The 123,410-nt window shown below is 37.1% G+C and overlaps 1 protein-coding gene and 1 long non-coding RNA gene across 8 annotated transcripts; one reads left to right on the forward strand and one right to left on the reverse strand.

Annotated features, from left to right (window-relative positions):
* Positions 1-27,776: 27,776 nt before the first annotated feature.
* Positions 27,777-117,210, reverse strand: LOC124157607 (aldehyde dehydrogenase, dimeric NADP-preferring). 7 transcript variants are annotated; one of them, XM_046532474.1, is made up of 14 exons: positions 117,026-117,209; positions 88,882-88,931; positions 81,834-81,845; positions 61,474-61,617; positions 61,261-61,356; positions 59,565-59,786; positions 59,079-59,242; positions 57,932-58,162; positions 56,555-56,755; positions 46,880-46,995; positions 43,172-43,307; positions 40,745-40,895; positions 32,211-32,316; positions 27,777-28,312 (listed from the first exon to the last, which is right to left on the reverse strand). In XM_046532474.1, exons 1-13 carry the CDS (start codon positions 117,102-117,104, stop codon positions 32,251-32,253), a joined length of 1,668 nt encoding a protein of 555 aa, XP_046388430.1. In that variant the 5' UTR covers positions 117,105-117,209; the 3' UTR covers positions 27,777-28,312; positions 32,211-32,250. The 7 variants fall into 7 exon arrangements, with proteins under 7 accessions (XP_046388430.1, XP_046388429.1, XP_046388433.1 ...); XM_046532473.1 differs by lacking the exon at positions 46,880-46,995 and adding an exon at positions 51,048-51,163; XM_046532477.1 differs by lacking the exons at positions 46,880-46,995; positions 117,026-117,209 and adding exons at positions 51,048-51,163; positions 89,045-89,147.
* Positions 63,186-64,509, forward strand: LOC124157609. The gene is made up of 3 exons (XR_006864625.1): positions 63,186-63,432; positions 64,114-64,272; positions 64,401-64,509. It is a non-coding gene; the product is annotated as an uncharacterized LOC124157609 (long non-coding RNA).
* Positions 117,211-123,410: the final 6,200 nt, after the last annotated feature.

A 123,410-nucleotide genomic window follows, 5' to 3' on the forward strand; every position in this document is an offset into this window, starting at 1 on the left:
AATTTTCAGGAAATCTGCCCACGGACGAGTCAATAGAGAGAGATTTCGGGAGAATTGGGGAAGGGTGCGCACAAGAGGGACGTTGGGCTTCCTGCTTGGAGGGGATGGGATGACTACTCTGGAAGGGGTTGAAGAGTAAAGGCGACGACATTTGCGAGATGGTAGAGGAGAAGGGGATGGGGTTGAGAGGATAAGGAAGCGGAGAGGAGATGCGTTAAGGAGAGAACGGAATCCCACGATTAGAAGGGGATTATTAGGTAAGGACTTCACGCGGCGGAAACTCGAAATTTTCGTGAGGCTAACGTCACAACCTCGTCGAATGTATCAATGAATATAAAAGAATATGCCTGTTCTACGTGTCGTTTTCTCGTTTCCATTTGTTACGTCACGTCATACAACTTCTGCTGTTGAACATCCTGCCGGGTAGGCACACCTCTTCACTCTATCAAAGGAAAGCATAACTCAAATCATACTTCACTTATCAATTAAGCCTCTCGTTGTAAACTTTTTCTGGGGGTGTGAATTCTGGGTCTGGTCTACAAATGTACGGACACAAATAGCGGTCGGTATTGTGAGGCGGGGTAAGTTATTATTACCTATTGGCCGATACCGTTCGCGTCATACGGAAATTGTTTGGTGTTCAGTATGCCTAAAAATCCTGCCATGTGATCATGAATTCCAAGTTCCAAACTTCCCACTCCTTTAGGTACTATCCTTCCCGAGCAACGCTGGGTGGCCTGCTAGTACACAAAATATTTCATTCCCCTCCACTAACATATACAAATGTTAGGTGTGAACGAAATGATATACGATAAAAATTCAAAGAATCTAAACCCTATAAAATCGTCTTCAACCCAAGGAAAAATTGCCGAAACACTATTTTTTTCTATGACTGTTTTGGTAATGCCACCATGTCTGTACTTTTTTTGGGCATTTGGATGTCGAAAATTGATTTTTCAAAAATGCCATTTCTCGAATCCAGAGTCTTCAGCGAGCAAGAGCGAGTCTGAAAATTTACAACAGAATGTTTGAAAATTTCGAGGCCCTAGATGTCAAATTTACGATTTCTCCGATGACCGAAAACTTCTACTGATAGCCCTGTAAAGGCTGAAGGTAGAATATTGCTCTGCCTTAATTGTGAAATGCATGCTGAAGTGTGAAATAAGAGGCTAATTAGAGTATCAATAGGTTTTCACTAAGTCTAAAATGAGCCATTATTAATTTTAGAATTTTTTCTCGTGCATTCCTTTGAAAAAAATACACCACCTAAGGTGCTAAGGGGAGCATGTTCCATCGTCCCACTCGACGGCCCGTCGGCTCACTTTCCGCACCGGGAGAATAAATCGATGTAAAAGCTCTAATTCCACCAGAAGAAAGGACCATCGAGTCCAATACTCTATCTGGGGTACAGAACATTAAACGTATGGTTTATATTACATGACATATTTTTTTATTTTCTTAGGTCTTCAATTTCATTCACCATCCATTTGATAAGAATACATGCCCAATAAATATGCTTTTTTTATTGCCTTTATTTGTATATACAAACTTGGTCCTTCTAAGCCATATGGCTTGTCAGAAGGTTCCAGTTATTCAATACAACATGTGGCACATTGAGAGCATAGCATTTATATTACAAGTTTCAACTTCAACTTTAGGGGCTTTTAAACAAAACTATGATAATTTAATATATTTTGTACATTTCAGATTAAAATAAAGAAATTACAAGTTTACAATATCACTTACTAAACAATCTTTCACTTTTCTTTTAATGTCTTGATTTTTCAACATCTAGAAGGCGCACAATGGGCGTAATGCAAAGGCACTAATGACATTGAGGGTGTGGGGGAAGGGGAAAACCTTCCCATGCACCCTAAATGCCGTAGACGGGTGAAACATGAAACCCACTCACCATCGATGGTTCAAAGGACTTCAGTGGCCGTTTATCTCTCCCAGCACCTAAGCCGAACTCTGAGAAGCTGAAGAAGAGGACGGAATGCAAGGATAAGGAGGGATAAGAGCAAGAGAAAGACGGGAAGGAATAGAAAAGGAGCAACGTACCTAAATACATTTAAAATCGCTAGCAGAGAGTTTTCCGGGCGAAAATGGGTTAGATAACACATTTCAGGGAAATTCCTCGGAAAGTATGGTTTGCATCCCCAGTTACCCCCTGCCAAGGCTGGCACCCTTGCTGTATATTCCTCCACCTCCCCCCACACCCTGAATGCCGTAGAACCGGGTTCTTCAACCTTTTTTTAATGCATGGGCCAAAAATCTATTTCACATCGTCCGGAGGGACACAATCCTCCACGTTACTTTACCACCACATCAATAAATTTTTAAAAACATATGAGGGGGTGAGAAGCCAAGGGGTACAGGTGATTTTTTTTCTCAACAGAGTTAGGTAAAGTTAATTGTTAGAAGAAATACACAAAAATTGGTTGCTAAGGGATACGAGTGAGTCATTTCTGTGCTGACATCGAGCGGAAAATAAAATGCACTTCATCAAATATCTAATTGATTCCGTTTGTCTTCTATGCCTAATTTCTGTTCCTGACTCTGTAAAGAACAAAAAAATCACTTGTACCCTTTGGCTTCCTAACCACTCATATAATTTTGATGTGCAATAATTTTTATTAGTTAAACATTTCAACCAATCAATGCAATTTTTGACATCGTTCATTTTTGACGAGTGTGTCGATATTTGGTTTTATTTTGGTAGTTGTATAGAATATTTTTTTGCCTCTAGGGGCCGCAAGAAATTAGCCGGCGGGTCGCATGCGGCAGCCGCGCGTTGAAGACCCTCGTCGTAGACGATTGAAACATGAAAACCCCGCTCACCAAAAATGGTGCAAATGTCTTCAGTGGCCGTTTACGTCTCAAGGAAGCTAAGCCCACACTGCGACGCTGAAGAAGAGAACGGATAAGAGCGAGAGGAAGAAGGGAAGAAGAAGAAGAAAAGAAGAGAATGCTTGGGATGGGCTAAGAATCTCCGTCTTTACTCTCGCCCACATATAACCCCCACCACCCCTTAAAAAGAAACCCTCCCTCCCACCCCACCCCTTCCATTCGGCTTGAAACAAATGAAGACACGCACCAAGCACCTCATGCATTATTCAACCTTCCTACCCTCTCCCCTCAAAACGCCCCTCCAAGCCATTCCGGGTCCTCTGTCATATATTCCTCCTCCTCGAACCTCTCATCTTCCCTCTACTTCCTGGTCCTCACTCCTTCCCCCTCCCACTTGGCCTCCTCCAAAATGCCACCTACTTCCTCCTTTTCCTCCCTCCAACGCTACATCCAAGTGATACATTTATATCGCACTGCGATACTTCCCAATGGGGAAAGTTTGTGCAGAATTAAGTTTGAAGTGCCTCAAAGTACGTATAAAATCGTTTCGACTTTGATTTCGTTAAAGGTCGATATATCCATGGTAAATATCCATGATAATTTCTACACTTTAATACAACACTCAACTACTGACCATGTTTTTAATATATTATGTCATTTTCAAGGTATATAATTCCTTGAAATTACCATACGAAGTTTTTATCTTGGATACCTCAAAGTATATGCACAGTTGCATTAATTCAGATCAAATGAGCTTGGAACGTGCCTAGGACGTGAAGATGTTGTTCCCCGCTGCACCAACTTTGAACATGAGGAAGGTGAGAATTCCAAGCACCGAAGGATGCACTGAACTAAGCTAAGGAACTACGACCAAGATGGTTGATTTTTTACATTATTTCACTGATTTCCGCGGGTTTCTCGATTCGAGATGCCAGCGAGGACATAATTAAGCCTTGTTGCCTTATAGTGCAGCCTACTAACTTATGTATTCCGTAATGCATGTTTCTGAATTATCCTTGTATTTTAAACAGCATGTTTTGCATGTTCTAGCTTCATAGGCAGATTGCCTTCACGAGTATTTGGCAAGTTTGGCCTTAGCGTATGCGTAACATTTTTATAACCGTGTGGTGTGAATGTGGGAATCCTCTTGTATGATGCATGTTGGTGATTGATCACCCCCCACCAAACACCCTAGAGGTGGTTCCCAGGGTATTACGTAGATGTAGATGCCTGATGTATCCTAAGTTTTGAGTTAGCCCTCATCGAAAACACTAGTTTTTGTTTAACTTAAGAGAGGTTAGACATACTATTTTGAATAATATTTAATGATCCCTTTATTATTTAAGCGTACTTCCCAACGAAAATAGATTATTTTATAAAAATTTATACTGAGATATCGAATGAGCCCTTTTTCTAAGTTGTTTTTTATGCCCCTAACGATCAGTGATGTATTTATTAAATCCATTATCCACTTAAATCCAGGATTATATCCATTCTTTCTAAAGCCAGAATAGATAAGTGTTTAACACGTAGCATCAAAAAATTACGACTATTCTGATTGACTAAGGACGATGATTTCCGCGAAAAAGTAGTCCTTAATCCTTTGGTAATCCTTAATCCTTAAGTAAGTCCTTTGCTTCCCACAACAATCTGTGGTATTGGAACACAGCTTCCACACTTCGGAACAGCAAAAGCACCAAATGGCGTTGTGTCATCATGGTGACGTTAATGGATCGTGACACATTTCCAATCGCATTACGAAATTTATCACTCCTCTCCCCCTCAGGGCTGCATGATATGTGAGCTCGAATATCATTCTGAGATCAAAAGAATGCCTTGCAAGTCGATATTGCCGAAATGTTTGTGGCGATCACTCAAACTTCCTTGCTCTTCCCTTCTCTCTCGTTGCAGATATTTTTTACACTTCCATTCCAAGGCCTCTATCACATAACTACTGCTGGTACATTACTCAGAATCTAGTTATAAAAATGTGAGTATAGTACAGGGAAATCAAAGGCTACAGAATTAAGGATGGTCGCTTGAGAATAGCGATTCAAAATAATAAGTCAGATTCTATTTCTCACGATCATATACATGTATTTCATTGGCACATGAGTAAAATTATCAAGTACCAGCAGGTTTAATATCTATTTCTATCAATGGTGACATCCAAACTAGACCATTGGAAATGTCATAGTTTTTTTTCAAATATAAAAGGATCATCACTAGAGCTATATAAGAACCACGGAATTCCGCAGCAAGGGTAGTTTGTTGTCCTGGTAGTAGAAGGAATTTTTAAGTAATGTACAAAGGGTCTCGGTTTCAATCCCAGGGTGAATCCTGTGGGCAGCCGCTATAAAACTCCTCGCAAAGAAAGAAGGCTCACGGAAAATATCTGGCTCCAATACCTTGAAAGGGTCAAATTCACTCACTGTAGCTTAGACTGGCGTGTGTTAAACCATTCCAAACCAACCTTAAATTTGAAATCCAGAATAAGAGAAAACAATTTAATAGATCAAATCAATTATTCGGAAACTTCCGTCTACCGTTTCACGAAACTAAGAAATAGTTATTACGTAGAGCATATAAATTTAGAGCTGAAATTACATCGAAGAAACGCAAATCTAATCATAGAACAATATAGAAAAATACGGTTTCAGACAGTCACCACCTATCGGGGTAAACAAGATCCGACCCCGACGTAGTAAATCAAAATATTGGGATTAAATTACATTAAATCATTGAAAATTCCCCTCATAAACATTTCATTTCGCATTCTTTCCAGCCTCTGCGGGACATTTATTTTTTCAAAAAAATTATTCAGGCACTGCCTCCAACTGTTTATTTACTGAGGCAAACTGCAGTTGAGGTACAATGAGGAAAGGTGGATTGATTGAAAATGCAAGGGTGATTTCATGAGAAATTGAGGAATTATGTAGAGAAACCCGGTTTCCGCTAGGAAGGAGAAACATTCAACACACAGCCTTCACTAAGAACTGCCCGTAACGCAACACATCGAAATATAAAATCTCTGTCTCGCTAACGTCTCATTCCGCATTCTTTCCTGTCACTGCACTCCCTCCGTCGATGACTTAGCGAACCTCGATCTTTCTTCCGCCACCAACTACGCTTTGCTCGCTCTCCCATTCCTCCCCATATCCCTCGCAAACCGTCCTGAATTCCTCCCCTTCGCCCATCCTTCCTGCTCGATTCCCGCCCACCCGAAAACCGCTGCCAGCTACCAATCTGTCCTCCTCTTTCCATTTGATCCGACTACTAATTCACTTCAATCTCAGTGTCCCACTGAAATTCACATCTACCCACCCACTTCTGCTCTTCGCCTCACCCTCTAGCATATTGCTCACACCCTCAGGAACACTACGTGTTAGAGGTGTGGGAAGGAAAACTGCACAGTGAGAAGAGAATTTATTAAAGGGTAATTTAATAACTTCTCTGAAAAAATGTCATAAACACACATTATCGCAGGAAACGATGCGTGTAGCACATAAAAACAAAACAATAAGTCACAAGCACTTAATAAAATGAAACGCATAATAAGAACACTCACGCAGGAGAAATTATATCCAAAGCTATCGAAGCTATTGGCTTCTTCCTCAAAGTCTGTGTCATGAGATGTCCTTCTCTAGCCGTTGACTCATAAGCTTCGAAAGCTTCTTTGTCAACATCTAAGAGAGCTTCGAAAGCTCCAGATATAATCTTTCCTGTTTGAGTTTTCTTTGTATGCGTTTCATTTTATTAATTGCGAGTAACTATGTTGTTATATTACGCTTGTATAAACCCTAGGTATACCCTATATAATTAGATATATATATGCGTTATCATGCTGGGAATGTTCACCCACCTTTACAAGAGCCAACATTCCATAACCTTTCGCCGCTGCATAATAAGGGGCTAGTCGATTATGTTTCGATTATTAACCGCGAGAACACTTTTAAATGACCAAAGATTCCCTAAAAGGAAAATCTAAATGGCTAGAATTTTTAAATTAAATATTCAAGAACAGCATCCTACCCTCTCAAAATTCCCACCGTTGTACCCCACATTTACCGCAATATTTAACACGTTAGTCTATAACGGGCAATACTTTTTGTTAAAGTCAAACAAAATCAGGAAGTTATACATTCGGAGAATTCCCCCGAGTCATAAATACCTGGGAATTTTTCCGCTACACACTGAATTCAGCAAATATATCAGGTAGATAAAGTACTAATCACAGCCGGTAGTAATTCCATTCCGTGATAATTCCTTTCATTTCGGGGCAGGATTAAAGGGTTAGTAATGAACACCAGGGTACTTACGTATGGATTTTGTCCACTTATTGGCGTTATCTTTTAGAATATTTGCCTGAGCAATTGGTACATATACAGGAACTTTACGTCAGTATTTTACTCTCTTTACCACCGCATTTCCACTGTCCTCACCCTTCTCTCCTGCTCGCCACTCGGCGGCCTCTCGTTCATTTTGGCCGTCGTCAACTTACCCCACGCTCCCTCCGATCAAACAAGCACACATTATCATCATCATCTTCCTCGTGTTTGCCCGAAGTCAACCCTTTCTAGCGGGATTTTTTAGCACCCGCGCCCACCTCCACGCCCACCACCAACGCTGGAGGGGTTTCGCCATATTGCTCGACAGTATTCAGCTGCTGTCCCGCTTGATTGTTTACGCGAACAAATTAACAGCTTCACAATTAGGATAAGGAATGAATTTTCACCCCTTCTCATGCGGCAAACGCTTGAAATTTTCTAAATCACCGAACTTACCACTACCCCAAATCTGGGAATTTTAGTTAATAACAGCCTCATCACGCATGATCAAGTCCATATAATTTCCAACGGCGTCAAAAGTATTATACATCAACTACAAACCTTAATATTACCCCATTAGTAACTGTATATCCCCATTAGCATTATAACTCATTTGTGTTTGGTTACCTTTCAGACAAAAATGTGGACATCATTGAAAATTCTCCACAGTATCAAGCATACAACCCTCGATCATAGATGGAATAGTAATGAAAAAAGCTGACATTTCCACAAACGTAGGCATTAGACAAGAATAATAGAAAAAAAGTTTCTGATAACTTTTGAAATATTAGCTAAAATAAGTCTAAAACATTAACCCATTTTCGCCCACTGTAGCCACGTGGCTACACCCTACCGTGCAGGACGAATGAGGCTCCTGATGAAAAACTTTGCAATATTTTGTTTCCAAATCGCCAAAAATATACTGCTTAAGTCTCGTCATCCTAATTCAAGTATTGATTTATTTTTGAAGCTGGTAGAAATAATGTTTCTTGCTGAAGGAGATGGGTACTAATCGGAATTTCAACGCGAACACTGTCTATATAAATATACAGATCCTATAATTTCAATACTTCCAATAAATAAGTTACAAATATAATAAAAGTAAAAATAAAACGACTTAGAAAAGATGATTTTTAACTTTACTTCATCCAAAACTATGCTTTCCCTAAATATTGTATCCTTTTGAATGCTGGTTTAGAAGTAGATCACATTAGATTTTGACACCATTACCATCCATGTGCGGAAATGGGATAATATGGCCTTATTAAGGATATCTTTTACACTTATTCAAAACGGAACTTCAGCATCATCATCATCATCATCATTAGTTAAAAACCCTAAGATTGATTTGACACAGCTTTCCATTCCTCTCTCTAATCCGTTAGCCTTTTTTATATTTACGTATTTCTTCTCTTTTACATACTTAATGACATGTTCTATGTAACTCATTGGGGGCCGTCCCTTGCCCTTCTTCTCTTCCACCTGTCCCTCTACGATAGTTTTCATCATATCTCATAATTTGGCCAACTAAGAGGGCAAAGTCTTCTCCTTAAAGTTTTTAGAAGACCTCTTTTCTCCCACTCTTCTAAGCACTTCCTCATTATCATTGCCGGCCTCGGTGTCGGCGGGGTACCGTCCTCGCCAGCCAAACAAGAGGTCACGGGTTCGAGTCCCCCCTGGGTAGGTTTCGAGTCCCGCCCGGTCCAGGGCATGGATGTTCGTGCACGTTTTATTGTTACATTTGTTGAATACCCCGGTATAAAATGCCCAATTAAAGCTGTATCCGGTGGTTTTGAGAATAAAATTTTAAAAAAGATAAAGTAAAATTATTTTAAAAAATTCTAAAGCATTAGTGTGAGCATATTAGGGATATCTATCACACTTTTGCTTACCGAAACTTCAGCGATACTATAGTAATAACAAATAAAATTCGATGCTGATATCACAGCATAAAACATTCCGATCCAGCAGCCTCAACCAACCCGTCACAACCACTAGCACTCATGATTTCCATACGCTCCCTCCCTGCATTCTCTTCCGCCTGCTCCTCAGTGGATGGATGCTCTTTTATTCATGCCAAGGGATTCCATGTTTCTCGTTTCCAACTCTCCGAGCCTCGCGTGTTTTCTTAGCTGGATCCCCGCGGAAGGATTTATGCTCCGAAGCAAAATAGCGTGATGGCCCCATCCATAACCAATATTTTCCTATTTAAACACGGCAACGTCATTGCAGAATTTCCTCCAGCAAACTTTTTGACATCCTTTCTCAGGAATCTGGAGGAACTCAATTTTTCACTCCAACAGTAAATGAGATGTGACATAAAAATACCGTATATGTACTCTAATACAAAATGAACTTGAATTCAGAGATCTTACTAAGAATTGGCTACTAATATATTTAGGAACTTTATTGGTAAAAAAAAACGCAACGCAACCCCCTTCAAAACTGTCCTTAAGAAGAAAGACAGCATAAAAAATTCTTCTCTGAGAAAACGCTTCATTTTACAATATAAATTATATTAATGGAAGCACCGAAAATAATGGTTAGACGTCGAGTACAGATGAGTTATGACCTCTAAAGGAACGATAAGAGATAAAGTGAAATGTTGACTTGTTTTCACAATCGTGAGTTCGGCACTTGATATTTTTACGGTAAAAAAATACTAAGCCGTTTTGTGCCTGGAAATAATTCAAGAAATATAGCAGGCGTAAATTTTACCTTTAAATATTTAATGCTTTGTGTTATGCCCTTCAGTTATTTTTGGTGAATCACAATTTTACCTTGAGGGAGTTATACCTAATTTGATATCTATAGTAATGATCATAAAAATAACATTAACAGAAAATTATCGTTTCCAATTTGCGAGGTACATTATCTCTGTATAGGAAAATGATTATCATAATGTTACTAACAAAGAGTTCGGTACAGATAAATCATTGATAACTTTGCGGTGATTTCCGAAAAAAGTCAAATAATAGCAAACTAATATAATGAAAATTAAATCTAATAATGTGTAAGAAACAAATAAAATGTAAGGAAAATGCGACACAAAAAGGACGAAAGCACTAGAAAATACAAAAAATGAGAAACTGGACAAGCGATAATTAGTTCTGAGCAGAAGGATATGATGATACATACCTAGACACATTTTTGATACTCCTAAATAATTGATATTTAAATATATCGATAGTTAACTCTTTCTTTGACTTTGCTTATATTTTATGTACAGAAAAGTTATTTTCATTGAAAAATCAAGGAAAATAAACATTCATGACAGAAATTATTCGGAGTGGAACTATGCATCAGTACATCACATGACTAGCGGGGAAACCCTGCAAAAATGTACCTAACATTAGTTTCCAGGATGCGTTAAAGTAATCAGCATAGACGACAAACTAAGAGAAAAATTCGTGAGGCAAATATCATTCACCCGCTCGTTAAACATTATTTATTTCATTCCGTCGGGGGATAGGCTGAAAGTCTCTAACGGGAAAGAAAAGGGAAATAAAAAAAACAGGCAGCGGCGGCTCACACTCCCGGTTGCACACATTTGATCCCATTCATATTTCCGGACGCTTGGCAAGGACGACGAAGCATGTCTTTCGATCATTCGCTCAAGGACCCACAGCCATGTATACCTATGCATAAATATAAATATATAACCCTCACCTTCAACGGAACTTCCTCCCTTTGGAAAGATCCCTTTCTCCCACTCAGTGTCCCTTTCGTACCTTCCGCCAGCACTAGAGGGAGACTCGAGTTCGAGTGAAGGAGAACGCACGAGGGTGAAGGGACGGAAGAATTCTACAGGAATAAGGAGAGAAGGAAATAACTGGAGGGAGGGAGAGGGAGCATGGAGTGAGATACGAGCGTAGAGAGGAGATGAGACCGAGTGATAGACAGATATAGAGAGTGCCACGGGGTGTGGGAACAGTGGGACAAGCCTTCCCGGCCTCAACGCCTCCTTTCCCAATCTTGGAGAGTAGTTCAAGATGCCAACAGACTCACTCCACCATACCCTTCCTTCCTCTGCTCCTCTCAGCCAAACCAAAACACGTTTCCTTCCATCCATCTCTTCAACATCCTCTCCACCTCTGTATGCCTTTCTCGGAAGCAGCCGCAACAGCAGAGGAAGAAGAAATGGCAGGGACGCAACAAAACCCATATATACCTACCCAAGGCAGTGCGCGAGTCCGCTTCGCCCTCTCCTTTTCCTTCCTCTGCACAAACGCCTTTCCGAAATTTTCCGCCTTCATCACACCCGCTTGAATCATGTTGCTTACTCGAGTGCATTATTTCGCCGAGTCGAACTTCGTTCGTTTATCTTCAACGCGGCTCCACCACGCGCTGTGGGAGCAATTCAAGAGATATCATTCAACGAATTCTTTAAGGAATGTGTTGATGGTAAGAAAAAATATGTTTCATAGCCAACACGCACAAACTGCTGTTTTTGACTGTCCAAATGTCAGTTTCCATGGACACAAACTGACGGCTGGTAAATACAGTCAAGTGAAGATGTAATAAAAAAGTATCTTACTAGAAATTTTGGGGGTAGTTTAATCACGGTTGAACGGTTCGCTGGATAAATAAATGCAAGGAAATTTTTTTTTTCAAGGAAAATTATAATGGTGCTTGAATTTTGAGTTGAAAAGTTATTTGTCGAATGCCAATAGATTTCTAGTTAAAAACAATAACCCAAAAATCTTCTGTTTCACAATTGTTTTTCAATTTTGTGTCAACCAATTGTGTTGAAAAACCTCGTATTCGATTCTGCGTCCCAAAAAACATGAAGATATAGAAATCAAAACTTCCCCGAATCTTTTCAGGAAAAAATTCATTCTTACTGGAGTAATAATATAAACTGAAAGATAAATTCTCATCACTCCACTTGCACTTTGAGGTGACAATGAAGACATATTCAATAGTTAAGTCCATAAAAACTGACACTTTACTTCAGGCCATTCTTAAGAGAGGAGAATCAAACACACACTGGTATAAAACTGTAACACAAGGCAATTTGAAGACGAGTAATCTGCGGGAAAAAGGTAATTTAGTCTTAAACAGAAAGAGAAGGCATGTTATTCAATAAAACGGACTGACAGCTTTTGATTTGGATACTTAATAAGTTGATCCGAGGGATGAATTTATTTATACTGACTTAAGAAATGATAAGATAATTTGGATAATAGAGGTACATTGAGAAAAACCTGGCATTAGTATAAATCTACTTCCGTTCTCCATTCAATTCCTAACCTAAGGATGGAGCATTGTCATAACGCCATAAAATGTCTGCGAGATATACTGAAAATATTTTTATTCTTGCCTCACGGTCCAAACAATGACATCATTCCGAGACAATCATTATTATTACTAATTAGTAGTAGGTTACCGAGGTGAGAAAACATATAAAAATCATTCTCTACTCACTCAGTAGAAATTCTCTCATCTCAATCACGCTATGACTTCCTCATGGCAGCAAACGGTTGCGTAATCCTTGATTAGCTGTCAATAATCAAAAGGCAAATTCCACTAACATGGTAACGTAAGCTTCGTGAAGGTTCTGAAATAGAGAATAAATAAGTAAGTTCGCATTTCCCCGCACAAGGAAAATTTCCATTGTGTCGTTGAATGATGGAATAGAAAAATCGGTCAATATCTAAGATTTAAACTGCTGTAGACCATGTATGCAACATGAAGGTGGTAAAATCACATATCAAAAAATTTATAATGATAATTTCAGTGGGTTCCAGTTATCCAAAAATAGCTTTTTTATCAAATACCAATTATTTCGAGCGCAGGCCTTAATAACATAGAGATTTAGGATATTTTTCGACACAAGACCTCACCAATTAACCACAAGTCATCAAAACTCTTTCAAAACGAGAAAGTATGAGTCGGAACATATATTAAATATTTCCGCCCAAATAAAAAAATTTGATGAAACCAATCCATTAATGGAATTGAAAAATTATACAAATATTGTAGCAAAATCGCGTAACGCATAAAAACATCGAAAATAAAAGTCCGGTTAATATTCTCTTGACATAAATAATGAACTGAATTTTTATCATACTTGGAATCCGCATAGTTTAAATTCCCACCGTATTAAGCCTGAATGTGCTCCATCTTATCCATATTTTTGCAAATTATAATCGCTACTTCTAGGACGCACGCAGAGAAAACATATAGATGAGGGCGCATGATGGCAGAAGCCATAAGCAAAGGTCGAGGAAAACATTGAAACACCGGCTACCGTATTATTACTCATAGTTGCATTTAATTTTAATGAAAAAAAAACTTTTTTTCTGTTGCCTACCATTAAAAACCAGTTAACCCGCTTCATACACTTCTTCAAGGTGTAACCTGATCTCTCATCAAAGGAATCTGTTCTCGGAGACACCATGAAGTTGTACCGGTGACGATACTGCTTCCCGGCGATAAATCTGCACTGGATTCGGCACAGTTGTGTATAGGTGAAAATGGAAAACGTAACAACACTCATTGGACCGGATGAAGCTTTTCGAGAATCCATGCCGAAGCATAACGTAGGACTGCCTGAAATTATTTTTAATTTTTAATTTAATTTAAATTTAATTTCTCTTTAGGAAATCGAAACTTAGACCGTCAAATTATAAATAACTCACTTATCAGTTAGAGTCTAACCAAGCTTCTTATGGCCAATTCGAGTTTATTGCATGCCAAAAATCTTCCAATGCATAGTAATATTGGTATCAGAGAGAGAATAACCATAGAAAATGAGGCCTAAGTGACGGAAGGCCCTAATGAAAGGAGTTGAAGAGAGGAAAGTTGTGTAAAAGCATACATTAAAGGCTACCGAAGAGTCTGATACGGAGCTAAGCGCTTGAAGCACGTACTATGCTGCGGAAAGATGAAAGGTGAGGAAGGATGGGAGTAGGCAGGAGGAGCTCAAAATTTGGGTATAGAGGAGATTTGAGGTAAGATGAACAGAGAGGAAATGGAACGAGGAAGTGCGAGACATGGTGGGTGAAGAGAGGAAATTACAAGGGTAGATAACAAGGAGGTAGGGGGTGAGGATGGAGCGAGTACTAAGATGGGAGGCGAGACTGAAAATCGCAATACAGGGTGTTTAAGGAGGAAGTACTTCAGAAGGTGGTAGGGGAGAAAATTTTAAGCATTTCTGTCATGTAAACATCCAAATCTACATACTACTCCGAAACCCACCTAAAATGGCGTGTTGCAGGGGGTGTTAGGACACCAGCCGTTTAACATAAAAAGCAAATGCTCAAATAAAATCACGTCTAGCCCTTTATGGCTCGTGGGAAAAACTAATTTCCAAATCTATCCGCTCGGGAAAATATCTCTCTGAATTTATCGCTTCTGTCGGACCTGGAAATATATTGGGGCTCTAATATGATGTTCTCCGTGTCGCTCTTGAAGATATACCTTTTCTTAATTGCTCAAGCAGTCTAAGCATAGCGCGCGGCCTCCGAGTCTCCAGCGGCACCCAGCCTAATTCGCTTAAAATCGGTGAAACGCTTTCTGTACGCCCGTAGCTGTTTCTTAAGAATCGCACGGCTTTCATTTGTATTATATTCATTTTACGGAAGTCTTTCTGCACCGGTAACGTGGGTTCGCAACTCCTTAGTTACTGAGCTATGACAACGTAAACATTTTGTTGGATGCACTTGACCATGAAAACGCTGAATTACATAATGTACAGTGATTTAAGGTATTTTATGACACTTAAGTGATGTCATTACCGTTATGCAGCATTCCTCGGCTGGGAAGAGAGTTGTAATTTTCCCCAGTTACCGAGGCGATTACCCACAGCAAGAGGTGAGTAAATAAAGATGAGGGAATTCATCGCAAAGCTTGGGTATCATTCAATAAATGCGTCAATCACTGCAGTGGCGCAGCGAGGGATGGATTGATATTACTAATAGAATAGTATAAGGATAAATAAAATATCCCTCAGAAAGCCGTAAAACTCACCATTTTGAACCATTTATCTTAAAATTCCGCAATTTATTAATCTCGCACCTACCGCTTATCCTGGTGGGTATACCATACCTCCATACACCCCTGTATTAGTTGCCCCTAAACCCCACCCAGCCTTCATTTATAGCTGCGCCCCTGAATCACAGTACGGAAACGAGAGCTAGGCTAAACTAAGCCTTGAGCGAGTATCAACCATATGATTGCGCAATCTCACCCGTATATTATTGAGAAGGATATTGGGTTAGCGAGGAATCGAAATGTAGGCAGCATGGCTCACGGACAGATTGAAGAGGAATATGTATTATGCCCAATTAAAGGGATACATCGTGGGAAGGGTGGATGGACGGGGTAATTAAGACAATGCTCCGTTTATGCAATACATAATCCGTCGCAGACAGCTTTTTACGATTGTTCCACAGACATCTGAACGATTCAAAGTCAACCCCATATTACAGTAAAAATTTTCTATCACATATTAAAACTTTCAATACCAAATATAATATAAAAATTGAAATACAGGCAATTCTTTTATTATATTAGCAATTTTTTTCTCATGAAGTTTGAGCGTCGTTTTTATTCACCTCACGCATTTGACTTCAAATAGCATTCACCAGTTAATAGCAGAAAAAAGTAGTGCAATGACAATCCCAACAAGTACAATACCTGATGATTAGGGATGCGTGAAAATCGCAAATGCGATAAATGCGTTATAGATGCGATGACTGGACATTTATGATATTTTTACGCAAATTTGCCTTTTCTACGGCAAAATTCGTACATTTTGTGTCGAGCGCAGTTTAAATGGTCCGCCGACACTCACCGCTTAAAGCATGTGAGCGACTGGCCAGCTACTAGTTGGCTGGGACTCTACGTGGCCGCGAACTACAAGTGGGCGCGAGAAAGCTACACCACCGCCACTGTACGTCTTATTCCTTCATTTATTATTGTTCGACAGCATAATTATTTGAAATATTCTGTATTTTGTCATATAACTGCGTTTCACTACATTTTATCTTCATCCACCTCATTATGAAAATAAAAAATAGACGCTACAGAATGCGATAAACGGTTGTTGAAAGTGCGATAAAATAAAAATGAAGTGCGATTTTCACGTATCTCTACTGATGATGAATACAATGCCAACAGATGATGAAACTAGTTTGATCGCCATTCCAAGCATTCAAGAAAATTCTGCTGCCGCCGTTTCTGCGTTCAATACAAAGGGTTAAGTGTAGGTAATTGGGAGATGAGGTGGGAGCCGGGGAGTTTGCGAACACGGCACTAAATTCTACCTCACAAATCCATTTGTCTTCCTGCCACTCCACTCGCCCTCTTCCTCCCGCGGGCTCCTTAATGCTCTTCCTACCACTCGCCACCGACTGCTCCTTCGATCCTGAGACTAGGCCCTCGCCTGAAACAAGCACCTTTTCCGGGTTATGTTTCCACTACGCAACCTCTGCATTGAGAAAAGGATGACGTTAATCCAGCTAGAGTTCCACGTGATGCAAAAATAACCCGACACGGACTTTTTTTGCGGATGCTCCACCGATATCCGAACGATTCAAATCCAACTTCCGTGTAACATTTAAAAAATGTTTTGACGTTTATACGGAATAATAAATATGTTTTTAAAATTATAGGCAAGTTGGTTTTCTATCGTTATGATATCGGCGGAACATCCGTAAAAAAAACAGTCTATCACGAATTACAACTTTCAATTCTAAATAGAAAAACTAGATCGGAATACAGGAAATTCTTTTCGTATATTATAAAATTCTTTATCACGCTATTTGAGCGTCATTTTTATTCGAATTTGACTTCGACTGCACCAGGGATCAACGATATACCGCGTCCTGTTCAACTTTCCTCTAGTACAACAATGACTAACAACTTGAAGAAAACTTAACTAACAATTAGTCAATTTAAGGGAGCGTGATGGAGTAGAAGAAAAAGAAGAGTTGAGGATTAAGAAAGATATTTTGAGATTTTTCGATTTTGAGGTTTTGACAAATGAAAAGAAAGAACAAAAGGAAATTTCAATGGGTATGTCTCCGTGAAAGGACCTCAGTATAATTGGCAAAATTCGGTGAAAAAGTCCACAATAACATTACCACAATGAAGTTAAAACGACAATGCATACCTGGTCGCTTGGTTTCTTTAAAAAAATTAGCTCTCAAGTAGAAATACATAACCTTATTCTGATCTCTTATTCGGTGCGTATGACTCTTTTGACGAATGATTTTTATGACCACAGCGATGATTGCGAGCCCTTCAATTCTAACAGCGATTAACGATGACCGTAATCTCTATTTTGAAATGTTACAGCGCTAAGGGTAAACCGGTGAAAGATGAGGGTAGTCGAAAACATGGGATTACCGACCGTTTTCAGGGCAGAACGACAATCGGACAAGCGAGGAAGAAAGGGAGGGGGAGGACGCTTGGACCTGTTCCGGAAACCATGACGTATAAGGACCAACCCGACCCACCGAGTCGAGTCACCCTGGGGAAACGCCAGCTCTGCTGCCGGCGCCGGCTGGGCCACCTTCGCCCCCTCAACTGGAAGAGAGAGATCGGAGAAGCGGAAGGTCGGACCGAGGAGGCAAAGGGTTCTAGGCGAGTAGGAGATGGGGAAGTGGGCTCCAGCGGGACACGCACGAATGTCGCCACATAAGAGACGACCCCTGGATGAATCTCTATTCACAGAGTATTCTACGCCTACAGAATACTCAGCGTGCCACAACTAGGATAGATGGCAGGGAATGACTTACCACCAGCATGCAAAACGTAAGTCGTATGGGTATTATATGGTGACCAAGAAAATATAGTAGGTAATAAAATAACTCGCGCGTACCTGTGCAGTGTGCACACATCGCACCAATCAACAAAAGATTAAAGCACAAACGCATGTCATTATCATTATTCAACAATCCTAAGATTGGTTTGACGCAACTCTCCTTTCCTCTCGCCTATCCGCTAGCCCGTTCATGGCGACGTATTTATCCTCGTTTATCTCCTTTCTGACATGTTCTATGTTACTCATTCGGGGATGCCCCTTGACCTCCTTCCGTTCCATATGTCCTTCTACGATTTTTTTTCAGCAGGTCATCATGTATCATAATGTGGCCAACTAAATTGTTCTGTCGTCTCCTTAAGATTTTTAGAAAAAAAGTGACTTTTAGGTATTCATCAACACATGTGCAAAGCTAAAATTGACTAGCGGTTATTAATTGAAGTAAGTGCATACATAAAAGGTTTGAATCAAACATAAGGATCTACCGAGAATAAATAAAGGTCAAACGATACTCAAAAATGGTACGATGAAAAAATCCACAGTATGAGCATAAAGAAAAACCGTGAAAATAGGGAGAGAAAATCATGCAATCAGCCGTTTAAGTGAGTGACGCTATTAATTTCATAAATTTCGTAGCTATTGCTATCCGTAATGATGCGAGGAAGAGAATGGCGTCTTTAATCCCTCAGTTCTGTAGGGTAGTTCCATTATCATTCTCCTCGTGCTCCCTTCTGCCATAGTGCGACAGCAAACGTAGGATATTTTGCATATCGCGTGAGAAAAATTCGTATGGAATTTGCTAGATCTAGGCGATTTCGTAATCAACAACCGTAATCGATTTATAGCAGAAGAATCCAAGGACTACGTCCAACAGAAGATGATGTCTTTCATCACCGCAATGATAGGAAAAACGCAATCATCGTGCATTTAATTATTCCCAGATGAAGTGATTCCATGCGAATTGTAGCTATTGCGTAGAAGTTGCGAAGTGGAAACATAACCCAGGTACAAGGGCGGATTTAGGTCGTTGTATTTTGGGGGTTCATCACTTTCCGCAGCGTCTCAGTGGTATGCAATACCTCTCGACGATAATGCGTATGAGGTCTGATAGTCGTAAATTGGTTTTTAGATATCGATCAATAATTTTTAAATATCGTTTGTTATGTTGGTGCAATAAAGACTTTCTTATGGGAACCATCTTAAAGATAACCATATTTTCATTTTCCCCAGTAGATAAGGGGGGCGGGCGCTAACCCCCCTCTCCTCCTCCGTCTCCTTTCCTCAATACACCACAGCTCAGGAGAAACGTTTCCTCAGATTTTGGATTACTTGACAAAAAATATACGTTTAACTTATATCATTCTCCCGATTATGTCTTTTACATGCTCCAAAACCATGTCCTCCGTGAAAAAGTATGTTTGGCAAATGGCGCTTGCAGATGCGGCAAGTCTAATTCTCATAATGGTTTGCGGAAAGATCGTCAAGAAAAAAAACGCGACGTGAAGAGCTTGAGAAAAGGAGGGAGAGCGAATATTTATTTTACAACCTTAAAAGCTGTAGACAAAGTTGACTTCTCTTTGAATTATTTTTAACCTTGACTAAAATATCGGCTACGATTCTGCCTGCATCCTAACAGATTAGCTTGGAAAATATAATTATTTCCAATTCCAATGAAAGCGTCAATCGATACATGATACCTCGAGATATCGACTACTTACGAATATTCCACCTAGAAAAAAATTGGAAAATGGAAATAATAGTGCCTAACAGCTCCTCTACACAACTGGATACCTGTCTTAAACACCATCCGCCGAGAAAATCAAAGAATTTTCATCAGCCAGAATTAATTTCCGCGAGCAAAGACAACTCCCTGCCGGAAACCACGAAAATCCCCTGGAACCTTATGTAACAAAGACGCGTCCCAAGTAAATGGTCAACTTACTGAGCAATTGAATGATTTTTTCCAGAGTTGAGAGTTATTACATTTGGAGCTTCGATAACACATTCTCCAGCAAGGAGAAATTCGTTCGTAACAACTCCTATAAAGAAAAAAGCATTAAAATTTATATCTAAAATTAAGACCTACCGTAATTCAACGCAGAACTAAGCGAGATAACATTACTAATTATCTGTCTTCCGAGTCCAACATCGAATAAAGAAGATTTTGCCTTTGTAGGCCTGTTTACACGATAAATTAACCCGTAAGAGTAAATGTCTAAATGTATTAACGCGTGAATGAACACGAAAATGCACCGTGTAAACCACCCAACTTGTGCGAATACATGTACAGAAAATAGAACCCGTTCTAATTTGGTTCATGCATTCGTACATGTTCCGTTTCGGTTCACTGAAATCGTTCTCTTAACACTTACAATTGTACGTACTCGATTCATTAACACTTGTACGTGTTAATGAATCGAGTAAACAGGCCTAAAGGCATTAGACCTGCCCCAAGATCAAAGCTGGGAGAAAGCTTCGAACTCCGCAGAAAAATCCTCGTGAGCCCTTTGTGGCACAGGATTTCTTCTCTATCCCGATGAGTGGTAATCACAACCCTGTCGCAAGCAAGTAGCGGTGAGCTTCACTCTCACCAAGCCAAATCAAGTTGTGGGTTAACACACTGTTGTGGGTAATAAAGTACCTCCGTATCAATACACAATTTTCACATGTATCTTCCTCATTCAACATACAGAAATTTCTTTAGTCCAAAACTCCATAGAAAGTGTTAGTAACTGCACAAAAAAAACAAGGAGAGATACTTTGCAAATACAATTACCTGCTATAGGCTAGTGCTGACACCGACTGTTGATGACCCAATGCGATGTGGCGACGGAAAAGTACGAAAAACGAGACTTGCAATCCGTGATTTCATTTGTGTATGTTTCGTTTCTCACTTGCTTTTTTTGCTTGTATAACTTCTCTTTTTGTTCCTCTTTTTGAAATCAGGTACACATTTGACCTCGTGTGATCTTTCATAGTCCTTCTTCAACGTTAATACAATGGCTACAGACGTGTTCGTTTTTCATTTTTTCCTGTCTCTACCCATGTCACTCGCATTGCAACAGACTTCCACTATGCACTTAATAATTCAGCTTATGAAAAATTATAAATGTTAAAACTTAAACACCTTGAACAAGCACATTTCCGTCTTTCAACAGCATCAGCAACACAACACCACATATCACTCCTCCCTCCTACTTAACGTACTATCGTTTTCAAAAGTATGTAGACACCCACGAGCCCCACTTAACTGATGTGGTAGGGTCGGTAAAAACTTGGAAGGTTGGCACATGAGGTAGCCTGCATCCCTCACCAGTACGCCAGCAATAGCCGACGGGGACGGACGCGGGGGCGACCGGGCTAGCGAGACAGGAGTCAAACTACAGGCTCAAATGCCCTAGCGAATAGAATGCTCTGAGGAAACTCACGTCCACGCACAGGTGGGGCCGAGGGAGTGCTTTCTCGCGAGCTCCGTGGCGAGGATTTCCTCTCTTCAGATTCATATTTGGACTCACCGTGAACACGGAATGCGTATGTGGCCCCGTAGCTGAGTAGGATTAATTCACGCGTATTCGATGCACTGAAGTTATGGTGGGTATTCGAAACTGAGCCAATTGTATTTTTTTTTAAAGGTCAATTGATAACATCAACATAATAGATACAGTTTACTCGATAAAAAAATTAACACCGAATTTTTTCAGCGACTAATTTTTTAACATAAATGACTCAATCTGCCTTAACACATTTATTTCAAAGCAAGTTTATTCAAAGAGTGGAATAAAGCAGGGAAAGTGGCATAGGCTGTACTTTATCCTTGCTGCTGTCAAATTTCCGTTGAAGAAATGGATGATATCCATTCGGTCATAGATTTATAATTATTTATTGTTGTCTGATCGGTGCGGTCTGGTCAGGTTGGTTGGTCGGCTATCTCCTAGGCCCCCGAGGTTATAGGACCCCCACAGCGCTCGCGTCTATCTCGAATTGTATATGAAAGGTGTAATAAAGAAACTCAGATTACTTGAACCAAATTATTTTTAACAATTATACAATTCTAAGCTCTGATTATTTGATTTATTTACAGCTAAATAAGCATACAAAGTTTGTAAAAAAATTAATGAAATAAAGGTTTTAGAAGATAAAAGAGAACCTTATGCTTTTTGAAAGGGTTATACGAAAGTTATTTTGGAGGGCTTTTAGATTTCAGTGCGGCTTTAAGGTACAAATATATACTAAAGAACCATCACACCTATCTAAATTTTTAAGCCATGTAATTTTCATTTTTCTTAGTACTTTTATTTACGAAATTTCTACCATTAAATAACTTTAATCTACATTTTAAGAGCCAGAATAGCGTCAAAATCCATTTCTGGGCATGCAATTTCCCAAAAATTTCCCAAGGCCCCAGCCGAGGTCACACAATCACCCCAGGCCGCTCCTTCGTCCGTTTTTAAGGGTAAAAGATTTCATGTACCAATTTACTTCCACTTAATCCTTGGAGATATTTGTATTTCGCACTCCTATTGGAAGCAAAGAGTTGGTGTTTTTACTTACATAACTTCCTACACTGGTGAACAAATATTTTGTCCTGGAGACGTCGTTGGATGATGTTAGACGTATTTTTTGCTCATTCGGAATCTGGGCTAAGATTATTTCCATCACGTCTGGTTTCATTGGGACAGCTGAATGTATGTTTTTTTCTTTTACATAAGTAGTAATTTATTTCATTAATATATTATAATAGCATGAACAGGTAAAAATAATAATTTCCTCTCATAACATGTTGTCCTACGATGGCATGCCTTCCTATCCCAACAAAATATATAATTAAACCTGCAGTAACCTATCATTTTTTCGATGCAATGCATAATCAGCTTCTACTCCATATAAGTATGTGACTGTAGGCGCGTAAAGACGTGTGTTTTTCATCTGCAGGTGGTTTGAGAATTTTGTTGCTCGCAGGAAATGTCAGCTTATTACATTGTAATCGTTGTGAATCGTCTTAGCTTTCATCGTGGGGTAAATCCATTTCAAATCACCGAGGTAATGTTGCTCAGTATTTTTAAATATCCTGAATTTTTTATCATTGGTTCCCTTCAAGTAGACAATCACAAAACACCATTTGAAAAAAATTTACAAGACATACTTTTTTTGGCAGACATTTTTAAAAGGGCGAATGGGCCTAAACAGAGCGTGAACTACCACGATGACTTTTGTTACGTGTGCGATGAAATTACTTACAAGGCTAAGAGGAGGAATATTACCTTTTTGAGACAGTGTTTTAGACTTTATTTTGACTGCCCGTTGGGTGACCTGGATACAATATTGGAGTCTTCTGTGATATGTAGCAGGTGTGAAAGGCTTCTCACTGGTTGGACTGATGGAATACGTCATATGAATTGTTCCGTCCTCATGATTCGGCGGGAAGCTAAGGATCATATTTCTGACTACTATTTTTATGAAACAGAAATTAAAGGAATAACACCGAAGTCAAAACACACAGTAAAAGATCCAAAAAACCTATATTCAGCCCCACACTTGAAAATATTACCAGTGGTGGAACCACACAAAACTAAAATTAGCGAATATTCACAAAGTATGTGAGAATGATAGATTCGAAAATTCGAAAGACCCAATTTTCGGACCAAACATACCTGATAGACCTCATTTTATGACGCAGGAGGATTTAAGTGATCTATTGCGCAATTTAAATTTGTCTAAAAAGCAGAGTGAAGTCTTAGAATCACAGTTGAAGGGTTGGATTTTGCTAAATCGAAATACAAAAAAGTCACAACTATGCATTCTCATGAAAACAATCTTAATTTTTGTAATGATGTTCTCTCTGTTATGGATACTCTTAGTTTTGAATACAACACAGATAAATAGGTTCATTGATTCCTTTAACGTCAGTTTAAAGGCTATTTTCTAACATAATGGAATTGAACTCCCCTCGAAAGTATTAGCTCATAGAACTGACATGAAAGACTCTTACCAGAATATGCAGTAAACTTTTCACTCCCGTAAAGTTATCACCGTGGCTAGTCCCGGTATACTTAAAAAAAAACTTTTCTCTACGCAAAATTTGTGGAAAATTAAAAGTAGCTGCATTTTTACAAGGCATACAGTTGGACAACACGAAATATTACTGCTTCTTCTGCGATTGGGATAGCAGAGACAGAAAAATCATTACTTGAGAAAAGATTGGGTATAGCGTAAGCACTCGTTCCTGTATTCTAAAATGTCCCTTTCAACTTTTTTACGATCCTAAAAATATTATTTTGCCACCTCTAAGTATTAAATTAGGGGTTTTTAAAAATTGTGCAAAAATGGTGTAGGTTTTACTTATTTGAAACAAATGTACTAAATCTCAGTGAAAACAGATAATAGAAGGATTTTTTATTGGACCACAGATTTTTTTAGGAAGCGCTGAAGAATTCGGAATTTTGACAGCAAGAGTTCAACAAAAAAAGCGCGTGGAAGGCATTCAAAAATGCATTTGAAGGTTTTCTAGGAAAGAGAATGGCTAAATATCATCACGATCTGGTGGTTAATGTAATTAAATTGCACAAAAAATGGATGCTCTACGTATTCAAAACAAATCACTTCATCGGCTCACACATGGACTTTTTTCCTACAAACCTTGGCGCCGCTAGTGATCAACACGATTGGTGTTTCCACCAGAATATTTTACTAATGCACGAACGGCACCAAGAAAAGTTCAGCAACATTTTATCAGATTAGTGGTGGACACTGAAAAGGGATTCGTCAGAAGCTAAATATGCGAGAAAATTCCGAGTAAGTACCATTTTTTCCCATTATTTTAACTAGCAATTTATTTAGCTAAACTCCCTTGAATCCGATTGTCCTAAAAAAAACTAAACGTGATAGAAAACATCTGGGCCCAGATTCGGAATCAGCCCGAAATATACCAGAGGATCGCTCAAAAATATGGCAACAACAGAAATAAATATTTTTTGGTTGATCAGTGTTATCGATTGAGTTGCAAACATCATGCTCTAGGATATCATTCTGATTTCAACGAGTGTATCTGGATATTTATTGAGTATTGTCCATAATATGAGTAGAGATATTTATCAATGGAAATTTGACAGTAGCAAGGAAAAATTACAACCTCTGCCACTTCCCCTGCTTATTTACACCCTTTGAATAAACTTGCTTTGAAATAAATGTGTTAAGGCAGATTGAGTCATTTATGTTAAAAAATTAGTCGCTGAAAAAATTCGGTGTTAATTTTTTTATCGAGTAAACTATATCTATTATGTTGATGTTATCAATTGACCTTTAAAAAAAAAATACAATTGGCTCAGTTTCGAATACCCACCATAACTTCAGTGCATCGAATACGCGTGAATTAATCCTACTCAGCTACGGGGCCACATACGCATTCCGTGTTCACGGTGAGTCCAAATATGAATCTGAAGAGAGGAAATCCTCGCCACGGAGCTCGCGAGAAAGCACTCCCTCGGCCCCACCTGTGCGTGGACGTGAGTTTCCTCAGAGCATTCTATTCGCTAGGGCATTTGAGCCTGTAGTTTGACTCCTGTCTCGCTAGCCCGGTCGCCCCCGCGTCCGTCCCCGTCGGCTATTGCTGGCGTACTGGTGAGGGATGCAGGCTACCTCATGTGCCAACCTTCCAAGTTTTTACCGACCCTACCACATCAGTTAAGTGGGGCTCGTGGGTGTCTACATACTTTTGAAAACGATAGTACTTAACACTACAAAGACAGCAGGGGTCATTTGACCAATTATCAGAATTAAAATTAATTTTTGCCTCCGTAAAATATTGATAAAAATTTTGAGCCGTTTTCAATTTTTTCATTTGGGTCTTAAATCTGATAAATTAGCTGTAATTTAGCTGTATTATTTTTTTTGTTCGTTATTTATTAGGGGTCATTTGACCCACAACTTGTGTTCGCGCTAAGTTCTTTTTTCTCTTACCCTTGGGCTATTTTGTTTCATGCATGTCATTTAATCAGCAGGAGACTAGTTTGGTAGATGAAACGCTTGATTTAGACCCTGCAAGTACCTACCCGATTTAATGCCGGTTTCGTCCCCTGAACTCATATTTCAGAACCTTGGCAAGGTGACTTTTTTCCACTCGATCTTTCGATATTTCACGAGCAGCAAAGGGAAATAAAACGATCCCAATCGTTGCTTTGCGTGAAATTCATACAATTATTATATTTTTATTTTGCAATTATAGCTCTTTTACCCAAAAATCTCATGTATAGAATTGATTGATAGCATTTCAATTACATTTATAAAATTTTAAGATTTTTTCAGTATACAATGGAACGCATTTTTAAAACATCGGCATATGTACATTTTTTTACATTCTGGAGATTAATTCCCATAAATGTTGTCCATAAGCCATGATTTAGACCCCTTAAAGTTAACTCCTTAGGCCACTTAAAGTTAACCCCTAAATAATTATTACTTTTCATCGACGTCACATCCTCTTTTTCGAATAACTGCTTCCATTTCTGGTCTGATGGCATTGCGCCTTTGCCTCTGATGGTGTTCCGCCACATTGCCATATGCTTAGCTACCCCATTGCTGACCCCGTCAGCAGTGGGGTAGCCAAGAATTTCGTTCGCGGGAGGGGGCAGGGGGGAAGGGGAGGTCCAAAACACAGGGGAAAATTTTTGAAAAACAAGGTATGTACTAAGTAGAAGGTTGTAAACAAATTTTAACACTTTTCATGATCGAAAAAAACTTCATTCGTCATAGAAATCTTTTCTACATTCATGACTTTTCCATTTTTGTTTTCTTTTATGAAGGAGAGTAATTGTGTTTTTGCATTTCTTCCAAGGGCTCCTCCCTCGCTACGCCACTGCCTGCCAGGGTGGGGGAAAAATCACTGCACACTTCGACCTCAAGGGTCGAATGCCTCCTTCAGGGAGAGTGGAGGAATGGTCGAGCTGTAAAATTCTATTGTATACCCCAGCCTTGGAATTCATACCTAGGACAGGGAAGAAGCATTGCAGCATGTTCTTGGGAAGATACGAACCATCATCTGGGTGGCGGTTTATTCCCTACCTTTCAAACAGAAATTAGTGCAACTTCTTAAATTTTCTTCCTTTCGTATGCATTTGAAATGCTCTCCGGCTCGACTCTATCCCTCTCATACAGCTGGACAAGTGTGTACCATAATTTACTTCCCTCTGCAGGTGGAACACATTTTTTTCACATCCATATCGGTAGTGAGTCAAGGAAAAGGCAAGAAGTAGAGGAAGAAATCAAGCGAAGAGAGGCACTAACATTCAAATGGCTGTGAGGGAATTTCACACCATTGGCGCAGCGAGGGGGGGTTTTGGGGGATAAAACCCCCCCCAGAGCTCAGAGAAATTTTTAAGTTTAATCCATTTTACTTAATGGATTAGTATTACTTATAGAATAGTGTTAGGATTAATCAAATGTCTCTCATAAAGCGGTAAAACTATTCATTTCGAACCATTAATCTTAATATTTTCTGGAGGAGGGCCCCCGCAACTCCCGCTTACCCTGGCGGCTATGCAATACCCCCACACCCCAAAGTATTAGTTGCACCTAAAACCCCCCCAGCCTTCATTCCTAGCTGCGCCCCTGTTTCACACAACAGATAGTTCTTGCTGTGGACCAAGATCAGTCTGGAAGTAAATGGGAAATATCAGTCCGAGGACAACATCAATCATCATCTGTGTGCAGTGATGGATCCAGGGTACAGACAAACAGGGGAAAATGTTTCCCCAGGCCTCAGGATTTGCCTTCTCTCCACATCTATAAATATTAGGAAAAGCAAACAGGAAAAATTATAACACACATTAGAATTTGGTGAAAATATAGTCATTTTAATATTTTGTAAAACTACATTCAATACAAAACTCTTTCAGACATTTATTGGACTTGAATATGCAGGTTCAAGTAACTTTAAAGCCATCTTAATCATTCAACCCACCTAGTGGTATTACAAACTAATATCAATACATAGGTATCTCTCACCATTAATGCCCACAGTCTCCATGGAAAAACTAGTTTATGACAAACCTTCACAAGGTACACAGTCATTTCTAGGCAAATAATCATTTTTAGTCACTTGGTGATTCATAAATATAGGATTATGCAATTATCAAATGCATCAAAATTGGTCATTATTACCCATGAATTCTTTTACAAAAGGCTGCATAAACTGGCAAGAAAAAAGCCTCCAACAACTCGGCAAAACTTTTTGACAAAAACAGGATAATAGGCAGATAAATACATAAAAATATGCATCATATGTATTTTACTGCATAGCCTTAGGCATTGGCATAATAGCTCTGGATTACTCCTCTAAGTTTTACTGTGTATCATCACCACCAGCAACCTTAAATAGAAAAAATGGATAGAATTTCAATTACATTTAGAAAATTTCAAGATTTTTTCGTTATACAATGGAACGCATTTTTAAAACATTGACATTTGTACATTTTTTTACATTCTGGAGATTAATCTCCTTTGACTTCAAATCAATGCTCTTTCATGCAATGGGTAACTCTGGGAAAATTAAGGGCTCAATCCAAGAAAAACTGAGTATGCAGCTGAACAGGAAAGCTTTGAGCATACGGCCATAAAATCTACTTGGTTAACAAAATGTGGAAGGAATGCATCCCAACTGAATATTTTATCTACTTAATACACCATTTGGGGTGGTCAGGCTAGGTTTGTCTGTTCAGCAGTCGGGACACCAAACACAGTTCCCCTTATTTGACTGAGAAACAATCAGTATCAAGAAGACTACAAGAAAAGTTAAGGCTGATTGATTTGATCTACTTACTCAACAATTAGAACTCCCAATAATCTTTGCAGTAAAAGTGATTCCTTTATGCATTGGTTAATCTCACAACTGATTTATTTTCATTCCCAAAACAGTATTAATTATGTATGCATATATTTCCATGAAATATTTAGTCAATGATATATTATGAAAAGGTATTAGCCATTACTGCTCTTTGAAAATTATAAAAATATTAAAATTGAGTGTAGCTTACAATTTTTCAAACACACCTATTTTAGACTTGGTATGACCATAAAATTGTTTAACTTCAGATGATTCCTCTTCTTTTCAAACATTATATGGATATGTAAATATCTACCCTAAGTCAATGCAAACCATTAGTGAATGTAAATCATTAGTGAATGTAAATTTTGAAAGCTGTCAAGGGAGTGCTTCTGCTCATGTGCCTACTAATTTTTAAATTTTCTGATTATGCTTTCATAAAATTAAGTTTTTGTCGTAGCAAACCAAATGTTAATGGAATATATTAAATTGATAGAGACACAACTCAGGTTATCTTGGAAGCTGACCAGAATTTTCTGCATTAAGCGTCATTATTATACATAAAGTCAGTAATAGAAGCAATAAATATATCTATCACCAATCAAATAAGGGGCCCCAATTTGGGTCCAGCCAAGGGCTTCCAAATATGCTGGAATACCCCAGGATACAATAGGATATTGAGGAGGCGAAGCCTGGATATGATGAGTGCAATGAGGGCTTAAAAAATAATAATGATTTAGACATAGCATTTGGATGGTAAAAATTTTGAAGGTAACATGGAGGTTATGATTATAAAAATTAAGCATTAAAACTCAAATTCAAGAGCTTTAGCCAATTAAGCAACTACAGTAAATAAGCATTGCATAAAATTGCATTTTTCTCCTTTAACCCCAAATCATCTCCAAAGAATGAAATATTCCACACAATAGCACCTTAAGGCAATAATTTGTGAATTTAACATAAAATTGATTCATCAACCTTCATTGCCCACCTAGAATGCGTTGCAAATGTCATTATTGGTCATTTTTACGTGCATTTAGAGGCAATATGAGTTTGATAAGAAAATTGAGAGATAAGTTATGTCATACTATGCAGATTTAATATTTTTATTATAGAGAAGCCAGAATCTTGCATTACCTTACATTGAGGAGAGTGAAGGTGGGATAAAAAGCACCCAATTTGTTAACACTTTCTGCCTTGTGGGTCGTATGCATCCAGTCAGCAGGTCCAAAGTATGTGCCCCATACTTTGGACCTGCTGACTGGGCTTTTTGGGCATAACTTGAGCCAGTAAGCGTAAAGTAAATATGTATTACTGTAGTTTACAAAGAGTATGAAAGTATATAATATGGATCTGGCAATAAAAAAATGTGTTCTGCGTATCAACACAAAAATCTATCGAGAAAACATGAAGGTACAGAAGAAACAGCACCACAAAGTCTGCAGTAGCTGCTAACGTCATTTGGAGTAGCCATTGGGTTTTGTATGTATGAGGAAGCCCAGGTGTGGCTTGAGCACAGAGCAGAAAGTGTTAATTCACCATGAATAACAGTTTGATTGTACTTGCATCAAAGTAATCATTTTCCCATTCCAAGCAAATTCATTGAAGAGGATTTTTAATGCATTATGAAAACTGTACAGCAAACAGAAAATTAAACCAACACCAGACTTAGCATGAACAGACTTCAGGCTTCCCACAAAAAAAAGGGATGGTAGGTCATAGAGAAAGGATTCACACCTTCAGAAAATGAATTAAGACACTAGATGGAAAATATAAACTATAAATTTATGGTAAACCTGACTTTTTATATACAACAACCACGACAGTAAAACTCTTTGATGAACACAACACCAACAGAAAGTAAAATTTTATCAAAAACACCACCCATTACCAATCATGTCAAATGAAAAGTTTTTAAAAAATTTGGTGTCCTTTCAACCCAATCCTTCACAAAACTCATTTTGATTAAGTTAATTCAAACGACCAAGCAATTAGCCAAATCATCATACCGTGATCACCAATGAAATATCCACTCAAAATAGGTATACATACTTCATGCAATACAAAGCTCCATCATCAAAACGGCAACTGCATTAATCATATTATATTTAAACTACTTGGCTTCAACCTCAACAAGCACATCTTTCTTAATTTTTTAATCAAATACTCAGAAATAGATAAAACTCAGGAGGGACTTCGATTCCTTGATAGCTTCATGAAAGTAATGAAAAAAACAAACAACAAGATATAATTTTCCAAGCTATGATGTGAATCGGTGAAATGGAATTTATCAAATATGATTTTCACTTACACTTATTTATTCTATAGATGCAATGAAAGGAAATATATAAAGACCTAATATTTATAGATTATGTACCTACATAATATGAAGTACAAACCCACATACATATTACAATATCATATTAGTTACTGTTACGCAAACCCATAAGAAGCATTAAAAGTAAAGAGTTCTGCTCATACTTTTGAATGATGCAACATCATCAGGACAGCCAAACTTAAAGACGTACTCAATCTTATGGCACAAAATTAACAGGAAAAATTAATTTCTCATTATTTAACAAACCAATAAGACTTGCTTTTCCAAAATTATTAGTGTTATTTCACAATTCAACAGCTTGAAATAGGAAAGAATTCATATAGATAGTATTTCACATTGATTTTCACTCCCTTTATGAACAAAATCATAAAATTGCTGAAAAAATGTTCTCATTGTTTCTACAGTAATGAATTTCCTCTTGCTACTCGGCCAAAGTAATTATGTATTCTGAGAAGAATGGCGCAGGGTTAAACTTATAAGGCTTATAAGAGCTTGATTTTCGCAAAACAAAACTGTGATGTACATCAAAGTCGAAATTTAACAGAGCATAGATAGTACCTAAATATGAACATCGTTAAAGTATTTAGTTTTGAACAGTTTTTTTTCTTCACAAAATTCAAATAAAAGAGATAAAGCAAATTTAAAGAGATAAAGTCAAAGAGGAAAACCTAAGCATCCACAACTGATAATTCAATAAAAACTAAAAACTTCACCCACATTAATGCTAATTCAAGTCACTATTGAATTGTTAAACTTTAAGCATTAATGAAGGCCTGAAAATAAAAGGTATAATGCAAAAAATACATCTTATGAGTTAACGGAATTCTCTTTGACTTCCTTTTCCTTAAAAACCTTAATTACAATTATTCCCTTTTCCCACGGTTATATGAAGGGCATTCCATCTTGTAAGCTGCCATCAAATCTTGAATTGACTACAAATTTATGATCTACTTTACACTCTTAAAAAGTTTTCAGAATGATTGACGTAAATATCACACATATCAGTATTTTATTTTTCCTTCAATAAAGACATTATCTCATAAACCAAGGCCTTCCTGAGTATTATCTCAATAGTATATCATGCTAACAACCAAACAAACCTCCCACCTCTTATAGACCGACTATGTGAAACCCCATACAGGCAAGCTTATGGCCGAGGTTTTATCTCCCACAGAAGACTCATAATGATACCACTAAATCTGGAGGGCATTTTCTTTAAAGAGACAAAAATAAAAATACACAATGTAGCTGGGTTAAAGAATTCATGTGAAACCTAATGATTCAGAGAACTTCCAAAACTATCAATAAACACAAAGATCGAATATGTACTCAAGAATACCTATAAATTATCAAATGTAAAAAAATACAATTTCATTTTGGGAGTTACTGTAGCACATATTGCGAAGGGGAGCATATTCATTACAAATATAAGAGCTTCAAATGACACCATGTCTATCAATTTAAATAGCATGTGTGTACACAGAAAATTACTATCACACTGCAGGGTTTAAATGCGTAACACAAGAAAGTTCATAGTCTGCCCAAAGCTTTTCACAAAGCTACACCTTTGAAACTAATGAAAACCATAAAGCACTTATTGATTGTGGACAGTAGTCTGTTATTCATTAGGGAAAGTTACCTATGAACAAGTAACTGAAGAATTAATTTCATTGACTCAAAATAATTACACTATGCCACATATCAAATCTTATAAACTTTCCACTAGTTTTAACGCTTTTCCTCATTATCACTCAAGTGCAGACCAAGGATTTTCTTGAGGAGTTGACACGAGACATCAGAGAAAGGGCTCAAAGATCTTATTTTGGAGGGGTGCAGGCTTAAATTTTTGAAGGTGGGGGAATACCCAGCAGTATATGAGTATGTTTAGGATAAAGGAGACCTGAAGGTGAAGAGGGGAGATAGCACTAGTGCATGCCCTCAGACCCCCAGGCTAGATACCAAGGAATATGTACGGACTATCAATATGTTTAACAATTACTCAGATCAAGGAGAACTCAAGGAAATCTGAACATTTTCAAGCAAACTGGATTAACCCTCAGAGTGCGGGAACGTTTTTATGCATTTTGCATGCTGACAGTGGCATTTACCCAAAATTTTTATTGCTACCTGGATATCTTGAACTCGGGCATTTCCCTCACCATATGGATCGCTAAAGGGCTTAACTCAGTCCTTTTGCCCTTTAACCAGACCAGCCCCCGTGACAGGGGGTGCCTCCTACACAGATGGTCTCTTCTGCATTAGCTGGCAGCTAAAACAGGGTTCCCACTCTAAATAAATTATAAAATTAACTGTTTTTTCCAGGTTTCCACGGTCTAAATATCGTCAAATTCACGGTCTGTTGATAAGCCATTTTAGGCAGAAATACATATTTATGATGTAACAATCACCGCCCGCACATTAACTAAAAATTTATCAACCGCGACAGGCGCCGTGAACTCAAACGTAGCATTTAAAGTGCTATTTCTCATGACGCCACCTATCGATATCAAAAATTAGGTGAAGCTTAAGGTTGTGAGTGGCAAAATGGATGGAGCAGTGAGGTAGAGAAGTGAAGGAGAAGTGTGTGATTTTTCGCCAGGGTTAACGAACGGCGGTCTTCCAATCACAGGCTCAAGATCAATGTGTCGTCATAGCACACCCACCAATAATTGCACTTCGAATATACGTGTGCAGATAAATGTATGGACAGTGTCTGTATGTGGCTTGGCCTTGAAACATGATTGTAATATATCTTTTTTTTCTTTTGATCTGACAATTGTAGATGTTTTTCTAGTTTGAGAGATTTTTAAGGTTTTATGATGAAATTCACGGTTATTTCCAGGTTTTTTCACGGTAGACGAAATTCACGGCTTATTCACGGTTATAAGGTTTTCACGGTTGAGTGGGAACCCTGTAAAATCATGAATTCCTACAGCCCAAGGGTTAAATCGCCTTGTCTCAGGTCAGTACATACGACTAACTTGGCTCGCTCCATAGATCAGATTGACCGGTTCATTGTGTCTACCATAAAGAATTGAGCAGTTTAGATCGATCAAAGATTGACTGATAATCGAAGTGTATCACACACTGAGCTTAAAAGAGGTCTTAAATATGTCACAGGTGAGGGGGATGAGGTTGGAATAAAAAATTAGGGCTTGAAAAAAATCATAAATGTACTGGTTTTAATCTAGCAATAAATATGATTAATCCTTCAAATCCGAAAATGGTCACATCAAACTCTGAATTCTATTTCTGCTCACTGCATATTTATGAAAGTTGCTCTCAGCCCATGCTTTTTAGCCATGAGATAATAAAATTTATGGGCTGAACTGGCTTTCCATGAATGATATCTGGTGAGAAATATTACAAAGTGTAATTACATATTTTAATCACATCAATAAAAAATAAAGGTACTTAATTTTCCAGCTAAACACCTATGTGTGAATTTGTATTACATTCATTCAACTTGTAAAAATTGAAATAGCTATAATCAAATTCATCTCAGACGTGAACACTTCCAGGAAGTGTATTTTTAAAAATTAGCCTTAAGTTATCTAGAAAATAAGTAATTCATTAGCCCTTCAGTCATACAAATTACTACCAACATAAATAGCGTACATAAAAATTCCTACTACCCTGACTCAAGTCTTCCTATGAACAATTCAAGAATGATATTTGATGAAAAAAACAATGCTCATTATACAAGGGCATATTTTTCAACCTCTGATGGATCATGAATAGAGTATGACATGATTGATTAAAAATTATTTCACAGTAAAAACTACGCACCTAGGCAATCGAGGCATTGTTCGTGCCTCTGGCCAGCTTTAATATATGTACCTTCCCCATAGAAAGTTGCCGCCAATGACTTTCAAAGACATATTTTACTGATGCCCTGAAGTTCATTGTCCATTTGAAAATGCTTTCCTCCTATAAATATCTTTATTTCTGCAGAAACATGGAAGTAATTCAGTGCTAGGTAGGTATCGCAGGGTGGTTAATCAAAAATGTCACATTGAAATTGCATGTCTCTCCTTTTGGGTTAAAATGGCTCTGGGCAATCAGCGTAATGTTTCACGCTGAACAGCTGCATTTATTATAGTCCCCGGCTCCAATAAATCGACAAGCAACCCACCTTTACGATCTCAAAATACAGTAGCATAACAATTCTATTATCAAAAGATCACCTGAATGCTCATGGCTTGCTGGGTGATTTTTGGTCATATAGGACCATCTCAGGACCAGCCACAGCTGGTTAAAAAGTTTTTTTCTCTTTTTCCAGGATAAAGGTCAAGGCACGACAAACCTAAGGCTATTTGGCTAGTTTGTGGTTGCTTCTGCATAGTTTGTACATGACTGGAGAATCAATTGAGCCAGCCATGTTTATAAGACTGCCACTCACAGCCAACTGACAACTAATGTTCAAAAATGACTGAGTATGTGGAACAGAGGATGCTCAGTATGCTATTAAACACACTACCCACCCGTCGCTTACACAGTGTTTATGCTGAGCGATCAGAGGTTGAAAATAAAACAGCCCGTGTATTTAACAGACAAGTAAAATACCCAAAGGTAAAAATGTATTTGTCTTAGAAGAGAGGTACAATGATGGAAATAATTAACGCAAAGTTGAAATGCGTCTAAATTCAGCAAGCATAGGAACTACTTGAAAAATTCTGCCTACAGAAAATTTACATTCATAAGGTCAAGAAGAAACTAGGAATTATCAATTCTACAGACGTGGAAAAATGGGATATATGTATGTATTAGCAGCCGCACTTCAGCACCCCTAAAAATTATCTCCAGTTATTTTGTATCTCAGGCACTGGTCTCTTAATTACCCTTCTCTTAGGCAAAGTCCTCAAGCTTAGCCAGAGCCAAGATAAGGCAGAAGTTCAAAACAACAAAAGCCAGGTTGATTAAGGTTCCAACTCATCAATTTTTTTGTCTGTAACAGAGTCGTGTTCCAAACAACCAGCAGTGATCGAGTTTCTTTTGGGTGAAAACCAGGGTATCTCAGATATTCACAGGCGCTTGAAGCATGCCTACAGTGATCTGGTAGTGGACAAAAGCACAGTGGGAAATGCATGTTTCATCATCGCCGCAACGGGGATGATGAAGAAGTTATTGAGCATACAGGCCCTCCCTTTAAGGTGTTGTCAAGCCGTAGCATTGAATGGGAACTACCTATGTTCAAAATTAGTGTGTGTAGCTAAAAGATTCATTACTTATTGAACTCCCGTCATATAAAAAAATAAATTACTTATAATTTAAAATTCCATCCCATAAAATTACCCAAAATTTTACAAATCTTACATCAATCATTGTATGATGCAGAAATAGCAGTCAAATTTTACTGTATTGTCAACTGCTTGATTGACTGCACAATGTAAGAGTTAATTACAGCATATAAAAAAGTGTAACTTCAACAATCACATTTCATCCTTTGAGACCTCCAGCTCTGTTAAGAATGAACGATTATGGTCTGCACTGTTAATGCAACATCCCATCAGCTGTAACAAAGATTTTCTCTGCAGATCCAAGGCAAGATGTTTCACCAACTATCCAACAAAACTATTATTCACTCACTTTCAATGCCATGTACATATGTCAGCTGCATTAACAGATACCCAAATAAAAGTGAATTCCATTTTATGCGAGGCTTAGGAGAAGGGTATGAAGCTCGAATATTACTGGTAGTAAGGGCACTATCACATACAAATTTTCCAAGGATGGACTTTTTCAAGGAGGCAGTTACCACGCTTACTGTATTCCGATGCTTTTGAGCTTCACATTTATTTTTCCACCAATGTACATATAATTCCATTTGAAAATCATTATTGCTACACTAAAGAACAGAAAATTAAAAGTATTTATCATATTAATAGCATGCACACAGCAATTTCATAATTCCTACTCTACAGAAATTCACAAACCTTCACCAAGATATCATAAAGCCAGAATAGACCATAAATCATAATAAGGCATAGAAAAAGAAATAGTAAATATTTTTTCATAATCAATTAAACACGCAAGACTGCAAAGACACTAAATACATATAACAAACTTGTTAAATGCAATAACCAGGTGCATATTCATACAAAAAAATCAAGTTTTTGCATAAAAACACATAGCAGTAATCCAACTAATTAAAATTCATGCTAGACTTTTCTTAACATTCAAATGATTATATTAGTCATGTCACTAGCACACAATTTATGATTTACACACTCCCCACCATACACATACCAATTTTACCAGACTAACAATAACTTAGAAGTACCTACTTCACTATTTTGGTAGAAACATTAAAATCTTTTATTATTCTGCCTCACTGCTTAGGTGACTAATTTAGTCAATTTTTTTAAATGAAACACAGCAAAAGTTGAAGACCAGAGATTCGATATACAAATAAAATGATATGTTTTAATTGCCTCAAAATTTATACCAAAATTAACATAATTGTAAATTATGATTTGCTATTAGTAACTTCATATTTAAGAAGAGATAGGTAATAAAATGATGAATAATATTTTATCTAAAAACAAGTCTTTGGATAACAGTGCCCATTTCTCTTGTTTTAAAAAATATTTAATTAGCACCTGCTTTGGCATAAACTTAAACCAGGTTTCTGCAAGTCAAAATTGCCACGCCAGTTAGTTACAGAATTAAACTTCATGTCTGGAAATGCCTACCTACTTTAACTAATAATAGCAAGATCATTCATTCAAAGACCAACAATTTGCTAATATATAACTTTCTGGGTCTACAAGGGATCAAAACATACAATAATTGCTTCTATTATTGGAATCATTGAATGTCCAAACATCCTAGTTAATTTTTCCTGTGAGTAAAATTAACCCAGAGGAAAGTTAGCTGTCAAATATAGCAATAATTATTTATTAGTTCTTAAGGACAAGTTTTTTGCATGTTGTATAGATCAAATCAAGTTTCTTATTACAGATTCCCTTGAGATTCAATGATAATTTACAGCTAAAAAACCTTTTAAACTATTTCTTTTATGTTACTACAGTAAAACTTCGATTTTACGCACTTCGATTTTACATCAAGTCTCGTTTTTACGCAGCGGCACTCAAGTCCGGCCGGAAAGCATAGGGAATTGCAATGGTGAAACTTCGATTTTACATCTTTTCTTGATTTTACGCAGTTTTTCGATTTTGCGCAGCATAACCCCAGCCCCTAAGAGGTCGCTAATCTTGATTTTACGCAGTTGTCTTTCGGCTTGTTTTGAAAATCCGACTAGAGCAATATGCAGTTAGGTTATTATTTCGTCCCAATGAGTTGCAAAAATGAATACAGGAACGGTTGAAATGACATCGCGCTGTTAAGCGTGAAACTAAATATATCGCGAATCTAATTGTTGCTTCCCCGTGAGCCCTCTCAGTAATATTTCAGGCTCCATTACGAACGCGAATGTCGCTCTTAGTTCAAATTCGCCGTAGAAGGATATCGAAACCTAAAACACACTGCAATCGCCGTGTATGCGTAACTACTTTTGATTAAGACATGATCGCTGGAGATATTAACATTATTTCGTTTATTATTCGACTTATTGATCGATGCTGTTTATATCCAGAATTATGAGCTACGGAATATCTATCCCCAACGCAAGGCTTTCTAGAATTTTGCCAACGCTATGTTTTCCGTCGCCCCAGCGAAATATAACGGCGAAATGAGTCGTTAAAAATACTCCCGTGCCAAAATTTTGGCTTCCAAGGTGATCCAAAAAAGATAGTCGTACTTCCTAGTATGGACGTAAGTCGATGGTGATTCAACACGATGGTAAAAGCAGCATGCATTGTCTCATTCCCAGGCTAACCCCACATCTGCGGGACAAATGGAGGCGAGGAAAAATTGCTTGCGCTGCGCGCTTATCAGAACCGACTCAACTTGTATCTCATTGTCAGACGGTTTAAGTTAAACATGGTTGGAACTTGAATAGCTATTAGCTTAACTCCGCTAGGTGGCAAGCGTTTTAACGGAACGGGAGTTAATGCCCTCGGAGAATAACTCGCGTCGTCAATCGTCATGTAATCGTTGAAGTCAAATTCAAGACGTGAGTGATAAGGCAGTCCCTTTAAACTCAGGAATGACTTAGCACCATTAAATCGAAATACAAAAAGTGTCCGGTGTTGTTATCAGATATGGGGAAGCAAAATATTACGTGAAGCTGAGTCACACGGCCTGTGAGTCGAAGGTCCCGGCGCTGAATTCGCGGAAGAATGCCCACAGAGAAGCTATTCCCGGAAGAGTCAATCTACTAATGCTAAAATTTCATGGGGAAATGCTTTTTTAATGCATATAAATTATAAAGAAGGAAAATTTTTCAGGACTATTAGTAATTTTTTATTCATCACGGGCGGCATGACGGCAGTTGCGCGGTCATTTTAATAGCTCACTTAAAAAAAGTGATCTAAGCACCGGAAAAATCTGAATTTCCGAATATCCCGGGTCCTGTGTGCTCCGTATTATCTATGGTATGCTATTTGGAGGTAACCAACAACTGGGGTCATTAGCACCATGAAGTGAGGGCTGGGGGGATAGGAACCCTATGTTGGCATTAGCCAGGTTGTAATGATAAGCTCAAAAGGGACCAGGACTTAACTTCCCATCTGATGAACAGAGTGGTGCACTGGAAGTGCCCTCCATATTAGACACAAGTAGGGATAGGACCATCTCTGATAAGTCTCTGCTACTGCCAGGACTTGAACCCAGGCCCACAGGGTGTAAAGCCTTTGTGATGTATTAGCAAAATTTTGCTCCCTGTTAATGGGGTTAATTTGGATGACTATCCTCAGGTATCTCATTTCTTCAATCTCCAATCTTTGTTTGTCTGCTGGTGGTTACACGGATATCCTGAAAACTGCTTTTAATGAGAATATTTTCGAAAATTAGCTTCTCTGCGACCATTTAGTATCACCATTCCGAAATTTCTCCTGGGTAACAGAAGTAATCTTAGTGCCAGAAATGCTGGCATTTCAACCATGGGAAACACTGTTCAGGAATGCAAAGTTGTTTCTCTTAAGGTAACACGTCATCTTTGGTGTTGCTTTTGAGTAAATAAGATTATTAGGCTTCATTTTCCGAGCAATAATGAGCTAGTGTTATCCTGAAAACTATACTCCTCCTCAATACCAACTCTTGATTTTACACACTTTGATTTTACACAGTGCCCATATTTCGGTCCCTCCAACTGCGTAAAATCAAAGTTTTACTGTATATATTTGGAGCTAACTATGCTTCCATTGGAAGACAAAATTCACTACAGAAGAGCTCATTAAAGCCACCCATCTTTCTAACTACACCAATTCATTATATTATTGCTAGAGTTCAGAGAAAATATTTCACTTAAATGATTGCATTTTATGCTATTAACATTTCATGCCCTTTAACTTATTAATCCTAATTATTACTTGATACTAAAAAAACTTTTCAGTGCTACATTTTCAAAACTAGGCTAAGCTTATATCATAGATTTTGGGGACATCATGGAAGTGAAAGCATGTGTGCATATTAAGGAGAAAATAAAGTATTAAATTACAATAAAATTTAACAGGCCTCAACAATCAAACTATATTGGCAAATATGTACAAATCTACACATAAAAACTATTAGCATACCTTGGCTAGAACTCTAAATACACTCATTGCCACCAAGCCCAAAATAAAGGCGAGCACATATGGGATGTATTTTTTTCCATAAATCGTTCTTCTCTTCATCAGCATTTTGAGGAGCTTAATTTTCTTATCTGAGTAGGGAGGATAACGGCTCCTGAAAATATAAAGAAGAAAATATTTTTTAACTGACAAGATATAAAATTAAAGGCTAAAATGTGCCCATCTCCGTTCAGAAGCATCACATATTAAAACACATAAAACATGAAGCATTAAGAAATACCCTAAGGAATAGTCATCAACTGGCCATGATTTTTTTCTTGTCTCAACACTCATCTCAGGTGGATCCCAAGCCCCTTTGAATTGTTATATTTTCAAGACTAAGAATTAGCAAACGTTATTCCTAAAATTGGTAACAAGTACACCACAGTGGCCAGAATGGAATTCTACATACTATCTTTAAAAAACATTCTTCTGTACTTAATGTACTTCTCTTTTATTTTTAACACATTCAACCTGATTTTCACGGATGTCGTCAGATACGGGAGATTAAAATTTTTTGTTTTGCTTAATTTGTGTTTAGTACAGTTCCTTATACATGTTTATACATGATTTGAGCAAAATTTTTAATTATTTCTGCAAAAATTGGCACCACGTCAATTGGCGTGCTCTGTATTTCAATATAGCCAGGCTTAAAAAGTGAGAATGTTGACTATATTTCAGGATAAGCACAAATGTTCACGAAGTTTGCAATAAAGCTACTTGTGTCAATTTGGTGCTGGATTTTTGTCATTAGTGTCGGGGATTATCATAAATAAAAAATACATTGACTGTTCTATGGGGCCATCCACTTTGTCAACAAGCCTAAGTTATATTTTAGGCATCTTTTGATGACATTTCAACTCTAAGGAGCAATAATGCATTCTTCCTGGGAGTAACTCTTGATGAAGGATAAACATGGGCAGTGGTAAATTAGAGTGGAATCCCCACCTCCCCATATTTTCTGAAAATTTTCAAAAGATTGCAATCTTTCCAAATTTTTCAGAAAGGTGGATCTCCAATGAAAGTGTTTATTTCATCACCTTAAAAAAACGTTTAAAAATTGTGGAATATCTTAAAAGCCACTTTTCCAACAATATCAGACCTCAGACACATCATAGCTTATATATCACTTTCCTTGGTGCCTTGGAGGTGTTGCATACCACCAAGGCACCAAGGAAAGTGAAAACACCCTCCAAAAATCAACCTTAATCCACCCCAGCATAGGAGAGCCATACCTTTTATCTGCAAAGTAAACTCAACTCATTGAGTATCTTAATCCAATCCATTAGGTCAAAAGTAAATAGTGTTAACTCTCAATGCATAATGGTGATTTTACTACAGTACATATTACATTCAGCATTCTTTTCCGGGGCCTCTTGCCCTGAGCTTCTGATACGCACATTTAAGATCTAAAATAATTCCATAACAAAGATGTAAAATGCATCCCTCAAAGAAACATATGGCCTTCTCTTAAAAAAAAAGACTCCATCTTTTACCACTTCCTCGCATGCATTTATGTACTGGGCTATTTTTTATACAAAAATTGAGGTCAGCAGCTATTCTACTAATGGCTTTTCATAACTATGGAACAAGAATTTGGATTAATCTTCATCAACATTTTGTCAAAAGTACAAATTCTAGTTATTTCCTGCAGCACACAGGCCTATCATTGTAATAAAAAACTCCTGCAAAACATCTATTGTGTCAAAAAGAAGTCCACATTTAAAAGTACACTGAGGGCATTGAATCAATGAATTTCTTCACCTGTATTTATGTTATGTACTCAAGTTTTATTCTGTAAAATTAGAGTGACTTACATCATGGCACTTGTACATATGTACCATGATCTCCAGAAAACATAAATATTATTATATATTACTTTTTAATACTTCTATTCCAAATTTATTTTATTTTATTTATTTATTTATTGACGGGCATGCTGCCCTTTAACATGGAATACATGGACACAGAAAGATAATACATAAGGAAATGAAGGATACATAAGGAAAATAGCCTTACAGAAAAAATCATTTATCAGTAAAAATATAAAATAAGTATGTAATAATGTATAATAATGTTTGATAATATACAATACATATTGCATATACTAATGCAAATTTTTATCAAAAGTTGAGCATCTCTAAGAAGTGAGTTCCACAAATAATTGCTCTAGTAAATAATTAACATTAAACTTAAAGACAAAATCAACATATTGAAATGCTTACATTTCATTCTGAGGGAACACAATGTTCTGGATGTAAAAGAACTCAGCATAAACTAAAAAGGATTTCAAAAAATGATAAATACAACCCCCGCCACCTGATCTTAAGTTAGAGAACTATATGATCATACAGAGAAAATACACTTTTTATCAGTAAAAGGTTTACTCACGATCCAAGAGTTTCTCCAAGAGCTCCAAAATTTTTCACCAGAACACCCTTCATGTGACTGAAGGTATTAAAGCTATATATGCCATGATAAGATCCCATTCCACTGTTTCCAACACCACCAAATGGCAGAGTATCAACTTATGGTATGCATGAAACAAGATGGAGAGAGATTAATTGTGCATCTGCAGCTGAAAAATTAAAATTTTAATAAACTGAATCCACTGAAGTTACATTCCAAAATGTATAGATATCTTCATCTACTTTTAGCATGCATTAAATTCATGTATAAACTATTCATTTAGTTTATATGAGATTTTCCTTGTAAATACTGCAAATTTAAAATATTTTCAATAAACATTGTATTAAGGTAAAATGTGCAATGCAGTTTTCAATGAAAACATGGAAAATATCATGACTTTACTACTCATATTTCACTTGATTCTACAGAATGTAAAATAAGCGTGAAGTCACTAGCTAATTGTAGATGGAAAATTTGCTTAATATTATGAAATCAATTTACATTTACAATTATTAACATGTAAGAAGGTATCTTGCGCACACAATCAACAGTGAAAATAAAATAAAAATTTAGCAATTTGTTTTTAGACGCATCAATTTAAGGAATTCATTAGTGAACCCATATAGGTAATAGGCATGGCGAATAAGGCATTACAGAGTAAGCTAACTGAAAACAATAGGAGGATAATAATGTCAATATCATACATGGCAAATGAGTACCTTGAAATTAGAGGGAAAATGAAGCATTTTTTTCAAATCTTGGATCATTTCAGATCTTTCCATAAGAGTTGTTTTCAAGAGAATTCAAGTAGGTAAACGATACCATAGTACATGATCAAATACGAAAAGCCTAATATACAGACATGATGGCGTATTACATCCAGAACTAACATACATAATCAGAGCTATCCAAAGATGTTGAAAAGCTATTTTAAAAATTTTAACCCTTTGGAAACGTTGGAGGTCTCTCCTTAACATGACTACTGGACCGAGCCCCATCACACTCTTCCGTCCCCTCTGCATGGAGCATATTTGCAGGACATTTGTTAAGAGGGGTCTTGTAGATAATCACACACTCTCAGCTCTAGCCTTTTTCAACCCCTCCTAGTGGGAACTACGCATTGCCTTGGACTCTGAGGGTAGTTGGGTTCCCCTCTTTTCAGGTTTATAACCCTACCAGCGGCATCGCTTCGTGGTCAACTTATAATTTGTTGATGTGTTAGCTATATGGATAATTCTTGCTTGCCTGTAAATTGCATATTTTCAATTGAATTCCACAGTTTTTTCTGCATTGTCAAATTTCAAATTAAGCTCTACCATTAATAATAACAGATTTAATGCATCAAAAATTTCCATGTTGCTTTCTGTATTGAAATTTAGATATGAGTTAATATTTATGGTAGAATTAATATTTGATTACAACATGAGTGTCAAAGACAGTAGTATTAGGTGTTTGCAATGAATTGTGTGAAATAATACATCTTTAAGTATTTAAAACATTATAATGCCCATATGCCTATTTAAAATTCTTAAGGCAGTCATTTTGACTATGTCCGCTCATAACATAAAATTTTCTATGGTTGATATAATATTTGAAGGAGGCAACCAATTGTTGAGGTCCTTTTCAGCATTAGTCAAGAGCAGGGAAGGATGAGTAGAGAGCATCAGAGGATTTAGGGGGAGGGGGGGCAAGGGTGCATGTGCTCCCTCCAGATGCTTAACAAAATAGACAAGATTTAAGTTATCATTATGTTTGTTTTTGTTATGTATATCATGGAACCTTAATTATTTAATTTCTTATTAATAATTTTCATATTAAAATAAAAAGAATAATTCGCATAGTAACTGTAGTCTGTTGTTTTTAATCTCAAATATAAGAAGACGGTTTGCCTGTTACGCCCTTGAGCTCCCCCTCCCACAAGAAAAAAATTCTGGATTCAGCCTTGTTGGAGAGAAACCTGTACTAGGTAATAGGTTAGTCTAAATAGGAGGAACTAAGGGGACCTCATCTTAACATTCAATTAGCCTGGTCTTAATGAGATAAAGGGGACCACAGCTTAATATCCAATCCAATGGATGGAGTGCTGTGCTTGATATACCTTCCACATGATAAATTATTGAATAATTTTAATGCAAAATCAATAAAAATATTTAACATTGAATATCAATCAAATATTACACAGCACAACGAATTGGGACCATTGATGAATGTAATGGTCAAAATTAGACTTGGTGCAAGGATTTAAAGATAAAAATGACTACTTAAGGACAAAATGAAAATTTGCACCATTCTTCATACAAAAAAATACAATTATATTGCCAAGATACATTCTCATTACAAAAATTCATGTGGCCATCATACACAACTGAAAATGGGAGTTATTACAGTATTTACACAACATCTATGAATTCTACATCCATAGGCACACTGAAGATCAAAATGTCATTTTGGCACAGGTTTTTGAGAAAAAATAGGGCCCCCCACATGATATCCACTTTTCATAGCTTGTGGTCATTTTTTTAAAACATGGATGACATAGCAAAATACCACTTTGGAGTGAAGATTCCTATTTTAACCAATAACAAAAAATTCCAATTTACACATTCACTCTCGCTATTATCAAGCATATCCTTTCATTCACTCATACCATATCATGATCTCAATTACACATGTACTTATAATTGGTGTCTTCATTTTTAGGTGTGGTTGTAAGCAGACAAAATATCTGTCCTATTTATTTAATAATTTAAGAAGCGAGCACAGATACTTTGCTATAGCTTTGAGTGAACCCACACCAAATCCCGTTTTTGCCCACTAAGGTTTTCAGGAATGCAATCCACTCTATGTTGGTAACACGACTAATGCAGGGCCCTGTGCAGCCAATTGGGAAAAATTTTGAAAGACATTATCATATAATGCACAAAGCTATTCCTTGTTGAGTAAATGGGTTGGTTAGTTCTATAACAACATGGAATAGGATAAGTCTCAAAGCTGAAAATTCAAAAAAAAAAAACTTTACAAGGATGAAGCAATTAAAATGAAGAAAAAAATAAATAAAATTGTCATTTCTGGCCTTAGCAATCCTTTCACCTAAAATAACTCAGCACGAAGTACATCCAGAAACCATAATCTATGTCTAGTCATTGCTTTCGTGCATCACCACATTGCTAATATATCATAATGAAAACCAAGTCAGTGAATAAAAATGTTACACAAGATGAAAATTGTTAGATGCCGGTACATCTTTACTAATAAATGCAAAAATTAAGTCAAATAAACTACTCCAGAGGATTTGAATATAAGAATTTTTGGAAAATCATTTTTTTTAAATACAGGATAGATTAAATTCCTTAATACAAAGAATCTATCAGAATGTACCAAAGAAACACAAGATGAAAACAACCATGAGATATTTACAACAAAGAAGAGATCATTCAAATACAGGAGGGAATATTAATTCAATAAAAGAGAACATACAAGAAACAAGTTATCAAGATATTAAGATGCTACAGGGCTATTTTTAAGCATTTTTACAGCAGCAACTAAAGTACCATGCTCACAGGAAGGCAAGCTATCTTTAAAATGTGTGAGAAACCTTGAAAATCAGGTAAATACATTCACAATTCCGGGGTAAAATCATTCATGATGGTGAACTTAGACATGATGTGGGGGGAAAAGTCACATATTTACCTCCACAATGCATAATAACATCATTACAACAGATTCCTCCACACGATACATTAGTCATCAATTGCTCCCTGGTGGATGGTGATTCTGAGAAGATGTACATGGCTAAAGGCTTTTCCCTGCACCAAATGAGGAAAAAAACTTAGAGCATTTACGCAAAGATGACAGGTATCAAGGATGGGCAATCTATAGTAGCGGAAAGTATTTTTACCATCACCCAATTTTACAATATTTTCATGGAAATTTTTCTTTAACCTCATTACCACAATCACCAGAACAAAATTAATATAGAATAGAAGTGTAGGGATCATCTCTTCAACATACAAGACCTCAGATAAACTAGCATACTCGCAGGTGATGTTACAACTGATCAAAGTTAAACAAACAGTAAAATTTGTATCTGTAAAAAATGTCTCCTAGCTAATATATAAAAAAAAACATAAGGCAACAAGACAGATTTAAAATGAAGTTAACATAGCAGATACTTACTTAATATATATTTAAAGTTTAATAAAGAATTACCATTGGGGTGCATTCAGCAGGTTTCATTACTCTTCATAAAAATGTGTTATGAATAGCTTATACAGCTCTGTGATATGCCACAGCTACGTCCAATGTAGAGAGAATTTTTATAAACATGGTACTTTTATTATAGAAGGAGTGAATAAAAAAGCATCTGAATAGATTTTTGAACTTCATTGATCTAATGTCAATCCCTAGAACAGGAGATCATGCACTTCTTTTTCAACTAAATTAATTTAATATATAACTATAAAAAAAATTTTGATTCAGCAAACAAAAATTGCTTACAATTTTACTGCTCATGACCATGACTGAAAGTTAATTTTTAAAAGGGTTATTGGAAATATCAAATAAGAACTTCATTATTATACTCTTTTATATGTATATATGTATAGTTATGAGTGAAGTACTTTCTTCTCAAAGGCAATCGAGACATCCCTAGTGTGTCACTGAATAAATATTTATAATTTATCAGATTCTTGGTGTAGCAGCAATTTTAAAATTATATAATTTTGAACTGATTGGGCTATATTTTTTTCAGTAAGTTCATCAACAAAATACAATTTCAAGGTCATGAAATAATACGTAATTATCCCTGCACTTCTTCAAATGTTCTAAACCCAGACTACACAATTATAAATATGTACATATGTATTTACAGAGTATGCACTACTACAAGTTCAAAGCAGCTATTAGGGAGAAATAAAACATTAGGTTGAAATAATAAATATGTATGTATGGTTTGATAATGTGGATGTGAGTACTATAATATTTAAGAATTTATTGATGATGGGTATAAATACTTAACAATACCAAAAGAATTATGTGTATTTTTCCAATTTTATTAATATCATTTTCCAACTCTAAATATGACTGACGCGATATGTTCTCTGCTCCTTGGAAAAGGATTTTTAATGAGTTGTTAATAAAAAGAAATAGAAGTAACCAATAAAACTTAATCATTTTGAACTAATCAAATGCCTATAATTCCCAATGTTCCTAACATGGTCAAATAACATTATCAACAGCATTGCTTCTGGCATAAATCCATGGCACCACGTTGACAATAAACACTGGAAATAATATTTTTCATTACTCCAGTAAAAGATTAAAAGCCATTTGAGAGTCCCAACACCAGATAAAAAGAACATTGTAACCCAGACACACTTACAGAAACATAGCACAGATAGAGTGGAAAAATCCATCCAAGTACATGAAGAAGAATACAATGAATACACATCCAAAAGAATACAGTGTAAACACATAATAAAAGACCACCACCTTGTACAAACAACACATGACAGCAAGGAATACTCTGAATCTTGCCACATACACCACTTGCTTTGGTTAATAAAATACATGCATTTCACCAAAATTATCCTTAATACTGAAGCATGCTTGAAATGACAGAAACCTTCAAAAACATTTTCTTTTACTACAAAAGGTTTTCAGGTTGATGAGAACGAGGCAGTATAAGCATAGCACATGAGCATAAGAACGTGAATAAAGAACAAAATACCTTCCTTTTCTGCTTAACATAAACAAGAGACTTTGAAAAGTCAGATAAGCAGCAATAAAGATGTAATCACTACAGGAGACAGTAAAATACATCAGCAATAATAAACCCTTCATCCAAAGCTGTTGATATTATGGATATCAAATACATAAATTAGTATTTTTATACAAACATAATAGAGAAATAAAAGGATCCAGAAATGACAAAATCAACAAATAATCTCCAAAAGAGGAAGAGGAGACAAGAAAAATCCATCCATAACCATACAGCTACACCAGTCTGATCAAATAAGAGGGTCATCTACAAAGTAAGATAACAAGATCACTGCACCTGAGGGAATAAAATGCCTTAATAAGGCTATAAGAAGAATAGGTCTTGCAGTGGAAGAATCCTTGGCATTAACATTACCAGTAGTACCATGTGAGCTGTCAGCACCATCTTCCACGATGGTGAGGTTTATGTGGCTAACCAATTTCCAATGCTGTGCAAAAACACTGCATAATAATCATATTGACAGTAATTATATTATTCTGTATTCATTACACTCAGGAGTGTAGAAGACAGGTGAATTTCAAAGGTGACATACCACCTTGCTTTCAACCAAGAAGGTCAAAACAACCGCTAGCCTTCTCAAGGTTTTGGAAAATGCATTGTCATAATATGACTTCACAAGAGAATAATCAGCTTTCTTGACCACGATTCATTCCCAGATCCCCTAAGCTTCTTCCAGGCTCTCTAACCACTTCAGCTAAGAATCTTCATTCTTCTTTCCCTAGGGCATATGGTAGCTTTAGAGGGAATATATCATCCCACTTGTTTATTACTATGCAATTACTGGTCTCTTCCGAGTCAAGAACATGTGTGAGTGCAGGTACACCACAGGATGTTCTAAAATGACTTTCCTACAACGTTATATAAACAAATATTCTATGAAATGGGAAAAAAAACTCCAAATAGTGGAATCAATGCCCGGACGAGAACTTTAACCTACAGATAGTGCGGAAAAGTCATGAAAAAATATGTGTAAATAAACACAATAGTATTTCCCTCCTTCATGACAACACTAACCCTCATGCCATATGCTGTACTTAAGACCTTCTCACCTCCTCAAAATGGGATATCATCGCCCTGTAGCTGAGATATCACTCCTATCAATGCATCATTACCTTTTCAGCAAAATTACTCAGCTTCTAACAATGACAAGGTGAGGGAGACAGTTGAAAAGTGTCTAAATGAAGGGGAGAGTAAGTAGACAATGGTATTGAAAATCAAACATGTATCAATTTAAATAATGATTATAGAGAAAAATTAGTGAACAAAACAAACATATTGGAATGCTTGTTGATTTTGTCAAAATATACGCACTTTTTCCTTTTGAAAAATGCTGCCAGCTTATGTTCTAGATGAACTTCATTATTGAAATTTCCTTTTGTACATCTTGTATACAAAATTTGTGGGTATACTAATGAATTCCTTAATTATAATACTTTTAAAAAACTTGCCAAAGATGTTGGCTCTACTCAACTCTCTCTCACACCAACCTATCACTGACCATGATTCCACTATTCAGTCTCTAAAACTTCCAAGAGCACTATTTTATTTATTCATATAATTGAAATTCTCCCGCCAAATACCTGAGGGACAACATTGGAACCCTATGGGCTTTTAAAAATGACTTAGTAGAAAATTACATTTTCTAATGTGTTTACGTCATATTAGCAAGCTTCAGACAGTTTTTATAATGAGCCACAACAATGAAAATTTAAAAAAGGTAGATAAAAGTTCATAGTATATAATTACATAGATGAAAAAGACACCACCATTTTTTTCACAGCTCCATCAATGCTTAGCTTGAAGCACAGAACTACTTCCAGGATAAACAATATCATATACATACATTCTAATATGCAATAGCACTATAGATTTCTACAAGAATAATACTAGGGAAAGGATAACCCAATGAAGGAATTATCTATTGAAAATTTTTCTAGAAAAAAGTGATAGGTATTAGAAATAGCTATGCAGGTTACAGGGAATGATTGAAGACAAAATATCACAGTGGAATGACATTTCATAGAATGTACCCCAGCAGATGATCTACAAAATGCTGGAAAAGAGAGATGGATGACTCACCACCGAAGTGAAGAATAGTATCATTGATACAACTTGAGCCACTTTGTGTCTGCGACAGGAACAAGCCTTGCATTGCTTTATCCGTGGTGAACACATACAAGGTGAGAGGGGTATCTCTGCACATACACAAACAACAACAGATTAAGTGGAAAATTTGCAGCACATCATTAGGACATACAAAAAAGTAGAATAGTTGGACAAAAATGATTGCTCAGCATTCCAACTTTTTCGAATTCAAACAACAAATTCCAACCAAGCCAGAAAACTGCAGAAATCATTAGAGAGCAAATGGCACTAAGCAAAAAATTATCAAGTGTGAAACACACAAATATAAACTGAAATACAGAAATGTCGAGATAGATGCTGTTTAAGTGGGCAACAAACAATCATAATCACAAGAAAACATTGAAAATATTTGCCAAGTTTTCATTAGACTTAACCAATTATCCAATTCAAAAAAACACATGTTTCCCTTCAGAAAAAAATCCATTAACAAGTAGTCTAAAATGAGAATACCATTCATAGCATTACAAACCGAATCGATAAATTGGCTTCCATTATTTGATGAAGCACAGGTTATGTCTATTGCCAATGAAAACATCAACATTGATAAAAAGAAAGGCAGCAAAATTTCCTAATTTATGAGGATTAATTACTGATTGTTCTATTTATCAAGTGTCTTTCCTGCATATCACCCGACTTCTCTTCAAAACTGCAATTATATAGGTGTAATTATAATGATTATATTATTTTAATTACACAATAATTTTCACATGACATAATAATCCAAGAAAATATACATGTGGGATGCAGAGGATAGATGTTTTGCCATGAATTACCACACCCATGACCATCACAGCACATTATACTCACTTGGGTCACTTTCACTTCATTTGCATCTACAAATATACTTCCTGGCCATCATCAATACCTCTAACGCTAAAAAGGGGGAGCAAGGTAGTCTAGTGAGTATAGCACTTGGCTGCATATCAAAGGATCTCTCGTTCAAATCCAAGGAGAAGCCTTCGGACACCCCCAATTAAAAACACTCAATTTGTGCGAGGTGGCCCAGGGATAGGAACTTTCACCCTTCCCTGAAAGCATTTGCATGCCTGTGAGCAAGTCTAGGGTGAGCTCCACGCTAACCTATCCAAACATACCATCTGGGTTGAATCACTGATGTATAATATAAGGATTCATTATTTTCTAATATTTTTCACCGCAAATAAAAAAAATCAGCTAATACAATATTTCTCTGGATAATCCCCCCTGTTAGCCTACACAACCTCCAACAGAAAAGTAGTGAGTGGGACAGTGAATTTTCGAACACAAATGACTTTAGTTTTGTAAAACCTGAATCCTCAAATATCGGGGGGACACTACTAAGATAAATAAATAAAAAATAAAAATACATATGTATACAATAACACATATGTAAAAAGAATGGCACACACCTATCAACTGACTGCATATGATCAAAACCATGAAAGGAAATTCCAAATTGCTGAAAGCCCTGTCCAGCAAAAATACATGTGCATAATACTAAAAGCCAGAAAACATCTTTCTAGAAGTAGTTCCATCAGATGTGGCATAATTTACAATTGCATATTAATATGATTTAAATGCATGTAAATACAATATAGCAGAGCGGCATTATCCATAGTAATGGAGTAAGTGGTTGAAACGGATAATTGAAAAAGACGATTGATCCCTATGACCATTCATGATCATTTCTTGAGTAAATTTCAGATTAGCTTCTGTACTTTAATTCCTCCGTACCTTTAGACCACATTCCATTATAATGCTTGCTGCTGGCAATGAAAGGGAGAACTAAGAGGGTAGGAAAAGGAGAGTAGACAAGATATAAAGGGTGGGGCTGCCTGGGAAACAGACAGATGAATAATCCAACAAACAATTTGTTAGAGTATGAATAATCTGTGGTCTACTGCACATTCATCTTTACCTTATAATATGACATTAATCTAGCAAGGTATTCAGATAATCAATAGATGCACAATTGATTACATGATATCCCTGTAAACAAAAAATACAATCATAAACAAATATTTTTATACTTAAATTTATTATTTGAGAAAAGATTATGAAGAGGAGACATTTTTTTTCAGTGAATTACCATACCCATGACCATCACAGCACCCATAACCATTCATGATAGAGGGAAGCCAATGAGAAAAATGCACATCCCCTACCATTAGTATCTGCACCTCAAGAATATCATTTTTAAGGGCTAGCTAACGTGAATGAAATCTTTGCAATTAATACGCAGCATATATTTGAGGAGATCAAGATAATAATATTTAATAGTCTTTACAATGATACTTTTTACTGAACATAATTTGAAATCTATTGATCAATTAGCTGACAGTCTAATTGCATCTTAACTGTGATGTACAACTCAGGGTCACAAATCTTATGAAATATCAAAGAGAAGATTCAATAAAAAATTCAAAATGAAATACACAAAATTCGAGATACAGTGGAGCCCCACTAATCCGAAATCCGGTAATCCGAAAATCCACTTAATCCGAAATCAAAATCAGGAAAAAACAAAACTTTATAAAATCTAGAAAAAACATGGTAAAATTTATTTTAAAAAATTACAGTATATCTTTAGGTTGGAAAATGTAATAAACAAAATAAAACAGTGTCACAGAACAAAACTACATTGGTTTAAAAAAGTCCGTAACATTTTTTTGTCGGAGAGAAGAACAACGTAGGTTGTGCTGCTACCTATCGGATTTCTTTGCAACTACGAACTCAAGCGGTAGCCATGCAGAGCGTTGCCGTACGGCGTACATAATGAAGTTGGTTGTTTCTCATACCGTATGGACGTGAAACGGCATTTCGGCGATTAATTTATGTAGTTGCACGTTGTATTTAATAATTTATCGTTAAATTAATAACATTCCGCTTAATCCGAAATATTCGCTAATCCAAAATGGGTACGGTCCCAATTATTTCGGATTAGCGGGGCTCCACTGTACCACCACTAATCTTCAAGCTAAGTCGTGAAATAAAATAAGTGAATGCATCTTTCCTAAAATCCCAACCCACATCCATTACTGTACTACTAACAAGACATGAACAACAACATTACACCTTAACTTCCAGTAAATTCTTCAATGGTCTTTTGGTAACATTTCCCATTAACAAACTGAACATTGAGGATGTTTAAATACTTGCCAAGGCAAAGTTTTATTTTTGACTTTTATTCTTAATTTGTAATAACAAATTCTTCCCCAAGGTTTCTCAAAGATCAAACATCAAAGCATGTCTAACAGCAAAAACCCACTTTGTCAACGGTGTTTGGGAAGTGAAAAACTGGAAATTAAAAAGTGCCAAGCACACATTAGGAGCAAGTCCACTGCACATGTAGCACTGCAGAAATATCTAAATCCAGAGCATTTTGCATTAAAAGGAATGATTTCTGAAACTACTTAGGATATTCATTTCTATTATCTTAGAGCAAAATTTAGTCCAAATCCAATATATTGGATAAATCATCAATAGGAGCAACAGTAATTTAGATTTTAGTGAACACAAAATTAAAAAGTAGACCATAAGGAGGATTCACCACATAAAAAGCTCTCTTCAACTCAGTCACTATTCTCCATATGCAAGGGCGTACCCAGGATCAAAACTAGGGGGGGCAAGCCATGGTTTTTTTGTTATAGGTAAGATTTAAGCATGGAAGAGGTGAATGAAACCAACATTTTAAGGAAACTGTAACAGCTCTTTATTAGTTTTTAAAATTATTTGCTTGAAAAAATATTATTTTCCTTAAAGAAATTTGCGATTTTTGCTTCTAGGGGGGGGAGGGTCAGCTGCCCCCTCCTGCCCCTCGCTGGGTACGCCCATGTCCACATGCACACTTAGTTTCAAATGTCACATTATCCCAAGTCATTTGCTATTCTAAATTAAATAATTGCTACAGTGGGCATTTGGGACTCCATAGAGTCCTATGAATCCACCTGAGACTTTAGTTATAACCAATGTTAATTCCATCATTCCCAGTTACCAAACATCCAATCAGCTGGATTCAATCCCTGAGGAAGGTGGATGATGCAAAAGGCTGCCTCATCTTGACACTTTTTCTGGGAGAAAATTATAATTCTGAACGTATCTATCAAAAAGGACTCGATATTACAGATGTGATTTTTACTTTCAATTCAATATCATCTATCAGAATTTTTGTCTCATAGTTTTAGATTTTTGACAAAGCAAAACACAGCATAATCTGAAATATCGAACTTTTAAAAAAAAGCAAAATTTCTGACATAACACATTCATCAATTTGGAAAAAAATCATATCTGATATTGACATAGGAATGGCAACTATTTCCTCTTATCACAATTCGCCCCAAGAAAAAAGTGGCAAAATGAGGAACCCTAAGCGGATGCCATCACAGAAATATTAGACAAACAACATTGACCGATGAAAGTAGAGACTGACTAATTGGAGAACACATAAGTAGCCTTTATTTCAGGAGTTCAGCATGAAATCTTCATATCTTCACCATTACAGACAAATTATAGTCGGGTGCAAGAAAGCTCTTTCAGTGAGAAAAGAATTGCCACATTGAAATGAGTATATTAAATTCACACTTCATAGTATTTGCTGACTCTATGAATGACTATAATGGCAATTTCTTCTAAACCACCACCAAATTTTAACAGAGTAAAATTTTAACCTAGGAGAGGTAAATGAAATGGGTATAATATTTTTATCAGGTTTCTAAGTTTTCTGCACTATTGACAAAAAAATCTCTTCTCAATTAAAATGGGAAACCACTTACTCTGTTATGCATGCATTTCCCATTCTCAGACCTTAGTACACCTAGTAAAATTCCAATTTCAATGGCCTCCTCAACAGCCAAGTGAAAATGTTCAGATTGTACTCATTTTAAAATGTTAAAGGTCAGCTTATGTGAACATTCACCAGAAAGGGCAGCAAAAAATCTTTTACCTCACCACAATGCCATGTTATTCTTTCATGGTTAAGAGTGTCAAATAGTCATAGTAATTAATTGAATTTTTTAAATAAGAAAATCTCGCTCCAAGGATTAAGTAATCATTAGCCAGCCTGTAAATAAATTTGACAGGAAAGGCACTCACCTACTGCATACTCACTAGATAACATCAGATGAAATAATGTTAAAATCTGTAATTCCTGGAATAAGAATCTTCGAAATCAGTAAATTTACGTTCAACTAAAAAAAACATTCCAAATTCCTTTCCCAGGAAGCACCCCTCAAAAACTCATGCAATTAGAATCCAACCCTTTTTTTATGAGGATGATCAATCTCTCATATCATTGAGATACTTTGCATTTGTTGATTTGGGATTTATTTATACCTACAGATTGGAAGCTAATTTTTAAGTCAGACAGCAATTTTTCCTGACCCACATAGAACAACAGGGGTGCAAAAGTTTGCTCCAGAAGTTCATGGCAGTAACGCAAAATAAAATAATGAAAAAATACAAACCTGGCATTTATGAATTGAATGGCTTCATATGCATTATTAACATTCACAATAGGCAAAATTGGGCCAAATATTTCCTCTTGCATAATGGGGTCTGACGGACTAACATCTTGAAGAATCGTGGGTTCGATAAATAAGTCACTTACATCAGCTCCACCACCAACTGCAATTTTACCACTTTCCTTCATTAACCGAGATATTCGCCTGGATTGAAAAAAAAACCAAATTATTCACTAATTGATTTGAAAAAGGAAATCTAGTTTTACTACCCAAGTAGCTAAATTATTATCTGAAATTTTGCAATTATGTATTTATGTAGTTAAGCGCCTGCACACACTAGGGTAAACATGACCACAACCGTTGCATAGGGCTAGTTTCAATATCACAACAAATTAAACTTGCAATAGGTCAAATACAAGTCATTAGTTGGAAGCAAGTCATTGGATCCAAATTTTTATTGTGACTATCTACAACTCACCAGTTTTCCGGCCAGAATAAAACTCATTTTTATGGTATGGGATACTCAATGTTTGAGTGATGTAGTCAAGTTTTGGGATGGATGGTACATATGTGACAAAACTAGTTTGTGGCAATGATTATGCTTATGCATGCCTCCTCTAATCAATAACCACAGTCTGAAACTGCCAGATTTACAACGATAAAGGGTAATCAGACAGTTAATGGATAAAATTTTAGCGACAATTTCCAGAAAAATCTACTTTGCAACAAAACTGATTGTGTGAAAAGCAAAGAAGCAATAGGATGCAACAGTGCAACTTTTAATGTAGAAAAACTAGTATCAGCAATGGTGAAATAAGCCACGAAAAATCTTTTGACTTAGCCAGGATATGAACCTGGACCTCCCAATTGGCAGATGAGTATGCTGCCAAGTATGTGTACACCACACTGGTCAAGCCAAAATAATTTTTTAATGGCAAAGTGCACCCTTGATGTAAATATAGCCTCATGCGCGTGACTGCCTAAATAGATACACAAGTAGATTATAATCAACAGATTTAGGCGTTACTTGGTGGAACGATGAGATATTCATGGTTAAATAAAAAACACAGTACTATTCCACAACCTTATATTTTTGTAGTCTACTAGTTTCAACGTTACAACGTCATTATCAAGACTGAGAGAAGCATGCTTCTCTCAGTCTTGATAATGACGTTGTAACGTTGAAACTAGTAGACTACAAAAATATAAGGTTGTGGAATAGTACTGTGTTTTTTATTTAACCATGAACACAAGTAGATTGATGTGCATTATAAGAAAATGCATTAGATTCATGAAAAAATGAAACAAAAACCAAGCGTTCAAACTTAAATCCCAATGAAAAACTAATAAAATATAACACTAATGACCAATAACACTTACTGATGATGTCGTTCTGATACTATTCGGCAGAAGTCAGGTGATTCCTTAACATTTTCACCATACCATTCCTTAAGAATGACCTTCGCCTTCTGCACAAATTCATTTCCAACTTCTTTTGTACATAAGAGGTAGTCAGGGGCAATGCATGTCTGACCAGCATTAACACATTTTCCCCATAATATGCGGCGCACGGCAGTATCCATGTCTGCAGTAGAATCCAAGTACACAGGACTGCATAAAGAAAAGACATGTATGACTAGTTTTAAATTCACTAGCAGAAATTAAATGCAAAGATTACTTTTAGATCAATATTACAAAAATCATTTAAAATAGACTTAATATACATTTCACAAAATATGACAGACATGTTTAATACCTTACTACATATACTTATTATACTCCCTACGACCTTGAATTTTAGAATGGGGAATTGCCTATAACAAAAAATCAAGTTTTTAAAAAATATATACATCATAACAGCAATTTTTCATTCGAGGATTTTGCAAATTTCTACTGCCTCACATATATTACAGACCCCAATCACGTGTTAACCTTCTCCCATACCATTAGTGATGAGTTCTATCACAGATTGATCCTACGTATTTCAGAGTGATAATTTTATTTAAGCACATCAATGCCCGTCACTTGACTTCAAAAACTCATTAAAAAGATAACCTATTAAATTTGCAATTATTAAGTGGTTTAAAATATTATTAAATAAATACCTACTTCAACTTACTCTAAATGTATGGTGCTTCGTTAAGTTCAAAATCAGCAAACTTTAACCTTCATGACAAACATGATAGTGAAGTGACATCTCATCAGTGGAAACGAGACACCTAGGGCGGGCTCGCAGGTTACACTCCTGGGGCAGGGGTTCTAAACGCTAGCTTTTTTCCTCTGCCCGCAGGAGGGGAAGGGACGAGCATTCCCAGATCGTCACAAAGGCGGGTGGGTCCTACTATCAGCGAAACCAAGCTTATGCAATTAATGTTCTAATGATCTTGGAGGACCGTTCTATGAGGAAGAAGGATCCAGCGATCAAATCGTTAGATGACATCTCATCAGCAAGCATGGTAATTACTGCATGCAGGTAAACATTTTCCTTCCTCACATGGTATCCTGATGAGTCTCCTACGATTCTTACCTCTTGCCTCCCAGCTCAAGGGTGACGGGAGTGAGGTGCTCATTGGATGCTGCTCTCACAATTTTTCCCACAACAGTCGACCCCGTGTAGAATATGTAGTCAAATCGATGCTTTAACAACAATGTAGTTTCAGCAACACCACCACACACCACTTGATAGCATTCCTTAAAAAAATATGATAGTAATGTTGAATGGCAGGCATTCATTACAAAAAATTAATCCTTAAATCTTCCATTTACCAATGAATTTTTTTAAAGTGGCTATGTAATGTTCTATAGAAAATGATGACGCCCATCAGGTACTGGACATACTGTACAAACAACCATCACCAAAAATGGTTCATTTCACATGAATATACTGCAAATATGAATTTTTCAAACAAATATTTCACCTTATTATAAAGTATATCATATAAACAAAGATAGAACAATCTTGCATAAAGTTAAAATATTACAGTAAAAGTTTTTAATTAATATAGTCACTCACCTGGTCAAGATAACGAGGCAGTAAGTCAGCCATTAGTTTTGCAGATGCACCAGAAACTTCTGATGGCTTAACTATGACACAGTTTCCAGCTGCTATGGCACCAGCCAGAGGAACAAGACTGAGTTGGAAAGGGTAATTCCAAGCTCCAAGAATTAATACAACACCATAAGGCTCTTTGAGGACGACAACTTCATCTAAAATATTTGCAAACTGCTTTGAAGGCTGAAATGAATAAGATAAAAGCAAATTATTTTCATTAATCAATCCCCATACAAAAGTATCAACATTTTCAATACCCAGTGTAAAATACACATAAGAAATATTAAGTCATTTTACAACATGCTGCACACGGTTAACACAAATAAAAGATTCCACAACAAATTAGAGGGGAAGTAAATTTTTAATATCACGAACAACACAGTGTGGTGATCGCAAAAATGAGAGTTTCGAGTTCACTCTGTGGGGCGAATGCGAAGGTCTCGCAGGGCATTGGAAGAGATGGCTGGAGGCACTTGGTAAAAACTCTCATTCTAAGAACACAGAAATAGACATGCTTTAGTGGAGATGGCCTGACAAGTGAAATTTTACTTTCCATTTCTATTTTCCACCCCAAAATTCGAGTGTTCATAGGCTCCTCAAGCAAATAAGGGGAGGGGAGTAAGGAACAAAAACAGCATATATAAACCCTCGTCAATATTTTCTGTTCCTCTTCTTCTTCTGCTGTTTTGCTAGTGTTTAAGCCAACGTTATGTAGCCAGTTGGCAGAATTAAATAGGAATCTACCTATGTAACTATAAAGGAGACCCTTCCAGGTGTCTTCTGATCATACTCCCAGCCTTGTCCACCCACCAGTGCCGCCTATGCTACTATCATCCCAACCGAAGCTTGAGACATCAAAAGATAGAAGTCCCTTTTCATATAAATACTTAATACATTTAATACAGATTGCACTGTTGGTCATAAATCCTTGACACCAAGGGCAGATCCCACAAAATTTAGTTCAGTTTCGAGCTCCGGCTTGCAATGGGGGGTTCAGATCATGGCAACAGAACCTTAGCCAGTAGTGGATATAAAATAAAAAGGCTGACATTCCCCTACCATAATCAAAAAAAGATTAATGATCCTGCAAACACAAAGTTGTTCTGTACCAATTCTGGGGGATGAGTTCCTTCCCCTCCCTAAAATTTATCCCAAAATCAACTTCTGGTGGAACTAGCAACCAATGTCAAACTTTAACAAAGGTAATTATTACAATAACTGATTAATACTGAGCCCATTATTTACAGGAGTTTTTTACAGTTCATTTTCAATTCATTAAACCTTGCAGGTATTCTCTACGCACTGTGATACTCCAAACTCGGACTTAGTAAAATCTGACTAAACAGGATTCTTTTTGCCAATTCGAAATGGAGAATATCACATTCCAATATACTGTCTTACAGAGCATATTAAGCATTTATAAATCAAATTCTTAAAAGAAGAAGTATACTTAATACTTACATAGAATAACTAATACAAAGCAAGGTTGTACCACTTTTTTACATTCAATGTTCACACGACTAAGATCGTTGAACTAGCTGTACCTATTTCATTATTAACATTATGTTTTGAGATTCAAACAGGTAGTTGGGATGTGAGCCGATAAACATTTTAATCATAACACTAAAATAAAATGAATTAGCAAAATGTAACTCACCTTCTCAGGCTTAGCCCACTCTTTTACGCTATCAATCGTAGCCAATAAGTCATTCTTCAAATAGTCAATCTCCAAAACCATTGCTTCTTGTTTGCTCTGAAATAATAAACACCGAAACACTCTAATTTACAAGCACAGCAGTTTAAAAAATTTAATTCAAAATTAAATCATCATTATAATTTTAACTTTAAAAAATTTCAATGCAAAACAAACCTTTCGCAGATCCTTAGCCAGAGCATCAACCATATCATTTGTGTGCTCCTTGTAAAACTGGTAAAGTTTCTTCAACTGCTGTATTCTGAAGTCAACATTCTTTGTCCGGCCACTAGCAAAGGCTCTTCTGGCATTCTGAACAACCTGAAAAATTACCAAAATAATGTTCACTTTACATTGTGTTATGTGTATAGCAAATATAAGTAACCATTCAAGTATTTGCAGAGAAAAGAAGAATACTCAATAGAATATAATACAAAAGGGGAAAAATATTGTGCCAATATAGACACAACAATTTTAGCAACTCCCTTTCAAGAAGAACAGACATTTGCAAGCAAAACTAGGAGAAGAACTAAGAAAGGAATTTTGTCACCAGCAAATTACTGCATTCGAATTTCAGTTCACTGCTTGACCAGATTTAGTCAATCAATTACCAGTGGTAAAATTACTAGGCAGTATGATCATTGTGCGTTAAAACTAGTAAATTGAGTAAAATAACCTAAGCAGCAAAGTGATATACTGTTACATCACTTTCCATCTATTGTTATTTCTTTGTGATTACACTTGTAGCCCAAAAATAAATAATATTGTCTTCTATTTTAGAAATACCTTCAATACGCTCCTATGACAAATATTTACTAGTCAAAATTTGGCCACTTATTTTTTTATTACTTAAATACAAATAAAATCTTAAATACATAGATGGCAAAATGATTTAGTTTCGGGCTACAAGTGTAATCATATAGAGTGATAAAAATAGATGGAAAGTGATATAAAATATATATCACTATGCTGTTTAGGTTACCTATAGGTACTATTAGATTGTACTTAGTAGGTACTATATTAAATTGAGTAAAATATATTTTACTCAATTTAATAATTTTAACACACAATAATCATGCTGCCTAGTAATACGCCCATAAAAGATTGATTTCTGTTGCCATTTCGGTCGCTTTTTTGTCGGTTTTCAGAAATGTCCGCTGCATGGCGAGGAATGCACAGCAATTCAAAAGCCAACAACTAATAATGGGCAAATTTGGGTTGGCAAAATACGTGGGTTCATGAGAACCTTGGGTTGAGTATCAAGTTGGGTACAACCACCAAACCAAAAACATAAGATTGAGTTTACTCAATACATACACACCATAGTATGGATTTTAACCTCCACCCAGATGCATACAGCAACCCAAGAGAAATTTAGGGTTAAACAACAAAATATATACCCCATTTTAAATAAATCATTAAGTACAAGTTTATTCAAATATATGATTTTAACAAAATAATTATTTGTGTTCACTATTATCAGCATTAAATATTCAGCACAAGATATATCTCACTCAAATTGTTGGCATTGGCATTATTAATTCTCCCTTGAAACCCTCCAAGTTTGTGATTATTAACAGTCCATAAGTAAGCATCAATATAAAATCCTCCACTTAATCAGCATTATAGTACTATATCAATATAATGCTATTTGATATAATTATCATCATACTCATGAAAAACTCAAGTAACAAATTGTTTCCCATTATATTATAATATTATGGATTAAAAATCGTACTTTGAAACTGGCGCAAAAACGTCCGGCGGCCATCTTGTGTACCATGTGACCCAACAGCCCCAACAGCCGTTGCTACAAAAGCTGTTGCCTAGCAAAGGCTGTAGTTTACAATCGTAGTTACTGTATTTTGTGACTGCGAATTTAGCTATGCTTTAAATTATTATTTTACAAGCAAATTTACGTTAAAGTATGCTATGGAAGAGGAAAATAATCCGTGTTTCGTAATGAATATTGGCCAAAAGGGATTGGAAGAATACTGTTTCATGCACAATGACATCAACGCCGGAATAAGTTTTTGTGTACCGAATTCCCGGAAAGCGTTTTTTAGCGGCACGAAGAGATATAAGAAGATGCCTTTTTCAACATCAACCCATCTCTGCGGTGCTGACCGTGTGAATGTAAGTAAATAGAGCTTACTATCCAATACTTAACTATTTAATATTATACATTATTATATTCTCAGTGTTATTACAATTTAGCATGATCTTTGCTTTCGCTGGCATAGTAAAAACAATCCATTGAGAGGGTTTAAGTTGAAATATTAGGGTTCTCGCAATAGAATCCACTTTGTTAACCGTTCTTTATGGCATTAAAGGTATTAGTCTCAATCTCAATTAACTCGTTTATGAAGGATTTTTCTTGAAAATGAATAACCATTGGGAATATGTCGAAGAATAATAGTAATTAATGAGCTGTTCTAAACTTAGCCATCAGTTGAACTCTCTCCGATAATTATAATTTAGGTATTGATTTGTGCTTTGGTATATTTTTTACAAATGCCCATTATGTATATATCGCACATTTTTGCCAGGCCTTAGTTATTAAATGACCTTAAAAGTCTAGAGTATTCAATGAAATGTCAAAAAGGTTTGATAGCCAATAAAAACCGTTTTCATGGTATTTCACTGTGCCCCCCCAGACGGCACGGAATCCTCCGTATCTAATTCGTATGCAGATAGTATCCATTGACTACCGCTCCGTCGCTTTTCGTACATACGAATTAGATACGGAGGATTCTGTGCCGTCTGGGCCTATTCCTTTTTATTAATGTGTAATGTTGGAACGTATTTCCAATGCAGGTGGATTATTTAAGCAGAGTTGGAGGTGACTACTATAGTGAAATGTGTTGGCCCCTAATGAGGAAGATGTTCACAGTAAATTTTCTGTTAAATTTTACATCCAAGGCAGTGCAAATAAGAAAGGCTTGAAATCTACAGAAACTTTTAAGTTAATTCAAGGTAAGTCTTTCTATTTACTACTTGGGCTAGTAATTTAATTTTCGTATTTACTACTATTGAAATTTCATGTTAACTTTGAAATAAATATCCAAAGTTCTTATTTGGAAATTTCATTCTTTATCCCTTAGGTGCATGCCGCAGATTGTCCCTTTGCTACAATCGAAAAAGGAGCTGTATTTAAATGCAATCGGGAAATGGCTGAGAAATCAATGTCCAAAGAAATCTTGTCTTGAATAAATTTAATTTGTTATTTGGATAATTTTTTATTTGCTTACGTCTTCGGATGCATATAGAACCATATTATAGTTGATATTATGTGGATGATATATTGCCTAATTATTTCAGAGTCAAGAGGTCAATGAAGTAGTAAGTGGTCCACAAGGGGGCAAGATTGAGTGAGAGCTAGTGCTAGAGCAATCAAGCTTGATTCCAGCTTGCATTGCTATCTGGGATGCAGGATATGCACATCATATTCCCACAATCCAAAACATATCTGGATCTGCTAATTTAACATTTAGAAATTTTGAGGCACCTAAATGGATGAAAGTGTTATTTGACTATTATGTCTTTCCTTAACAGGGCTGGGACGGCACCATGACACCACTAATAGCAATACATACATTTTTAACCCAAAATCACACAACAAGTTTCTACGTACGTGTCAAGGGATCGTATAACTTTAAGGGGCGGAGAAAATTCCTGTTCAAGCTATGAATTTTCCTTTCATACTCACTGCTTTTACTGTTTCAACACTTTCGTCGTACCGCCTGCCATCTAATGTATGTTTCAGTTAATGCGCGAATTATTATATTTTGCCGTAAAGGTGGTGCCAGGACCAGAAAATGGGTATATCAGTAATTTCGGAAAGAAAATATCATTACTTGTCTTTCTGCATTAAACAAAATTTAAGACAATCTCGAAGTGATAATCAAGGCTTTCATTCGGGATACTCCCGAAAAATGATCAGGAATTATCAGCAAATTCAACAATGACAACCGATGGCGAAATTCTAGAAAATCTTACCGTCAATATACGAATAGTTTCTAATTTCGAAAAACCCTCACTCGTTTTTTGTTACTTTTTCTACGCGGAAGATATTCGAGGTACCTATTTCGGCATCGGAATAATAGGAGATTTCTAACAAAATATGAGTCATCAACAAGTACGCTATCGGTTACCGAAGTGGTGATGATTTTAGGTCGTTGTTATGCAATCTAGAGGAACAAACAAACATTATCCTAATTATTCGGCACCACAGAAGAACCTTTCCAAACAAAAATTGATCTGGGGTGCGTTAAAAATCACGCATAAATGCGCATCAGCGCATTACCTTGATGCCACACCGTTCCGAAATGCATCAAGGCATTGATGCACTGATTCCTTCCTGCGATTCGGAACGGCTTGATGCGATGCGTACGGGAAATATTCCGCAGTTCAAAATACCCGCAAAGGCCGGTGCTGGAAGATAGCTCGGCTGAAGCGATAACACATCGATTAATACCCCTTATACATACTAATAATTCTTCTACTGGCGGTGAAAATTAAATTCTACCATTCACCCTTGAACGCTATCATAAGGTAATTTTTCCCAAAGCTGATAATTATAACTTCAAACCAAGGAAGAATGTTAACTCTTTCAGCATCTTTTTAGAAATTGCAGCCAAGGTAATCACTTCAATCAAGAAGTATTTCTTTCTTTCTTTATGTAGTTGTTTTCTTACAATCATAATAAAGATGGTATCGCCGTTAAAGGGAATATCATGAAAAATATTCTCATACACTGAATTTGACCAAGCATTTACAAGCCAGCACTTCAGTCCACCACCAGGCCAAGTTCAGGTAAACTTGTATGATGAGTTAGCCCAACTTTACACGTGTGATCTTGTCAAGCAACTACTAGTTCAAGGCCGGCTACCGCTGACACCCGACTTGCTCTAAACAAAGCCTGGTAGAATGCAGTCCATGAGATAAATGATAGAAACAAGTTTACATGGCAACTCTACCTAACTTGAGAACCAGTTATTGATATTATAACCCGAACTATTGATTAAAACTCTACGCAGAATCAACGACGTTGCCTATGTACCGGGCCTTGCTCAATTAATAAAATAATAACAAAGGAAAAGTAAAGAGTGGGAAAGGCAAAAAAACACGACTGCGAATCGTTCATAGGTATTACGATTCTGGATCTGTATAATATATTACATAATTTGATGCGAAAATAAACTAAAAAACCTAAATGCGAATGATAAGCAAACAGCCTTAAGGCCGTTTTACACGGTACACGGAATTGCGCAATCTGACGCACGTGCGAAGGCGCAATCAAAATTGCGTCGTGTAAAGCGGTGAATTGCTAGAACATATGTGTGGATGCGAGACGGAAAAATAGCCCCTGTTCTAATTTCGAGCATACATTCGCGCAATTCCGCGCCATTTTAGAAATTAATGCAGCTCTAACCTGCGCAATTCCGTACCCCGTGTAAAAAGGCCTTTAAGCATTGGGTCAGAATGGGAGGAAATTTCCTAAAGTTTTCAGATGTTAGCTCTACCAGAAATGAAGCATAACTTTCAAAGATTTACCTATCAAATTTAGGGAATATTTACTGATCTTGCGTTCTCGTGCATTGCAAACCTGAAACTTGAGAAGAATTTTTCTATGCTTTAGTCCAATGTCATTTGGTGATTTAAGTTTGGATACTTATGGTATGGTATTTTGAGGAGGCGACCGACATCTGAGGTAATTTGCGCCATGAGGGTAGGGCATGGAAGGAAGGGTGGAGAGAAACCCGGCGTCGGCATTAGCCTGCTCTTAACGAAAGGCGCCAAGGGGCCCACGGCTTAACGTCTTATCCGACGGACGGAGCGTTGAAATGTCCTTCACACAGCACTCAAGCAGGGATCGGGCAGTCCCTGAAAATTCTCTGCCACTGCCGGAATTTGAACCCGAGCTCTCCAGGTGTGAAGCCAACACTCTAGCCACCACACCAACCCGATCCCCTTGGTTACTTATATCGGAGTCATGTATTTCTTAATCGAATATTAATCGCTATCAGGAGAGAATGAAACTGCTATTTCCACAATAATTTATTCACTTGCTACCGGTTTAGATTCAAATTTATCATCTTCTGCCACAGTTTAGAAAATCCTCTCAAGTAAAATATGGCTATGAAAAGGAATAAAGAGGGAGGGAATAGGAGAAGTGTGGGAGGGGCAGGAGAGCTGTGGGAGAGGAGGGGAATGCGGGGTGCGCAAATCATGGAGGAGGGGGGAAAGGAAGGCCTGGGAGTCGGTGCATCCGAGTCTCCGGACCGCGGCGAGGGGGAAATGGGTGTAGGGCTATCTCAATCGCATCCTCTGAAAGTTGCAATACTGGTCAGTGGTCAGGGTAATGATATGATTCTGTCAGCTTCATATGTTAAAATTTTATGTAAAAACTTGCTCATTGTGTACCAGCCCTGCAAATAAATAGACTTTCAAGCTGTACCCAAATAGTACTTCTTAAAAAGGTCTTCTTTGGCGTAATGTCCACATGAAATAAGAGATAATATATTAGCGAACCTTTCTAGTAATTCCTTATATTTATTCCAGCTATTCGCGACTCCAAAGAAGAATTGCTGCAAAATGCCCATAGCGTTATCCTCATTGCTGTTTCCTCCACCTTGTTTAGATTCATGAACAACCATGCCTATTTTTGTGTAATATTCAGATGCAATTTTGCATCTTATACTATAGCTTGCTATTGCTGCAATTCTAACTTGTAAGCTATATGTAACAAGTAAGGAAACCAGGGAGAGAATTGCGTTAGCAAAGGAGACGTTCATGAACATGAAGGAGCTTGTGAGAGGATCGTTATGTCAGTTTAAATAAAAGGTTAGTGAAGAGTCTGACCTGGAGTGTAGCACTTAACGGCGCGGAAACATGGACATTTGGGAAGGAGGAAGAGAGAAGACTGGAGGCGTTCGAAATGTGGGTATGGAGAAGAATGAAGAAGGTGAAGAGGACGGAGAGGAGTAGGAACGACGAATTGCTGGACATGGTGGGTGAGGAGAGGCAGCTTCTAACTGAGATACGGAGGAGTCCTTGGCATTGGAATTTAACTATTAAGGAGTACCCATACATTGCACATCTGTGAACTTGAGTTCTAAGTAAGTCAAAATGTAGACTGTTTTCCCATCGACCACCGTGCGTATTAAGATGTCTTTGAATTTGATGATTTTGGTGCTAAGATACTCCTCTCTCACATTTTGGGTGTTTTCTTTTTCAATTTTGAATCTAATAGGATGGCAATACATAGGTAGTGTACGCGCTGAGTTTTTCGAAAATATTTTTGGGCTCTGACTGGTGCTTTCACTCATTAATGAAGGAACAATCAAGCATAAAATTATATTCGAATCTACATACGCTAAATTACTTAAGAAATTTTGTTTGCATATACTACGCCCACAATTTCCCTAAAGCCCCACTGAAAAGGTATGTCAATTTCATCACAGCAGTTTGAGATGTTTTTGTACAATAACGTCTTTCTACGCTTGGGCCAATCGTTGAGTTTCATGCAAAAGAAGACCCAGGAGCGGAACAGTAGCCTCACTTTCTCTTGTTTCTACGTTTCCTGGATTACACCTCCTCTTCGCCTCTGCTAAAGCTCGATATGAGAAATAAACGCTTGCTCCTATTTCTTTTCCCCCAAGCCTCAAGTTTACGTAATCCTCGTTTGTTAGACCAAGATCTACTAAGAACAAAAGCTCCCTCAGTACTGTATGGTCTCAATAACGTAGAATCCGGCGTCTCATGCACCACTTTCACTTTCTTCAATGTTTTGAGTGAGGATTAAGTTGTCAATATTACGACTTGGGCTGCAGTCTTCTCTCCTGATTTCACAAAGCAATAGTTTCTCCTGCTAAACACCACCTTTCTGCTCCTAAATCTTGCACAATTTTACTAACATACCCGAACCTAATCCGTGGGATGCATTCTTCAACCCGTTTTATGGCCCGCTTCTTCTTTTTTCTACGAAATTTTTCGGCGAAACGATCACGCCTACCTAGAAAGAAAGCGCTATATTTTACGACAGTGGAAATACCTGGACCAAAGTTTGTCGTTGTCAATTACTGATAAAATATTTTTCACGCATACCAGAAGAAATACGTGGAACTCCTTATTTTTTTATTTGCTAAATGTAAGTTTCAAACCAAAATGGTATTTAAACAATAAACCATACGTCAATCTAATGCCTCAGCAATTCTTTCAATTCTAAGTAAATACCTTGTTCAATGTCCACGAATAATATTGAGTTATATTATTTTCTGCAAAACATAACGTATGTTGTAACTCAAACCGGTATCCAATGATCATACATCGCATAACTTTGTTATCATCCCCAGATTAACATTAAAAAATTTTTTTTTCATTTTTGCCACCCTAATTCAATCATATGTTGTACCAATGAGCGCCGTATTAAAAATTCGACGGCAGAGGCGTCCGCGCCGATGGTCTCTACTGCGTGCACTAATCACTAACGATTAAAAATTGAGTTTCAAGAATTAAGAAGTGCGAAGCTAAAATTAAAAATTAATTATTCATCTTATTTAATACTGTCTGGGAGATTGACGATCTAATTTTTAGAAGATCCAGCGTCGGCACCGAGGCATGGATTAGTTTCACGGTGCCGGCGGCGCACAGTGGTCCCAATTCGAAAAAAGCTGGCCAAAACGCATTTTTTCGACTTTTTACGAGGAAGTTTTGAATTATGTATTCGGATTCCACAGGATAGGGCCAACAATATTTCGTACCTGATAGGCCTGTGTGATTATTATGTTGACCTGTGTAACCGGTCAAACATGAGCATGTCCAGCCCAAGACGCCCGACGCGTGGAGATAGCCGATTTCGTTAGGCCGATTACCAAATGTTACGTACTTTGCGGTGTACAACAAAAATACAGAGAGAAAAAATAATATTGTGGAAAAGTGCTACCACCTTTTATTTAATTATGTCGAACTTCCACTACACAACGATTGAATCTGTAGAACTTAGGGAAAAGAATATTCATTATTATCGAAGAAGAAGGAATAGGTCGTGGAATATTTGGTAACAAGATTTCGACTGAATGAAATAAAGCATGCCAAATATATTCGGACGCGCTTTATGCGAAGAATTTTTTCCCGAAATACCTGAGGAAGTGGAATTAAAGCTCGAGGACAGCTGAGTATTTCAAAGAGACGTCCCAAAAGCTGATTACAGAGGGAATTGAAATTTCCTCGAGAAGTTCATCAATGTCTCCCTCTCACATCCCACGCCCTCCTTGGTTTTACTTTTGGCCTTGGGGTAATCGGTCTACCTTCCCGCTTCAATCCTTTCCTCCCCTTGAGAGTTCGACGGATAGAGCCCACGAGGCTAGATGCCGTCGCTCTTGGGGTTCCTTGCGTACGCATTACCTATGCATTAAGCATCTAGTGAGTGCAAAGTACTACAATGCACGCAGAATTGGCGAATATATGCAATGGGTAAAAATAATGATTAATTAATTTCAATAATTAAACTTTTAAAAGTGGAGTTTTAATTCAGGATTTCATTTCAGACAAGATGAAATTACGTATAAGTATAAAATTGTAATAAATAAGTAAGAAATATTGGACCTGTTTCCATAATTTTGTAAAATCTACGAACCGATTCTTTAGATGCATGAAATATAATTATTAATGTGATTTGCAATTTTTACAACAGGCATCGATGAAAGACTTATCCATCGACTTTCGGTGATATTAAAATTCCTTTCCTGCGGCTATGAGATAAATAATGAAGCCTTCAGCCAATATTGTATGGAAACAGCTGAGCTGTACATCGAGCTTTATGGTTGGTATTACATGCCGTCCATGGTATATAAAACTCTGATACATGGAACGGCAATTGCCAAAGAATCCTTTCTTCCAATTCGAGTTTTAACGGAAGAAGCATTGGAGGCCAGGAACATCGACATGAGGAAATTCCGAGAGCACCGTGCAAGAAAATCCTCAAGAGTGTTAAATAATGAAGATATCTTTCGACGATTCCATTTCGAAGAAGAAGGAGTTCAAAAAACGAGGTCGGACTATCAGGTGAGGCGAAAAATCTGCTAATTTGAAGTGATTCGCAGAGCGGCAATGAGTCAGATGGGGTGACATCGGACGACGATTCTTTTAAAATTCGTTTTTTGTGATACATAAAAGTGATTTTATTGAAATTTAAACATAATATACCTCAATTTCCTTAATATCAGTCAATTTATATGATCTAATGTAACTTATCAAATACATGGAAGCCAAAAAATAATAAGTGTGAGTAGTTTTTCCGATTTCGGTATCTCGCCGACTAAGCCTATGGTCGCGGGTTCGAATCTCGTAAATTTAATGTCGTAAGTTCTATCATGGCTTTTAACGACAATTCATACATTTGTTACCTTAAAATTGCACTGTTTTAAGTTCTCCATCAACAACAAGTTATCGCCAATCGCAATGACATCCATATCGAGATTTTCTAAAAAACATTTTAAATAATAACAGCTCAAAAAATGCTAAAATGAAGAGAGAGCGTTAAAATAATGCCAAAATCAGATTCAGGCGATCAAAATCAGTTGGAATTAACCATTTTTGTTGCTAATTTAGGTTAAATTACGACGTTATTAATTTTGGCCAGCTTTTTTCGATTTGAGACCACTGTGCGGTGCGGTGGCCCACACCTCAAACATGTATTAACGATTATCCTCGGGCACTCGACTTCATCTAATACAAAAAAAATAAACTAAAAAAATATTTAAAAAAACACACTGTTATCAAAAACTGTATAAAATGCAGTAAAAGTAAAATTATATAAAAAAGAATAAATCCTGGGTGCTGATTAAGTTTAAAAGAAATTAGTGCAGAAGAGACCGATAGGTGAGAAAGGATTGGTGCGCAATATTAACATCTAAACCTAAACAGCTCCCCCGCTTTATCCTCCCACTAATGATAAACTTATTTTTACCTTTAGAGTGCATTTTATGCTATTTTTGAAAAATGCGCGGTTTTTTTTTCTTTTGATTTTTATTTTATCTTCTTTAGTGGTGAATCACGTAGTCGATAAAACTAGGGCTGTTAAAGAAATTTCTGCCATAATATCAATAACTATCGCTATCTCCTATGTGTTTTTCTTACGAGCGTTGTTTCGCCATCATTTCATAAATGTGAACGATTTTCAAATTATAGCCGTGTGATGTTATTTCTACTCATACTTTAGACGTGCCAAGAATGGAAAAATTGTTCTTATACATAAATCCCTTAATGAATACTCTAAAACGATGGAATAAAAACAACATCTACGGAAGTGCTGAAAGTTTGGCATGCATTTTGTCAGTAATCTGGATGTTTGTCGGCCTGGCCGTAAGAAACCCACAACAAGCTTACTTGATAAGCGCCTTCCTTATTTCTTCCGTTCACCGTATCTCAATGACTTATAATGTGCTAGCTGGGCAACCGAGAAATTTTTAAACTATTTTTCCAAAGAGGAAAATTAAGTTAAATAATTAGAGGGCAATGGAGTATGAGTTCAATTTTCTTATTTTTTATAAATTTTATTGTAATCAGAAGTAAGAAAAAGAGAAATCTTTCAAACCGATCCGACAGTAGGAAGTGGGATATAAATCGATTACGAGATTTCATCGATGAAACAGACAAACGCAAGTAAAGAAACAGGCGTGTAAAAAGAATCAAAATTTGCACTCAAACAACAATCAGTTTTCATTTACTGGATGGCGTTTTCCATATTACTGCCGTCGACCAATATTGATTTGATATGAACGAGTAAATTTAATTCGCAAGGTTAAATACGAGCCAGTGCTCAAGGCATAAGAAGTTGAAGTACTTCTTATGCCTTGCCCAATAGACCCAATGCGTGAAATTCTAATTTCGTTTTTCTGGCTACGTTTCGGTCGCTGACCACGCCTTCTGTACAATAATTTTTATGCGACTTGACAGCTAACTTCGTTCAACATGACTGCGGAGTCACGCTTCCTTGGGATTTGCTACAATTCCCGTTCCTAAGCCTGAGCTACTTTCGTTGCTTATTTAATCTCCTTACACTTGGCTAAAAAGTTCCGAGTCCCCCAATTTCCAAATATGAAGAAGAGATAGATGAAAGTGCATATTTTCATACATTCCGTCCGGTAAATTTTTGAAATTAAATTCATTTTAAAGAACAATAATTTCAAGTATTTTCTATATATTTCAATGAAATTTTTACGCTGACTAGAATTTTTTACCTGAAATACAAGTAAAATATACATTTTCCATCTCCGCTATCAATAATGGCCTCATATCGAGGCAAAAAAATTCATTACTTGGTCATTTGGGTCATTAATTTTATGGATACTTTTAGTACGGTATTGGACTAAGTTAATATATGATTTAAGTCCGGCCAGACTCGGCTTTTATACCAGCCGCGATTTTAACTTACGTTCTAACCACCATTCTGAATTCCGACATGACGAACATCGTCAACTGATTAAGATCTCTTGAAAGAAACAGGACTTTAGTCAAATTTTAGGCGAGGAAATGGCTAAATTTCTCATTTAGTACGTACTGCTGCAATGCCACTTCCCTCCTTCGTAAGTAAAGTGAAAATTATATTTTGGATATTTTTACCGCATTGTTCTAAGCTAATTGCGGTAAATTTATTCGTTCAAAAGATTTTTAACCGCGATTCAAGACTGACGTGCATAAAATTTATCTTCTGAGCTTTGATAATCAACTAGATATTACTATAGCTTCGACTTGTTACTTGTATATAACCTCGGCGTAGGTATTAGCCTGTATTCCATTAAACGCTTAAAACTCTCCATGGCTTATAACAAAAAGGAAGAAACTCTCCATAGAGCACATAATTAGACCCACGGTATTCACTGAAGGGGGTAACATACTCCACCCCCAAATCACGCTAACGAGGATTGGAATTACACAAAAAAATAATCATATAGCGGCCAACTATGATTTCGACCTCTCGATCTGGAGATGCCTATGGATAGACGACTCTGGATGACTCCTTAAAAGGATATGGGGATGTGTTAGCCAATACCAAGAAAGCAAACTATTCTATGGGTAAAAATATTGAGCCGTGACGAAAGAAGTTAAGAATGGTAAGTTATTTCTGGACTCCAGGGTAAAGGAAAAGAAGCCAAAGGAAACGGACGGAGGAGAGATAAGGTCAATGTCCATTGTCATTTACAGGAAATAGGGTAGCATAACAAGCAGCCATGAATAATCCCAGAGCACAGTTGACGTTACGACAAGGAAGACAGCAGATATTTTAAAGGAAAAGTCGGGCACTGACCTCATAACCAGTGCCAACACGCCCTGAACTCAGAGGAAATGACATCAGCTATTTCTTGGATATTTTTCGGCGATATCGTCTAAACACTGCAACACTCCAACACTAGACATTGATACCAAATGGTAAATACTTCCTAAGATCCTTCATGAAGTAGATATATTGTAAGATTTCTGTTGGAGTAACAAGAGTACATCGACTCCTAAAATACGCACCATTCATCAACATGCTAAGTAAAATTACCAATAAGTGTGTCCGAGAAAAAAAATATTATTGCTACTGTAACGGGGATAAAACTTTTCTACCGATAATGACCACATATCAAGCAATCAATGCACAGTATTTTCGTCACTTATTTTTTATATCAGTCGTGGCTTTTCAAATTTTATGAAAATATCTCATTTTAATGGATTAAGAGGACTCGCATCAGAATTTCGGTATTTTCATAAATTTAATTGCACAGCGTCCATTTCTACAGCTAAATATTACAGTAGCATAGGAAGGACTTCGTCTGATGAGGTCACTTTACGAGATACTATTTCACAGTCAAAGCTTTTACACCATTCAGCATGGTAAACTCCAATTATAAGCATTCATAAGGATATTAAAACCACATTTACGTAGGAACTTTGCGGTTCATCGAGTATGACGCAAGGAAAATAGGCCTTCAAGAAATTCGCGACCAGTGATAAACATCATACTAAAACCACTCTTTAAAGTTAATATTTTCCGGGTGAACGGCGATGAATTCATTGCCACGATGAAAAATTCATCTGTACAGGGAAACAAACTACGGAGCGTCGAATTTCCAGACCATTGCGCAGGCACTATCGTATCCAACAATTCAATAATTTTCCATGATTTCAATGCAAATTTTATGGGTATTTATAGTGCTAAATGTTGGGCCTAGTGGTTTATCACGTATTATAATATAAATTAACATGTTCACTTTCTTAATGGGTCACGTTATTACATTCATTTTCATGGGTTTACTAACGTAAATATTAATGTTGAGAAATTTAGCTTCGTCCTTATAAATTAAGCTCCGTTTCCTAAAGGCCTTGGTAAAATAATTCCATCAGTCTCACCCGCCACCATCTAATATATAGACCAACTAAATGCCTATTTTCCCTTAGCCCAAAACATGATATCTACCGCCCATCGCCTATTCCAAACTTGACACTCGATTTATGCGTAAAGGAACCTGTTCATTGGTAATTCATCATAGTGCCACTGATTTCGATTCCCACGAATCAATAGTCATATCACTTACACCATCATAAATCACTTATGTATGGTATCATAAATGCCTAAATAAGTGACGCATGATGCATAAATGTCTACTGCATAAATCTCATAATGATGGTGGCTAATTGTCAAAGAAGAGGTGACTTGAAATTCTTTGAAAACTTTTTAAACTTAAAATTTTGAACTTTTCAGATCCGTATGTATTTCATGTAGTTTAATGCTAACACATACAGTACTAGACATTGGCATTCAGCATATAAAAACATATTTTACCTATATAACGTAAGAGTTATCATTGCCAAAATTATATAAGGAAACTAGCTGACCCGGCAAACGTTGTTTTGCCATATAAATTATTTCTAGTGCATATTTTGGTGGTCAAATAAAAAATAACTAACTTATTGTAAGTGTGTGGAGACGTGACTGAAATAGGAAGATGCTGTAAACGATGCTGACCTATAAAAAACAGTAAACATTCATTTTGTTTAAATTCATTGTACTTTTATTATCTTTTATATATATATAAAAGAGGATACCTGTTTGTCAACCAAAGTTAGTTCGTAGGAGCATCTCATGCTCTCAAATCACGTTGTGCTACTTTTGATTCAGTCCGACGCGACCTTTGCGTTATCTCATTACCATTAGTTACGTCACGTCATGCAACTTCTGTGGTACCAAATCCTGCTGGGTAGACAAAACCCTTGACACGGTCTGGTAAAACATAACTAAAAGGACTCTTACCTATTAATACTCTTGGTGCAAAACTTTTTTCTGGGTGTGCGTAAGTTCATCCCGTGCGCGATAAACAGAAATCATTGTTTCCAATGTTTGCAGTTATATATTTTGTTCTTTTACCTAAAAATCCTACCATGTGACCATAAATTCCAAGTTTCCCACTTCTCTGGGTACTATACTTCCCGAGCAACACCGGGAGGCCCACTAGTAATCAATAAATTTCAAATGGCATCTCTATTACAAATTAAAACTATTAAAAAACATTATCTGCCTTTTAGTTCAATGGAGTGTACGATATTTTTAGTAAATATATCTTTAGCCAAAACAAACAAACTGGATTGTTTACCCACGCATGAACGTGCCACGTATAATTGTCCGTATGAAGAACACGGTGTGCCTCAAAGCCACAAAAAGACATCGTTTGGCCTTGAGACTTGTCATTGCGAATACCAATCTAATTGGACATTGAACCCTTTTGTATTCTATTGGCACATCAGTCCGAATAATAGGGTTTCGTGGTAGTAATACATCTCGTTGGAACATGCCATTCACAATTTATGGTGATAGAAAGAGATTTCAAACGACATAAACAATACTGACGGTCGTCAATGGGACAGGAAGCCAAAAACGCTCAAATTTCCGCTTTTTTTGGATGTGTTTTTCTAAATTCACCGTAAATCACATGGAAAACGAAATTTGATTGCAAGAAAATAAGAATTCGCATTTATTTTTCTTTCCAATGGTTTATGTCTCAACTTAATGTGACCATTATCACAAAATTAAATATGCTAAAGGAAAAAGGTCTGCAGTCACTAAAAACGAACTTTACATCTATTTCTTATGGAAATGACTCAGGGCCCTTTCCAGTTTCCAGGGCCCTTTCCCGTGAGGCCCTGGAGAAGAATGAAAAATAGTTTACAACATATTCCCAGTCCCACTGAACACACACCAAATTTCATAGGAATCGGTCCTGCCGTTTCGGAGGAGTTTGGAAACAAAAAAGCGTGACCCGAGAATTTTATATATTAGACATATAAAGATAATACTATTTTTTAAATTATTAAGATATTAAAATTTGAGGTGTTAAAAGACGAACTACGCGTTAAAAAAACTCAAATTTCAAATTCAAAATTCATACACCTTAATTTTACGTCAATTTTTCACACATCCTTCCATTCCAGCATATGAATAGTAGGAGTTAAGTGTGTAGGAATTGCAGTGCACTATGGACAATAGAATAGAGGGATCACTTTCATCGGAATAAAAAGAGAAAATCACTTCCGCCAGAGGACAGGCTGCGTATCAAAGAGCCCTTTATAAATCAATAAAGAGTCCAGAACCTTTCCCTACTCTTCTGAGTCACAGCAGAGTCGCGGAGACAACTAGCATATACAAAAGGCTTAGCCAGAACCTGACTCAATATAAACGGGATACAATACAAAACATTTCCTCATATGTCGTTTAGTTTCATGAGAAATCCCATTGATTTAAATTATCACACCAAGTGAAGTGTTTCCACGAGCGTTGCAGTGATTATTTGGCAATTTTCCTAATGTTACACGTTTCTATCACATACACTATGAAAAATGGACCTCAATAAATTATAAAATACCAATGAATAATTTATACAACGGGGGTAATACATGATATGAGTTATAATATAGATTAAAATAAATACATTCATCAATCAAATTACAAAATATACGCGGAAAACGCGGATATATGAAACTATACACTAAAGGGAAATATAGAGTAAAAATTACACCCACGAAAAATCATTAGCCTTGACCTTGCATCGAACAGAAAACCCGTCATTGAGAGTGATAATTTAATAGTATTGCAACACATTTGCTCAGTACCATGTGATCTTGCGACAACACTAGTTTGCTGCAGCACACAATCTCATCCTCCGAAGCCAACAAAAATCCATAGGTGCCGGGCTGCTGAACTCACAATGGTGAAGGTGAAGAATAAAAGCGGCTAAAAAATTGTGACTTTACAGATTTTCCTTTTTTAAGAATATGAGATAAATTTACCCCGTACTTTTCCGTGAAATACTACAATTAGCAGTAACAAAGGCGCCCAATGTCTGCCAGCTTTTACTTAGGGAATAGATCTATTTAATTTTTTAACTTCAACTGATATGTCTCAAGAATGATGCGGGTAGTGCGGGAATAAAAGATTCTTACCAGGAAATTTGGAAAAGCGCACTTCTCAAGGTTTTCGGGGATATATTTTGAAAACCTCATACATTTGCCAGTTTCTAAACTACTTTCTTGTTGACCATCCGTAGCAACCTAAAGCCCAATCATTCCAATTATTTTTCCAACAACTTCATCGCTTTAGGCTAACATATGATCGGCAAAAAAGGGTTGCATTGAGGGTAACACGTTAATGAATAGATATCTTATTTATACTCTTGAATTTTAATTCGTACCATAAATGCTCATTATATATAATCATGATTCTGTCGCAAAATATAGCCTTCGTATATTAAATTGCGCATGCACAAATGCAAAAATACCGAATCCGCATTTTACGGATTTTCGCAGTATGTACTTAGTATTTATATAAAAATACCTTTTGGTATCAGCGATGCCTGTTTTTGTACACTGCTAATTATGCCACATAGCTTTCCGTTAGCAAAATTAACAGAATTTTTACACCTTCGAGTACACCTAAAAATACGAAATACCATTTCCAGGGCACCCTTCGTTCCATTTTTTATGAAATAATTGGGAAGACCTGTATAGATAGTTTGTTACATTTTCTCCGGGCCAAAATTAATATTTTTACTTTCACTGTATTTAAAAGCAAAGCTCTCATTAATTCCTTTCCCCTAGAGAGCTATCAAGGCAAATATTCCTATTCATGAAGCTGCTTCATCCATTGGTGAATTGCCACAAACTGCTACTGTTTTACCCATGATACAATGAGCACAAACCTGGTACGCCTAACGCCCCGTGTAATCAGGCTTGACTTTATTTTTTTATTCGGTAATAAAGGCGTTGTACCATTTAAACCCTAGACAATAGAAAACTGCATAATATAATTCTTCAATGACTGAGTGAGCTTCAAATCCGCTTATAAAACTTCACTAGGCCACTACTGTATCCATTTACCAAATTAACATAGGCATTCCACGCTACTGTGTATCTACACCAAGTACGACATGTTCTCTTCTCACAACTACGAAGAAAATCACTTGGTGATAAAAAGTTAACCTTCAGAAAAGTCTTGAGAGGCAACCATGATACGAAAAAACGACTAAGAAGGTAACAGTGAGTGCTTATTCAGCGTTAATCTAAAGGTCATGAGTTCACAATTTGCCGCAGGTGAGCACATTGTATCGTAAAACAAAAAAGCTTCGTTCCCATCGAACAAAAACCATGGAGCAAAGGAAAATAACTTTTCAGCCCACTATATAGAATATTAGGAAAGGAAACGCTTCGATAGAAGTGACCAAATACTAACTGCGGATTTGCTTCAAATGCGATATTTACAAAAAATGACACTAGGAATCGATTTCATAAAAGAAATTGAAATAAAGAATTGAATTCTTGAAAATATCTTTAAGAGAAGAATTTCATCCCAGTGATCAAATCGTTTTGGATGACAAAAATCTATTTTGGTACAATATGAGCCTATCCGTTGATGAAAAACAAAATACGCCTGGAAAACAACTCAGCAAAAGATTAAAGTTATGATTTAAACCTTTTTTACAACATAGAAATTAGAAAACATGTCAAGGGTCATGAAATATGCCAGAAACTAAATTTAATAAAAATTAGGATACAAAAATTAACTATTATTGAGCATTGAGCATCGTTTTAAAAGAGAGTAATTCATTGAATATTAGCAAATATTCAATGAGTTACACGGCAATCGCGTAACTTAAAGCATAAACACCAATCTTATTCTCAGGGAGACTTGAGACCGTATAATCTTTACAGAGGTTAATGTTACATATTTATTTTACCTTTTCTCCTACTTTCCAGACACAATTCCCGTATTCCACAGTGGGGAATTGCGACGCAAATTACACTGGATTTGAAGACATCCTCTCACAAGACAGTCTTAAGAGAAGAAATTTGGCTAAATAGCCCTGATTTCTTATTCCCCTAGAAAGCAATAATACTTCATATATCCCCACTGCATTCCCAATAGCAAAATAAAGTCAAAGTTGGCTAGTAAAAATGCGTAATTTAGGCAAGTCTTACTTCCACCGATAAGTCCAGAGGCAAATGAGCAGGAGACAAGAGAAAATATTCAGCATTTTACCGTGATCGCTAACATTTGTCGAACATATATTCGCCACCAAGGGTCACTTCAATAATTAATGTAGCTGTTTTTGAAAATCCTATACGCCCTCCGACACGCAAGCGTGCAGCATTTCCAATGGATGCAGATTTACCTAATGAATGGTTAATTTCACGGTCATTGTCAGAACAGCATTTCTCTTCGTTTCGAGAACGACTTATTAAGGCCGCTACGGATGATAAGCTTTACGACGTTTCTTCTTGATACTTAAAGACCTCAAACGAAACAAGGACCATTAATTAATAGTTCTTTTTGCTGTTTTCCTTTTTCACGAGATAAAACCTGATTCTACCAGCATCATTAGGGAACAGTTTTCCTCAATTCTAAATTAATAAAAATTGGTCACCCCTATAACAATAGAACTGCTCCTCATACAGGAATACATATCCTTTTTTCCCAAGCCTCTAAAATGTGTTTTCGGTATTTAACACTCAAATGAATAAACCGAAGCGAGCAGCGATGCCTCCAAGTTATTAATCTTAAACTTTATTTCTAAAGAAAAATAATAATAAGGTGCGCCTTAATTTTACGCAACACTGGATGTGATAAGGTTTTATATTCCATCGCCATGCCATAATTACTTTCGTTAAAAGAGGTAAAATAAGTTCAGGAAATATATGCACTTTTAATTGATAAATCAATGAGGAAAAACTTGAAACATGCACCGAGCCGCGATAACACAATCGCTTATCAAACATCAGTTCAAAATACATTAGAATCCTAACTTTTCGAACGAAGATAAAAATAGAATTCAAGATAAGGCTGATCGAATGGTAAAAATGATTTTTATCACGATAATCACTAAGCAAACGATTCATAAGCGGATTAGGGATGTATTTTTTGCAAAGATACAATATCTCACATTCACGAGGGAAATGAAACACGGTAATATTACATAAGAAGACTTATTTCGTGGAAGACTTACCTCAAGCATCGGCTGCATTGTAAGAAAAAAATGCCATGATTAATGACAGAACTGAAAATATGGAGGAAGGGAAATACTAAACGCAGGTAAATCACTAAATACTTAGGGGAGAACCGGGAAATACCGTACGGCGGGGGCGATACCGTGCACCAAATTTTAGATCCGCTGAAGTATGTAGCGAGCGATGGGGAAAGCTGCTGGGTAGCGGAAGGAAAGCGAAACCGACAAAGACAATCTAGGAGCTTCTGCCTTTACGGATGTGTATGTGACGAAAGTTTTTCTGCTTTGCCAACTTTTCTTATAATTTTTAAGACTAATTCAAACTGAGGCAAGTGACACATGTTTTAGTGACTATATTCAAACTAGTGGTTTTTAATAGCCCATATCATCATGGGCTGTTCTTTAATATCAAACACAAGTCTTCTATGGTTTTTATTTTACTTTAGGGTTGAAAATGCAACGCCATGCCGTACACCTTGCATGGGACAATACCGTGCAAGGCGCAAGGTGTACGGTATTGCCCCGTGTTGAACGATAATGCCCCATATAATATTGTAACTTTTCTGAGGAACTTTAACATTTAAATGCTGATATTTTAAGAATGTTTATGTGAATTATCAAGGACCTTTGAATGGGTGAGTTGCCAATCCTTCCAAGTACAAGCAAACCTCGGTAGTCCGACCACACGGAAGTCGAAACACCTCAATAATACGAACTACCTTCATCCGTCGTGTAGTCAGATTGTCTGTATTAATTATGGATTTTCATATTTTGAAGCTACAATAAAACATTTAATTGCAAATAGAAAAGGATTTTTTTTAAACTTACGTTTCATGTTAGCTGACTCAAATTTCAACTAAGATCGGGGGATTGGTATTATTTTAATTTTAATGTAAGCTAATACGTCATGTTTTATTTCTTTCGATGATAGTATAAAATTTTAAATTACATTTTCCGTCTTTGATTTGTCCTTAACCAGTACCGCTCAGAGCGGCATTGTCCCAACTGGTGTACGCACTCGGGACAACACCGTGCAGAGTAAGTGTTTTGTAAAATGGATATAACACTCAAAGTAAGTTAAGTTCTACAAATATGAAGCAAAGAATTGGCGAGAAATCGAATTTCCTTCAAAATAATGTGATTGCCTCTTTCATTGAAGCTTTCAATTAAAAGATATAAAATAAAAATGCTTAAGTGTACGCTATTACCCCGCTCTCCTCTACTCAAAACGAAATCAATGACTCGATCATCGAATGTCCGGCCAATTATTATCAAGAGTAGGTTTCTCATTCAATTCTTTCAAAAGCGGATTACTATTATTCATCAAAACAACGAAATAAACGCAGTAGAAGTAAATAACGATGAACTCCAAGATTGAGTTCTGAGATTGACATCGGCGCAAAATAAAAGCATGCACCTTCAATCTTGATAACGCATGATTATAATTAATGCTTCACAATCGGTCAATGAGAATCATCCTCTATACAAGAGTAATACCAGCAGATGATGATGACATTTATCTGCCCGAAAATTGGCCAAACAAATCATTCTAAACACCTCACAGGAGATACGAGCCTCAATATTCCATCAATCTCTGAAAGTAATCTGTTAGTATCCTCACTCTAGTGGGAACTCAAGGCGAGAAGAGAATATGAATTTATTTTCGAACGGTAGGGAATAAAGTTCCCTCCACATTGTAATTATATTGTTTCACTTCAAATGATAAAAGTCAAAAACAAATTTCGAAACCATTATCCTGGCTGGTTAACTATGATAACATAGAACTGATATCCATCGAAAATATAATAAACACATTTATTGATAAACAAGGGTCAATTAAATTACATAAGAAGACGTTTTCGAAGTGCTATTGTAAAATAAATGGTTCCTACTACGTTGCCTATGTAACAAATACCCTGCTTTGAGCGCGTTGCCCTCACAAACTGCCTCCGTAACTCTCCTTATCTCGTTAAATACCACGCAAGTTGATAAGTTTCTAGTTCCTTTCCACTTATATCAGCGCCTTTCGGTGACTTAGAGCGAGAGGATGAGACAAAATTGCAAGCTAAGTTCGAAAGAGAGGAACACGGACTGAAAATATATCTCTAGCTGCTCGCCAAAGAAAACAAAAAGAAATATTTTGTAGAAAGGCAGTGCTATTGCGTCATGGCTCATTTCAGCCGTTTTTAACGCTAAATGGCATCAAAAAGCTTTTATTTCACGACTTCAAGGTCATACCGCAGTAAATACGAACAGTACATCAATTTTATATGAAATTCTTCAGTTTAACACAAGCAATTCTCCACAAATAGCAGGGAGGGATAGAAAAAAAATGAGGGAGCCCGACAAGCCTTGGAATGTCTCAATTATATTACTTGATTATTCTTATCACATGAAAAGGCCAGAATATTACACTGACCACTTCAACGTATAAGTAATCAAAAAGGCCAACTGAAAGTTATCAATGATAAAATTGTATCTATTACACACGATTGGAGCGGTTAAAATTTTAGATTTTTGAAAATTGTAACTAAAGGTGGAGAGGCGGTCAGGAAATCCAACCCGTTAATCCGCGCCAGAAAATTGAGTAGGAAGTCTATACAAATCGGTACCATAAATCCTTATTTTAAAAACCTAGGTCGACATGAAACAAAAAAATGGTTTATCAACGTGAACGAAGCCAACATAGTAATACAGGATAACAATATAGGACATCATACTCAAATATAGTACTCTTTGCGGTGTATGAAATCGATAACGATGAAAAATAAAATTTTTCCTTTTCAATTCATTTATTGAACTTCTGTACTTTGCAGCATCTTTCGCGCCTACGACACCTCTGCTTCTCAAAAACTCCTTTCGACGTGGAAAATAGTCAAAAATTCTCTGTTGTCATATCGCACAAGTGGAATAAAATTAACGGAATTTCACAGGTAAGCGTGATTCTATATTCGTGGGACCAACTAAAAAAATCCGTCTGTGACGCAAATAATCCAACTATGAGAACCTGACGGTTTACAACGGCTATCCTCGGAATATCTCTCGCTGATTATGATCAAGAGTGAAAGGAGTGGGAAAATGAAGCAATTACGTCACAGTTACGAAATTTCTGTCCGCTGTGCCGTAAAGTACGGGCGCTGACTTTTTGACCCGCAGACGGTAAAATAAAAATATCCTCTTCAAGGGCGTATGCACGCAAAAACGCTCGTATCGAGAATGCATCGTCTACAACCTTAATGGGACGCGAGCGTACTCGTGAGGCAAGACCAAGGGAATAGTCGTTTTGGTTTCGCAGTTGCCGACGTAACGAGTTTGTCAGCATGATTTTCCGCGACAGTTACCCAGAGAGAACCGGCAGCCGGAGTCGTCTCGCTTCCTGGACGAAGATCCTCTCCTCACTCAGTGTATCGACACTAAGGTTAGCTCGATAGAAGAGGATGGAGCTAACCAAGATTTTAGTCCAGCCCTTCGGGCTTGAGAAACTCACATAATAAGGGGTGGCTACACAGTTACCCACGCCTACCGGGGAATCAAGGGCGAAATTCAGAGTTTTATGTTGGGGGCAGCAATCCTGCCTGGGGTTTACAGGCTAAGGAAATTTATTTAAATTAGCCTCAGAAAACAGCAGAACTATGTAGGACTAAAATTTATTTAAAATTTTGATTTTTTTGTTTGCATTGCACTTAGATGTATAGGTTTCGTACTTTTTTTCGGAAAAATTACTTTTCAAGTTTTGGGGGCGGGATCAGGCTCCTCCTGACCCCTCCCCCAACCCCCACCCATGCCAGCGATTTATTACGAAGTTATACTGTCCATCGCGAGATGGTTACATGGTGGTGTTCACAGGCTGCGCCCGTATTTGAAGCTAACACTCGAAGACAAGCGTGCTACACACCAGATTTCCACGCTGTTCCATTCTCCATTCGTGTGAGAAGTATAGATATCGAAGTATACATATCGACCCATATGCAATTGAAAAACGATATTTGAGAAACCCACCCGGGAAAAACATCAATCGGTGACGGAGGTGACTACGATATATTAGGTGATTCGTAGTAGTCAGAGTGATAGGTCTACGATCTATCACTCTGATTACTACGATTAATGACAACGCATCTAAAAGAATCACGGAAGTGGATTTCAAAACCTGCCGGAGTTGAATTCATTTCAAGCAATTCCAATCCCACCTAAAATATTTATGAAGCACCTGAAGTATATAGTTTAGATATTCACCCTTTCTGTCCATTCACCTGTCACCTTTATACCATGACATCCTGTCATTTCGGACAAATTAAACCTACCCAGAAGAGCCTAAATTTGATCCTATAGTCTTGCCTCCAGCTCGAACGATTAGCCAACAGATGCGACGTGGTGCTGCATATAATTTTTCTCACTTTTTCAAAGATGTTGGTGTTCTTGCAAGATTATTAGAGGGATAAAGAGCATTAGCATTGGAGAACGGATCATTTTAAGCGATGATTAGGATTTTCCGATAGAGTGTTTTACTCAGACCAGAATTCGCTATTAAATGCATTTTTCAGATAGACTGGCGAGAAAATACATATTCGGAGTTAGAGAGTAAATTCCTGGACCTTCCTCGACAAAATAATCTTGAAATTTTCCTCTCAACAGAAAATTTGTCTATGCAACCGGAGATGGAAAGTGAGGGGAGAGGATAGTAAAGCCGACATTGACAGCCGGGTGCAGCAAGTGACGTCATTAACGGTCCACGCCCCATTTCATGAAAGGGTAAGGAACTTCGATTCGACTTCGTCTCGCCGGTAACTCAAGATGTAGGAGACGCATTGCAAATAGAAAAATAAGCGTCAGCTCAAAATTCGATTCCTTATCAGAATTAAAAATTATAAAATGATTAATGAGATCACCAAATCTGATTCGCCGATATTCCAAGACAAATTTAAGCATTAATTAATTTGTAATACTAGTAAGGTAAATTTTGAATTCCGGAAATAAAACAGCCTGGTTTAACGAGAAATACAATCGCACATTTTTACGACCGGGAGGGAGCTACGACGATGAGTTCAAAAATGACATGCGAAAAAAAATGTCCACGTGAAGCGAATCACACCGCGATTAGATCATCGAGATGTATCAATACGTCATGCGGATCCAATGCCAAATTTTTAATAAAAAAAACTGTTTGCATATAAATCATTCACGCGTCGCGTGTTTGACTGTTCACACCTCACGATGATCGTAAGGCAATGAAAACTTTTGGACATAACAAAATTTAATCTCCGCGAAAGATGCCAGGCAGTGAAAAATGATAAAATAGAAGTACATGCAAATAACTCCAATAAAAGACATGATCGCAAACAGGATAAATCGAAAATAAGCAACAGAGCTTACCAGCGAGAAAATCGAGTGATGATGGATTTAAATATGGGTTCAAAGTCAACAAGCTTTCTCGCAGATAACACAGAAATAAAGAGAAGAATCCCTTGATAGCGAGCTTCAGACTATCGGCATTGAGGTAATATTTTCAACTGGAATTGATACCAAATACTGGTAAAAAATGGAGCAAATTAACATTATCATCCCAAAATACATCGTTTGGCTGGTACCACGAGGATAGCGAGAAAAAGAATTTAGCAGCATCTCAAATTCTCCTCATTAAGAACCATTTAAGCGTGATTAGCCTAATTGCTATCACAACCTGCAATGCAATTATTTAACTTACATCTACATTCTTTTCTTACAACTAAATTTCAACGACCGAAAAGCAATATTTTTCCATTTCAAGCCCCTGGATGGAAATCTGAAAGCATTACGTAGGTAGTTCGAATTTTGCCACTCATACATACTGCAAGTCATGGGAATAAATCGTGTTCCCACATCGTTCTTCCAGCAGCACAAAAAAGTAACACCCGAAAAACCTTGACCCTCAGTTCGCTAGATGGCCTCGCTTGAGAGACTGCCTTTCTCACCCACACAAGCGGGCGATGACAGATCATATCTCATGGTGACACAACTGGATACAGTTTCTTCTAAGAGCGATGGGAAAAGCTGAGGTCTATTTCCCACTATCTCCACGTATCTCAATGTAACTCAAAGAATACTGTTTATTCAGCATTCCTCGGTGCAGTGGATTAATGATGATTGTATTACGCGTCGTATCCGCTTACAACAGGTGACTGGCTATTTTAAGAGCACTGGATGAAATGCATGCTAGGTCAATCCAATGCAAAAACTGGTTATGACGAAGAAAAGTGTTGTAGGATCGACTAAAAACTTATCCACGACTGATGCCGATAAAAAACTTAACTCCATGGCATATGCCACCTTTAAAAACGACAGGATTTTCTACAGCAAGAAAATTCATAAAAATAGAAATACATAATGAATCGTGAAGTACGATACAAATAAAGCGCCTCGCTGTAGTCGATACAACGTAAACAGTGATACAATTGATCGCATATGAGTCCATACTGTGAAGGTAGCGGTAGCTGTAGGCACTGAAGCGTAACCGGGAAAATTAAGGAAGAGGTAGACATGACCACCCTTGGTAATTCATTAATAACACGACTACAACTTTTGGAGGGCATCTAACACTCCTAATAACACAACTACAAAAATGACATCGCTTTTAATTCTTCAAACCGACTCAATTCGTGACATATACATCATCTGTGAATCGCATTCACGATGAAAAAATAACTGTCAGCAATGAAATGATAATATGCGCAAAATGACTCATGGAAATATGACATGAACAACAAAAATCAACCTGCCTAAGAATAATTCACAATCCAAAAAAATATATCCAACCATTAAGTTTATTATAAGTCCTACGGCAGGCAGTGAGAGTCTACCATCCTTGATTTAGTAAAGCATCGCACTCTTCATGTTAGACGTCCAAAGATAAGCAAAAACATCAATTACGCACAGATGACAGCAGTGATGGGTAAATAGAAACTTACACATCATAAAGCACATTAGTGTATCAACCCCGTTATATGCAGGTGCCGGTTAATATTTATTACTTCCATTACTTAAAACATGTTAGCTAAAATTTTAAAACACTCACCTCATCATAGCTACCCATTGTGTCACTCGTCTTTTCGTCTCGTTGCACGTCTGAAAGGAAAATAAAATAATCACTGAGTTGCAACAAATTATTTACAAGCCACCACACTGTTACTGGAATAAATGATAATCACTATATATAATTAAACAAAATAAATCCTTACATTTATCAAATAAATAAGTCTTTCACGGATAAAAACAACAGCACTCAAGCGCTGACGCTTTGAGCTGAGATCCTACGCCACTTTGGACCTTGATCCGCTTGGAACTCAGCAGAAAACACTAGCGTCACGCGCATGCGCAGAAGATAAAAGACAAACGATTAGATAAAGCGCAAGCGCGGGTGTACGAAATTTTATCATGAGAGGCATAGAGTTTATATTACTATAGAGTATTTATGTTAAGAGGCATGGAGTTAGTTTGCATTCATGACCTAAGGTAATGCAGGCACTGGGTTACTTTGCGTTGATGATCGAAAAAAAATAATTAGAGCAGATTTCTTCTGTCACAAACCATTCTTGATTTCTTCTAAAAATTAAAAGCCATAATTCAGCCGTAGGGATTTTGTCCTGTATATTTGAAATCTCTTTTTCTTTTTCACTGTGTAATCTGTCAGGTAAAATCGCTGCAATTATTGCATTATTTCAAAAAAATTCAGTATCAGTAAAGGATAAACTAAAAAAAATACTGGAGTATCACCAGGTTTGATATCACTGGTCGACAATTTTTACGCAGAAAAAAATAAAATGTGTGATTTATAATGAATTTTTACGGGATGAATCCAATAATCACTATGAAATATCTAAACTATGCGGTTTTCAAATTAAAGAAACTACCCTTAATACGAGGGCTGTCTAGAAAGTAACAGACGTTTTGAAATAAAAAAATAAAGTGAAAATAGCAATTTTTATCAAATATACACATTGAAGCTGAACTCTTCGGCTATTTTTTTCCATAATCACACTATCCCATTTAAATTTAGGCGTTTATCATGACTTGGTGCAAGCTTTTCAATACCCTCTCTGTAGAAATCTGCCGCCTGCGAGTTCAATCACTGGTTTAGGTATGCACTGGCATGCAGTTCATCGTTAGAATAAAATCGTTGCGTAGTGACTCACATCTTCATCTATGGGAACAGATAGTAGTCCTTGTATTCCCCCAACGCTAAATCCGGGATGTATGGCGGGTTATTGAAAACTTCCCATCCCAAACCATTCAATCTGGGGCTCTTGGGTTCGAACTGCCATGTGTAGACGAGTGTTGCTGTGGAGAGAGAAAACTTTCTTCCTGATTATTTTCCAATGCTTGTTTTGTGCCGCGCACGCCAATTTTCTGATTGATTACTCCTTTACCGTACACTGAGCAAATCTGGCGATAAATTTCAATTGGTTTGCGATTTTTTGCCAGCAAAAAACTTATCACAGCTCGCAATAGACTACCGGCGGATTTTCAGATACAGTGCTCATTTTAACACTCCACTATATACAAAGTACGATGCGCACGATGGTTTTGTACGGACTGTGGAAACACCCTGACGCCAAGGTAGCGGCACTAGTCCCCCCAGTGCCGCGCGATGACAAAACGTCTGTTACTCTTCGGATAGCCCTCATATGATGGACTGAATAAAAATGGGATAATTAACCGCGTTTAAGGTAAAACATAAATGTTTTTCACATACATTCCAAAATTTAAACAATGGTACCTCTCCAACTGAAAAATAGCCTGCGTCTCAACGAAAGTAATTATTTCGCCCCTCTGTGTAGGAAAAGATTGCTAACATATCTGTGTAAGTTCGAATTAACTGTATTAGTATGGTTCGACATGGTGGGCCTCGTGTCATAACTCGGAAAAACTTGAATAATAACAGGAGTGAACAGGTTTTCGCAAAATTCTTCAGATAACATTCATACGGGACAGCAAGATAGGCACAATCGCTCGCCTCGGTGGCGTCAAGTCCTCGCCTGTCAAATCAAAGGTCGTTGGCTCGAGTTCCACCAGGGAAGGTGGCCCCTCCTCCAGGGCATGGGTGTTTGTGTTGTGTATGATTAATATAGGAACCCCTGTAATAAAAGCCGTAATGCGCCGTTAACGGAGAAGATGAAAATGGATAAATGTAAGATAAGTGAAGCTATTCTCTTGAAACAGCATGGCCATCAAGAAAATCTTGAAACTTAAATAAATAATACCTTTACCCTAAAAAGTGTTTCTCCCTCCGTTAGATATCAAGTTTTGGTCGATGAAGATTTTTTTAATCTTTCCAAAAGAAGGATAGTTTCCCAGTATTTGTTGGAAACATTTTCAAAACTCAGTGTATCTGAGGAAAAGTCAGGCATTACAAACGGGCCTGAAATCAGAAAATGCGTGACTCTGACTTTAAAAATAAAATCAATACAAACTAAAAGGAAAATGGTGTCCAAAAAGTGTTATGCAAATCTTTAGTGATGATAAAAAAAAGGGAGTCTCGGAAATAAAAAAGAATGCAATTGAAAAAAAAATTGTTACCTTTAGCCGTGAACAAAAAATAAAAAGTAACGGTATCAAAAGCCGGTGTACCTTAAGCTTCAAAAATTCAATCGATGCAACGAAAGAGTCCACATGGTATTCGAGGCGATTCGCACTATACTAACGTTAGGAAATTTATCCGGGACAGCGCGCTGCAGCGGTGGTCCAATGCAACAGAAAAAACGGAAATCATTCATTCTCGAACACCATAGCAGTGCGGCAGCCTTCAGTAAAATGCCATTTCCTGACTTTTTTACACCCGAGTGTTTCAGGTGGATCATAAATACTGGTGAGTCATTTCCCGTAAAATTTTACGAAACCTATGATAATATTTACGGCTGTTTCCATGAATAAAATTTCAAAGGATAAAACCCAAATATTCACTTATTGAAACTGTAATTAATATGTACTCCGACGTTAATATATTTCTCCGTTTTCCTACCTACTCAATACTTGAAATAGATTTGATTTCCGGTGCGAATTCACTCAGGTTTTTCCTCCAGAACCCTCCTTAATGGGATTATATGCGACCATATTCGCGGATATTAGATAAGGAGAGCATTTTCAAAATAAAAACAAATATCTGCGATAAAAAGAATAAAAATGACTGAAAGCGTATGCCATGGTTTAATGATATAAACAAAACATTCACTTTCCGTGTCATTGAAATACAAATAAATAAGGAAGTATCTCCTCCTGCATCATCAGCAACGCGAATAAACGACATCAATGCCACCATGCCATATTAATGTCGACAATGCCCTGGTTTTGCAACTCAGATATTTTAACGACAGTTCAAATATAACCTTGGTAACTGTTTACGTCTTAATCTTAGATTAGTGCTAGGTTACAAACTTCATTGTGTATTCAGAATTTGAAATACAATGAAAGATAAACCTTATACAGTTTTATTTTATAAGGGCGGGATTTATCTAAAGCAAAATATGATCAGGTTACAGTTTTCAAGGAAATGCGAATTTTTCCAGTCCGATGACCAGTAAAATGAGAAAGATTACAAGGGCGTTGCTCCAGAATCACGGTTTCGAAATAGAGGAGGCGTAAGACTTCTTCCCGCAGGAAACGCGTATAAGTTCTCCGCTCGATAAAAACTTTCGCAAAGCAAGTACCAAACAATCAAGCCAAAACACTTTCTCCTCAGAGTAACTCCCATACAGCCTCCGAGAGATGAAACATGCTTTTCATGTCCCAAATTCAAAGCGCTCACTCGAAGATATTCACGACAAAGAGCTTGCGAGTCGACAGTGAAAATCGTTACACCAAGGCTTGGAACAACGTTGGAGATCTAGGCTGATGGTATGTGACTACAATTGAAAAAATAAAGAACAGTTAAAATTTTTGTGGCCACGAAAATTCAATTCGAAATTTCAAATAACCGTAAATGAGATAATTACTCACGCTTATATAAAGATTATGATTCAGCCCTATGATTGTCACAGTGGAAATTTCAAAGTTATCATAATCGACGGTACGACGACGTAGGGACGAGTCTATAGGACGCAAGCCGATGTATAGGCGATTCAGAAGTAATGGCATAATTGGAGAATGTTTGTGTTTTTGGATTTTCATTCAAGCTTTAATGCGGTAAACATTGAAATTGAAAGAATTCTAATAAAGTGAAGAGTTTTCACACGTGGAAATATTCATTCAAAGCAAATAACTAATCCATAAATGACTTTTCTTTGTTGCACGCATTTTCCACAGAGGGGAAAATAGAAATGCGGAAGTAAAGAGTGAAGACCATTAGAAAGAATGCTCGAGCGGGAACCTTCAACATCAATCAAACGCTCACTTTTGCTTTCACAAAAAGTGACTCTCTGCCATGAGGGTACAAAATTAATGCCCAGCAACAGTCACAAGAAAGGGAAGGAAGTGGTTTTAGGGAATGGAAGGAGAAATGGAAAATATTAGTGGAATAAACTTATCATCATACTCGATTAATTTCTTCCCCTTATCACTCTTGAGAATGGATAGGGAAATGTAAACTAAAAGGGGAAGGAGCTTATCATTCAACTCAATTAATATCTTCCACTAATTACTCTCCATATTTTGTCACGGAGGATAAGAATTAAATATAAAAATCAATGGCATTACACGAACCTAGTTTTAAATTCACCGTTGACGCATTATTCCTCATCGTCTACGAAAAAGTATCTCTTCCCGCGTCTTCGATTTTTTCGGCAGTAGCTGCTGTTTTTTTTTAATTTCCCGTCAGAGAAAGTACCACAAAATTTAAAGTAACACAGAAGAGATCGGCTGAGCCAGGACCTAAAATTCAGATACGTCGCTGAGTACTTAGTTGCTGAGTAGTTACTTAGTACTGAGTTATAAGTCTAGTATTTCACATATTTCAAGGTGGTCTCGCCGTATCGTTTCATAATTTTAAGAAGACGTTCCGGAGTTTCGTCAAATAAACATCTTCATTTCGATGGAGATAACAGCGCATTTCAGCTACGACAATACTGAAAATTTAATGGAGGATAACTACTAATAGCCAATAATGTATTTTTTTATGGGTGGACGAAGGAACGGACGTTTTCTTTTTGAGCATCGTCCGTATAAACAATTCGTAATCGGAAAACGAATACCATATTATCATTAAACCGAAACAAATACAAACGTGATTACTCTAGACATGCTAAAAGGAAACTGAGACATTTACGGACACATTATGATAAGAATGATCATACATCAAAGATTAAAATTTGTCTTTTGTGTTGATTAAAACTTCAAGTAGTCGTGATACCCATGTTCATCAGCTGCTCATGACCTTGTTACTCATCGATAATTTACGTAATTTGTTATGTAAAAAAAAATAAATGGTATCAGTGCAAATATTCACGAATTCTTAACATTTCTCGTTGCGCGATTCCAACCTGCTCCATAGACCGATAAGAAGAGAAGACGAGGCACAAAATCATCTCACCCATACTTTTGGATCGGAAAGAAGAGGTAAAATACGTAATCAATTGCACTTGCAGCGTTAAACCCCGATGGTATATTCGTGAAATCAATGGTTAATATAATGGGAAAGAAATAGGGAAAACCCCAAAATTTGTAACTGCAGGAAAGGGTTTCATTTCGTATCCATTGACGTGATTTATTTAAAGATTATTATTTGAAATAAAATGGTACAGTATGTGCCCTCTAAGTTCAGCGGCTATTAAGACTAGAGGTGAAATCCAAAATACACGGTGAAGCCAAAAAACAGGTCGAGATTTTTTTCGAAAAATAGTGGAAAAATACTTTTTTTATTATAGAGAAGCCACAGTAAGTTAAACTGCCATCGGCAAACAGAAAATTACTCAGAAAAGATTGCATTCCTCAATTCACGGATTAATTCCTTGGATGATCAATCAAGTCCACTTGCTACTGTATCTTACCCCTTATTCATGGTGACTGAACTATACATTCCAGTCGGATTCGCTTCGTTAATAGTTTTTTTGCTCGTGCCAGTCGCAAATTTGAGCCCCCTTACGTGCGGATAATCTTAAATCTCGAGGTACTTTTCCGCAGTAATAAGCTGTCACAGGATTTTGTGTACCGGCTCCGTGACGTCCACCCGCGATTAGTTGTGCGCAGTGGTTGCATTGGAAGATAAATAATTCTGGGAATAACACTTACATTATGGAGAGTAGCCCAGCGTTAACACTTGAGTTCTCATACTGAAAGATAAAGATACATTGACACTTTTCCAGGTTTACAAACCACACCAATCAACTTTCACGTGCCTAATCATCAAATTTCTTCTTGTCTTAAAAAATGTCCTAAGTTCACATTGATGATTTCCGACTTCTTTCTCCTCTAAATTCAAGGATATCCCAAAAAAATGAATGCAACAAAAATAAAAAATCGGAAACGGTCTTGAGTTGACAACTTGCGGATATAAGGGGGAGACTAGATAGATTGACTTGTCTGGCCTTTATACAAAAGAGACCACGTATCATTGTCGTCAACACAGTGGGGAAAGAGAGAAAGGTGAGTATCGACCTTTTGAAAAATATTTGCAAAATCCTCAGCTCAAACTTCTAGGAATACATTAGGACTACATAAACATTGATGTTAGGAAAGCGGTCGAAAAATCATCTATAATGGTCTTGAGAAAGTACTTAAAACCTAACGTGAAGGCTAGCAGGTCACGTCATTTTCTAGAATGGGCACGTGGGAATAGTTGTCAAACACCCAACTTCAACGTAAATTTCACCCTCCCGTACAGCTAACGATTAGACAATCTAGAATAGCCTGTAGGTGTTTTCAATTGTCAAGGTCAAAAACATTGTGTTCCATTTCCCATCTAGCAAAAGTGATACAAATGATGACATTAACTTTTATAAGGTGCTTATAACTCGCAATCGATTTCATCAATATGTGATACATTTTCGATTGCCCCATGGAAGATTTTTCAATAAAAATTATCATCGTTTCACGAAGTGCTTCATAATATTTCAAAGAGGAAATTAGCAGATTATCAACTGCTTACTTTCTTCAATTGGCTTAATATCAATAATTCGGATAAATAAAAAAGAAATCTTCAAATGCTTCTCGTAAAAAAGGTTTCCCAGCTCTGTATATTTGATTAATATCCTATTTTCCCGGCACTTCTTCATTCTACCGGTATATTACACTACACGCAATGTCTATCTGCATCGAGCTTTGGCTCAGTAAAAATGGTCGATGAAATTATATTGCTAATTAAAGAATTAATTAGTCAACCAAGAAAGTAAACTCCTAATTAAACAGGCTCCATGAATAAACCGGTATATGAGTGTTTTTAGCATGTTTTTTTGGAAGCGTAAAATGTACATGTTGTTAATAAGATAATTTTTTAAACCAGGAATTACACTATTTATAGGACCAGTGGGGTAGCCAGGAATTTCGTTCGGGGTGGGTAGGGTCCAAAACCAGGAGGGAAAATTAAAAAAAAAACAGGGTACTAATTAGAGGGTTTTAAACTAATTTTAAAACTATTCATAATCGAAAAACTTCATTGGTCAAATGAATATTCCGTATATTCATGATTTTTCAAGATTTGTTTCTTTTATAAAGGAAAGTAATTGTGTTTTTATATTTCAGGATGGAGTCCGTAGCCCCCGGACCTTCCCCCTCACTGCGTCACTGCACAGTACACCCTCTTTATTTTAGCGTAAAAATAAATCTAATTTTTTATTACAGAAAAGACATTGCTACCGGCAGTTCCGGTTTTAGATTAAAATAAACCTGAGGACATATTATTAGGCACTTTTCCCTCCCATTTTTAAGTTTGTAAATTGCATGAGAGATAATAAAATGCATCATTACTGTGATATATATATCAATATTTTATGTGAAAAAAATTGTGATTGGTTCCTTCTTTTCGGTTCAATGTTTTAGCGTTCACTGTTCTTTTTTTGGATTGTTAAAATTTAATTTAGCATTCAATTAGAATGTAGGTCCCTCTTGATCTTGAGGGTCTGGGCTGAAGCCTTGATACTCTGTAGTAAAATCCGGTCTTGGCTACCAGGAGGTCGTTACAAACAATGACTGAAGCAAAATCTGTGATTCGATAAATAATAAAAATAAATCTATAAGATATGTCAACATTAGTTTATAGTGGACGGATGAAAAACTCAATTTTTGACTAACGGCCATCCTAACAATCATATATGAATGAAAATTACAGCAAAACTATTCGACAATAAATGGGCATTTGCTCGCTGAGGAAATTCGTCTCTATGTGCTTACTTTTCATCGCCGTAGAGCGAAACGCACCATTTAAAAAGGTGCAGAGACGTGAAAGCAGAGAAAAGAGAACGTGAGATGACTAAAGGCGTGAATAGGGTTGTTTCCTTCATCAAAGAAAACGAAAAGCATCGATTGCGATTCGTTACCCACCATTAGTGTATTCATAATATACTAATTATTTTTTTTTTTTAAATCCCAGGTCAGACGTGACGTCACAGGGACCTAGATTCTATGCGAGTAGTCAGGAGTTTTACATCGTCTGAGATTACCAATGCATGCATTAGGCATAGAGCTCAGGGTTTCTGAACAATCACCTATTAAAATTGCCTATGGTCGGAAAGTTTCCTTCGTTTGATACGGTATTAATAATTAATCGTTATTTAAGCCAAGCGCTGCCTGCTAGCTGGGTACCAAGGCAAGCCAAGTGACTCTTACAATTAATCTCGCATCAAGGTGGCCTCACACGGCGGCAGCCAGAACCATGACGACGTCACACGGGCTTTTCCCAGCATTCATAGTTATTGTTAGCAGTCGCATGTTCGCGCGCTTGAAAATTTTCACCTTTCATTTAATCGCGAAAAATAGATATCGTCATTTAAAAATCTAAAAGCGTGAAATACGTACTCCAGGAGTAATAACCTTTCGATTTAGGTAATTAAAAAAAATAGGAAACCAACCTATTGTATGATTGAAGAAGAATGGAAAAGGACGGAGAGAAATAGGAACGAAGAAGATCTAAGCATTGTGGGCCAGGAGAGGAAACTTATGGAGGAGACATGGATATTTGGATGGAACGAGTAACAAACGAGGAGGGTTGATGACATAAATCGTGTTAGCTGTAAGAATGTTATGCAAGCGAGAAGGCCAAGGGAATGGGATGCATAAAGGGGCGGTCTGGGGTGTATTGGAGCCCTCGGCTGGGGCTCATGATGGTTCCGCTATACTGGCTCTTAAAAACTAAATAAAAGTAAATAAAAATGTTATAAAAATAAAAAAAAATAAATAAAATTTCGTAAGGAGATCATTGGTGGGCCTATTATCTAATTGCGCTGATATTCACCCTTAACTTCTGCAATGGTCTATGGAAATATGAGGAAAAAGTGTGAATAGTGTAACATAAAAGTTGAATCTGCCAAATTTGTAATCAACACTACTTTCATGAAAACAATAAATTTCCCTATCCTAAAATGTCAAATTATTTACTATATCTGTACAAAATTAACTTTCTTTAGATTTGAGCCTTACATAAAACTCAGAATAACATAAATTCCTGAGTAAATATATTATTTCACTAATTTTAAATACCAAAAACAATACTTACGCTACGCTGCCAATTTATAGTTCAAAATTAATTGTGTCGACTAGCATTTAGCCCACGGTTACCTAACCATCTTATTAACGGTAAAATTATTACCAAGGAGTTATTTTTGTAAAATTGTTGTCCTAACTGATCGAAAGTCGCTATTCATTCAGCAGGTCATTCAACTTAGAAAATAATTAAACTCATCAATTATTTTATTGCAATATAAGAAAATTCATCACACGACAGAATTATCAATACTATTTAGGTTATGGGCATTATTATCGAGAAAATTAAAACAAAATTTTTCGTATGATAACTGGAAATAATTTTGATAGAATCACTTAGTGATCACTAATGCAGTGAAATACGATTAAAAGTATGCACTCATACGAGAAATTTTTCGCTTTTAAGAAATAAAATTCAGGATGAATTTTCTACTCTCCAAGCAAACTTATTTTTCCCGTAATTTAACATTTTTTATTCGGTTTCTCTTGCAAGGTTGAATCTCCAATTTTCTCTATTGGTTCTATGATGAGATAACGATGACAGCCTTGGAAAACACGATGAATTAAATCCTCCAGGTAGCTACATGAAACAAGAATTGCACACTCATGTCTTCATTAACACATATTATTACGGGGAGACTGTTTCCAAGGTGAAGAAATTGTGAGACCATTGCCTGAGCGTAACTAGAAATTATAAGAACAGCCGGAACCCTTGACTCTATTTAGATGGTGTGATACTGAGATAATGAGCCTAATCGGTGAAACACGTAACAAAATGAAACGCATGAAATTAATTGTAGACTTAATTGTTTTCTCTAGAAGGTTTGGTCAATTTTATTCTCTTTTACTTTCCAGACGTTTTTTGCTTTTCGTTGCAATCATCATAAGGGTTTAGAAAAATTTTGACTCGATTGGCCTACTTTACCTGATATACAATAGAGGAAATCGATTCATTATTGAGCTTTACCTCCGTCATTCATAAATAAAAACCCAATTATATATCAAGTGGTCAGGAAAATAAATATCGCGTTTTAATTATAGACTTGACTATTTATCATTGAGTGAATGCAAGTTGGTTAATATAAAGTCCATTCCCAAAATTGAATTTTACAAACACCGAATGATGGTGGGGTATTGTAGAAATTAAAATTTATTTAGGCCTGGTATGAAATAAAGAATACATCGATCAAGTGATAATAATCCCGGAGTGAACCTTAAATCGAGACACCAAGGTATCCAAGGTACCAAGGTACCAAGTCTCAATTTGCCATTGCCATAAATGCAGATGTGATCGCAGTCATTCGCTAAAAAAATGGAAATAAGGATGTTTTTCCAGTTTAATTTAACTTGAACATGTTATAATGATATTTCTTACAATACCCGGGCATGGTATATTGTGTTCTCTCAGATAACAACACTAAAAACTCTAGCGAAGGTATATAGGAAGGAGAAATACTTTTCTCTGACAGTTAACGAACAAATTATCCAAAAATCAAATTTCCGTTGAAACAAAAAAAATATTCGCTTTAAACGTGAAATAAATTGGGATCCTTAAGGAAGTGAACAAAGTTTTTCCGGTATACTTACGAGTACGAACTAAAATTTGGCTGACGAGTAAGTAAGCCTAAAATCTCCCTATTCATCGCATCTCTTATCACAAGAATAATGAGAATTTCACAGCTTATAAATTGTAATAATGAACTATGACTCTATTATATATTTTGTAAATTTCATCCTTGAAACTGCATTGAAAAATAAAAAATCTCTAAAATAAACCTTTACGAATTACCCTTTAAAAAATAATCATCAGGTCGTCTTTTATATTCTAACACCTTAATTTTACTTAGTCTTTTATAATATTTTTACTCCTTGTACGCTGTAAATAAAGCAACTAATGAATTTTATAATAGCAAAAAAAACTTTGGTTCAAGTAATCTGAGTCTTTTTTTTATTACAGATTTCATATAAGCTTCACGATGCACGCGAGCTCGGTGCCCTTGGCGACCGGACGACCTAGCCTGAACGCCCCTGACTAAAACCGACAATGATGACCGATCTGACCTATCGCCTGCGTTGTAGGTGATGGACACCTTTAACTTCCCCTCCAATTCCACTCTCCCATTGCGTGCTTTGCCTCACTGCGAATTCCTCCAAGCGCCCCAACCTTAACCCCAAGAGAGCCGTCACATTTGACGGAACGCTGTTGCGCACTTGGTTCAGCTTGCGGATGGCACAATCGTTAATACCTGCCTGACAGAACACAATTAAAATTCATCAAGCGTAAGGTGAAAACGTGAGGGCATGGCTATCGGGGAGCAAAGATTGCAACCTGGACGAACAAATGTGGCATCCTAAAATCACAGCTGCCTCGCAGGCAATGAGTAATTATTAGTGAAAGATCAAATTATACGAGTGGCGTAGTATTAAGCTCAACAAATTGACGAATCATATGTGTTCCAGCCAAAAACCTGTAGGCCCATAGGCGGATTTAGGGGGAGGGGGCACGGGGGCACGTGCCCCCCACCCCTCAAGACGCTTAAAAAATAGACAAGATTTTATCAAGGCTATCATTAAATTCGTTATGTTTTGTGTATTACGGAGCCTCGATATTTTAATATCTTATTAATAACTTCCATATTAAAACAAAGAGAATATTCCGTACAGTAGCTGGTGTACGCTGTTTTTAATCTCAAATATGAGAAGATCTTTGCCTGTCAGACCCTGCTGCACCCCCCAAAACCAGAAAAATTATGGATCCACCCTTGTGTAGGTGTTTAAGATCTTCGCCACTGGTGAAGCAACATTGTAACACGTCGGGGTTCGAAAAGCATAACTATGCCATTGACGTAATTAATACAACCTTATCAGCATAAGGTATCGGTATTGTAACAAGAATTTTTTGATTGTGGGCATATGCTTTCGATTAAAAATTATAAAAATAATTCATAAATTTTCAAGAAAACAGTCCATCATCTACCTCAGACTACGAAGTCAAATTTTGATGTCCATAACTTAGCCCACCACAACTCCATTAGCCCTTACGAATTAATCAAGAATGTAATTTTAGCGTGCAACAAAAGCGGATCTCATGCAATTTATGCATAATGAAGTATAAATAATAGCTTTGCACGACGAAGACGATGTAAATATTATACAATGAAATACAACAAGCATAATCTTTGCAATCCATTAGGACTCGTGACCCATAGAAAATGAGCATAATAAACCCTTTCATTAACCATATTCCTTTCTTTTCGCACAATAGGCAAGAGCGAATTGGGGTTCTACGATGCGATTCACTTTGTTGCTCGTTGTTTTCCTAATCCTTCCTAACATGATAGAATTATTTAACATAGTAGGGAAATAAAATCAATTTTTCATAGATGAATATGATAACTATGTCCTACAATACCTATACGATAGTATCTAATCCATTTTTAGGAAATAAAGTCAAATTAATTTTCGAGGGTTTCAAGTTCACATTTTGTTCGCGAGTGGACTAATTATTGTGTAAGTCCTTCATTCCTAAAAATTAAAAAATGAACTTCACCTAGAGTAGACAATTTATCGCACTCGTGACAAAATGTGCTCCTTTTATTTTCTATGTTTCCTCTTAACATTACGACGGTCGTATCGTATTTAGAAAAGCGTATACATATAAACCACTTTTATTACGAGGATGCTGAAAAATTCTTTTGCAAATTCAGCAAGAATTTTTGGTCACCAAAATGAAAAAAATTCGGTCCGTTAAATAAGAAAAAAACCATAAATATTTTGAGAAAAATGAAAGCACAATGGCGATTCCCTTCAAAGGAAAGATTTCACCGATTAATGAATAGAGTTACAAAGTTCCTCATATTTTTGACATGAAAGTTCAGACAGACTGTTCACAGACTGAACAAACATTAATTTTACGACAATCCGTAGATGAGATGAGGTCAATGACTTCCCCAAAATCGGTCGTTAGCTATTAATTAATAATTCTGCTTCCTATAAGGCCTGCGCGTAGTGCTTAAATTAAGATCTTATTTTTCGTGCACTCCTTCGTGAACGTTCTACTTATATCTCCCGCGTTTCAGTCAGACTGAAACTGCAGAAGACGATGGTTATATCTGTGAAACTGGTGTTCGCATACATTAGAACTAGAAATATCAGATCCATCATAGAAGTAGCTTCAGTATGGCCGTAATCAGACGAGCATCACCTATTCCAGGGAGCTCCTTTGTTAGTTACACACAGAAATTAAGCCATATGATTAAAACAATAAAGGCCTGAAATCGAGGTTGAAATCAAGGAAGACAACATAAGATTTAAAAATTCGTGGGGAGCGTTAAACGACTAGCAAAAACGCCAGCTAGAAAACGCCCGAAAATTAGGGGAGTTTGAAAAACCTACAGGAAGTGAAACTTTTTAATGCCTTATCGTAATAAAAGGTCATGAAAAATTGTTCGAGGATTCTGCTTTCCCTCGAGGATATTAACGTCGTTCCCTGGTGCTTCGCTACCTTCTCTATGATTGCTCATTTCAAAAGCCTCCGCGAAAGCCATTTAATCCGCTCCCACCTGAAAGACCGCGGAAGCAAATAAGAAGCTTTGCAGAGGGAAAACTTCATCTATTACGCAATATTTCCATCCCGAGAGGAATGTAATACCTTCTCTTCTTTGAAAGCAATAACCAGTCGGACAACAGCGACAAAGGTGAAGTGAATACAAGTGTTACTGAGGAAGAGATGGCATCGTATTTTTCATTGAACTGAAGTATAGGAAATTGATAGGTGAGGAGGGTTAATAAGTAGGAGCGTGTATCTTCAATACATGAGCGCGGAAACGAGAATTTTCGTAAGTCGCAGATACGGTAAATATAGGAAGGGATATGTTTAGTAATAGAATCAGTATATGCATTTAATTTAAAAGTGAATTACTCGTCAGGATTACGTGGTTGATTTTGGTAGCCAAAACAATTAGTATTCTTTACACGCGTAAAAAGACCATATGAACTAAAGAAACGCTAAGAAAACACTTTTAACTTAAACTTTTACACATTATTTCAGACGGGTATCCATAAATATAGCCTATTAGACGTTTTAGTATTCATTCAAAAGGGCCAACTTATGTCCAAGTAAGCAATTACCTGAATTTACCCAGCTAAACAATGCGAGATCGGAGTAACCACCTCTCTTGTCTCGAATATGCGGTTTCCCGCTCATCATGAACCGATTAAAAAATATTCCTTAAGGTGTCAGAGTTTGCAGTAAGTAACCTTAGCCGATATGAACAAAATAATTGTGGTCTGAAATAAATAGTAGACGTGATAAATATGAACCATTAAACTTAACGAATATGATCATAAATGCATCATAATTAAACTCACAAATTAATGGAAATAATTGCATTCGTGAGAACCATTCGATCATTATTGTACGCTCACATACCCAAAAACAAAACGACAAGTGAAGAGGCGTAAAGAGAACTGAAACAACCTATTGACAACAGCGAAGCTATACAACAAAAGGTAATAAATTCGTTCCATATATATTTTCAAATTCAAACATGCGATATGCAGACTGTACCAAGGGTCGTGTATCATTTTTAACCTGTAATTTTAGTAACTTTGCATCGAGCAATATTCATGAAAATTGGCATAATTATGGGGAAAGGTCCTAAGTTTTGTTGAGTATAAGCAAAATTTTACAACTTTGACCTTTTGACCTCACAATGTCGGTCCAAACCAAAAATTTGAATTTGCCTAATGGGGTTTCAAAGTTAAAAAAATCGAGATGGAAAAAAGTCTGAATTTCAATGACCAAGATGTCAATTCTTAGGTTTTTCGACATGAGAAACCCAAAAATAATACTTTTATTTACGAAAATTCAACCGTTGACCCTATAAAGTCACCGTCAAGGTCATAAGGGTGGCAAAAAGAATAGCATACCAACAAAGTTGTCGATCCATGGGTTTTATAGGGTGCCCAAGTCATTGGTATTGTCCAAATACCCGTATTATTCACTAATTGACCTCCGAGGGTCACAATGGGGGTCAAATGTCATAGAGTTAAACTTCAGGCCATCATTACAACCAACGTGTCAAACCATAGGTTTTGAAGGGTGCCAAGGTCGGTTAGGCAGAGACTATGAGGGTTCTAGGTGAACCCTCTTAAGGATACAACACACTGGGGCCGGGACCCAAGCCCGTGGCTTATACGCCCGATCAACTGGGGAGGGGCTGGAGAGGTAGGAAAAAGGATAGAGGAGCCGCCGCGATGGGAGCCCGCCGACGCCTCTGGGAAGGGATAAGAGCGGAAGGGAGGGGACGAGGGAAAAACACCCCAACGCTATAGAAGCGAAGGAGGCCCTACTATCAGCGAAACCAAGCATACATATGCAATTAATTTTCTACCAATATTAGTGGATTTTCCTATGAGGAAGAAAAATCCATCGATCGAATCGGTCGGTTAGGCAGTTCATAGATCCATATTGTTGATTTTTTGACCTCCGAGGGTCACAGTGGGGGTCAAAGGCCATATGTATATGTCGCCTCCCCTGCGCCACCTCGAATATCGAGGATTTTTTTCGGGTGTCCAAAGCCTTCACCAGAGGTTTGATCCCTGGACTCTTCGATAAGCAACCAAGTGATCTAACCACTGGCGACCACGCTCTATCCCTCATAATCACTGCACCGATAATAATAGCTTCAGGCTCCGTCATATCCGACAACGGTAACCAAGCCGACCCCTTGGCAGATACAAGATAATGTCACGGAAGTTAAGACCATAAAACATTTCCCGGAAAATTTTGCGGCTTTATGCTGAGGAAAATTATATTTCCAAGAGGCATGAGTTTATTTTTCAAGTATTTTAAAAACATATATTCTCAGCACTTGCTCGCATGACATTTTTACGTACTAATGAATTCTTAGAGTAAAAAAGATCAGTGAAGGTAAAAAAATCAAAATATGGAGTACGAAGTGATTACAAAAGGTATAATAAGTGCTTTATATAATAACTACTATCTAAGCCCAGGGTTAGAACTGCCGTTAAAAAGGTTTCTCTCACAATTTATTTATTTTAATTTAACTTTTTATTATTCTATTCCGAGTGATAAACGTGGGAAGATGTCTTTCGCTATTGTATCAACATCCCAGCACGGAAAATTGATTTTGAAGTTACAGTTGCAGGCAATAATTTCCTATAGTCATCGAGTCATATATGAAATATTAGTCACAATGTAGTTAAACGATAGCGCAATCACACAAAAGACTCGTGGGCTCATGACAATATTTTTACATTAACAAGTTAGCTATATTAACCTATTTTCTACTCTGTAAATATATTGTAGGAAATAATATAAGTGATTGTATGAATGATTAAAAATAATTATTGAAGTCGACAACTTTATTGCAATACTTCGGGCTTAAATATTATTGTTTTTTTAAGTTAGGTGATTCATTGAAAGACATATGACCTTGAATTGTGAATTCCAACATTAATTCTTGGCTATGTTACGAATCAATGAGAGATTCAGGTATACGTTTTACGCATGAAAAAAAAACTAAAAAAATAAAAGCGGATAAAACAAGAAGCGAAATAATTATTCTAGTTTATCTACCAGCGAAAAATAAGTTACCTGGAATTAGAGGCTCGTTCACTTTTAATATTGTGAGTCTGGTTGGCATATACAGCGGATTGCAGACAGGCTTATCGCGCAAAGGGCAGAGAATTCACAAGATTCAAGAGATAACCGATGTCAGTTTAACGCGGACTAATAGTTGTCAGCTCAGTGCCCTTGCAGACCGAAACGGTCTACGGAGAACAGTATCCAGATTTATTAGGGCAGTTTCCTTCATCAAAGAAAACGAAAGGCATTGATTGCGATTCGTTACCCACCATTAGTGTATTCATAATATACAAATTATTTGGTTTTTGAAATACCGGTTTTGAGGAATGGCAAGGGTCAAATTTTATCCTCATTTGAAAAAGGCCAGATTGGCGCCCATGCGGTTCCACTCCACGTGACGTCACAGGGACCTAGTTTCTATACGAGTAGATAGGAGTTATACATCGTCTGAGATTACCAATGCATGCATGAGGCGCAGAGCTCAAGGAAACATGTCTTAATAATCACTTATTAAAACTGGCTAAGGTCGGAAAGTTTTCTTCGTTTGATAAGGTATTAATAATCCTTATTTAAGCCAAGCGCTACCAGCTAGCATCCTGCATCGTATCAGCGCTCAGAGCCTCGCCCCAAGGTCACCTCAATTGCGGCAGCGGGAACCAGAATGACGTCACACGGGAGTTTTCCTATCATTCCCACATAGCCGTCGCGTTTTCGCGAGCTTGAAATTTTTCACTTTTCATTTAGTCGCGAAAAATAGATATTCTCATTCAAAAATCTAAAAGCGTGAAATATGTACTCCAGGAGTAATAATCTTTCGATTTAGGCAATAAAAAAATAATAGGAAACCACCCTATTTGAGCACATTCCACTCTGCATGAAGTGTGTGAGACATTAAGGCCTTAATCCAAAGACAAGAAGAAGCAAGCTAGGAGAGATGGAGCCCCTTAGGATCTCATATTATACTACATGAAGTGCTTTTAAGAAACGTTTGTGGGAGCATTTTTGTCGTTAAATTTTCATTTTTTATCGGCAGATCATTAAAACAGCAATTTAGAATACACTTTCCTTAAAATGATAGGAAATTCCCTGTACCCTGGCTATCCCATCCTTGAACGGACTTGGTTGACCATACGAGTCATTCATTCACGATTTCCCACACGCAAAATAGTTCTCCGTTGATCTGAGGCGTTGGAATCTTCCAAGAAAGGCAGTCGGTTATACAGCAGCGGCCCTGAGGTCTCCCAAGCTTTCACCTACATGATTAATCTATGCTGCCAAGGCATTAATTGGCGCCTAGAAGAATGTGCTTGCTCACCAAAATGCTGCAGCTTAATCTCCAAGGCTTATTATATAAACGCTGTACTTTTTTGTTCCTGGCCCCTTGCCCACTATCCGAGTCACGTTGGCGAAACATAAACAACTTTACGGAAATGAGGGTAGGAAATTATGGACTAATAGCGCATTGTAAAATCCTAGGTTCTTCAAAAATCAACCTTCCCTCCGTTCCTAGTGATCTTTTTGGATGCTAAATCCAACCTCTGATTACGTCACCTCCCCCCAATTCTATCAAAAAAATTTAATTTTCATTAGTTTAATAGTTTTCTATATTTTTGCAAAGGAGAAAGAGGGAGTGCACATGCAAATGCATGGCTACGAGTCCCAAACGTGAGAGAAGTTTGATTTTTATTTATCGTAATGCGTAGCATTCCCTACAAAAAATTTTACGCGGGAGAACGCCCCTATCTCCCTGGGGTTATTCCATACTCCCAGGACCCAGGTCATAACCCCCCCCCCCCCAAATTTGATGCTGAATCAGTCCCTGGTTGTAGCATGCTCTTAAAGATAAAACAGGTACCAATGATGACTTCAGCCGCATGTCGACGGTAAAAATGGGGTCTAGGAAGCACGGAAAAACACGATGGAAAACTTAAAATATCAAATTTACAACTACAATACCATACCCTTCACTAGGAATATCAGGTAGTTCTGGTGCTAGGGGGCTGAAACATAGCTGCGGTCTTCCACGGTCGATAGTACGCTTTCATCTCAATGACATTTTAAATTTAAACAAGAAATAAGATCTAATCATAGATGGGGAAACGAAGTGCTTTCGAGGCATAATAATTGCATACCTTCGCAAGCGAATCAAGATCTCTTGGTGACTGTGATTTTTACGCGGGAGAACTAGAGACCGCAACGTGGAGGTGTCAAGGTTGAGTTAGGGAGACTTGGAAGAAAGCCGTGGAAGGTTCGCGAGATCGAAGGGGGAAGAATAAGCAATCTTTAAGGTATGATAATAGCAATGCGTGAACGGTAGGAAAAGGGACCTTGAGTCACTCACATCGAAAGAAATCAATGCGTCAAACAAGGACGCGTAAATGGGACCTTCATTTTTTTATTGGCCCTTGATATTTTTTGTTATGAGGATGTCGTCCAGTAGGCGTTTACGGCAAGGGATGGTAATGGACGAGTATTTCCTCATGCTGACAATCCGGTACTGCTGGCTGAGAGCCTATGCGATCAACCGAAATCCAAATGGAATAACTTCAAAAACAGGGGGGCAAATTAAACAAGGCGAACTCAGAGACATCGGTGAATAAAAATTAAGCATACATAATAATTAAAAAATAAGCATACATAATTATAATAATATAATTATCAGCATTTGGAAAATTTATAAATTTTCAAAGGTATTTAATTTTCGTGGGATAACAATTTTCAGAGCGTTAAACATTACCCAGATAGCACAGAGTAAGAGAGTTAACCGTTTCTTACGGAAAAAATTGATAAGTAGCTTATCGTAAGCTTAGGGGCTTATACAAGGCAAGGGTAAGATTTTAGGGAAGCATATGTAAGGAATGCCGTCAAATATCCTCAGACAACGTAAGTCGCTTCTGTTGGAGCGCCAAAGGCGGCTGAGCAGCGTACAACACATGCTACGCTGCTCATCCCGACATGAATTTAAAGCCATGAATTTAAATAGAAAAAAATTAACAAAAGCAAGCGACTGGCTGGTGAAGATACAAAGCATAATACAAGTACTTCATCCTTGGGGCGGAAAGAAAAAAAATAACACCATGGAAGAACCGGACGTATGACCTACGCGTCTGCTGCTCAATCCGCTAACCACTACACCACGGCAACTGATGAGGGGAAGAGGCGTAGTTACTAGTTTAAAATCCAATTATATAGAAAAACGTAGACGGTGCATGCATGAATAAATTGAAATTATTCAAGGTCCGCACAATCTAACATTTATGAATTAAAATTAATGGTCTGATAACCCGATAAATCCTTTCCCTTGGGCTACAACCTTGTCGCGGTGGAAAGGCTTGCGCGTTCCTATGACCCCTAGAGCTGCGCTGGCGGGATTAATTCGCAATTATTCCCGGTAGGGCCACCCATGCCAGATAGTTCGAAGGGTAGGAGCCAGACGAAAGGTAGTCCACGTGATGGTGTCATGTAAAAAACACTGTCGGAATGGAATTGGGAAACCCTACCAACTATCTCTTCCCTGAAAACATGGAGTTTGATCGAACTAGCCTCGCATGGAATCGCGGGACCCAGCCATTAAGGGTGGGTGTCGTAGGTGACAGCGAGGTCGGCAAGGTCCTCGGGGTCCTTATAATGCGAAATCCTTGCAGAGACATATCATCATCATCTTTTTCAGCATCAGCAGCAGCATCCAAGGAGCAGGACAAGAAAACCAAGAGGATGGAGAAGAAGAAGGGTTCGATGAATGTAGGGACGTGGAATGTGAGGACAATGATGAGGGCGGGTAAACTAGAAAATATAAAAAGGGAAATGCAGAAAGGGAGGATAGATATCTTGGGCCCATCCGAAGTTAGGTGGAAGGACAGCGGGGACTACTAGAGTGACGGGTACAGGGTTATATGTGGTGGAGAGGAAAGTCAACTCTGAGGTGGAGAGGAAAGTCAAGAGGGGTAGCTTTAGTATTAAACGGGAAGATGGGTAAGCGTGTGGTAGGCATAGAGCAGGTAAGCGATAGAATTCTTGTGGTAGAAATTGAGGCACGACCCACCAACCTTGTGGTGGTTCAAGTTTACATGCCCACTAGCAATCATAGGGCAGAAGAATTAGATGAGGTGTATGAACAGCTCGAAGAAATAATTAGAGAAACTTCGGGTAAGAAAAATCCGGTTGTAATAGGGGACTGGAACGCTTCAGTCGGGGAAGGGGGGGATGGAAACGAAGTAGGAGAATTTGGATAAGGAATTCGGAACGACAGGGGAGAGAAAGCAGCAGAATTTTGCAGGAGAAACAAGTTCTTCATTACAAACACTTGGTTTAATCATCACAAAGGGCGAAGGTATATATGGAAAGGTCCTGGGGATATTGGGAGATATCAGTTAGACTACATCATAGTAAGGCAGAGGTTTAGGAATAGTATGAAAAACTCGCGCAGCTTCCCAGCAGCGGATGCGAATTCAGACCACAAGTTAGTACTTATGGAATGCAACGTCAGATTCAAAAGACTTATGAAAGTTAGGCTTTAACAGTGCACACTCAAATTACAAAATGACGTAAATAGCAAAAAAACTGGGCCAATGACAATGAGGTCTTTTTTGTTAGATTTTGACTTTTATCGGACCTTGAAAAATAAAGGCACCACCAATGTTCAAACTCAAGTTTACCGAATGACGGTCAAATATGTCATTGAATCAGAACCTATCGTGCACTAAAAAGGATCAAGAAAACCAAATCGGTTGGGATATCGGGGAAGAATACGAGTAGCCTTAATAATTATTAATGACTACAATGTTTTTGTGTTTCATTTACTCGCACTCTTGTGTATGTGTAAACTAGAACATTTTATGTATTTCATACTTGAATGGAAGGTACAGAAAAATTGAGAGAGGCAGTAAGCATTACGTAGCACTACCAGATCTATTTACCGGGACAGAAGGTAAAAGCATGCTCATAGAGAGTTTATCCTCGTGGTAGGTACGGTTGTATCGGAGAGGATACGTCTATGATAATTGCAATGAAAGAGTATAGAGCCGGCATGAAATGAAGTCACGGGTGAACGAGTGCGAATGAAATCTCGTTAACAAGAATGTTTGGAATTTCAAGAACAATAGAGCAAGTTTCAATCTACACGAGATTGCTATGGATGGAAGTGAAAGTCTATGATATGGGGCAGTAAGGTGAAAACATTAGCTTTTTAAAACTATATCAAGGATCAAAAAGGAATGTATTGCTTAGTATTAAAGTATTCGCGCGAAGAACTCGAATAGAATGTCTCATATATTCCGTGCAATAGTTACTGATGATGTGTATTTCATGAATATTCGGCTTTGTTCTCATTAGGAAAAAAAACCTATGAGGCCCTCTAAAAAGTTAAAAATAGTCGGGAAAGTCTGAGAAGTTGAGGTTGATATTTGAGCGGCCATCCGACAGAAGCTATTTCTAGTCCCTTTGCAATTTTCATCGATGTAGATGTCATGGGAAAATAATTTTGAAATTGTGATTACTTACGGATAGTTTTCACTATATAAAGACATTGAAAAATAGGCGGAATCGGATAAATATTAGGGCTGAAATTTCGGGAGGAGCGGCCATCCGAAAGAAGAATAAATATTAGGGCTGAAATTTCGGGAGGAGCGCAGATTTATGTAAAAATTAAAGTGGAGATATTATATTGCATATTGTAAACTGCCACCAAGTGCCTTTTATTTCCAAGGACACGGCAAAAATGTTGAAATTATATGGCATGCAGGGTACCAAGAAAAGCAGGCAGCGGCGGATCTAGATTTGAATCGAGACGGGGTAGTCTAGGGAGTACCAGGGGAGCAAACTGGGAGTTTGGGAAATTCCTCCCAGCCGAAGTGGGGTTCGGAAATTTTGGAAATTTGGGATTTTCAAGGCTCAAAAACAGCTTTTTTAGGCTAATTCTTTGAAAAAAAAATACAAAAATAAACCCTAAATATTAAACTAATTTGTAATTCGTGATTGTAGGTAAATTTACTGGAAAATATAGCTAAATATTTTTTACAAAATGGTCCCCTTCAAAATATAGATTTTGTCTAGTGTATGTTTCGACCTAATGGGAGGGGCTATAGCCCCCTTTCCCCCCGCCCTCAATAGATCCGCCATTGAAAGCAGGTACTGTACTAGTACAAGTTACATTCTTCATTTTAAGGTACCTCCATGCATCTAAGATGGGTAAATTAATTAAAATGTTTAGAGCTTAATGCTGCGATCCGACTTGTACTGTGGCCTTGGCAGCCCCAAAAGAGGCATCGTTGGTCTTGGAACTATTATTATTACCTCATCCGATCATTTCTTGCAGATCTTTTAACAGAATGTTTTTACGGAGGGTATTTTAAGAGTAGTTGTAATATTTTTATCTTTCTGGTCCGTCTTGCAAGGTTACGGTCCAATTTCTTAGAAATTACAGTTCAGGCAACCTTGGTATTCATGAGAGTCCTTCACAGGCATTCAAATAGATATTTATTTATAATTGGGATCTCTGAAATGTGATCGTAAGGTGAATATTCATCAGCTAATTACCAGTTTTTTCTGTAGGGTTGTTTTCATCAGTAATTTTCGAGGAATCAATGCGAAAATCTCTTTGTCTCCTTTGCGTGAATACTTTAATACGTAAAAATACGTCATTTTTGAACTAGGATGTTTAAAAACTGATTATATGATTTTCTTCTTATTGTCTCGTATTGACTGTTACTTCCCTCGTGGCAAGCTCGTCCCAGTACTTTTTCAGACAATTTGATAATATTCATTTAACTGAATATGTATTCTTTTTACCGTGTAAATTGCATTAAAATAGTAATCTTAAAACAAAGGATGTTAATTTAGTAATTGATAATTATTTTTTCAATAAATATAAAACACTGAAAGACAATTTTCATAAAATGGAAAAGAGGAATCTATACCAATATAAAATCCCCAAATGCTTCAATCAATACGGTGAAAAAAATGGTGGTTACCGTTCCTAAATTGTTTAACAAATTACCTAAAGAAATGCATGGTTTAACCACATAGTCGGCTGTCAAAAGTAAACTTTTAAATTATCTACTCGAGGACTTTAATTTTTAATTTTAAGGCAATATAAGTTTTTTTATCGTTTCTTTTATTGTTTTTAGATATTTTTAACTTCTTTCAAATGAATTATGGAGAACCTGCTGATGAGCCTGTTTTGGCTCAGAAGGTCTCCTAATTGTAAAAATATTTTTTTTATTCTAAAATATTGTAATATCAGGGTTTTACTCTTTTATCTTTTCTTGCCCAATAAGTCAAAATATGTGTTGGTTATATAGTGAAAAGCGTGTTAAGAATTTGTAAAGGGAATGTTTTTAATGTACCTATTATATGTATTTTAATATTTGAAAAAAAAATTCATTATAAAAAATTGTTTTTAACAGTAATGGAGCGCAGAATGTTTGACTTTCTCGGTAAAGGATCGTCAATCATCAAATAATTTATCCGTGCGCAAGATGATGAAAAAAATAAAAACTTGACTTTAACCAAATATACTATTTTTCCTCTATCAATGCACAATGAAATTCTACGATTTTTCCTGAATTACCAGTTTCTCCGACAGATTTGTGTAAACACGAATTAGAGATGACGTGGGAACAAACACAATGATAAGTAATCGTTAGCGGAAAGTTAAATAATTTTGACGGCTCAAACTCATTTCTTACGTTCATTAGATACCTGAAAAAGTGAGGATACCTTCTTGCAATCAGAAATTTTGCAATTTCTACGATCCTAGTTGTCCTTCGAATAAATTATAACTTCATTCATTCCGCTTTTTCAATTTGTTTCCGTAATATCATGTAAAAGTATAGGGATTACTAAGATATAAACTCCTGATGCACAGCCGATGGTACGGGAAAACCATTGCCGATAGTGGGTTACGCACTCGCACCACATATGGTTGATACATGACATAACTAGCTAGGAGTACTTGATTGAGCAAGGACCGTGATCCACGGCTTTCTAATCCCCGACCGCAACCTCCTCTACTCCCAGAGAAAATCCCATTTCACCCAACCACTTACTTCGATTAACTACCCAAGTGATCACTGTCACAGTCTCATGGGGGATATTCTTGACACAGTGCAACGTCACTCTAGAGGAAATCCATCAAGAAATATGGACACAATAAGCAATGAGAGGAAATTTTCTTCGCTCACACTCCATACCAAATGAACGTGAAGTCCGTATTAATAGGACAAGGCTCCACCAAGTCGAGGCAGGTTCAGCAGTAAATTACCTGAACCACAATACAGCTCAAATTTGATATAAATCGGATAAACCACTCCACATCTGTAGACGGAGTATTTTTAAAATTTTAAAATGACATTTCCTCTTCTTTATATACCATCGGTCACAAAAACGCCAGAACTTTCATTTTTAATATTTCAACTCGACTACCCTCTCATAATAACATGACCCACGTAGGATTTTTCCTTTGAAAAGGTAATGTAAACCAGTGCGTTACACAGTAATGAAATACTTCGTGTTTATACACATTCATATAAATCGTGGCACTACATGATTCGTACTCTCCAATATTAGGGTAGCATATAATTTAAAATGTTAAATGTTTATTATCAAATAAAGTATCAGAGTTTTGAACTCCCAGGACATCTTATACAAAACGGTAGGTTTTATTTAACCAAGAATGCGAACATCAAATATTAATAAGATTTATTGACTTATACAGGGTCATTGAAAGGAACACCGAACAATAAGTTTTCATAAAACGGTTTACACGAATATTCAAATAAATTCTCTATTAATAAATTCCGGTCAAATGCAGCCTTAGATGTTACCTACATTAAATAGCAGGGCAGTGTTTTCCTCTCTTGAAATTTTGTTTAAAAATGTTTACGGTCAACACATTTTATATTAACCATATTAATCAGTTATCTGAGAAACGCCGAAAATTTTCATTTTGAAAGTGACATCAGATGCCACAATTCCACATCTGATAAGGTAACTACATTATAAACTCTTAAAAACTCCTGATATCCACGAAATAGAGGATTCATCATTCTCGAGCATTCGTTGAACATCAGTTCTAATCTTCTTGACCAAATTTAGATCACTTATCAAACCATTCAAACACTTTTAAGAATAATTTTGGCAATTCTCAGAAAAATCTAAGTATAGCTTTGAGCATAAACACTATCTTCATCGATGGCTGCCAATAAATGATAATATTTACCCTCGTTATTTGGGCGAAAGTGCGCCTTTTCACAAATCTCCACGGATGGCATTGGCAGTGAAAATGAGCGATCCCCTTCGACGGACCTTGAAAAATATTACGAAAAATCCTTCGAGGTCGCTCTCCTAAAAACATTCAAGATTTCAAAGTCCAAATTTTCTCACTTAGTCTCCTTCAATTTCCAGTTTGAAAATAAAACTTGAGCCCTGAACCTAATTTGAGAAGTTAAAGACTTCGTCCAGCTCGCCTTGAAACACTTTCCTATACGCTAAAGCAAACGGAAAAGGTTTTCGACGCTGGATAAAATTCGGTGATTCGATCTACTAAATACCCACAGGTCTCTATAACTCTTTCAACCTAGAGTTGCTTCTGGGAGAAATTACACTTCAAAACTTAACATTTTAAAAATGTGAAAAATTTCTAATCAACCGTAATTATTGTGGCAGCTACATATTTCATCATTAAATTTTACAGAACAAAAGAACACGTAGTTTAGACCTTTCCTGAATAGAGATGAAAATTTATACATTTTTGATGTTACTTAGAAGCGAAATTGGGTCATAATAGGTTAACAAGAAGTACAATGATGTTTTCAAATTCAGCTTCACATTTCGGAATCTAATATTAAATTTTTTGAAATGACACTAATATTTTGATCGTTTGGCCTTTAAAATTAACTCCCTAGGTTTTCGAATAAAAGAAGCATTTAAATTTTCCACTCACTGGCGAACATTTTTCTTCAGCACAATTGATGTTATTTCTCAGATGTTGAATACAATATATTATATTATTATTATGTATTACTTAAACATTTTTAACTGTCGAAATGATATTGAAATTCCTCAAGGGAATTGTATCCATATATCAAAAAAGTACGTAGAGACATTTCATCTCAAAAATCCTAAAAACAGCCACGAAAAAAATCTTAGTTACCACCTTTAATTCAGAATCCAGGCGCAAACCAGTTCCTACTAGGCCATTGAAACTCCTCAACTTCGTCAAATATTTCCCAAGCATACACTTTAGAACGACAACGACTATCTCAAAGCCTCTAACAGTCAAAAGGAGGAACTTCCGAACTTCGATCGAAAGCAACCAAACGGTAACGCAAGCTAGCACGAATCCAAATCGATGAAGTAACACCGAAGCGCTCCATCAAAGGTTACCGCGTCGCCAATATAAAGTTGGCCGCGGGAGTATAAGTGGGGCAAAACACTGTTCCGCGTGAAAGCTATTCCTAAACGAGAGGGATGGAGCTAAGGTTGTGCATTGACACAGAAGGAAAGTGACAGTTTGCACGTTTTTTGACCTTAAATCTCACTGGTGCAGTTGGTGAAGACCTGCCCGTAAAAATATGCAGCAAACTCAACTCGTAAGTTCTCCCCACGTATTGTTCCTAATGCGTCGCCTTAGGAAATGATATATGCAAAGCTGTAGAAAATTAAAGGTATAAAAACGCAATGAATGAACGCAAGGGAGTTCATTGGTGAAAAATCAATTAAAACGTTCATCTTGTTAGAACAGATAAATTCTTAAAGACCAATTCACTCATTCGCAAAAGCTCAAGTGTTCAATACAATATTTCGGTGAACCAGCATCTCGAAAACCCAATAAACGTCAGGCCTAAATGAAATATGTACTCTCAGGAGGATGCGAATAGTCAAGAATGAGAAACTCTCCCTATTAAAATAAGGAAGACGATGAAAAACTGTCGAAACAAAAAAGCGCCATGTGAAATAAAAAGAATAATAAGAAAAATACGCTTACGATCATTTTCCAAAATGACAGTAACAGCAGCCGGTTGATTCATCTCCTCCACGCTCACCCGGGTTCCAGTTTCAGCCATTGTAATTAATGTAGGAACTAAAATCCCATGGATTCCATGACGTTTTACTAGGATCACTTCTGTATTGCGAGCACCAGCAAGAGCAGGGAGCGTCTGACAGCATGCGAGCCATGAGATTGCATTACGAAATTCTCCGCGCGCGACAATACCGCCACCTACCGAAAAATATTAGAAGCATAGTTCTCCGCTTGGCTCCTAAGACAAAAACGATTTTCCCCCCAGCGGAACCAAGGTTGAAAAAGTTATGGAAAGCTTTAGAATTCCCGGTTGAGTAAAAAATTGAAATTTGCAGCCAGTAAGGCCCCTAGATCTTGACTTGTGAGTAAAAATATCGTTCGTGAGAGTTATTTCATGCGATCGAGATAGTAGTAATGCAAAAGGGACCCACTACAAACGATATATTTAAGTCAGTGGCGAAACCAGTGGCGCAGCGAGGGGGGGGGGGTTTGGGGGTTAAACCCCTCCCCCCCCCCAGAGCTCAGAGAAATTTTTAAATTTAATCCATTTTACTTAATGTATTAGTACTACTTATATAAAAGTCTTACGATTAATCAAATATCCCTCAGAAAGCCGTAAAACTCGCCATTTGGAATTCCCATTAATCTTAAAAATTTTCAGGAGGAGGGCCCCCGCAACTCCAACTTACCCTTGCGGGTATGCAATACCCCAACACCTCAGAGTATTAGTTGCGCCTAAAACCCCCCCTAGCCTTAATTTTTGGCTGTGCCCATGGGCGAAACTATGGGGGAGAGGTGAGGGGATAGATCCTCCCCAACACTATAGAGAAATAAAAGTTATTTAAAACTATTGTTTAATTGTGGAATGTAATCTGCTTTAAGTTAAATTTTAGGGCCAAAATGTAATAAGATGCATATCCAGGCGTGTCATTTTTCAAATATTTTCCTGGATCCCACGCTGCCTGGGGGGGGGTCGCCACCCCATCTCCCCCAAAGCATATTCCTAGTTACACCACTGATTCAAGTAATAATGCTTACAGATATACCTTCACTTTCGGGTAAAATTGGTTTTAATTTCAAATTTCTATGCTGTTCCCAGATATTAAAAATAAATTAAAAGAGAGATTAGGAGAAATAATGGAAGAAATCTGTGCCAAAAATTTTATAAACCGCCATTCTTCCATTAAATATTGATTAAATTGCCGCACGAAGCATTCATCCCTAATCGTGAAATTAATCCTTGCAATGACTCAATAAATAAAATTTCCCTTCCCTCATCACCTCAGAACTTATGTTGAAATTATTTATGATTCTAACAGTCTTCATCATCAATCATATTTTTTAAAGTTTCAGATGCCATCCATTTAACTCTTTTCAGGTTGATTCCACAATCATTTAAAGATTCTTTTGCCTTGATTCAAAACATAACTAAGGAGAATCATATATTTTTCTAATACAAATAAAAGTTCCTCATCTCAGGACATTGGTTAACCTGAAATATTTCAAGCTTAGGATAGTAAAATTTTATGTTGGCTCCAACAAAATCATAAGCATCAGTAACTTCCCCCTGCTTATCCCATATTCAGTGATTGAACCTTTAGTGCTAGCTGAGGATAGAGGTTAGGTGTGGATAGAGCTCAAATTGGACAGATGTAGGCATGTGAATTTCAAACTTTCAGGGCAAGGATAACAGCTACTTTCCCTCGGCCATCTCACAGGTACTTTGATTAGATATCAAAATGATTCACCTGGGAGTATGAACCCATGATCCTTCAACTGGAAGGCAAGCAGTCAACCCACTGGGCTGCCACACCCTCCCGCCCCAGCTTACAGAAGGTTAATCCATTCATTTGGTTGTGTAAGGGTTGCGGGGGTTCTTGCCCTTGGTGTCGGGAAGCGAATAATCACACACAAGTATTTGAAGTTTTAACCCAAAGTTTATTTCCCTTTGAAATCCCAGTTTCCAAATCAATTCAATGAATATATATAAGGTAATAATGAATTTGTGCGTCTAGAATAGCCAAAATTTAGAACATTACCAAAAGTCTCGGGAAGGAGAGGAGCTGCTGGTGATGGCACGGGTGGATAGCGAGGCGCTTAGGTCGCACGGGCCATACGGCCCGTGCTTCGACTCCAACTGTGAGTTACTGAGTGAGTCCCTGTGTTGAGTACCAATTGCATCTACACCGTGCCATTATATAGGTAAGAGGAACCAGGATGTTTTCGTCCAAGAGGAAGGGGAAAGGAAGGGGAAGAGGAAGGTTAGGCGTTCTTGAAAGTGAAAAGGTGCAAATCCCAAGGCATAGTTTGTCACAGCTGGCTATTCTGAGACGTCACACAACAAAATATTTATGCATATTTTGGAAATGGAAATCTTCCATTTCCGGATCACTACAATACTCCCTTCTTTATTAAAATTGATTGATCTCTCACGAGATCTATCACATTTATACAAATGAAAAAGCAATCATAAAAACAATTAACCATTAAAATTCCCCTATGCACCAAAAAAATTCATTGCTAATTAGTAATTACATAAATTTAAAACATATTAAATTGCAATATTCAACAAAAAATAAAAGTATTTATACACAAGGAAACAAAGAAATACCATTATATCGTCCGTATTCCTAATTCTGTTTCACTTCTATATTTTCAATCCCTTTTTTTATTATCACTATAAACGAAACAACACAAAAAGAAATAATTCAGAGTAAATTGGGAAGAAAAAGTTTATAAATGACAAATATGTCAAGTCCTATTGATTTAAAAAACTTAATACATACAAATTTTCAATATCACTTCTATTCCACATGTTCACTTCACTTGTTCACATTTTATCACCCTCCTTTGCTGTGCTTTAAGTCCATTGTTTATTCACACAGATCCAAAGTGACTATTTCTCGCTGTAACGAATATCAGTTCACTGTTTTCTTGAGGAACCAAGGGGGGGATAAGTTGAATTGGGGACAACATGTGTACACTTCACTTTGTCACTAGACACATTACACGCTAAACACCAATTGTTTGTGTTATTTTTCACTCTTTTACACTCAATAAAATTTTCAAGGATATGTTTTACTAATGCCTTAATCTTTTCCCTAGCCGGCGTATGCTATATTATGTCATTAAACTTATGGTTTCAATTACCCCTTATGATAATCCCGGTCAACTTGTAAAATTCCTCACACTCTTGGGACCCATCCCTTGTTAATGTCCCCTTTTTATTTTTTTACATATTTCCTCTTTAAAATCACAACTATCTATCCTCTCTCTCTCTTTTCATTTTTCCACCTGGGATCGTTTTCCTGTTCGTACCATATCAACGTTCGATTCCCCCAAAAATCAAGCGTAGGTTAACAACTCCCGAAAGGTTACGAGACAGTGCGTCTGCATTATAGTGTTTTAACAGGCATGTATGGGATTTGGAAAATTGTACTCGCCCAATGGAAGGTACCCACGCCTCACGATTGCAGATCGGTCCTTCAGCGACAATATCAATTCCAATTTCAATTATCAGCTAACCCATTAAAGCCTTTAAACTAAATACGTAACGAGATACTATATTTAGAACACTAGCTAGAGGCATTCCCTTAGGTGGCGCCGTAGTCTCACCCCGTATTGTTTAATTGCCGGCTGGCGCAAGTGACTACATATGGCATGTGGTATTCTAATGAGCCAATACTTGCTTCTAAAGCATGACTGATTTTGAATGCAAAAAAAGGTTCCATGAAATCGAGGTACCGAAGTACAGGTCAATTACTCTAGAAGTCCCTCAATGTCGCAAACGCAGCGACGGCTTCTTTAGACCATTTCAATTCCAAACCTTAGTTTCAATATGCTCAATTCCCAATATTACTTTAATTGGAAACAATTATTAGAGCAACAACTACCTAGATTTCGCTCATTACCCGAGCCCTATCTCTTACGGGTTTCAGAGGGACCAATTATTCCACTTGATGAGGATTCCCATACTCCTCGGGACAAACCGGGGCTTCAAAATTACTAATACTAGCTATCGACTAAGAAAATTCAGAAAACTAATATCTAATTACCGGCCAAGAAAATTCATAAAGAGGCATAGCAATCATTTCTTTGATATTTTCTATTCAAAGTTCTTATTAACTGTCGTAATCACCATTGTCCTTCGTTGTCGGTGATGATCTTCTTTCTTCTTTGCGCCAACTTCTTGCACTGCTTCCTTGGTGACACCACCGCTCTGGAAGCGAAGTGAAAGTATTCCGGCGACAGTTTGTCTCTGCGATGCCTACGGCTCTGAAGGCGTTGGTCAGCGGTCGTTGTCCGTCTGAAAAGGTGCCTCCTCCGAAATACCGCATTGTTATGACAGCTATTTTGGTTTCAGCTCTCCCGGACTTTACCGTTACTCGTGAAATAGATGGGCGAGCAATTGCCACTCGCATCCACCGTTTACCACCAAGCTCTACTTCCCGAGAAAGTGTTTCCTGACACATCAAATATAGTTTTTCTGGCAATTTAAAGTATTACGCGGAATTCATTACCCCAAAAATTAACTCTAGAGACGCAAAGAATGTAAAGTGAGTGTGATTATCGTTCCGACTACCTAGGCAATAATCCCACAGTCTTTTGGGATGTAATTACCACTCCCTCCCACAGGGGGGGCTATGGCAAAACAATCCCACCGCTGCCACCATTGTAAGGGTTGCGGGGGTTCTTGCCCTTGGTGTCGGGAAGCGAATAATCACACACAAGTATTTGAAGTTTTAACCCAAAGTTTATTTCCCTTTGAAATCCCAGTTTCCAAATCAATTCAATGAATATATATAAGGTAATAATGAATTTGTGCGTCTAGAATAGCCAAAATTTAGAACATTACCAAAAGTCTCGGGAAGGAGAGGAGCTGCTGGTGATGGCACGGGTGGATAGCGAGGCGCTTAGGTCGCACGGGCCATACGGCCCGTGCTTCGACTCCAACTGTGAGTTACTGAGTGAGTCCCTGTGTTGAGTACCAATTGCATCTACACCGTGCCATTATATAGGTAAGAGGAACCAGGATGTTTTCGTCCAAGAGGAAGGGGAAAGGAAGGGGAAGAGGAAGGTTAGGCGTTCTTGAAAGTGAAAAGGTGCAAATCCCAAGGCATAGTTTGTCACAGCTGGCTATTCTGAGACGTCACACAACAAAATATTTATGCATATTTTGGAAATGGAAATCTTCCATTTCCGGATCACTACAGTTGTATGGTTAATTTCACAGTCTTTGCCCCTAACCACCACCCTACAAGGTGCCACAAGAAATATTTTTAACTTTTGGAAAAATTATATTAGGTAAGCAAAAAAGGTGGAATGTGCATGTTTTGTTTTTGGCACGAAGTAATTACACGATAAGCCAAATTCAATTGGCATATTTGGAACAAGTCTGTTGTTTGACATTGGTCGTTGACCCCCTTATCTACTAAATTGTAAAGAATCTCTCTTGGTTAACTGTTTCTGGAAATTTGTGATCTTACGTCATGTGTCCACTTCAATGTAATTTCTACTGCAATATTTTTTAACTACACTTGAATTCGTGAAAGGGCTTCTTTGCCCTTCTGAAAATAACATTAATTTATTTGTTTTAAGGAAACACCGATTTAAAGACTATCGGAAATCATAAAAGAGCAAGATGAAAATTTGCACTCCCCCTCTCCCCTTACTTTATGGAGAGTCCACCTCTACCTATGCTGAGCAATTCAACAGCTCCTCATGGAATGGTTCATTAAAAGGAGCACCAACCCCCAAGAGGAGAAAGACTTAGGAAGCTCTCATGAAATAAACAGTTTCCTCAGAAAGGCTTCATCAAACCTGGAGCACTCAACATAGAGGAGGAATACTAACATAAGTTGGAGGATTTTGGCCTCTACGTAGGGCAAGAGTTATACAAATTACTGACAAAAATACATAGAAAAATTTAGCAGCAAATACCTGATATCCTAAAGAAAGCGAAAGATGATGATTTCTCATTGGTCATAATTCATAAGTTAAAAATCTTTATCGTGTTGCATGATTTAATAATTGTTTTCTACTATCATACCGAGTAATTGTAGTATAACAGGAACTATGTAACCTACATCAGTTGTAAATGATGTAAATTAAATGTCTTAATGCCATTATTTTCAAACTCACCTGTAAAAAATATAGTTTTATGGGGCATCTACCTTATCATCACTTATTGCCAAAATTATAGCGATATTATCAGCTTTTGCCTTCACCAGGAAAATGATTTGTAGGAATGGGGCTAGAAACAGCAGAAATAACTACTTCTACTTCTAACTACTAAATCTCATCATGATTCAGAAATACAATTCCTAACCATCAGGGAATAGAACGCTAT

This window comes from Ischnura elegans, chromosome 4, assembly GCF_921293095.1.
Source record: "Ischnura elegans chromosome 4, ioIscEleg1.1, whole genome shotgun sequence".
Taxonomy (NCBI): Eukaryota; Metazoa; Arthropoda; class Insecta; order Odonata; family Coenagrionidae; genus Ischnura; species Ischnura elegans.

Bases quoted from the DNA above. Each gene is read 5' to 3' on its own strand.
- LOC124157607 (XM_046532474.1), bottom strand. From the start codon at position 117,104: ATGGCTGAAACTGGAACCCGGGTGAGCGTGGAGGAGATGAATCAACCG. The intron at 59,787-61,260 runs GTGAGTTACATT...TATTCATTTCAG, and splicing joins AGTGGGCTAAGCCTGAGAAG to CCTTCAAAGCAGTTTGCAAA. The intron at 56,756-57,931 runs GTAAGTGTTATT...TTTTCAATCCAG, and splicing joins GTATCAGAACGACATCATCA to GCGAATATCTCGGTTAATGA.